At 41.7% G+C, this 144,179-nt stretch overlaps 1 protein-coding gene across 2 annotated transcripts; it reads left to right on the top strand.

The window, feature by feature from the left end:
* The first annotated feature begins 68,752 nt into the window (after nucleotides 1-68,752).
* Nucleotides 68,753-143,940, top strand: LOC126092306 (uncharacterized). 2 transcript variants are annotated; one of them, XM_049907831.1, is made up of 6 exons: nucleotides 68,753-69,079; nucleotides 108,914-109,126; nucleotides 110,495-110,614; nucleotides 127,669-127,844; nucleotides 136,446-136,622; nucleotides 143,373-143,476. In XM_049907831.1, exons 1-5 carry the CDS (start codon nucleotides 68,983-68,985, stop codon nucleotides 136,539-136,541), a joined length of 702 nt encoding a protein of 233 aa, XP_049763788.1. In that variant the 5' UTR covers nucleotides 68,753-68,982; the 3' UTR covers nucleotides 136,542-136,622; nucleotides 143,373-143,476. The 2 variants fall into 2 exon arrangements, with proteins under 2 accessions (XP_049763788.1, XP_049763789.1); XM_049907832.1 differs by lacking the exon at nucleotides 136,446-136,622 and having other exon boundaries at nucleotides 68,766-69,079; nucleotides 143,373-143,940.
* Nucleotides 143,941-144,179: the final 239 nt, after the last annotated feature.

Raw genomic sequence — 144,179 nt, 5'->3', positions numbered from 1 at the left:
AATTGGCATCAGTGCAGAGTGGGGCCATGCTGTCTTTGTCCCACTATTATGTATAAGCAAATTAAAGTTTTTGTTTACATTAGAAGAGGAATCTGGTGGGTGTTGGAAGGATCCAGTTATCATTTTGAGTTCACCCCTGATACTGAATCTTGCCAATAGATCTCACATGCATCTTCAATTTATGTCTCAGTTGATGTGAGTTTCTTGTCTACTGCAACAAATACACTACCTCCATTTCCCATTTGTCTATCCTTTCGATATGCATTGAAATTTTCCCCCAATGTCTCACTGTTATTAGTTTCAGGTTTCAACCAGTTTTATTTCACTTCTTTCCAGGAGAACTCCAATCTCTGGCACTTTTATGCAAATGCTTCGGCAGTTACTCATTAGGTTTTTAACCCTGTCACCTGTGGGAAGCATTTCTTTCGACCTTACACTGATACTTCTGAGTTTCCTACAGCTAACTATATGAATTGGACGAAGAGTCACCTAATCTAAAAATATCTGTGTGTGCACCCCACACACAGTTAGCTACCAGAGTAGCAGTCTGTGATTTGTTGTACACACCTTGTCCATTTAGAAATTTCTACCGTTCTCAAACCTACAGTAACAGTCGAGCAAGTCACCGTCTAGCTTGTCACAGAACCAAAGGGTCGCGATCATTTCTGAGGACTATGCTGCAAATAGTAAGGTTAGTTGAAACTCGATGCACAAGGTTAGTCTTTTCAATCTTCTCTGAAGTCGCTGGAACGACACAAGTGTGACCTCAGAGCCCAGATAACGCATCATTTGTTCCAGTGTGCGCTACAATCTGCATTATGTTGCACCCTGTTCTCTCAGTGGCTGCTGGAATAGCCTCTTCAGCATGTTGAGTGAGACCCCCAGGCATCCACACTGAGCGCACGTGGTGCCCTTTCCTGCCTCTTTCCGCCATTTTCCTGAGGGGTACCATCATTCATCATATGTTCGAACTTCCAACGATTAATAGACCCCTTTTCTTTTGCTTGACACCAAACAAAAAAGGTTTCCCCAAAACAGGTGAAGTGAGTCTTACTGGCTCAGTTTCAGTGAGAGACAGCACCTCAAACTTGTTGTTCATGGGTGCAGTGCAACACCATGAGTCCTCTCTGATCTCCGTCCACACTGTACAGGACACCTAGCTCTACTATTGAAACGCCACTCGCAAGAACCCGTACTTTCTGCAGAGGTGGTTAGTACTTGACGTACCTTTCGTACAGGCACCTCCAGTAGGGTAGGACTCTTGGGAGCTCTTCCAACACATCGATTCACAGCAGCTGCCAATCGTTTGACGTAGTCACGGCGATTCCTGGCTGCTTACGAATGTCAACCAACTTATTCTATGTTCGAGAATGCATGTCAGCTGGTGCGATGTCTTACAGGATAGTGAACAAATAAGTTTAACTTTAGCGCACAGATTATCTTTTAATCTGTTGAGCTAAAAAGCTGCTAATTCCTGGGAGAAATGAAGCAAATTGAAAAAAAAAAAAAGATTTCTTCCTATTTATACAGAAACTAAATTTCATAGAAGATGCTAGTTAGAATATGTGCTACAGTAACTAAATCACAAACGCCGATTTACTATAAATTGGATTACGCATAGGACAATGATAGCTTCCGAAAATTCTGAAAGATGCACATTTATCTTCGTTGATATATAATGAAATTAAGGGATGATCTTTTTTTTTTGGCAGTAAGTGTGAACCACAGAAAAAATGGTTCTGAGCACTATGGGACTCAACTGCTGTGGTCATCAGTCCCCTAGAACTTAGAACTACTTAAACCTAACTAACCTAAGGACATCACACACACCCATGCCGGAGGCAGGATTCGAACCTGCGACCGTAGTAGCAGCGCGGCTCCGGACTGGAGCGCCTAGAACCGCACGACCACCGCGGCCGGCGTGAACCACAGACACTGGCTTGCTACAAAATAAGTTACGTGTCCAGAACATTTGTACTGGTAGCTTATAAAAATATAACTTCGTCAGCGTCTGAAAATTCTCAGAAATGCACTGTTTCTCACGTAACTATACAGTGAAATCAGAGAACTAGTGTTCTCAAAAATTTTAAAACAGCACAAGTAAGTTTAAGCCTACAGTTGACAATAACAGTACGAGTCTATCGCAGCACCCATGAATGTTCGCAATTTCACGATACAAATGAGTATTGATGCAATAAACGAAAGATTATGCAGAAGAGATGAGAACAGTAAAATGTACAAATCTAGAATATAAAATTGGCTCACGAATCTTATACAAGCTGTCTCTCACAAATGAAAATTCCAAGTCGACTTGAAGAAGAATACTGTAAGGCGAGCTTATCTCACTCAAAATCATAAATGTGCAGCATCAACAAAGCACATCATCTGCCTGTTGCAGCTAACAATGCTGTCATGTGGAATAATTGCTCTACTCATACAAGTATTTTCCTTTATTATACGAGAAGTGAGGGTCAAAAGATAATTATTTGTTTCCAGATCCATACACAAGTAATTATGTCAGTCGCTTGCAACACAGCTTGCGAACACGGCCCATAACAGAATTATCTCCCATTACGAACTACTGAATAAAGGAACTAAACTTGGAGGCTGTGACAGACAAGTTGCTTGCCACAGAGATTTCTTTTGTAGACCAACAGATGGCGAGCAGCAGATCGGAACTTGTAGTGTGAACATGTTACAAAAAATTGGTTCAAATGGCTCTGAGCACTATGGGACTCAACTGCTCAGGTCATTAGTCCCCTAGAACTTAGAACTAGTTAAACCTAACTAACCTAAGGACATCACAAACATCCATGCCCGAGGCAGGATTCGAACCTGCGACCGTAGCGGTCTCGCGGTTCCAGGCTGCAGCGCCTTTAACCGCACGGCCGAACATGTTACATTTGCAGTGATTTATTGTATACAGACATTGTGCAGATATTATCGGGTACTGATATATCGTTGTGTGACGGCAGACCTTTAACCGCAACGTGAGATAGGAAAAAAGAAACTCGGTGGAGAGGAGTTAATGTCACATTACCCATTTACGAAAATTGTTCACAATGTATTATCCTTTCAGCCACATTTTCCATGTTTCTAATCACAGTCTTCACTGATGTTACTATTAAATTCTAGTATTTATTTCATCAAGGTCAGTATTTTCATCATCGTCCTCGCGAAGTACATTGTCCTCGCTACCATGCTGGGCATTGGAGAAGCAGCATCTCTTGAATCAGAGTGTGGCAGTGTGCAGTCATAACATAGTGCACCCTCAAGCAGATAATTAACAAATCAAGCAATTAAGAATAATGATCCAGAAATGTAATTAGTGGAAAAACCGGTTAAAAATGCAGGATGTTATTACAATAAGAATGGTAAAACCAGTCTAATGGATCGTGTAGATATGTAATTTTTAACCAAGAGAATCTGTCAGATTTCACCCAGAGGTGGCTACAAGGTGGGAGACCGAAAAGCGCGTTTGGAGGAAGGTGCGGCCAGCGGCTCCCAAATGCCGCCGGTCATTGTGATGGCGCAGCCAGCAGGGCTTGAAAAGGACAGAAGCTGGCACAGGTACACAGAGCAGGGACCAAACGTAAAAGTTAAGATGCAGTTCGTGGAGGGTGGAAACTTCATCACTTCGGTCCCAGTGGACTAGCTCATCAGCGGACCTAACCGAAGGAAAAATAGCCCACCGTTTTGCCGGACAGGAGAGTAGTCGCCGTATTTATAAAAGCATTGTTTAGAGTTTGTCTCCTTGTCCGTAAACCGGAGAAAGCGGTTTACTTGCAATCAGAAGTAATATTTGGCAAACCGTTGTGTCTGACGTCACTGCCACCAAGGATCATTAGACGCCATTGTTAGAAGAGACGCGGCTTGACAGTTGACCGAGGCAGACGTGCGGCGGGCGAGTGATGCTCCATCTCAGTGGCACAGTGAGCTTTGCCAGGGCAGTACCATGCTAGTAACGTAATCTAAAGCCGCACAGGCAGTGAACTTTAATAACGTTGGAATAGTTGTGCTCGAATTTGATGTCAGTAATACAGTATATAACTCGTGATCAACGATTCAGGAGGCAAAGGATGGAACTCGGTATGAAGATAGTCGGCTATGTGTGGTCTTAGTGTCTGCGTGCATTCCTTTACTTCAGATAGGAAACAGACACCATTAGTGAGAGTGCGTCTCGTATACAAAAGTGACTTGTGACAATGCCATACTGAAAACGGTTACCACGCAACAAAGAAGCAAAAATCGCTGCGTATAGGAAACGGGACTCTAATCGTCAAATCGCCAAGAAATTGAACTGTTCAAGTACAGTAATTTATGATTTCGTAAGATTTGGCGCACTAATAGTTTCATAAGGCTAGATACACAATATGGACAGAACAGAAGATGTGGGCAAAGTAAAAGTTTCTCTTCTCACTGTATTACCGATTGAAAGTTGCCAAACGTGTACGACAAATTTTCTCAAATGACAAACATCTAGCGTTCTAGAAACGACTGCAGAACCCAGCTGCAACATTTAAACATAAACAGGCTAGACTGTAGTTGCTTGAAAAACCTACACCATAGACTTCATAGTGCAACAAAGTGATATAATGATTATAAGATGTTTAATTTAGATGGTCCAAATGGATTTTAATGTTATTGGCGCGATCTGTGGACAGAGCAGCAGGTAAGAATGAGCTGAAATTTTGGTGGTGGAAGCGTTATGATTTAGGCAGCCTTCTGCGGCAGTTAAATCACGCATTACTTGGCTGAACACTAGAATGAACTATAAGATGTACGTTAAGATGCCAGAGGCAAAACTGATAAGAATATCTACATCTACATTTATACTCCGCAAGCCACCCAACGGTGTGTGGCGGAGGGCACTTTACGTGCCACTGTCATTACCACCCTTTCCTGTTCCAGTCGCGTATGGTTCGCGGGAAGAACGACTGTCTGAAAGCCTCCGTGCGCGCTCTAATATCTCTAATTTTACATTCGTGATCTCCTCGGGAGGTATAAGTATGGGGAAGCAATACATTCGATACCTCATCCAGAAACGCACCCCCTCGAAACCTGGCGAGCAAGCTACACCGCGATGCAGAGCGCCTCTCTTGCAGAGTCTGCCACTTGAGTTTGTTAAACATCTCCGTAACGCTATTACGGTTACCAAATAACCCTGTGACAAAACGCGCCGCTCTTTTTTGGATCTTCTGTATCTCCTCCGTCTACCCGATCTGGTACGGTTCCCACACTGATGAGCAATACTCAAGTATAGGTCGAACGAGTGTTTTGTAAGCCACCTCCTTTGTTGATGGACTACATTTTCTAAGGACTCTCCCAATGAATCTCAACCTGGTACCCGCCTTACCAACAATTAATTTTATATGATCATTCCACTTCAAATCGTACCGTACGCATACTCCCAGATATTTTACAGAAGTAACTGCTACCAGTGTTTGTTCCGCTATCATATAATCATACAATAAAGGATCCTTCTTTCTATGTATTCGCAATACATTAAATTTGTCTATGTTAAGGGTCAGTTGCCACTCCCTGCACCAAGTGCCTATCCGCTGCAGATCTTCCTGCATTTCGCTACAATTTTCTAATGCTGCAACTTCTCTGTATACTACAGCATCATCCGCGAAAAACCGCATGGAACTTCCGACACTATCTACTAGGTCATTTATATATATTGTGAAAAGCAATGGTCCCATAACACTCCCCTGTGGCACGCCAGAGGTTACTTTAACGTCTGTAGACGTCTCTCCATTGATAACAACATGCTGTGTTCTGTTTGCTAAAAACTCTTCAATCCAGCCACACAGCTGGTCTGATATTCCGTAGGCTCTTACTTTGTTTATCAGGCGACAGTGCGGAGCTGTATCGAACGCCTTCCGGAAGTCAAGTAAAATAGCATCTACCTGGGAGCTTGTATCTAATATTTTCTGGGTCTCATGAACAAATAAAGCGAGTTGGGTCTCACACGATCGCTGTTTCCGGAATCCATGTTGATTCCTACATAGCAGATTCTGGGTTTCCAAAAATGACATGATACTCGAGCAAAAAACATGTTCTAAAATTCTACAACAGATCGACGTCAGAGATATAGGTCTATAGTTTTGCGCATCTGCTCGACGACCCTTCTTGAAGACTGGGACTACCTGTGCTCTTTTCCAATCATTTGGAACCTTCCGTTCCTCTAGAGACTTGCGGTACATGGCTGTTAGAAGGGGGGCAAGTTCTTTCGCGTACTCTGTGTAGAATCGAATTGGTGCCCCGTCAGGTCCAGTGGACTTTCCTCTGTTGAGTGATTCCAGTTGCTTTTCTATTCCTTGGACACTTATTTCGATGTCAGCCATTTTTTCGTTCGTGCGAGGATTTAGAGAAGGAACTGCAGTGCGGTCTTCCTCTGTGAAACAGCTTTGGAAAAAGGTGTTTAGTATTTCAGCTTTATGCGTGTCATCCTCTGTTTCAATGCCTTCATCATCCCGGAGTGTCTGGATATGCTGTTTCGAGCCACTTACTGATTTAACGTAAGACCAGAACTTCCTAGAATTTTCTGTCAAGTCGGTACATAGAATTTTACTTTCGAATTCACTGAACGCTTCACGCATAGCCCTCCTTACGCTAACTTTGACATCGTTTAGCTTCTGGTTGTCTGAGAGGTTTTGGCTGCGTTTAAACTTGGAGTGAAGCTCTCTTTGCTTTCGCAGTAGTTTCCTAACTTTGTTGTTGTACCACGGTGGGTTTTTCCCGTCCCTCACAGTTTTACTCGGCACATACGTGTCTAAAACGCATTTTACGATTGCCTTGAACTTTTTCCATAAACACTCAACATTGTAAGTGTCGGAACAGAAATTTTCGTTTTGATCTATTAGGTAGTCTGAAATCTACCTTCTATTACTCTTGCTAAACAGATAAACCTTCCTCCCTTTTTTTATATTCCTATTAACTTCCATATTCAAGGATGCTGCAACGGCCTTATGATCACTAATTCCCTGTTCTGCACATACAGAGTCGAAAAGTTCGGGTTTGTTTGTTATCAGTAGGTCCAAGATGTTATCTCCACGAGTCGGTTCTCTGTTTAATTGCTCGAGGTAATTTTCGGATAGTGCACTCAGTATAATGTCACTCGATGCTACCCTACCACCCGTCCTAAACATCTGAGTGTCCCAGTCTATATCTGGTAAATTGAAATCTCCACCTAAGACTATAACATGCTGAGAAAATTTATGTGAAATGTATTCCAAATTTTCTCTCAGCTGTTCTGCCACTAATGCTGCTGAGTCGGGAGGTCGGTAAAAGGAGCCAATTATTAACCTAGCTCGGTTGTTGAGTGTAACCTCCACCCATAATAATTCACAGGAACTGTCCACTTCTACTTCACTACAAGATAAACTACTACTAACAGCGACGAACACTCCACCACTGGTTGCATGCAATCTATCCTTTCTAAACACCGTCTGTACCTTTGTAAAAATTTCGGCAGAATTTATCTCTGGCTTCAGCCAGCTTTCTGTACCTATAACGATTTCAGCTTCGGTGCTTTCTATCAGCGCTTGAAGTTCCGATACTTTACCAACGCAGCTTCGACAGTTTACAATTACTGTACCGATTGCTGCTTGTCCCCGCATGTCCTGACTTTGCCCCGCACCCGTTGAGGCTGTTGCCCTTTCTGTACTTGCCCAAGGCCATCTAACCTAAAAAACCGCCCAGCCCACGCCACACAACCCCTGCTACCCGTGTAGCCGCTTGTTGCGTGTAGTGGACTCCTGACCAATCCAGCGGAACCCGAAACCCCACCACCCTATGGTGAAAGTCGAGGAATCTGCAGCCCACACGGTCGCAGAACCGTCTCAGCCTCTGATTCAGACCCTCCACTCGGCTCTGTACCAAAGGTCCGCAGTCAGTCCTGTCGACGATGCTGCAGATGGTGAGCTCTGCTTTCATCCCGCTAGCGAGACTGGCAGTCTTCACCAAATCAGATAGCCGCCGGAAGCCAGAGAGGATTTCCTCCAATCCATAGCGACACACATCATTGGTGCCGACATGAGCGACCACCTGCAGATGGGTGCACCCTGTACCCCTCATGGCATTCGGAAGGACCCTTTCCACATCTGGAATGACTCCCCCCGGTATGCACACGGAGTGCACATTGGTTTTCTTCCCCTCTCTTGCTGCCATATCCCTAAGGGGCCCCATTACGCGCCTGACGTTGGAACTCCCAATTACCAGTAAGCCCACCCTCTGCGACTGCCCGGATCTTGCAGACTGAGGGGCAACCTCTGGAACAGGACAAGCAGCCATGTCAGGCCGAAGATCAGTATCAGCCTGAGACAGAGCCTGAAACTGGTTCGTCAGACAAACTGGAGAGGCCTTCCGTTCAGCCCTCCGGAATGTCTTTCGCCCCCTGCCACACCTTGAGACGACCTCCCACTCTACCACAGGTGAGGGATCAGCCTCAATGCGGGCAGTATCCTGGGCAACCACAGTCATAGTGCGATCGGGGGATGCGTGGGACGAGCTGGCCGTCCCCGACAAACCTCCATCCGGACCCCCACAGTGATGCCCATTGGCAACAGCCTCAAGCTGTGTGACCGAAGCCAACACTGCCTGAAGCTGGGAGCGAAGGGATGCCAACTCAGCCTGCATCCGAACACAGCAGTTGCAGTCCCTATCCATGCTAAAAATTGTTGTGCAAAGAACGTCTGAACTAATCTACAGAGAGCGCAAACAAATCGACACAAAATTTAAACGGTTATTAAAATACAAGATTGCCTAGTCAATGCAGTAATGCTGCTACTTGCGCACTGCTGACACACTGCTCGGCGGCGGAAGGAGACTACGCGATTTTACACTATTCAGGTACTAAAACGCAATGCTACAACTCTCAAATACTATAATACGCCCGAAATTTATGATTTAAACAATGCAAGTACCAAAAACACGCAAAGAAATTAAGAATTAAACTATGTAACAAATGAGTGAGCTAGGAGTATAGGTGACGAAGGTCCAATGTTTCGACAAGATAGCGTATCTGCACATGTTTTTGCTTCAACCAAAAAGTTATTTGAAGATAAAGATACTGATGCCTTGCCTGACCTGCTCTTACCCAGATTTGAACACCATGAAAAACCTTTGGGGAATACTTGAAAGGCGTGTACGTCGCAATGATAGGCAATTTGAGGCCACACCTGTGAGCTGAAAAGAGTGATACGAGAAGAGTGGGTGGCATTTCCACTGCAAGAAATACAAACCTTAACAAAATAGATGCCATAACACAATAGGACAGTGAGTGCATTTATACCAGTTCCCATCCAGGAAATGCAAACGCCTTATTTTGTTACTCGTGTTACGAAAGAACCTTTGCAATTCTGTGATGACTGTTTATGTCTCTTACGTGTGTACTACTTTCACAACAAACTCGATGCATGTATAGGTCAGACACGGTACTACTACTTTTATAGGCACCCTGTCTTTATACTGATTTCCGCGACTGTATTTCTAATAGTGACAAGCTGCTGAGGCTTAGACGTGAATAGTTCATGAACAATGCTTATAGCGTGTGCAACGCATAACTCCCGAGTGTTAAGGTAGGTGCACGTGGCGTACTGGTGAGCTGCTAAATACTCAAGCGTTGTCATTGTCGCAGATGATCTTTGGTCGCGACTTACTACACACATAAAAAAAAGGTTTTGCGTTACCGAGAGTTCCGGAACCTATCCACAAGTTCATCAAGGCACTGTTGGTCCAGATTGTCCCACTCCTCAATAGCGATTCGGCGTAGATCCCTCAGAATAGTTGGTGGGTCACGTCGTCCATAAACAGCCCTTTTTAGTCTATCCCAGGTATGTTCGAAAGGGTTCACGTCTAGAGAACATGCTGGTCACTCTAGTCGAGCAATGTAGTTATCCTGAAAGAAGTCATTCAGAAGATGTGCACGATGGGGCTGCAAATTGTCGTCCATGAAGACGAATGCCTCTCCAATATGCTGCCGATATGGTTGTACTATCGGCCTGAGGATGGCATTCATGTATCGTACAGCTGTTACGGCGCCTTCCTTTACACCAGCGGCGTACGTCGGCCCTATATAATGTCACCCCAAAACAGCAGGGAACCTCCACCGTGCTGCACGCGCTGGACAGTATGTTTAAGGCGTTCAGCCTGACCGGGTTGCCTCCAAACACATCTCCGACAATTGTCAGGTTGAAGGCATATGCGACATTCTTTGGTGAAGAGAATGTGATGTCAATGCTGAGCAGTACATCCGGCATGTTGTTGGGCCCATCTGTACCACGCTGCATGGTGTCGTGGTTGCAAAGATGGACCTCGCCATTGACTTCGGGAGTGAAGTTGTGCATCATACAGCCTATTGCACACCGTTTGAGTCGTAGCACGACGTCCTGTGGCTGCACGAAAAGCATTACTCAACATGATGGCGTTGCTGTCAGGGTCCCTGCAAGCCATAATCCGTAGGTAGCGGTCATCCACTGCAGTTGTAGCCCTTGTGCGGCCTGAGTGAGGCATGTCATCGACAGTTCCTGTCTCTCTGATCTCCTCCATGTCCGAACAACATCGCTTTGGTTCACTCAGAGATGCCTGGACATTTCCCTTGTTTAGAGCCCTTCCTGGCACAAAGTAACAATGCGGACGCGATAGAACCGCGGTATTGTCCGTGTAGGCGTGGTTGAACAACAGACAATGCAAGCCGTGTAGCTCCTTCCTGGCAGAATGACGGACTGATCGGCTGTCGGACCCACTCCATCCAATAGGCGCTGCTCATGCATGATTGTTTACATCATTGGGCGGGTTTAGTGACACCTCTGAACAGTCAAAGGGACTGTGTGTGTGATAAAATATCCACAGTCAACGTCTATGTTCATGAGTTCTGAGAACCGGGGTGTCGCAAAACTTTTTTTGATGTGTATTTGTGAACTTAGGTTTAGATTATATTAGGTAACCTGTAGAATATCAAAGTAAGTGTTTACAGCTTTCCTATAACTAACCTGGCAAGGCACGAGAAGTCATGATGGCAACGAGCATTAGTGCTGTCTTTCCAACATAAATTAGCCATGTTGTGGTTTTTATAAAACATAAACTCTTGCATGCATAAGGTTTTGTGGGTAGTCTTTGTACCACTGGTAACGGCACACTCACGTTTAAGCAAGCTCTGTGAATTCTTGTAGGCGCTGTCTCAGAACATGTTTCGATGTGATAACGAATTTACAGCTACTTCATTTGAGGACACTGAGCGTCGTCAGTATGGTTCAATTCTGTCAGGATTAGTTCCCATTATTGGTACTTGTATTCATATTCCAGAAGGATGGTTGTGCTGAAAGATTCATTGAGCAGAATTCACATGTTTGAGCGCAGCATACGAACAACTGCGCTAGAGGTAAGATCAGATGAGTTTCAGATGTTGGAGCAGTCTGTGTAGCCAGCAAGGATGCAGTACTGACAGGCATGCCAGTAGTAACATAGTGCCACGTACCCTTGTAAACTGCCTCCTGCTGTAACAGGGAGCTGGGTCCAAAAGTACATTGTCAGTTAGGGTTTGTCATTTCGTGTTCTCTTAGTGCTAATTGATGTAATTTTGTTGTGTTCTGCACCAACATAACGGTTCCATGCAGAAAGCAAATCAATCTGACAATGAGAGGATATCGGAAATGGTGCATGTGCGGCCAGGAAATAGTTTAGAATACAGCCAAATAAACTGTAAAAGAAGGTTTCAAATTAGTGTAGAAAGGTATGCTAAATTTGTGGAGTAATTAATAATCAGGTATGTAAGTTTTGTCATGTATTCTACAAGTGAAAGATAGGTATAAGTAACGCTTGCGAAAAGCAGCTGTGTTGGAGACGTGCACTGGTTTCGAAATATGGGTGGAGTGTTGCGGTACCAGAAGCACTTTAGCGGGCACAGATAAGATTGACTGCAGAGGGCGACGACACTGCACAGGCGTCTAAAGCTAGCGAAATGAGGGATGCTCAACTACCGGACCTACCGATAGATGGCTCTACCAGCTGATTACTGTCGTCTGTATTGCCCGCCATATTCAAATTTCCCAAGAAGTTTCTCTCGGTCTGTACGGTGTATAAGGAATTAAGGATTATCGAAATGGTGATTTCTTGTTCCGCTTTCAATTGTACGAAGCGATGGAGTAAGGAAAGTGACTTACCATTTCACAGGTAATAGGACTACCGATACAATACGATAACAATACAGACTTAGTGCGTTTGCTAATTCGATGTTTTTGAACAGGTTTCCTCTGAAGCACCCAGAGCCGCTAAAGAAGTGGATTACTTCCGTGAAGTGGAAAGATTTTAATCCTATGTCTTGCAGTTTTCATTGCGGAAACCTTTTCCGGCAAGATGATTACGTAGTGAGCCCTGCAACATGGAAGAAACGTTTCAGACCCGAAGCAGTGCCATCAGTTTTTGACTTTCCGGCACATTTGATGCCACCAAATAAACAGCCACGACGACATGTTGTTAGGATTTTGAGTGACAACGATGCTTCTCCATTTGAGGTAGCTAATGAATTTCCTTGCTATGTGTGTGCTTTTTGACTTTTGTGAATTTATTTCGTACGGACACAAATGGGCTACATAGGTCTAAGCAGTGTTTTAATAGAGGTCCATATTTTTGTTTTTAGCGTTCTGTCCTGGAATCCGTGCTCGATTTGCCCACTGCAGAAGCTACTGATTGCGTGCAGAATGTTCTCAATGAGAATTCTTCTGTGGAAAGCATGTCCCATTTATCCAATGCAGAAGCTGCGAATTGTGTCGAAAACGTTAGTATAAGGATGTTTCACATCACCAAAGTTTTCTTATAATATTTTTTCATCAAGCCTTGAGTTATTTCAATCATATAAACGAAATTATTTGTTTATTTCAGAGTGCAGTTGGTTCTTAAGTAATTGATTGTGGTATACAGTCGAAAGTAGAAATGGAAGACAAGGCGACCGAAACTTGCAATTTTTTCTCAGACATTGTGCACGAATTAAAACGTAAACTGAAGTGCGCCCGTGAAAAACTTCGAAGAAGAGAGAAGAAAGTGTTTTCCAAGGATGACATCATAAGTTCATTGAAGGAGAAGGGGCATCTTCCTGAGAAGTTACATAACTTCCTCAATCACCAGAAAGGAACACAAGTGGAATTAGTGTGCAATTTAGTGAACAACTCTCTCTCGTCAAAGGGTAATAGATACACAACAAATGTGAAAATGTTTGCGATGACTGTGTACTTTTATTCACCAGAATATGAATACCTGCAAAAATTAATGCCTCTGCCCCATAAATCATTAATTTCCAAATGGGTGGCAAGTGTAGACTGTGAACCTGGCATCTTAAAAGATGTTTTTAAGTACATTGATTTGAACCCAATTGTAAGGGAGCAGTTCAGAGATTCATGTCTAATTGTAGACAGTATGGCAATTAGGAAGCAAGTACTTTCGGACCAAGGAACTAAGCAATACACAGGTTTTTTAGACTTTGGTAGGGAAGTGCCTCAGTCAAAAGAAGTAATAGAGGCATCTTAGGCTCTGGTTTTCATGCTTGTCTCTATTAAAGGCAAATTTAAATGCCCGATTGCATATTTCTTTATCAACGGTGTACAGGCAAATAATCAGGCCACACTGATAAAATCTACTTTAGAGAGGCTGCATAGTTCTGGCATTAGGGTTTGGTGTATTACATGTGATGGCTGCAAGGTAAATATAAGCACTCATGTTCACTTGGCTGTACTTTAAATTTTTCCAAGGGTGATTTTAAAAGCTACTTTCCTCATCCTGTGGAAAAATACAATGTTTATTCTATCTTGGACATGTGTCATATGATTAAGTTTGCCAGAAATGCTCTAGCAGAAGTATCTGCTATTGACTCTCCAACTGGCATTATTAGATGGTATTTCATTCAGCAATTGAACAAGATACAACAAGAAGAAGGTATGACATTTGCCAACAAACTATCAGGACAACATATAAGTTATGTAAATAGAAAAATGACTGTTTCATTAGCTCCACAGACTTTGAGTTCTAGCATGGCAGATAGTATAAAGTTTTTGAGGAGGGTTGGTGATCCAAATTTTAAAGGAAGTGAAGCAACAGTAGAATTCTTGTATAATATTGATAGGATTTTTGATGTTCTGAACTCCAGAAATCCATTAGGTAAAGGGCTTAAGAGCCCCCTGAGGGATGACAACAAATCTTATTGGCTTGCTATTTTCACACACACTGAAAATTATATCAAAAGCTTAAAAATCATTGGTGTTCTGTTGCTGCTCCATGCAAGAAATGCTTTTGCTTTTGGGATAATTTTCAATATGCAATCAGTCAGGCACATAGCTCTGGCAAGTATGCTTTGTGTTGAATCTCCTCTGAAGTATTTTCTAACATATAAACTGTCACAAGACCACATAGAGCTTTTTTTTTCCTGCATTCGGTCCAGAGGTGTTTGGAACAATACAAATGCATACCAGTTCAAATGTGCCATGAGAAAGTTGCTCTTGGGTAACAGTGTCACTGCAATGAATGGGAATTGCTCAAATTTTAATGTGTGTTGTTTGCCACCTGTTTATGATTTTCATGCAAGAAAGCATGTAGTAGAAAGTGATGAAAGTGCTGCAGAAAATGAAGTAGAGAAGTGGTGTGCACTTCTTGATGATAAGTTGATGATTAAGTTCTCATTTTACAAGCAAAACATACTGTATTATATTGCAGGGTATGTGTCATTGCGCCTTTCAAGGGAGATCACATGCAAAGACTGTCTTCACATACTGAAGTCACCAGTAGTTAAATCTGCATTAGAATGTGATTCTCTCTATGCTTTTCCCAATATGGCCAATAAAAATGCATTTGTAAATTTTGTTAACCGGGGAAAACTGGTTAAAACAAGTGACTGTGTGTACTCTGTTGTAGAATACTCAGAAACTGTTTCAGATGTTTCTGATTGCTGGGGATATGCGACAGAAATATGTACAGGCCAAGATTTTGCATTGTGTTAAAAATAAATTTGTAGATTACCCATTTCCTGCTCTTCGTCATGATTACCATTATGAAATTAGGATTGAGGACTTACATCAGGCTCAACTTGTTTGTAAGATTCCCTCCCTATACTCCTGCATACGCTTAAAAACGTATGGAAAAAAAGCAGCTGAGAAAATTTTAAACAACAAATCAAGTATAAGGCAGAATTTAAATAAACTCATATTGTTTAATCATGTATAGTGCTAAAATTGGAAAATATTATGTAATGGGACATTCCATGCAGATGGGTGTGACATTTTGACAGATATTTTAGAACTATTTTGTCCATAGATTCGTTGTTGTGTAATGATGAACTTCAAAAGATGAATCACATTGAAGTAAAATTAACTCTTTACGTCCTGTGTAGATATTGTAACAAAATTATAATTGTTTATTATACAAGCTTATATTAAGATGTTTGGTGTTACAAAATATGCACTTGCATTAAAAACAGGTGATTTGTCTGAAATTAATGAAAAAAAATGTTCTGAGACTTATTTGACAGATGGCTTTAAGTGTGACAAAATGTTTCCCTCAATAGCTATGTCAACTTGAATTTTTCACTTTACGAAAACAGTTTAATCACAGGATGGGTGTAATCTAGTGGAGTATGCAGTGGCCCTATGTTTCAAACAGTAATGTTTGTGGATACTCTGCTACATAAGAGCAATAAAATTGTTACTCTGTTAATTCTTGTTTTAATACTTCCTAGAACGAACACAATGTTCCAATTGATCGTAAGCATTCTTATTACATTAGAACCAAATTTTCTGAATTTTGTCTTTATTCTGCTAGGATGTCTTTCTATTATATTTTGCTGTGTTGAGGAAGGGGGGGGAGAATGCAAATATCTTTCTAGCACTACAAAGTACAGAATACAGTGATTACAGGTACACTTGGAAATCTAGGAAATTTCAGTATTCATGTTACATGCCTAATTTTCATCAACAATTTACCTTAATTATACAGTTACACTTTTTGCTGATTTGAACTGTGTACTACATGTTAACAAGATTTTGTTTGGTCATAGTAATAAAAGCATTTCATATTGGTAGTTCATATGCCCCATACGGAACTGAAATTATCAAGTTATGATGACAAAGGAAGGAAATAACATTAAGGAATCATACTTCACAGAAATTGTGCAAAAATGGTTACACTTTTTGCTAGTTAACTTTAACATAAACCATTTAGTTTTCCATTAAGAGTGAAAGCAGTTGCATGAGTCACATAAAGAACAAAGCTTCCCTTAGGGAACTAAAGTATTTTACGTTTGTATTATTTCAGACCCAAAGTATTGTGATCTTCATATTTCTATTTAAAAAAGTTTGGAACACAAATTCACAGACATTTTGGAATCTGTACATACATGTGTGTAGCATGGTACTTTTCATGTGCCATGTGGAACCTTTAATTTTCTGGTTTAAATATAATTTATTTCATGAATTACCTTTAATACCAACACTGTCTGAATGCATTATTTACCATTTAGAAGAAGAAATATTAGTGTACAGAATAACAAACCTCATGAAAAATGTGAGAGATTGTTCTGTACATAACTTGGAATGGCTCTTTATCAATTGCAGGTAAAAAGAAGGCTTCTATTAAATGTTCAAAGAAACCAGTCAGTACCTCTTCATTCGCCATAGAGGTGATAAGTAGTAAAACAATTTACTTTTTTCAGAATTTCTGCTAAGTATTAAAAGTGTGAAGACTTATTCAATTAGTATTTGCTTTGCCAATAACCTGTAGTACAAGAACACCTATAAGCAGGTAATTATGGGAGTTAAGAGTTACGTTAAAATTAAAGATACTGACTGTTATTACTTGCTCACAAAGCATTATAGTTGCTGTACAGTTTATGCTGTATGTGGTGTACCCAATATGATCCCTGGAGGACATAATATGCTGTTATCCTATGGGAGTGCACTGGTACCACAACTATTGAAAGTCTATTTTGCTGTGGAATAGTTGTATCAGATGTCTGTACAGAAAACAAATCTCCACTGTGACACCCTCACGTTCTTGGTATGCTATTAGCTATTATTACAGGAATACTCTTCACATGGAGGAGGAAGCATAGTGAGATTTTCTTTTTCATCATTTCCAACGTTGTACACAACTTTCTTGCACTTTTATGTTATCACCTTTTTCCCTTGATAATGGAGGAGAGAGAGGGGGAGAAAAGAAAAATTAAGCAAGCTTTCACAAAAACTGAAAACTCTACTTGTGTCATTTGTTATTTTCAAAATGTTACTCTCTTTCCGAATACTGTTCTATTTCTTCAAACCAATTTTGAATTTCTCAGGTTATTACATATTATTTACTGTACATTGTTCACCAATAATTCTGTTAATTTTTCTCACTGACATGTTTTGAATTCAATTTTAAAATAAAACCATGGTACCAGTCATTGTTTGGGTGTCAGTTTTAAGACACCCCAGCCTTAAAATTAACAGCTGTGATCGAGGTTATTTTCAACAAGTTCCTTCACTTCCTACATCATCATGGATCAGTCCAATATAATATTATTACTAGACTTAACTTCCAAATGATACAAGTCATGCATTTAAGAGGAGCCTTAACGTTGGCCTTTGTGTTTGTCTCATTTAAATGTATTTCTTGTCTCGTATCAAAGAGTGAAGCACTGTTGAAAACTGGTGCTTCTACCTTATCACTCAGTTAAAATACACCGTGTCATGTACAGGCGTTAAGAAAATCATGGCACTTAAATTTCTGATCAAAGAGAGAGCCAAATTCGTAAGTGCATGTTGCAATTACAGTGTCAGCATATATGCAGATCGGTAATGCATCACTTCAGATAAAGAAAAAAATTATGATTTTTTCCTGTTTATACGTAAGTAATACTTTAATAGTTCAGTTGTAATTTCTGTTGTCAGTAAAGATACCCCTAAGCAAACGATGTCAACTTTTTTTCAAGAGACGTCTTCACTGTTTTCCACACTTGACTTTCCGAATTTTACCTGTAGTTAAAAGCTTTGGCAAGTAAGGTAATTTGTTGACCTCCATTGAATCTTAAATAGTGTTTTAAAACGGGCAAATAAGTAAAGCACTCGTAAAATTAATAGTAAACAATTTATAGGTCAGCTTCTCAAACTTTCAAAACACACTCGAATTTAGGAATTTCATAGCAGAACTGTCACTGTTTTTTCTCGCTAGATTAGAAACACTTCATTAAGTTGATGTGTATATATCTAGAACATCCAATATAAAATACTTATGAGGGCGCAGAACAAAAACATTTTCATCCGTGTTTTGACACTTCGCTTTTTGTCAAATTCAGATACGACGGACACTCAATGATATGATCTCTTGACCGGCACGCGCTAGAGCCATCTATCGGTAGGTCCGGTAGTTGAGCATCCCTCATTTCGCTAGCTTTAGACGCCTGTCGACACTGCTACCAGGGATGAGATGGACAGCCACTGGGTGGAGCACATGACGGGTGTTGTGCAGTCGAGCAGTCTCAACTCATAAAAACCCAAAATCTTAGATCAAACTAAAGACCCAGTGGATAGCCATTTGCAAGACGATTATGTAATTACTGTGGGCACTATTAAGAGAGAGATCAAATTAAAGACCCAGTGGATAGCCATTTGCAAGACGATTATCTGATTACTGTGGGCACTATTAAGAGAGAGCTAAGCAGTATAGGAGTTTTTAGTCCAGATATGTATTCAATAAGAGTAGTGTTTGACTAGAAAAAAAAGTAAACTCTCCAAGTATTTTAGAGTTAACACAAGTGAAAGTGCAGCCATTGGAAATTAATTTGAGCGATTCAGTATTGGCAAGCATACAGGGTGATCGACTGTTATATCCCTACTTTTATATAACTATTATTCACTCACTCTTCCCTAATCACTGCTTTTAAAGTGTCCAAGTAACGCAGTCTTCTGGAATACACTTTCTCTTTCAAATACTCAAATACCCCTAGAGAAAAAAAAAATGAAAATGCATTGGGGTCAAGTCTGGACTTCTCGGTGGGCGCTCAACTTTTCCGCGACGTCCAATAACGCGGTCTGGAAAATAATGTCTAGCGTTTTCGCGAAATAAACGCAAAATTGACAGATGCCTCATCGTGCATGAAGTGCACATTGTCCACACCATCCCTGGTTAAAACAACAGGATGAACAAAAGTATGTAGCATGTGAAAATATCTCTGCACATTCATTGTTTCATGAAGAATGTAAGGACTGATAGAAGTATCATCATGAATACCACACCACACAATCAGCGAAGGCCGTGACTGCAATTTTTCAAAGGTAACTCCAGGTATGTCGTTGCTAGGATCCCATTATGGCGATTTATGAACCCACTCACATGGAGCACGGCTTCATCTGACCACAAAATTTTATCGCAGTCTGCCAGTGACAATACTTGGAGGAAGTGTGGTTTCCGTGGTCTCCAGTCGATCTCCTTTATTATCTGTTGGACTGAACCATACGATAAACCTGTTTTCCTCTAATATTGTCTCAGGGACATCGTGGGGCTTCGCACAAACGCCGTAGCAGCGCTGGCTTTAGCCTCTTCAGTGACAATCCTGTTTCAGGGCCCAGCACCCCTTTGCTTAGTAACCGATCCTATATGTAAGAAATTCGCATGCAGTCTTTTTATTGTTTTCACGTCTAGAGTCGGGTGTCTTCCCTCCTCCCGCCTCCACCATCGTTGCACCATTACATGCGTCTGGCATACTTCCTTTCTAGCTGCAATCCGACCACGGTCAGAAATGTTTAGTCTCTGCATCATATTCACTTAATTCGTTGTTAGAGCTCCAACAAATACTTAACAATTATATAATGGCATAGAATAGAGCATAATATAATGGCAGACTAATTGATCTTACACCGTTTTTGATAGAATAGCAGCAAAATAAAGATAGGGATATAATAATGGATCACCCCGTAGTTGACAAATAATGACAGATGAAGTGGTGAAGCAGTTGGCCCCAGAAGTACGCTCTGGCACACAAAATATCTTGCTCTTGTCACTAATTGGAACGTTAGGTAATCTCCAGACAAAATTAACTGGCGAAATCAGGAAAGTAAATGACAATGTAAGTTACAATTAGGATACCAGATGGAGACACGATTGAAAAATAATTGTTACTAGGGTAGATTCTGATATGGTAGCAGTACACAATAATTGGGACGAACGCCACAATCAAATCAGCATCAAAAATCTCGAAAATGTTGGAAAAGAAACAGACGGGTAATCGCATCTTCACAGAAGCGAATGAGTTACGGCAGAGTATGAAACTAAGATTAATGACAAGATGACTATCGTAAGTGATAGTACAAATGTTGAACAGAGTAATAATTTTGAAGGGCACGTGACAGACAAATCAGGTTCTGGCACAGAGCGAACAGAGTGTGTACTGTTTCAAAGAAATCTGATTGTGCATAATCAGACAGTGGATGCGTAACTGCCTAAAAATGAACAAGCAAATGCTATGTTGTCGTTAAGGGGTGTGCAAGCTTCGACTGGTGCTTCAGCAGACGCTGTGTTCTTTCGCTGTAGAAAATGTAATTAGATTTCCTTTTATAGAACATTTACGAGGGGACGCCGTTAGATGTACTAGCGAGGTGTCTTGTACTTGTAACTATCTATTAGAATTGAAGGACAACTTGTTAAAGCAGTATTGGTCTGCGTAAGTTCAAAGGGAGTTGCTAGTGCATTTCTGGAGCGGTAGCAAATATCAAACAGATCTTGGGACTATGAAGCAATTTTGCGAATTCTGGTGAAGAAAGATAAAATATCTTGATTCTGGTATGGCTACTGAAATGTTCGCCGCAGGCATGTTCCCGTTCTATATTTGTCACGAATTGGTAGTGGCGCCAAAAGAGAATTACGAGAGGTATGCGAGTTCCTGAGATGAGTGGAATGGTTGTATGTTACAAACAGTTGGTATCGAAGCATGCTGCAAGGATTCGTAGTCGGTACGACTTGTGCATTGCCGTAGGTGTTCACGTAATTCACTTGGCGACGGAAGGAATATGGTACCATCGTTTAGAATCTGGTAAGCAGCCTACTCCTGACAACCTGTTAAACTAAGCTATGTCTCGGAATTGGATTGGCCAGAGGCAGTCATTTCTGAGTTCCAACTGCACAACAGATATTTGGAAAAAAAATCAGCGCGGAAGGCGAAAAGCGGTCGCACTCTCCCCCTCTCCCTCCTGGCAGCTAGGCACAGCCATTGGTGGAGGTAGTAGTCCCATCTGATAGCGTGCTGGCACGGTTAAGCAGTGCGAGCAGCTTGGAAGGAGTGGGGCAAGGTAGTCCTGAGGTGTGTTGTTACATAATGAAAGAAGAGATCACACAAAGAGGTGGAAGACTGTCCCAACGCAAGTGCCGAGAAAAGAAAGCGACATTATGTTTAAGTTTGTGTTCGAGGATATTTTCGTATATGGACGGCCCTTAAGGTTAAATAATTAGGAAATTGACCTTTTAGATTCAAAAGCAGATCTGGCGCAAGCCCAGTGCATGTATGAACTGTCGCTTCATGAGAGCCTGCTGAATGAGTTCCAGTGTTTGCAGATATGAAGAGTAAAAACGAAAATAGTCCAGATTTCGATCGAATTGTCATAAATAACGATCTGTTAGTGGAAGATGAGGTAGTTTCCCTTGCGAACAATGTAGATCTTATTGTTGTAATTGCTATATCTATATGTGGCTTGGAAAGAAAATTATTGTTATCAGATGTTATTAGACAGCTGTTCTGAGATTTCGGCTTTTACGAAAGAGTATTTTGCGGTTCTGGATATACGAGGCGTGTTTTTTAAGTAAGTACCGTTTTGAAATTAAAAAAAGACGTGCTAAGATATCTCAATAATTTTATTTTTACATGAAAGCCTGTACCTTAATCTACGCACTGACGCCATTACAGTCTGATTTTTCCTTGTTTACGTTGTGTACAGAGTGTTTAAGATGCCTCCGATAATTGTGAGTCCCGCCGACTGTGAAGTACGGGCTGTTATAAGATTTCTTAGTGCTAAAGGCCTAAAAGCGATCTATATTCATCGTGAGATCTGCGCAGTTTACGGAGAAAACATTATGGAATGGTAAGAAAGTGGGTGAGAGCATTTAAAGATGGCCGCACAAATGTGCATGATGAACAACAGAGTGGGCGTCCTTCGGAATGAAAGTTTGGTGCAGGAAGTGGACAATAAGGTGAGAGAAAACAGACGCTTTACGATTTACTCCTTGCAGGATGACTTTCCTAATGTTTGTCGTAGTGTTTTGAATGGAATTGTGACCGAGCATTTGAATTACCGAAAATTGTGCGCACGTTGGGTACCGAAAATGTTGACAGATGTGCGCAAAACAAACGTTTAGATAGTGCATTGATTTTCCTTGAGCGGTACCACAACGACGGTGATGATTTCTTAATCCAAATTGTTACTGGCAATGAAACATGGGTGGCCTATGTCACACTAGAATCAAAGCAACAGTCCATGGAAGTTGAGCAAGGGCATCGTTTTGCTGCAGGACAATGCCCGTCCGCATGTAGCGAATCAGACCAAATATCTCATCACATCTTTTCGATGGGAAACTCTAGATCATCCTCCGTACAGCCCCGATCTTACACCCAGTGACTATCATCTGTTCCTGCACTTCAAGAAACACCTGGGCGGTCAGCGTCTTCAAGACGATGATGAAGTCAAAACATTGGTGATGCAGTGGTTAAGTAGTCAGGCGGCAGACTTCTATGAAGAGGGTATTCAAAAACTGGTACAACGTTATGACGTTCTTAGTAAAACCAACTGATTTGTATATAAGTACAACATAACTTCTGCACAATTTCAGTGCAGTAATGTGTTCACTGAAAATTTGTGTGTCTGTGTGTGTGTGTGTGTGTGTGTGTGTGTGTGTGTGTGTAAGTATAATCTAACTTCTGCACCATTTCAGTGCAGTAATGTGTTCATTGTAAATAAGTATTACAGTAATTGTATTACATGTTTATTACCTTATAAATAAATAAAAAACTTTTTTATTTGAAATTCAGTGCATTAGTATTTGTAAAATGGCTCTTAGTGTTCATTAAAAAATGACGATCATTCCACTTGGGACCTGTGGAATGGTACATTAGCTTATTTGTTTCAGTTGTAAATATTTGTCATGTATTGTTGTTTTTCTGACATGTTCCACATCCTGGAGGACCTCCTCACTACGGATCAATTGGAATGAAAGTAAATCTAATCTAATCTAATCTAATCCACAATATTGACGGAAATTATGTAGAAAAGTAGATTAAGGTACAGGCTTTCATGTAAAAATAAAATTATTGAGCTATCTTAACACGTCTTTTTTTAAATTTCGAAACGGTATTTACTTAAAAAACACGCCCCATATGAAGTTTGATCGGTTTTCAAAGTAAAAATATTTGGGGCCCCAGGAAAGGTACCAAAGGCTATTTCTCGTGAAGTGGCAATACGAATGCATTAAGTAGACCACACATTCCTAAACTCAGTGTAAAGCTGGAGGTTGGCGTCAATATTTTAAATGTGTATAGCTATGAAATAAATTTGATTTGTGTGCTATGAGGTTGTAAATAGAAGGTAAGGTGGTAGTGGCACTATTCTTACAGCAAAGCGAGCTACAGATGGGAACCTGGAAATGTAAGAGAAGGGCCAAAAGTAATTACGAAAAGGAAGTGTGAAATTTAAAGTAGTATGGCTTGAGAGTTCAAAGAACGGCATCAGGCGCTACCGTATGGAAAGAAATTCAGAGAAAGAAGATAGAGACAACACTTCATCTTCACGGAAAAGCGTAGAGGGCCTCTACTTTTTGAGAGACTTCGCAGCCTTGCAACTGTGCAAATCTCAGCTGTCTAGAGCCATACTTCCATTCTGGTTCTGCTCTCTTCTGTGATCTGTTTTCAGTCTTTTGATCTTAGTACTGTGGAGGCTTTCTCTCATAGTAAACAATCTTGATTTAAGAGGAAATGAAGGACAAATACGTTGTGAGTCAAGCTGCTGGGCTAAGGGGTGATATCCAAATACGACAACTATATCAGACACGAAGGGACAGAAGCATAAATCTAGTTAACCAGTGTATGAGCAGAAGAAATCGAAGGATTGAGAGTATGAAAAATTTAGGAATATGTTTTATATGTAAAGGGTTGATGGTATATGAGACGAAAAATATGCAAATGCTGAAGTAGGAGATTAAGTGTTCCTAAGGTGTACACACTGTGAAGGTTTTGAATTTCGCTGTGAAAAGTGCTAAAGAAATCTATGTAAAGACCTTGTATATAGTGTGAAGAAAGTAGGTAACCCAAGACAGGCTCGACAATGAACCAGCCAACATTAGATTAAATGGCAGAATAAAAAGCTGTGATTTGAACTGAGATGCCTTGAGCTCCAAGGGGAATGAAAAATTTGCAAGTTAGAGGAGTATATTGTTAAGGTTATGACATTTTAACAAAGACTGAGTGACCAAGAGCGTCAGCATAAGAATAGGGAAAGCCAAAACGGAATGTGGAGATACTTGTATATGTAGATAAATGGGATAAATGTCATACATTCCAAAATGTGAGAGGTACAGTAAATAGGGATACAACTGTGACCACCCTTAAGTAACATTATTCATGAAAATAAAGTATGTAAAATTCTCGGTGCAACTAATACGAATGGAGTATGGATAAACTAATGTTTTCCAAATGTGGAGGAAAGCATGCATTAAGGCTCAGATTACCAGATAATTTTAGGATAGGTTACTGAACTTGCTGAAAGGTTAAGACAATTGGTGGTGGTCTGACACAATAGCAAAACTGACTTAGATATTGTGATGCCTGAATAAGAGAAAGACAGCCAACAAGTAGGGATCAGCATGGACAACATCAGCAGGGTTGAAAGTGTTGAAGGCTTCACACTGACACAGCAGTGTCCTTACCTGTACCCCTGACCTCGAGGTGGAGAAATAGTCTCCCTTCCTCAATAATGTCCACTGTGTAAAGTTATGAAGTATGTCAGAAAGTGAGTAGTGATCAATGTAGGAAGTAAAGAGTGCAAAGGGTGGCAGTTGAGCAAAGCCTACACATGGCAGACTGAAATGACACTAGCCAAAAGGCCTTGTATTTGTTTAAGATTTAGATGTTAATTAGATGATCTGGGTTAAAGATATTCAGAAGTAAATAAGTGATTTAAATGGGTGGCATTTAGTAATATATGTGCTTAATGAGAAAGTGGTGCAGCAGTGTAAGTGGTGAAAAACCCGGGCTTCATGGCGAAGTGTTGGTTAATTATAATGTTAGGATAAAAAGAGCAGTGAAAAATCAGAAGTTTAGTTTGTGGCATTGTTCTTTGAAAGACTTGAGAACTTTAAAAGCAGTGAATGCGGGATGAGATGTGACAGTGTGCTATGAGAACATGGTGCACCCTCAAGCAGTAACTAACAATTTAAACAATTAAGAACAATAATTCATAAATGTGATTAGTGGGAACACCAGTTAAATGATGCAGGATTTATTACAATAAGAATACTAAAACCAGCCTAATGGTAAGAGTATGGAGAGAATAGATATGTAAGCTTTAATTAAGAGAGCTGATCAGAACTGACCCAGAGGTGGCTGTAAGGTGGAGGACTGGGAAGTGCATTGGGATGGAGGTGCGTCCAGTGGCTCCCAAATATCGCCGGTCATTGTGGTGGGTACAGTCAGCAGGACTTGGAAAATGTAGAAGTCAGTGTAATTATATAGGGCAGGGACCAAAAGTAAAAGTTAATAAGATTCGAGGTTGGACACCCCCTCACTTCAGTCACAGGCCATCAGTGCATATTATTGGGGGAGACAGGATTAAAGTCACTATATTTATAAAAGCATTGTTTAGAGTTTGTTTCAATATATGTAAATCAGAGAAAACGACATAGTGCAATCAGACTTAACAACTGGCAAACTGATGTCTGACGTCGCTGCCACCAATAATCGTGAGCAGTGGTTCGATGCACCATTGCTAGAGGAGATGCAGTAGAGTGAATCTCACTTGCAGCGGATGATGCTCTGTCATAATGGCACAATAAGCTTTCTTTGGGTTTGTAACTTATATAATGTATTTGATGTATATTTATGATGGTGGCAGATGCTGAGGCTTAGATATGAATAGTACATGGACAAAGATAATGACGTGTGACATCAGTCTTGTGTGCGATGTATGTGATCACATCATACTGGCGAGCTGTTAAATATGCAATTGGTATTTTGTCATTGGAGATAAGCCTTTGGTCACGACTTGCTATTTGTGCACTTCAATGACTTGGAGAATATTGGATTGCGAGTTACCATTTTCCTGTAACTGTCCTGGCCAGGTGCGAGAAGTCACGTGTGGCAAAGAGAATTTATGGCATCTCTGCAACATAGATTAGCTGTGTTGTGGTATTTATAAAACATAGATACCCACATGCGTGAAGCTTCATGGCTGGCCTTCAAACCACTGGTAATGGCCCTCCCTCGTTTGGGCAAGCTCTGTGAATTCTTATAGGTGTCCTCTTTGGATTTGTTGCGATATAATGAAGAATTTACAACCACTTAATCTGAGGGCACTGCGCCTCCACAATATAAAAGATCCAGTCCCATTAATGTCCAACACCAGCACGCAATAACCACTCACAGACGATAGGTTGCAGCACTGGTAGTGGAGGGTATTTAAAGCATGTAGGGAATGTGAAAGACTATGCAGTCTTGTTGTAATGCGTCCAAAAGGGCATAATCATTTATTTTTGGGCCAAGGATAAGGTCGTATGCTGCCGTGGTTGAAGTATACTGTGCATGGCAAAATGGCACTATGCAAAACTGGCACCGAGGTAACGTTTACGCGCCTTAGGCCATAGATGAGGCAGGTGAACGACACATGTGGAAATTTGTCCTGGCAAATTGACATGCAAGTATTCAGTAACTGATCACCCAGATAATCCAAGGCGCTACCAACAGTGTCTCCTCAATGACCATTCTGCAAACATTGCTGTGTTTGGGCCTCCACAGCAGGTACCTGCTTCATACACCCATGCTGACTGCTGTTCATTGGCGACAAAGGCTAGAATTCGCACGGCAGTACCGCAGCTGTATGTCCGATGAGTGGCTCCAGGTGGCCTTTTCAGATTAATCACGTTTTCTGTTCCACTGGACAAATGGCTGTTTGGGTGTACGGCATGAAATGTTTGTAAGCAAACACTCTACATGGTCTATGATCTGGGGAATGGTTTCGTGGCATTTCATGGGTGATCTTTTCATTCTTGAAGGCACAATGGATCAACACAAGTACGCATCTATCCTTGGGGAACATGCCCATCCCTAACTGCAGTCTGAATTTACTTGGCACGATCTATCAGCAGGACAGTGCAATGTGTCACAAGTTCACAGTGTATGTGCATGTTTCAAATAGCAACAGGATGAGTTTACTACACTCCCCTGGCCACCAAACACCTGGATTTAAAGCCAATCAAGGAATCTGTGGGTCCACTTCGATCGGTCTGTTCGCGCCATTGATCCTCAACTAAGAAACCTAGTGTAGGTGTCCATGGCAGTGGAGTTATCATGGCTTCACATCCCTCTTGGTACCTTCCAGAGCCTCACTGACACACTTCCTGCACATATCACAGTGGTTTGCACTGCAGAAGGTGGTTATTCTGACTTTTAACAAGTCCTCACATTAATATATCTGAATAGTTTAGTTCAGTTCCACCAGAATTAGTACCCGTTATTGGTAACAGTAAGCAGATACCAGAAGTGTGGGTGTGATGAAAGGTCCATAAGGCAGAATTTAACAAAGGCATTTGACTGTGTTGATCTCACAATATTGCTCCAGAAGTTGGATCATTATGGAATAAGGGGAGTAGCTCACAATTGGTTCACCTCTTACTTTAGCAACAGGCAGCAAAAGGTCATTATTCACAATGTTGATAATGGCTGTGATGTGGGGTCTGAGTGGGATACTGTCAAGTGGGGGATGCCCCAGGGATCAGTGTTGGGGCCGCTCATGTTCCTTATTTACATAAATGGTATGCCCTCTAGTATTATGGGTAACTCTAAAATATTTCTGTTTGCTGATGATTGGTAGTAAAGGATGTTGTGTGCAACATTGACTCGGTTTCAAGCAGTGCAGTACATGACCTCAGTTCATGGCTTGTAGAAAATAAACTAACGTTAAATCACAGTAAGACTCAGTTTTTACAGTTTCTAACACACAATTCAACAAAACCTGACGTTTTAATCTCACAGAACGGGCATATGATTAGTGGAACCGAACAGTTCAAATTCCTATGTGTTCAGATAGATAGTAAGCTGTCGTGGAAAGCCCACGTTCAGGATCTTGTTCAAGGAATTAATACTGCCATTTTCACTATTCGAACGGTATCGAAAGTGAGTGATACTTCGACACATAAATTAGTCTACTTTGCTTATTTTCATTCACTTATGTCATATGGTATTATGTTTTGGGGTAACTCTTCCCATTCTAGAAGGATATTTTTGGCTCAGAAATGGGCGGTTCGGGCAATAAGTGGTGTCAGTTTACAAACCTCTTGTCGACCTCTGTTCACGAGTCTGGGTATTTTGACATTGGCCTCTCAATATATATATTCCTTATTGTCGTTTCTTGTAACCAATATTAGTTTATTTCCAACAATAAGCAGCTTTCACTCGGTTAATACTCGGCAGAAATCAAACCTCCATTTGGATCGGACTTCCTTAACTCTTAGTGCAAAAAGGTGTGCAGTATACTGCTGCATCCATTTTCAATAAGCTACCACTCGAATTCAAAAATCTTAGCAGTAATCCACGCGCTTTCAAATCGAAACTGAAGAGTTTCCTCATGGGTCACTCCTTCTATTCTGTCGAGGAGTTCCTTGAAAATTAAGCTGATTCTCGTTGTATTACTGATAGTGTTTGCTTAAACTTATGGACTGATTTTCTTTCAGGTTCATGAACATTTATTTTTATCTGTTATTACTTTTATGTTATAATTTCATGTACTGACACGTTCCATGACCTTGGAGATTTGCTCCTCAATTTGGTCCTACGGAACTTGATATGTAAATAAATAAATAGTAAATGATGGAGCACAGTGTACAGACAACTGCATGAGAGATAAGGTCAGGTGAGTTTCATAACTTGTAGCAGTGAGGCTGGCCAACAAGGAGGCAGTACTGATAGGCAGGTCAGTAGTACCATACTGTCAAGCACCTCTGTAAACGGCGACCTATTGCAACAGACAGCTAGTTCCATAAGTATGTTGTAAAGTAGGGTTTTTCATTTCTACTGTTTAAAAAATATGACCTGGCCTTGGATAACAAATGTATTGATGATTACTGGCAGCAGCACATCTCAAAAAGAGATGTATCATGTTCAAAAACATGTTTAGGCTTCTCTTACATTATCCCATGGAAATGTGAACATAGAGAGAAGATAAGCCATTTCAAAGCGCACGTCAGAGAAGACAAGACAGCAATGTCTGGAAGACTTTTAAACAGCATTTTGTCTGCTTGACAGTGAAGGATGGTTTGTGACAAGACCCCTATTTGCCAGTAATAGGGTGGTGGTGTCATGAGTGCATTTTATCAGTGCTGGTTGTATACACTAGAAGCAAGCAGGGACCAAACTCATTGAATTATGACCCCCTGGGAATAATCAGTGCTTTTGAGAAACCCAACCTCTCCCCTTTACCTATTGTTATGCTAATTGATTTGTGGCCCCCCTGGGAATAACTCACCATCTGTGAAACCCTCACCCCTCTCCCTAACCTATTGTTATGCTAATTTATTTATGATCCCTGGGTGTTGATGTATCAACCCCTGGGGATAATCTATCACTCTGAGAAACTTCTCCCCCTACACCTTCTCCCCACCTATCACACTGGGAAATCCTTTTCCCCCTCCCTCTCCCCCTCCTGTTACAAGCACACTATTAATATCAAATTAACTCATTAATTAATTAAACCGATCGATTAATTACCCCCTCCCTTCCTAGGAAATTTTACTGATCTCTCCTCCCCAGTCCCCCCCTTACCCCACCAGAAATGACGAGAAAAATACTCTGTCTAAGGTGAGTTACTGGAAAGATAGGACATAGGACGTGACAGGAAAGCTCAGCCCATCATATACCCACCCCTCCCACCACCCAGAGAAGATCAGAATAATCGATGTTATCTGGGAATTATCACTCATTTCTGGGAAAAGATCATTGCAATTATTCTGGAATGATGCAGACTTTACAACAACTCAAATCTCCAACACATTGGAAAGACATTTATTAGGTTCCTGCCAGTCATTAATATAGCACCAAGTGAAATGTTATCAGCATTACCATGTTTGAATAAAATTGTGCATGATAAAAATTTTGGGAGTTGCCAGATCAATGGATATGACAACAATGCTGTCATTCAAAACAATGATACTGATTTAGTTTTTTCAAAAGCAGTTATTTAATTCTTAAGAAATGTCTTCATACCTACTTACTTTGAAAAAAATCGTTTACACTTATGACCAAAAATTAAAATTATTTCTATGTTGTTTAATTGAAATCTGTTATTTAAATATGATACAGTTTGTATGTTGTTTAAATATGTATACTGACATTTAAAGGTTTGTATTACTAACATAAATATCAAAAAATATCTTCAACTAAGTAATCAGTATTTGAAAAACACACAAAGTATTTAATTTGATTTTTTGGTACTTTCGCATAATCTGATTTTGTCTGATATTAGATATGTTAACAGTCAACATTTGTTGAGTTGAGCACCACTTCAATAGCTTTTTAAGCTCACGACTCATTTTTCTTAATTTGATTTGACCACAAGTCAGTGTGAGTAGGTTTCCTATAAACAGAATGTCCTCACATACAATCAAACTTTCTCCCAACCAACAGATCAAGGAATGGAAGAGAGCTATCGTTTTCTGCTCCCATCGTGAAACCAATGTTCTGGTATATTGAACTCATGGTAGTCTCAGTCTGTCTAAAGGGCTGATTATATAACAGTATCTATAATACAGGAGGATGCATTAACAAATATAAATATTATACAGAACTTATGCTATGTCTTTTTTTCAAAATACTTAACAGCATTTACCATTAATTCCTGGCTATAAGCTTCTGTTAGGGTGTAGACTGGAAGCATACATTTCGTTTGCTAAAGTTCTATTAATTTCGTTATTACAGACCTGCTTAAGTCTATTCAATTGTACAAGAACAATAGCATTTTATGAAGCTTTTTTTTCTTTAAGACATATGGAATAGAAGATGCATATTTAGATACAATGTATGTCGCTACAGTGTATTGGTGTTTTATTTCTTCCATAGAGAAGACAACCAACATCTAAACGACATATTGGCTAGTACTATATCATAAATTGTAAATATAAGCTGTTCTTTTCAGAAATATGATTAATTGTGTAAACTTAACCTTTTTTCAGAAACTTGGGATCATAGTGTCCTCATTCAAAGTTAACAGCTCGCTAATTTCACTATATGTTTACATAAAAAGGTATACTTTTGAGAATTTTAAAATATTTGCATAAAGTTACAAGTGTTTTGCATGACCTACTTCGTATTGAATCGATGTTTGAGTTTTCAGTTACAAACAAATAACATACCGTTTCAAGTTAATGTTCTCATTATCAGGAGTTTATACTGTCTACATTTATCGTAAATTAACGCTATTGTCGAATTTCTTAATGGTCATAACCTGAAAAACATTTCGGAGAAATAGTAAAACGTGTACCTAGCTTTCTGTTTTCGTAATACATATTTCGTTGTCGGTACAAATCGCTTTAGTTGTAAACGGCTAATGGTAATACTTTTAGCATATCAGAGCCATAAATTAAAATACAATCAGCAAGCTTAAAGTCACTTTTTTACCGTTCTTTAAAATATTGCACCACACGTAAGTTATTTGTTTACTATTATGTAAAACACTGCACCAGGCATAATGCAGCCCAACCGTATTTGCGGTTCTTGGGCAGGGGATGAGTTAAATGCTCTTTGTAAGCAGCTGGAAATCGCCCTGACTACTGCCAAGTGATTAGAAGCTGCTGTAAATGGGTGTGTGGGAATGGCTACCAGGGGTCATGTACCAGAGGTACCAAAGGATAGTACTTGAGTACTATCCTCTTCTATGGATACTCTCTCATGCAGGAACTACAGGGCAGACAGGGACCAAAGAACTCAGGATGTAAGACCCATCCACATAATAAACAGGTCCAAGATGCTGTCTTCCACTGAAATCGAAACTGAGACAGTGACATTCACATCCCATTTTGTGCAGCCTTCTGTATCCTATGTCAAGAGGAGGCAAGCGCAAATGGTTAGAGGTCTGTTAATCATCGGTAGTTCAAATATTCTGTAAACAGTGGTACCCTTGGGAAAATGGCAACAAAAATTAGCAAGGAACGCCAGGTGCACTCAGTGTGTATGCCTGGAGGTCTGATTGAGCATGTTGAAGAGGCTATTCTGTGACAATTTAAGGAACAGGGTGTAACCAACTGCAAATTGCAGCACACATTACAACAAACGATGACCCTGATCTGAGCTCCAAGGTTACACCTGGGTCTTTCCAGAGACCAACAGAAAAGGGTGAGAATATCAGCCATGACCATGGAGTTCCAATGAAGCTCACAATCTGCAGCGTTGTCTCCAAATCGGGGCCCCTTCGTTCTGTGTAGAATGGAAGGCTTGAACCAGAGACTGTGAACAGTCTGTGACATCGTAGGATGTGGCTTCCTAAAATTGCACCCTGAATGTGTCAGGTATGCACTATATCAGAGACAACCATTCAGGTAGATGACTGTGTGTGGGATGCACACAAGGTTTTTTTTTTAGACTAAGCGACTGTGTTCATTCCAGACAATGATAACTCTTACAAACCCAGAAATATCAGTGCGAGATACAAAGAAAAGCACCACACAGATGAGAGTATTAAAATGCTAGCATTTTAATGCTAAAAAGCAGTGAAGGTCATGTAATATTATGTACAGAAAGCTAGTTAAAACTTGAAGTTGGCTGTAGCGAGGTCTTTAGGGAAAAGCTAAGCATATACAGAAGGTTAGGTTAATGGGGAATGTAGGTGGTGTATTTGTCACAATAGGCAAGAAAGACAAGAAACTCAAACCCACTGAGAATGAAACTAAAGCTGCATGCGAGATTGTTTGGGCAAGACTCGGTATCAATGGCGGACATAAAATTATACCTGGATCCGTCTACTGAGCACTGGCTCATCTCCTTGTGTAATCAAAAACTTTGTGAAACATTACTGAATGCCTTCTCTGAAAACTACATAGGACATATAGTTTGGAATACTTGTTAATGACAGAAATGTATTAGATTTAATCGCAACAAACAGACCTGAGCTCCTTGAAGCTGTCCACATCGAAACTGGTATCAATTATCGTGAGGCAGTTATAGCAACAATGAATATCACAAGTACAAAGGGCAGCTAAAAGAGGTAGAAACATTTATATCTTCAGTAAACTAGACCAAGAAGTAGTAGTGTCATACCTCAATGAGGAACTTGAAACTTTTAGTTCAGGATAGGAGAATGTAGACGAACTGTGACTCAAGATTAAGGGGGGGGGAGTAGGATCTAAAAATTTAAAATCCGATTTTTCAAAAATATACCTATTTTCTAGCCCCATCTCTCTGAATAGTTTGATGTATAACGCATAACCCTATCCACAGCTTGTGCCCAAAAGAAAGTGAGTCATGTTGTGGCCACTAAAAGTAAATTTCTGGTGGTGAAGAATATCATCACAGGAATTCTCTACCAACTGATTTAATACAAGCTATCAAACCTATATTCAGGGACCTTGCGAATGAAAACTTATTGACCCAAATGACAGTTCTAACCAATGTGTATGGGAAAGATTGCCAAAAACCATTTTTGTGAGAAGAGATGTACTTGCTATTGGTGTTTATGATGCAGTTTCATGTTTTAATGATGATGTGCAAAGTAGGAAATATGTTTTAGAGAAAATGAGAATTAAGCCCAGAGTGAACTGCTTCAAAGCTTTATATGTGATAAGAGAGTGTGTAGTGAAAGAAGATAATCATTTTTGGAGGTGATAAAATCAAGAAGAGTGCATCATAGGGATGTGAAAAGGAAGAGAACTGATTCAGAAAATGAAAAAGAACATGCTTATTGTGCTGGACTGCTCTAACAGAATACCAAATACAAGCAGAAACTTCAAGGTCCATTTTCCACAAAACACAAATTTCTGTACTTAGATACATATTACATCCAAAATAAATATCCTATTACTTTCAAGCTTGGTGTATTTCTTAAACACAAACTCCTTAACGCAAAACTCTAGAATTTTCCAAATCTATTAAAAACTGTGGTAAAATTGGGATAAATAGCTATAAAATTTGAGTTTTTTTCTAAACATGAAAATTAAAATGTGACAGCTCATTAATTTTTTATAAATTAAATAAATTCTAGAGTTTCATATACATGTAATTATGGTTTGTATGCTGTTTAAAATTCATCGAATAATCTGTCTTACTTATGAAGAAAAGTGTTTCTATAGCAACAAATGCAGCCAATAGAATGTGAAAAAATGATTAAATTTCATATTTAAAACAAATATTTTGTTATGTTTTTGAAATTCCACTGCTATGAGTGTTAATCCTTCCTGGTCATGCTCACAAAGTTTTAATAATTTATTTGTAAAAGTATAGACAGTGGAAATTAAAATGTCCTGTGGTGCCTCTCCTACTCCAGGTCGGCCTGTTTGACGTCCTGACACCTTAAAAGACTAGTTGATCATGTACTGGTTGGATATGATCACGTAGAACAGATCATGATGGGAGGGACACTCCATAACTCAGACACTGTAACGAAACTTCTAAAGAAGTAGAGACTGCTATGTAATAGGTGTAAAACAAAGCATGGGGCTATAGATAAAGAGAAGCTGAATGAAGCGTGTCCAGCTGACAAGAGAATGATGCATAAAGGCTCCAATGACCACTGTAGCAGAACATTGTGAAAAGATACTTCTCCAAGTCAAAATAAATTTTGGTTCTATGTAAAGGCAGTTAGCGGCACCAAAGTTTGTGTCTAGTCGTTCATGGATGAGACAAGATCCGAAATGATGAGTAGCAAAGCAAAAGCAGAAATGCTTAACTCTATTTTCAGCTGCTCCATTACAAAGGAAAACCCAGGAGTACTGTCCCAGTTTAATTCTTGTAGCACTGAAAAGTTAACTGAACTAGATAACAGTATCAGTGACGTTGAGAAACATCTGAAATCATTAAAACTGAACAAAGTCATTACAAATTACTGATCAAACCCCACTGAAAATTTTCTTCTGGGGATTAGGTGGAAACGGTAACATAGCAGGTCGTGAACTGCGTGGCATAATCTCACTAAACTCGGTGTTACAAAGACATCACAAGAGAGTGGTCTTTCCAATCCATAAAACCGTGACCAGCACAATTTCAAACAATAGGCTTGACTTTCCCAATTATTTTTTGCTTAATTAACACTGTCGAATCTTTTGGTTGGACACAGATAGTTAATTATTATTTTTAGTACCTTATTGGAAAAAGTAGTATGAAAAATTTAATTATCATCTTGTTCATGTGTCTATTGTTCTCGACTTCAAGGTGCTTTTCAGAGTTATTATTCAAAGTTATGAGTTCAGAGCTCAGAGCAATGTTGAGCAGTGGAATGAGTAATACAAATTTTACTTCACAATATTTCCATGTTATGTGTCATTGATCTGAGGACAGATGTGGGATGTAGAAAATCAAGAGTGATGGGAATGAGGATTGCAAGTCTTCAGCTCATAGTCTGTTGTGGCAATAAATATTACTACTTGGGAAGTGGCTTGTGTTTTGGAGAGGAATGGAGAGGGAAGAGAACGTTAGCAGCAGGGACAGGCTCGCATCACCCCACATTGCTTGTTGCAAGCATACATTCAGAAACAAACCTATTGTTCTGTTTCGACTGACGGTCCTTAACCTATTGTTCTCCGTAGTGGATTATGACACCCTGGGGATAATCTGACCTTCCAAGAAACCGCCAACCAACCCCTCCCCCTCCTCCTCCCCTCCCTCTCCTCCTCCCCTTCCCCTCCTCCTCACGCAACTCTCTGGGAACTTCCCTCACCGATACAAGCACACTTATAATATCATATTAATTGACTAATTGTTTAAATCGATCGATTAATTAACTCCTCCCCCTCTGGGAAATCCCACAGCCCTCCCCCTTCCCTCCCCTACTTGTAAATTGGAGCGAAAAAGACTGAGCTGATCGGCCATTTGGCAGGAGACTCATTGCAGTGTGTGGAATATTGTTTAAACAATTTATGGTAGACAAGGCAATGTGTGAAATATTGTTTATTTAAACAATTTACAGAGTACGATGTAGTGAATGGAATATAGTTCATTTATTTAAAGTATTTGGCGGGAAAACGATTGTAGAGTGTGGATTATTGTATAAAAAATTTCGGGTGGACTAGGCAATGTGTGGAATATTGCTTATTTAAACAGTTTACGGGATACAAGGCAGTGTACTGAATATAGTTTATTTATTTATTTAAAGAATTTGTCGGGAAATTTCTGCAGTGTATGGGATAGTGTTTATGTATACAATTTGTGCATGACAAGGACGTATGGAATATTTAAACAATTGTGGCGCTTTTTTATTCCAATCACGCAAGGAAATGCTGAGTGGATTTAGCTTATATTAGCTGCTTGAGTTAGGGACGTTAAGGCATTTATTGTTTATTTTCCTCACTTTTGGAGACGGAACAATTACACATGCATAAGTTCTTGACATATTTCGAAACCACAGCTGACCATGAAGAAAACACAAACAAAATTCGAAGCATTGTCCTAATGATGAGAAAAATGGCTGAAATTTCTGGTGAATTTTCGATGTCCTACAACTGCTGGTCTGGAGATGTTCTAAAACAACAGTGGTAGGTGGGGGACAGCATCCCACTTGTTCGAACCAGAGGGCAATGGTCTATTGAATTTGTCTCTGAGCTTTCGAACAAAAAAGACATCATGGGACTCTCAGACGTCACGGAACTTTCTGTAGGTACTTTACACCTGTCTTGTTCGAATCAGTCTGTAGAGGCTCCTACACCCCTCACAAATGGTGTCTAGTGACTCTGACGTTATGGAACTTCCTGTGAATGGAGCATTATGATTGGTTCTTACTGAATTTGTCCGCCAAGTTGCTGCTACTGGTATGGGTGCACTGCCTGCCACTCTCTACAGATGGACAAATTACGAGAAATTCAGCGGCAAACTATTTTTTACAGCTCGAGAAACATACAGCAGTCATATTTCACTGACAATTAAACCCTGCAAAAATGGTCTACAGATCATGAATGGAATGAAGTGTGGTGTAGTAGCCACTGTTTGGGGTCTCCCGCGTGTGTGTCTTCGTCAGGGTGCCGCCACGAAGGTCAAAACCTCCCAATATCCTAATTACATATCACGCTACTAAATACCATCGATCACAGACCGATTATTGGCCTCCTTTAATCTCGTGGACTCCAAACAGTATCATGAAGTGGCGGCATTGTGTTGATTGGGAGGTTCCAGACTCGCTTCCTGTCTCTGTCTCTCTTAATAGGCAACTCTCTGTTCGGCTGTGTGAACCAACGTCTTGAAACACGCAGACCGAGGTTTTCATCTCACCTCAGAATACTGTGTTCCTATTGACTAATACTGGAAGTAAAGGGAGAGCTGACGCAATTTCGATATCAAAAAATAGAGTGAAATACTCCATTTGCGCTACCCTATCAAATCAATTGTTTAACAATTTAGAAGAGTTTAATAGGTGGCTTTAAACACTCACGTCCACTTTATGGTGATCCTTCTTCGTGATAAAACATATTTTCGACGTTTGAGTATCACATGCAAACGTCATGCAAATCAAGTAATGAAAATTTCCGCCGCAAATAGATTGTCGTGCTAAGTATGTCCGAGGTCATATACGCACCGACGTTTGAGAGCACAAACACCCTCCTCCAACACAACGTTTCCACTAACATTTCAGGAGAAAAAAATCCAATCGATAACACAAACTCGCGATCGCGAAGAGTGCGCTGTCTGGCGACTGCGTCTCCCAGCATGCACGCGCCCACCATCCCGAACGACCAGAGGTCAGAGAGAGACTGTCACCAAGCGGTCAACTGACCAATGTATATGGGTGGAATAATCGTCCAGCACAAACACCCATCATTCTATATCTTCTCACGCAATGCACACGTCTGCTTCTATCGCCACTCACCCAACACACTGCTCACACCGCTAGCTCCCACTGCCACAGGCAAGAGCAGACAGGTCGGCGCAAGGCTGAGCTAATCCTTTAATTCCGGTCGTCGACTCCTCGTGACAATTCTTGCTGTGGCACAACCATTATGTGGTAATCAACAGCATACCAGTGGGCGGATGGGATGGAAATGACACTGTTGATATGGGGCGATGTACTGTAATAAGCACTTTAGTTGATGGTGAGATCAGTTTTAGCGATTTTACCAGTTTCTCCATAATTTAAACACCAACCAATGAAATGGCTGAATTCTGCCCAGTTTCTATATCATTGCTATACTACCTGTCCACTAGTTACAAATGTAGATAGATGATTATGCAGTATGACCATTGCTAATTCTCAGACATATACACGTAAGTGTACCAGACAGCATTCTATACAGATGCAGTTAGGTTACTACATATTTCTGGCACTTAGATTATTGTGTTATGGGAGCTATCCACGACACATGCACAGACACAGACATACAGAAAACAGAGCAAATGAACTGCAGCTGTAAAATGTGCAGTTGGATGTGACTGGATGCATTCGAGTACAGTGATGTACTATACGTCCGACCAGAAAAATGGTGCATTTGTGCTACGTGTTGATAACTTTACTACATTTACAAACAATTTTAAAATACGTGGCGAGAAGTGATGTCGTGTTTGCATGGGCAGAAGTGACATAAAATCTATAAAATTACGAAAAATGACGGAAAATACCGTTTAAATTGAGGTAAAATACACCAGAAAAGGGAGGGGCGGTGGAATTGAGGAGTGATAAGGGAGTACTTGCATATCTTCTGCTCGGTACAGGAAAATTCTTGTGCAGGGGAACGAATATGCGACAGCATGAGGAATACGAGGAAAGGTTGTCATGAAAGCACTGGATACCAGGGAAATAGTCATTTTTCGTCATCAGCGGTAAGACGGTTGGAATGGAATGTTTAACGTCAATGACCACCAGATGTAGAGTAATAAATTTATATAAATCGGGTACAAGCTCAGGGGCGACCCCAAAGTTATCGGCAGCTGCCTTATACATTTTTATTGAGTGTCCTTAGCTAAAGAGCATTGTATTACTAGCAGTGGAGACTGCAATATACAACTGCAGAATGGATCGAATGTTTGACCCAGTGCAAGAGTGTTTAGGTATTTTAAACCTTAACAGTCAGTATTTACAAAGAGCCTCTCTGTACTCTTCACCAATCACAGTCATAAAGTGCCGGCTAACAAATATCTCGCAGAACAGTTGGTGTATAGTTTTTAACAACGTTCTACTGTATGTCTGTTGAAGTGATACATGCAAGTTAACCGCTGTTTTTTATGCTTTTCTGGAAAACAGAACCACCTGTCTCTAAACTGGCATGCATCTACGTTAAAGGATGATAGAAAATAGATGGAGTGATCGGTTGAAAGGGGTTGTACCAAGGTACGATTTAATGGTAGACTGGTGATGCATTCTAGAGAGAGGGAGATGTTGCTGCAGGTCATTTATCACGAATTTCACCATTTTTTACCATTATTCTCTCGGGATACACCAGTTGTGTGGTATAACCTGCGATCGACTTGTATACAATTGCGTATTTTGTGCGTGACTTAGAGCAATGTCTACCTGCAATCGGTAACAGAAAACGTCTCCCCACCACTGTCAGCAGGGGACTTCCAACACAAGTGTGATGAATCATGTTCACCGATGGAAAACCTATTTCAGCACCCCCCTCTATAGTCTAGACCAGGGGCGGGCAGGAATCCTGCACGTGTGCGGTGCACTTGCACGCGTGCAGTTAACAGGTGTTCTGCGTGCACTCAGGGCTGCAGAAGACCACCCGCTTATCTCCCCTCCCCACCATACCTTCTGTCCGCTCCTTCCTGTGCAATGCATTTTGTTTCCTAGCTTGCTTTATTGAATGAAGGAATAAGGTTAGTAGGAGTGCTTCAAATATATCGTGGTTTGAAAGAGTACCTATTACCTACGATACGTTTTATTTAATTATCACAAGTGGAGTGGAACAAAATTTCTACGTACGGACAAACGCAAACATTTACTTAACTTTTCATCTCTGATGTTTGCTCTTAACCGACACTTACTAATTCAGCAAATGGTTTTCCAGCTCTCGCTATATTAAGCGCAATCTTATAACTGTACGTACCGCTGGGCTATTATTGTTGTCGTCCTGAAAAATTGAAATCAGTGCTCCATAAAATGTTAAATCAGTTAGATGAGAGACATGGGGAAAGAAAGTCGCAGATCTCTCGTGACAACAGCAACTACGACAGATTTATCTAGTATCGTCAGATCGCTCTATTTAAGCTCAGTCAATTTCCCCATCCGCTCAGAATCCGACAATAAATTGTACTCGTCCTTCTGAAAATTGTTATAATGGCCTTCAATACCATACTTCCGCTGACCAACGAGAATACTGCCACATATTAAACATTTCGAATTTTCACATTTTTGCACAAAGAAAAAATGATTCTTCCATTACTTTTTGAAAGACAGCAAATCTCCACTTCTCCGTTTCCTTGTTTCACTCTGCAATTTCCGGTTCTTGAAATACAACGTTCACTACGTAGTGGTCGCTACGCATCAACGTCCGTAGCTTATAGCCTGGCACTGAAATGAAATGAGCGTTTGGCGTCATTGGCCGGGAGGCCCCTCGCGGGGCAGGTCCGGCCGCCTTGGCGCAGGTCTTATTACATTCGGCGCCACATTGGGCGACCTGCACGCCGGATGGGGATGAAATGATGATGAACACAACACAACACCCAGTCCCTGAGCGGAGAAAATCTCCGACCCAGCCGGGAATCGAACCCGGGCCCGGAGGACGGCAATCCGTCACGCTGACCACTCAGCTACTGGGGCGGACAGCCTGGCACTACACTGCCGCAACCTGCCGGCTGTCGCCACTGCCCCAGTCGACGATTGCACGCGAGCAGCACACGTGCAGCGCTGTGCGCTCATGAGCCACGTGCAACGTTTGCCCGCCCCTGGTCTAGACGAACGAAGATGTATGCAGAGTACTCCATTTCTCTGTCATATCTTGGACATAAATCGAGTCTTCAGTTTCATATACACTCCTGGAAATGGAAAAAAGAACACATTGACACCGGTGTGTCAGACCCACCATACTTGCTCCGGACACTGCGAGAGGGCTGTACAAGCAATGATCACACGCACGGCACAGCGGACACACCAGGAACCGCGGTGTTGGCCGTCGAATGCCGCTAGCTGCGCAGCATTTGTGCACCGCCGCCGTCAGTGTCAGCCAGTTTGCCGTGGCATACGGAGCTCCATCGCAGTCTTTAACACTGGTAGCATGCCGCGACAGCGTGGACGTGAACCGTATGTGCAGTTGACGGACTTTGAGCGAGGGCGTATAGTGGGCATGCGGGAGGCCGGGTGGACGTACCGCCGAATTGCTCAACACGTGGGGCGTGAGGTCTCCACAGTACATCGATGTTGTCGCCAGTGGTCGGCGGAAGGTGCACGTGCCCGTCGACCTGGGACCGGACCACAGCGACGCACGGATGCACGCCAAGACCGTAGGATCCTACGCAGTGCCGTAGGGGACCGCACCGCCACTTCCCAGCAAATTAGGGACACTGTTGCTCCTGGGGTATCGGCGAGGACCATTCGCAACCGTCTCCATGAAGCTGGGCTACGGTCCCGCACACCGTTAGGCCGTCTTCCGCTCACGCCCCAACATCGTGCAGCCCGCCTCCAGTGGTGTCGCGACAGGCGTGAATGGAGGGACGAATGGAGACGTGTCGTCTTCAGCGATGAGAGTCGCTTCTGCCTTGGTGCCAATGATGGTCGTATGCGTGTTTGGCGCCGTGCAGGTGAGCGCCACAATCAGGACTGCATACGACCGAGGCACACAGGGCCAACACCCGGCATCATGGTGTGGGGAGCGATCTCCTACACTGGCCGTACACCACTGGTGATCGTCGAGGGGACACTGAATAGTGCACGGTACATCCAAACCGTCATCGAACCCATCGTTCTACCATTCCTAGACCGGCAAGGGAACTTGCTGTTCCAACAGGACAATGCACGTCCGCATGTATCCCGTGCCACCCAACGTGCTCTAGAAGGTGTAAGTCAACTACCCTGGCCAGCAATATCTCCAGATCTGTTCCCCATTGAGCATGTTTGGGACTGGATGAAGCGTCGTCTCACGCGGTCTGCACGTCCAGCACGAACGCTGGTCCAACTGAGGCGCCAGGTGGAAATGGCATGGCAAGCCGTTCCACAGGACTACATCCAGCATCTCTACGATCGTCTCCATGGGAGAATAGCAGCCTGCATTGCTGCGAAAGGTGGATATACACTGTACTAGTGCCGACATTGTGCATGCTCTGTTGCCTGTGTCTATGTGCCTGTGGTTCTGTCAGTGTGATCATGTGATGTATCTGACCCCAGGAATGTGTCAATAAAGTTTCCCCTTCCTGGGACAATGAATTCACGGTGTTCTTATTTCAATTTCCAGGAGTGTAGATACAAATAGACTGTTACTATACTTTTCACGATCGTCCTATCCAAAATGAATGCATGTGTATCATTGGGGAGAGGGCAAGTTTAGTATTTTTAGTAGTAGTAAGATGGGCAAATATTCTCATAAAAAATCAAAGAGCACACGGGTACGTCAGAAATATGAACTTATATGTATGGAAAACTGTGAAAAAAATATGAAAAATGACATAAAATTGGTAAAATTCGAGGAAAACCTGGTATAATTGCAAAAAATTATGTGAAATACGTAAAAATTGAGGTAAATACGATGAAGTATGTAAAATTGCGGAAACCTAGTAAAATGATGGGAACTGACTGAGAATACATAAAATTGGAGAAAAATACCTTGAAATGAATACTGAGCAAAATAAAAAAGAAATTACCTGTTCTGGAGGAGGAGAAAGACTGATTCCACACATACATATCTTAATAGTGGAAAGGTCAATATTATCCCTCACATGAGCAATTTATCACGAATTTCACGGACCATGACTTCTGTGTGCAGGAGGAAGGTTACCAGGGCCGTGGTAAACTGCGATAAAACTGTCACATCTCCTCTGGCTACTGATCGTGGTGTTTATTTCTTCATAAGATGTGACTGCTTCTTCATTTGCGTTTTCGACTGCTGACAATCATTGTGTTGTGAAAATATCATAATTTCTGAGCCGTTATTGGGCTTGAACTTCGTAAACAGCAAGTCTCGTACACCTCTGGAAACCTATGTAGTGTTTGTGTAACAAAGAATCGATGTTTTATTTTAATGAGCAAGGTAGATGTTTTATTATTTTACGGGTGTTATCACCATAAGAGGATGAGGATATTGGTGTTTAACGCCCCGTCGACAACGAGGTCATTAGAGACGGAGTACAAGCTCGGATTAGGGAAGGATGGGGAAGGAAGTCGGCCGTGCCCTTTCAAAGGAACCATCCCGGCATTTGCCTGGAGTGATCTAGGGAAATCACGGAAAATCTAAAACAGGATGGCCGGACGCGGGATTGAACCGTCGTCCTCCCGAATGCGAGTCCAGTGTGCTAACCACTGCGCCACCTCGCTCGGTTTTTTCCCCATAGTTTATCGTAGAGAAAGTTGCAGGGAGAATGTATGTGATGCACTAGGAATATAATTCTTCCATTGGAATATTAACAGCGTTTCATTCCATATGACTAATAATTCAGAAACACCACCACTCTAGCATTATAGCGTGTTTAAATGCAGAACTCTACAGCCTTTGGAATATGTTTATATTCAACGATCATTTCTCTCTTTCCAATATCTTCTTGGTATGTACGCCAAACACAGGACAATGCTTCAGAATTAATAGCTCGGTTGATTTACGTAAAATGTTTCAAACTCCATCCTTCTGGAGCTCCATCATGCATAAACCACGGGTTTCTTCTTAACTGTCTGTTATAAGATCACAGCACACTCATATCTGCTGTACACATAAGGGGTGCTAACCTCCTCGACATGCGCGCATCTGGAGGAATCTTGCATATTTGGATGGGCGCCGTGAGTAAGATTGATGCAGAACAGTCTTTGCTCAACACCAATTATGGACTCAGCTCACACTGTTCTTTCATGAAACACGGAATCTAGTAGGTATAGTACCCTTCTACTTCTGATCGGTTGCAAATTAAATCAAGGACTGTATTGCAAGGAGGGTTCGTCAAAGACAATGTGGAGATATCTTTCAGTGTCAGGCTTTATCCTATGAATGCGAGAATACTCTGTGACTTGTATCCACATAGGAAATAGATGATCAGTTGTAATCGTAAACTCAGCACAATAATCTAAATGCTAGAAATATGTAGTAACCTAACTGCAGCGGTATAGGATGCGTCTGGTACACTTCAGTGTTTGTGTCCGAGAATTAACAATAAATGGATGTACTGCATAGTCATCTATCTACATTAGTAATGGAATTTATGGTACTCACAAACTAGTGGAGAGGTGGTTTAGCGATGATATAGAAAATGGGAAGCATCAAGCCATTTCGTTGGTTGGTGTTTAAATTACAAAGAAACTGGTAAAATTGCTAAAACTGATCTCACCATCAACTAAGGTGCTTATTACACTACATCGTCCCATATTGACAGTGTCTTTTCCATCCCAACTACCCACTGGTTCGTTGTTGATTATCACATAATGACTGACTGGCATAACTTGTCTGAAATGGAGAGAGCCTTGGTGGGACCAACACCTTCAAAGGATAGCCAGCACCGAAACAGTGATTGCGTACATGACTGCAATAAGAGGAATGAATCGAAACAGAACACGAAGACATTTGCTACTTCGTCAAGGTCGAAAACGAGATTCTGTGTGGAGGTGATTATCTTTGGACAGCTGTCTGGAAACGCTCCACAGTGACGCAAACTCTTATCCATATGTTGCGATTTGTTCCATATTTTTTGTCAATAAGAGACAAAGCCACTGTCTTTTATTTCAGTTATCATGTGTCTTGTGAGAGCAGCAGCAGCATAATTTACACCATGCGATGTCTACCTTTCAGTCAGAGGCAATGGATCAAACCGTGTTAACGTCAGTCCAGGACCTGACACAGATCTCAAAGTCATGGCAGGAAAACAAAATGTATGGCTGTGTCCACAGCTGCTGTCATACACTGCAAAAGTGAGTTATAGCAAAAAAGCAAATGCATCAAGTTGCTTATGAAAGAACCATCTCATTGTGATCGATAGTCAGTGGGATATGGTCCTCCTGCAGTACAGGTGACAAAACTTTACACTGATCCATGGAAGTGACTTCCATCACTGGTCGCCTGCACCAGCGGACCAATACATGCATATTTAATGGGATCAGCCCATAAGGTCAGTGTCAACATGCAGACAGTATTTGTTTTCCAATGTATTGGAAGAGAGAGATGTAGTAAAATCTTATTCAGGTCTCTATGAGGTGAACTTAGAAAAGTTTTTATAGTTCTTAGTTTTTCTCTGTTGGATGGTACAAAATATCAAGAAGGGAGAGAAGGTTTGGGTGACAGACATGAATGCGCCCTGAGAGATGCAGATCTCCTTCAGACTGCAGTACCTGTATGTAGTTTGGAGACGCACTGCAAAGCAGTAGCAGAATCCTCGTCCTTTCTCCAGTTCCTGTATAATGTGGAGTCTTCCTAATTATCCCAATAATGAAACACCACTGTAACTATATGTTCTGTTGTACAAACTTCGTTTGGCGCTGGTCTTACACAGTGTACATGGTTGGTGGAGCTACAACAATATTTTTCCATTTTGACCAAGCAGATAGCTTCGAAAAAGGCAGTGGCGGATACAGAAAAACTTCCAAGGAGGGGGCCTAAAGACATCTTCAGCTACCTTTACTTTTACTGTAATAAAAAAAATTAATATTTTTCCTGAGAAACTACTATGAATTACTGTTATTAATAATTCACAAGCAACTAATCCCTCTCACTCTTGACTAATCTTCACACTTTTACTTGCTACAGATAGGACTTTTTACTTATTCATTCTTCAGTCTTAATATTTCTGCTTCTGAATGTTAACTAGCTTCCTATTCGGTGAATAGTCCGTATTTATAACGCCACATATCGAAGGTTCCCTGTAAAAGAAAACAGTAGAATATTCCTGACTGTTCTCGAACAAATGCCAGACAGAATAAGAATAACGTATCGAGATCACTACAATGGCCGCGACTTTTATCGTAGGTATGTGTTAGCTGTCTGCTGTATGTGCCAGACCGAAACGTAAAAAATACGATGACGCGGACGCGCGTGCAACTACTCGATAACTCGATTCAGTAGAGTCGACTGACGAAAGAAACGAACGAATAGCGGGCGGGCTGACTGGTGGGGGCGGCGTGCCCCCCATATGTGTCTGTCACTGGAAAAAGGTGACTCGTTTCGAGATATGAGAGTGCTACGAATATGATTCACCAGTGCCTGTGGTCATAAAAAGACTTCTCCATAGGAGCCAACGCAAGTATGTGGTTGAATGGATAGACTTGATCTGGCTTTCTGCCAGAAAGCGTAGCTCTATCAACGACTCTTGTGTGTGCCTGTAGAACCAAGACAGCTTTTTATGCAGTATGACAGTAATGTAGTCGTTGTGATCGTGTTTTCAGTAGCGCGCTCTTTACGCTAAATGTATGTTGCCAGCTGTAGGATCCTTCTGCGTTCAGTTACAAATGTTTGTTCTCAATAGTGTTCCACGAAAAAAACATCGTCTTGCCTCCAGGGATTCCCATTGGAGGTATTTGATGAGTGTAATCCGACTGCTGAAAAAACATACTCGCCGTGCGAAGTGACTTTCATGATCAATTTAATTAATTAGCCCATCAATTTGATATCAATGACATGCCGCCTGGCGGGTGGAAGCGATGGTTAGGGTACCAAGGATATGATTCAGGAAGTTAGAGAGTTTGATCAGGCGTTTTTTCGTTGTGGTGAGATCTTTTAATGGAACCTAAACAGGGCGAAATTATCATTGTATAAGAATCAGACGTATTACCAAATTTATAAAGTGACACAGAGTATAAACCTAATATTTACAACTTCTCTGTGCTGTTACCTTAAGAGACCTCGTGTGTGGTGAATCATTTGGGTACTGTAAGGTACTTCGAAAGTATGGAGGTGTACTGTGACAGAGGTAGGTTTTAGCTCTCTGTCATGAGCTAAAAATGAGTATAATATTCTAGCCGTGTGGTGCAGAGTGTGACAGATATTAAGCTGATTAGAGCAGTTCATTTTCATCTGACAAGAGAATTGTATTGTATTGTATTGAACTGGGGACCAAGAAACGATGAAGAGGCTTCTTCCCTGCCATAGCCCTCAGTGGTACACAACCCCACAACAGGCTACTGCAGTCCACTTACCCCACCGCCGCCCCAGATAGAACCCAGGGTTATTGTGCGGTTTGTCCCCCAGTGGACCCCTCCCCCCACCCAGGAACGTCTCACACCAGAGGAGTGTAACCCTAATGTTTGCGTGGTAGAGTAATTATGGTGTACGTGTATATGGAGACTGTTTGTGCAGCAGTCAAAATGGTTCAAATGGCTCTGAGCACTGTGGGACTCAACTGCTGAGGTCATTAGTCCCCTAGAACTTAGAACTAGTTAAACCTAACTAACTAAGGACATCACAAACATCCATGCCCGAGGCAGGATTCGAACCTGCGACCGTAGCGGTCTTGCGGTTCCAGACTGCAGCGCCTTTAACCGCACGGCCACTTCGGCCGGCCGTGTAGCAGTCGCCGACGTAATGTAACTGAGGCGGAATTAGGGGAACCAGCCTGCATTCGCCGAGGCAGATGGAAAACCGCCTTAAAAAATCATCCACAGACTGGCCAGCACACTGGACCTATACACTAACCCACTGGGCGGAATCGTGCAGGGGACCAGCACATCATCCCGCCCAGAAAGCAGTGCGTTAGACTGCACAGCTAACTGGGTGGGCTTGATAAGAATTTTTAATTGTACAATAAATGATGAAAGGTTAATTGAAGCAGTTAGGCAGCAGTCTGAATTGTGTGACATAAGTGTTCTAAGCTATTTGCCATCTATGACATTTATATAACGGATTTTTAAACATAACAATGCCGTATTTAATATTTTACAATGAAATGGCTTTGACATGAAGTGAAGAAAGTACTGTGGGTAGAATCAGATTGATTAGTAAGTGCAATTTATTTGTATGTTGTCAGGCATTTGTGATGTTTCATAAGGATATGGACTGAAACCTTCAGACACTCACTGGCAGTTTTTTTGTGAGGCATACATCAAGTAATGGAGTTGTTTGTTAAAATTTGTTACTGAGACAGGCTTATTTATTGATAAGCAGCTCTATGGCTTGTGTTTGAAACAATGTTGCAACCATTAGTGATCAATATTTATGTGATTTCATTAGCCAGTCCCAGTGCAAATAAGACACTTGAACTATTAAGAACCAAATACAAAATATTAAGAAAACCTAGGTATTGAGAGACATATGACTATCACACAAAAATTTGCACTGGACTGACAACTAAACTTAATCTTCAATCAACTTTTCATGGGATGTGATGGCAGCTCGTAACACTCACTATGTTTATATGTGACATATCTTCCGATAGACGAATTTTGAAAACCGTTTTTCGCTGTTGAGTTTACATGTGGAAATCTGAAGCGGATATGCTAGCCCATATAAGTGTAGCATCTGGAAAATAGCTGTTCCAGTTTCTGATTTAGTCAGCACACTCGCAATTTCTCTTCACTTAAACACTAGAGATAGACAGCTTCATACTTAGTGTAATATATCTACTTCTCCTTCAATGCACAGTAAGTCACTCCATCCATATTAGTCGAATATTTTGAAAGTGAGACCTAATATGACAATCAAAGCCCGTTTATATGGGAGCAAAAATCGATTGTGGAAGTGGAAAACCGGCAGCTAGAAACAGATGTCCAGAACCAATTTTGAAGTGTTTTTTACGATCAACCATAAAAGGAATTACGAAATACGGTTTTGGGAGCAAAAATGCGGATTCTTCTTCCTGAAGCTCCTTTTACAATGTATGAAATTCCCCTACTGTACCACACAATAACATTTTTCGGACCCACACTTCTTTCTTGCTTTTCTTTGCATTTCTGTCTTCCTTATCTAATATAGCGAGTACTGAACGTTGGGACACCTGTAGACTTTGACCAGTGGTGTTACAAGTTATCACAGATGACGCGTGTTGAGTCACAAACGATTTCAGTATCGAGAAAACAGATCGTGGGCATACATCATGTACATCCGTACCTCGAACGTAACGTCATGTATATAACTTTTTTCACTGTAGAGAAGTCTAGCATCTTATTTTTCAGTTTACCTATGTAGGTACTGGCATGGAGCACCTGAATCGACATATATACAAATTTTATGTGTGACGATTTTTTAGCCTTTACTAGTTCTATTATCAGCTGAAAAATAGGATACTAATACTAGAGCAGGCGAAAAAAGCGACAAACGTAAAATTTATATCCTGCCCTTCAGATGACCTTTATAGGTCATCTGACGAATAGGATACTAGCACTGGTGGAGGGAAAATAGCAAAAAACATAAAATCAAAGTAAAATTGTGTCCTGTACTTCAGTTGACCTATATAGGACCTATATTGGTCAACTGAAGGCTAGGATACTAGTACTAGCGGAAAAAGTGACAAATGAAAACTGTGTATCCTGTTTCTAAGTTGACTTCTATAGGTCAACTGAAGACTGGCATATTAGTACTAGCAAAATAAAAAAAAAAAAAAAAACCGACAGACATAAAATGTATATCTTGTATTTTAGTTGACCTGTATAGATCAACTGAAGAAGAGGATACTAGCATTAGCGATAAACATAAATTAAACCTAAAATAAGTGTCCTGTACTTCAGTTGACCCATGCAGCTCAGCTGAAGAATAGGATAATAGTACTAGCGAAGGCGAAAAAAGCGACAAACGCAAAATTTGTATCATGCACAAAGTAGTGGCAAGTATACACTCGCTCTGTAATTTGTGATCATATTTCGTCAGTGAAGTGTACTATGTCGTGAAATTGTGTTAAATGGATTAAGAATTTGCGCCTTCAGTCATAAATGGTCTCATCATAAATGGTCTCACACCCATTGTTCCTCACGGCTGGATGTTCTGAATAAGTGCGACTATGGTATGGGATGTAATCACAGTGCCATTGAAATGTACATTGCAGTTTTGCAAGTGAATGTAGAGAATGATCCTAGACAAGAACTTGATTTTATCATAAAATACGCTAAAATGCTCGAAAATTTGGTAAGAAGGGATAGTAATTCTTCAAAATCCAGCCATCATGAGTTCTCCAGTGTCAGACTAAACAGGAGTGCACTACCTATAACAAAAACCGCACAACTTACTATACAACAAAGTAATAAGATTAGTGTGCTTGAAAATAACACAGAGAAGAAGAACAGTCGAACTGTGCTACCATACCATCAATTGGACAGTTGTATGATCAATGCTAAATTGAGTCTGCAAAGCAAAACAAATAATCCTATTTGTAAACAAAGCAAAATATACACACTGGAAAATAGACAAGACACATTTATTCTCGCTGGAAGCCATGGAAGAGGTATAGCTGAACTTATGAGTATTAATTAAACAGGATTCGAGGTAACAGGCGTAATCAAACCAGGAGTTCCACTACATGAAGTTTTAAACAGCTGTAAAAAAAATATGATGAGTGGTAGCACATGTGTGATAATTGAAGGTGCCAACGATATATGGAAATGGAAATGAAGTCTCGTGCTTCTTGCTGAGCGTAGGGGAACGATGCAGGAGACTCACACCGCCGAACTAGACAGGGTCCTAATGGATGTGGTTTGCCATTGCCTTCCTCTGACCGCAATGGGGATGAATGATGATGAGAAAGACGACACAACAACACCCTCATTTCGGGGCAGGTGAAAATCCCTCACTCCGCCGCGAATTGAACCCAGGGCACAGGGACACTGTGTTCGGGAAGTGAAAACGCCACCGCGAGACCACAAGTGGCGAACCCAATGATATATACTACAATAAAACTAGATATGCTAGGAACATTTTAAATGGAGGAGTCTACAAAATGCCTGAAGTTAAATTTTTCGTTGTCAGAATTCCTGATAGGTATAATCTCATGGAAATTCGTGTGTGAGTACTGAGATTATTACCACCAACAGACTTTTTGCCAAGATATGTAGAGGTTATCCTACGGCTACATATATAAGGAAAATAGTGATTACAGAGATTTTTTACAAAGCAAGGTCTCCATAGAAACATGAAAGGGAAACAAACCATCAGTGATGAAATACTGTATGCTATCAAAGAATCTTAAGTAGTGCAACACACTATCACACTGTCTGATAAAGAACATATCGGCTTCAGTGGATTCAGAAAGAGCCAATGTCCCTCATCACTGTTAATGACAGGTGAATCTTCTACATTAAATGAAGTACAACAATCTGTATCTGCATCTGAAGTGTCCTCCAGTACTGCAGCCACAACTCATAAGTGGTATCAAAAATCATCATTAACAGTTGAAACATCTCTATCAGCTGCAGATTTATAGCTCTCTCCAGTAGTATCGGCAACAAGCCTAGTATCAGTGACTAGTCCAGCAATCAGAAGAACAGAGCCAAGTCCAGTGCTAAAAACTGCCACACAGACATCAGCCACATCAGTAGCCAAACGGACATCATCAGAACATCAATTATCAGCTTCAATTGCAGCACAAACATTTTTTTTGAAATTCCAGTGGCTTCTACAATCCAAGCTTTCAATGAAATTACAGCTTTAGCAAAAGTTCTAGCATCCACCAAAACATTAGCTGCAATAACAGATTCAGCATCAAAACTCGCCACATCCCCAGCATCTATTGAAACATTAGATTCAGAAACAATTCCATCATCCACAGAAACATTAACTACAGCTGCAGATGCAACATCAAGAATAGCATCACCTCCAGGGATAAGAAATACAAAGAGTGTAAGTACAAACTCCTCTCAAGCTACTTTTAATAATTTAAAAATAATGAGACTCAATATACAGTGTATTAAAAACAAAGAAACCTCGAGATTGCAGCCAATGAAGCTAGTATAGGTTGTATTTGTGTTCAAGAACATTGGTACAAGAGTTATGAACTAGTACATATTAGTATTTTCCCATATAATTTTGCCATACATTATTGTAGGAAGGAAACAATAAATGGTGTCGTCTGTAAGTGAATCTGTGACTGAAGAAAAACATTATGGGATTGTAGAAATAATGCTGAATAAGCAAAAGAGTGAACAATAATAATGCCAGTGTTCAGAGCACCATGTGGTGATCCTGAAATTTTTAGAAATAAGTTAGAGACATTGCTTAGCATATTACATGATAAAAACAGCAATAATTATGAGTGGAGACTTTAATGTCAACTTATTAACCATAAATACATCTAAGGATGTGAATGTTCTACAGAGCTTCAACTTGTATCTGCATACAACTAGCCCTACAAGAGTAACAATCTCTTAGAACATCTCATAGATGATTTCTTTACAAACATAAGAGCCATAGATACAGTTGTAATTAATGTCGACCTAGGAGTATCTGATCACAATGCATTCATCCCTGAAATTCAGCCACAGTGACTAAAAATACTTCACATCAAACACACAAGAACTCTCCTCCAACAGTTGTAGTCATTTTTTAGTAAATGCACTGGTTAAACAAACATGGGCAGAGGTATTGTTACAAACAAGCACAAATGTTGTATATAATGTTTTCTCTTCCCTTTTTACGGTGTTTTCCTAAGAAAACTTGTCAGAATAAACTCATACGTGCATTTAATACAAATTCCTGGATTACAATAGGTATTAGAAATTCTTCCAGGACACTGAGAATGCTTAACACTACATTGAAAAGCTATACTGACCCCACATTTAAAGAACATGTAATAAACTACAAAAAATATATAGAAAGGGAATTACAAAAGCAAAATGACTAAGTAATGATAGATTAATAAGAAAATCAGGCAATAAATCAGTAGCAAAAGGACAAACAGGTAAGAGCATTGTGGATCAGGAAACAGTATTAAAAGTAGTGAAAATATTGAATTAAAAAATGAAACTCTGTCAAATTACATTAATAGCTATTTTTAAGCATACCTGTTTCATTAATCAGAAACTTTACCAAACATGAGAAATTAACAGATTCAAAAGTAGACAGTAGTATCATGTTAACTCCCACAGCTGAAAATGAAATATTAAAGGTGATAAAGAGTTCAAAACCGAAAATGTCTGCAGGTATGGATGAATTGCCTATGTCACTAATTAAAAAGTTGCCCAACAAACTATAAAGCCCCTGGTACATATTGCCAGTTTTTCTTTCAGCAAAGAGATGTTGAAAATCTCAAAGATTATACCTCTGTTTATAAAAGGAGATCCATATAAGGTAGAAAATTACAGATCAGTTTCCCTTCTCTGATCATTTTCCAAAATTTTAGAGACATTAATCAAAATAAGTCTCATAAATTACTTAGATCATACAAACTTCTGAACTGCAGTCTACATGGCTTCCATTCAGGCCACAGCACAGAATCATCCATCCGTGCCTATACTGATGAGATTGTCAGGAATCTTGACAATAAAAACTGTGTAGCAGAAATTAACTTACATCTATCGAAAGCCTTTGATACAGTAAATCACCAAATTTTGTTAAACAAGATGGAGGCAATAGGAGTAAGAGGAGTTGTGTGGAAATGGTTTGAATCTTACCTTCAAGACAGAACTCAGGTTGTAGAAATCATCTCAGTTGATAATAACCAGAAAATCAAGTGGGCTTCAGATGCAAAAAAAGTGGAAATAGGTGTCCCATAGGGCAGTGTTCTTGGTAGCTTATTGTTCTTGCTTTATATAAATGACGTAAAGAATCTAAATATTGCTACTAACGTTATGTTGTTTGCAGATGACATGAACATCATTATAAGTGCTGATAAAAAATCTCTATCAACCACGACTGACATAGTCCTGGAACATTCAACAGTGGTTTAATGCAAACCAGTTAACACTTAACTTAAGTAAAACAAATTATATACAGCATGGCAAAGCAATCCTAGGAAATGACCTCCAATTAAAACTGAGTGACAAAGAGAGATAGAATATGCAATACAAAAAGTTTCTCAACATACACATTGATCAAAACTTAAGCTGGAAGACCATATCAAGTATTTATCCAACACACTCAATTCGGCTTATTTTGCAGAGTTGCTAGATTAGTGCATTTTCCTGACTTTCAGTCTATTGTGTCTTGTATATGGTATTCTGGGGTTAAACTAAATGACACTTAATAGATACCTTCAAACTGCAGAAAAAAAGCTATTTCATTTATAACACACAATTCCCCCAAGAACTCACTTTAAGGCCCTCTTCAAACAATTACAAATACGATGCCATCACTGTATATATTTAAAAGCATTCGATGCACAAGAGCACACCTGAACAATTTACATACCAGTGAGGACTGTCAGATTTATAATGCTTGCAATGCTAAAAATTTACATGTAGAAAGAATAAGGATAACACAAATCCAAAAGCATGTGAGTTATTTTAGAATAAATTCTTACCATGCTCTCACAGTGTACATGAACGAAATTACAGATAAAGTAAAATTTAATACTGAGCTTAAAAATTATCTCTTAGGCAAAAATTTCTATGACATAGATGAGTACTTGAAATTTGTGTAAAATTATTGCCTTAACATTTATGTACATGTTCATGAAATACATTGCACTCTCAAATATGCATTAAAAATAGCTATTTAAGTGATAGTCTGTTATTATGTTTGTATTACATGTACTTTACATGTTAATTACATTTGTGACAATTCCTACATCATGTAAATTGTTTACAAGAAGATCAATAAAATGAAATGAAATGTACTTCAGTTGACCTATATAAGTAAACTGAAGAACAGGATACGAGTACTAACAAAGGCGAAACAGGCTACGAACTTAAAATCAAATATAAAAGTTGTATCCTGTACTTCAGTTGATCTTTATAGGTTAACTGAAGGATAGGATACTAGTGCTAGCGAAAGCAAAAGAAACACTGGCAAGAAATACATCATTTGACATATATAAGTTATATCCTCTGTCACTTGACCTACTATCAACTAATGTACAGGATACAAATTTAATGTATGTCGGTTTTTTCACCTTCGCTAGAAAAAGTACCAACTGAAGAATAGGTCACTAGTACCAGTGAAGGCGAAAACAGCGAAAAATGTAAAACAAAACGTAAAATTTGTATCCTGTACTTCGGCTGACCTATATTGGTCAAGTGAAGGATAGGATACTAGTCCTGGTGAAAGCAGAAAGCAACATATGTAACATTGGCATGGAATACCTCAGTTGACATGTATAGGTTGGATACTAATGCTAACGAAGACGAAAAAAACGACAAACGTAAAATTTGTATCCTATTCTTCATCTGTAGGTCAACTGAATAATAGGATACAGCCTTTGTAGTTCAACTGAGTACAACATGCTAGTGTTATGTATGCTGCTTTTTTTGCTTTTGCTAGTACTAGTATTTTATTTTTCACCTGACCTCCATAGTACAGGATACAAATCAACTGTAGAGAAAACAGCAGTCTGAATGACTTACTATCAACAAAGGTATAAATGATTTAAAATTACCACAAGTAACAATCATTCAAAATATGTACACAAATTATTTACAATTACCACAAGCGAGGAAAATCATACACAGCATCTCTCTCTTAATAACACATTCATGTATTATTATTTAAAATTATCACACTTTATCACAAAGAGTAAACGATTTATTAATTGCAGCATATATCTATCACTAAATTATGATGTAGGTCAGAAATCAACTCCACATATACTTGGAGGCGTTTATTTAGTAAGCTTACAGTCAGAAGTAACAGCTCTAAAGGAAAACAAATAATAAACATAGAAGTCTCACAAACCACTCTTCCAAGGAATAAACAAAGCACTTCACTGGTCGGTCTCTTGTTCCCACAATGTCACTGATCAAAGTTGGCGAGTTGTATCCCATTCTTCAATTGACCCCAAAGGTATAATTCAAAACATGTACACAATAATTTAAAATTATTACAAGCAACAAAAAGCATACTCAATATCTGTCCCTTAATAACGGATTCATTTATTTCTATTTACGATTATGATGCTTCACCACAGAAGATAACCGATTTATTGTCTACAACTGGAAAATAACAAATTAATATCTATGAATAAAATATGATGTTATTGCTCAAACCCGACAAGTTGTACAAATATAGACTGCAGCATTCATCTATACAAGCTACCACGATATGCATTTGATGCATAAAAACAGTTGAAAATCATCTTACGATGATCGCAGTTCCCGCGAATAAAAAAGCAGTTGAGGAGAGCTATGCACACTGAAATCACATGACTCGAACTGAGGTGAAGGGGTAACGCTCGTTTCACAACAATTCCCGCAAACATTACATCATTTTGACGTGTCACGTGGCCCACAATAAATACAGTCGTAAGCGCACATCTGTGTGACGTCAGCAATGTAGTGTTAATAACCGGCCGACACAAACGAATGCTTTATCTAAGATTTTGTGAAACTTCTTTGACAAAAATACTTCTCTGGAGCTTTCGGGAATGGGTTCAAACAGTTAAAAGCAGCATATGTTGCTGGCGAGCTCAGTGCTGGAAAAGACAGAAATGGAAGCAATTATTGTGGGTGGAACTGTGGATAGTACATGGAGAACCTTGAAGTGCTCACTAGAATTTGCTTCGTGAACTACAGTGTTAGGGTGTAAAGAGCAACGAAATTTGTTTGAGAATGTGCGACCTTGCCCTCATGAAAGTGGTCCCTCATATTTGCATGCATAATACTCATTTAAGAAAAGTCATTTCTTAATATCATTAATCGTATTTAATGTTTCTGAAAAGCCTGCAACTGTGTTATTCATGATTTAAATAATGAAACAATGCTAGTTACGCATTTTTCATGTTTAATGTGACACGTTTGAGAATTTCAAAAGGAAATATTCAATTAGATATTTATGCAGTGTTTATGTGTGTGTTATTTTGCCTCACTTGCTCTGCAGTTATGTTATTATGCTCAACGGCAGTCGGGCAGATTGCTTTTTGACGATTTTCCGAAACATCACACAAAATCCTTATGAAAATATCTGTACTTGATCATGAGAATAAAGTCTCGTAAAATCTTGTGGAAATCGTAAAAAGAATTATGTAACTTGTGCAATGTTTCATTCTTTAACTAATGAATGCTGTTTCTGCTAAAGATTGTCTCATAGCTAATTTCAGGTTTTCAGCAATAGGAGAAAGCTATTCCAGCTTTCAATATAGTGTTCGGATCCCACAATGAATCGTCCCATGTAGTATTCCAGAAACACGTTAACCAATATATAAATCACCCAATGAGGAATTCATGAACCCTAGGTTATTTGGAGTACAAATAAACACATTTATTTAATGTATGTATACTTTGAACATAGTTGGCTTTTCATGCCTCCATCTCCTTCCACATCCTTTCTTTTTGTATCTAACTTTAAAGTCATCCACACTGCAGCAAACTCGAATGCAGCTGATTGCTACAGCTATTTCTTTGTAAGATAACAATCGCTTTTGCAAAGGTCCCGGGTTCAATTCTCGCCCCAGCACGCATTTTTAATCTGCCAGGAAGTTTCAATAGCTTTTGTAGTCAATGTGCTTTGTAGTACGTACAAGTTAGTATTTTTCATACTTTGCAATGATCACTGTTGTGGTATCCACCCACCAAATACACTTCGTCATTTTACAAAACACACTAAAGAAGCGAAGCGACTTATAAACAGTGGTCTCACTCTAACTTTTATCAAAGATCTTTGCTGAAAGCTTCCTTATTACACTTACACAGAATTTATATAAGGGCTTTGACACCATGGAGGTAAATAAGAAGGTGACATTACGTCCGCTATCTTAACTAGCCCAAAACCTCAAGTTCGCTGCGGTGATACTTTCCTGTGACGTGGTTCTGACGTGCCCATGCGCAGTTTCGATAGTGTTGGGCGCTTTGATTGCGTGGAGACGTTGTTGTTTCGTCAAAAATGCCAGCTTGCGTTGTTCACGGGTGTATTAATCGGTCCTATCGGAATCTGAAATTTAAAGTAATAACATTTCATTTCTAAGTAGAACAATTCAACCAATATTTTCATGTGTATACATGAATTGTAATTGCACTGTTTACTTTTATTGTAATGGTTTTATTTCTGTCGTTTGTCTTTAGATTTGCCTTACTGTACTCAGTATCCGTTCATTCTTTTTCTTTCCTGTGGTTTTCATTGTCTTCAAAGAGGCAAATGCTCCGAGATCCGAGGCACACTGTATCACCGGTTTCATCCCCGTATAACACATGACTATGTAGCCAACCTGATTGTTGGGGAAGCATCAGATACCCTAAATTCCTCTCGCTTATAATTATTATTCATTGTTCACATTTCCTCCCCCTTTAAAAAAGATTCTGGCTAGAATAGTCAGAGATAGGGGTCATGTGCACGTGAGTTTCGTGTGTATGATTTTATGAATGTGTAAGTGTGCTGTGTTTCTTTTCTGAAGAAGGCTTTGGCTGAAAATTTATGTGCACACTCTTTCCGTCGTGCATGCCTTGTGCTCGGCGTGTGAGTAGTAATCTATCTGCTTCACAGTGTGGTTCTTCCTTCCCGTAGTTTGTTGTAAATAATCCACTGTGCTTCAACAGGAAGAGTAATGATGTATATAATTACAATACACGAAGGAAAAAATGACCATCACTACACCATGTTAAGGTTGTCTGTAGCACAAAGAGTGGTTCACAATACTGCAACCAAAAGTTTTGAGCACTTACCCATTAATATAAAATGCTACCCATTGATATAAAATGCCTGACACACAGAAAAGTAAAATTTGAAACTAAGCTGGTAACTCCTCCCTCGATAACTTCTCCTGTTCTGTAATGTGTAAATGGTGATATGTAGGACTTACTGACTGACATCTGTCTGCCTTTAATTAAAAAACGTAAAAACTAATAAATGATTAGCATGGAGGCACACTTACAAAAATATTTGATGTCAATATACAATGAGTCTTTCCATATCATTACAATGTATTGTGCAAATGTTACATGGAACACAAAACGAAGTAACTAACTGTTGGTATATCACAAAGCATAATACATACTTAAATAATTTGAAAACCTCCTTACCCTGTAAGTTGCTATTATTGGTCACACACTGAATGGCGGTTCTTAGGTAAAATTTCAAAGTGAGAAGCTGGGTAAACTACAACGAGACTAATGCACTGATAATCTAATAAAACAAGAACTCTATTCTGCATGGAGGTATACTTCTATGCAGTTCTGGTTCTTTGACATTTCAGTAGTCATTCACAAGTTACGATAGAATACCTTGCTTATTTCCTCGTTGCACACGTTTATGGGTTGGCACAGAGCATGCAGGTAAGTTTTTTACATATGTGAGCCCTAAAAATGTTGTGCATACGAGATGAAAGCTGAATATGTAACGAAAATAAGCAGTACCGATACCAGTACACAAACAAGCATTGGCTTCGGAGTTACAGATTCATTTACTGTCGATACAAATACAGTAAAAGTGGAATTAAATGGATTATGAAAACATGCTTGTCACATCGCTTTCTGCTCTTTCTAGATAATAGAAATAAAGCAGCAAAACACAAAATACGTTAACAAGGCCAAATGTGTCGTATTACTAGAGCAAATACGCATTCAAGAACAGATAAAGGTAGAAATTGTCTTCCTGCCACTATGTTAGTTACGTAAGTTCTACAATTTTTAGTATTTAAAACAGTTTTAGCGCTCACACTACAATAATGAACAAACAGCAATCGTAAACAGTAGTCTGCTAATATTTTGGGCTACTTAAAATGGTGACAAGCCCCACTCACTCTGGCTTCAAAACAACATGCAGCATAAGTCTGTAATACTACGTCCCTTCTTTTTTTTTACCTCCCTGTTTAAGATAGACATACATTTGCTTGTCTGAGTCACAGCCCTTTGATCAATTCCTTGACAGTGTAGTAGGGACGTTTTTAGTGAAAATCTTTGATCAAAGTTAGAACGAGGCCATTGTTTATATGTCGCTTCATTTACTTCAGTGCAACTGAACTATAAAATTATGAAATGTATTTGGTGTGTGGCTACCACCACAGTGATTGTTGCAAAGTATTGAAAAATACGAAATCCTTCATACCACAAAACATGCTGACTACAAGAACTGTAATAAGCATTTACAATCTTGCAGAGAAATAGCAGTAGCAACCAGCTACATTCAGATTTGCTGCACTATGGATGATGTTAAGCTTACACATAAAAAGGATGTGGAAGGAGATGGAGGTCTGAAAAGCCAAGTATGTTCAAAGTACACATAAGTGAAATAAATGTGTTTATTTGTACTCCAAGCAACCTAGCATAACCTTCACAAATTCCTCATTAGTTCATTTACTGTATATATTGGTACACAACTTTCTGGAATGTATTGTGAGATTCAAATACTAAATTAAAAGTTGGAATAGCTTTCGCCTTTTTATAATAATCTTAAATTATCCATGAGACCATTTTCAGCAGAAATAGCGTTCATGATTTAAAAACTAAAACACTTCACAAGACACGTATTTTTTCACGATTTGGACAATGCTTTGTGAGAAATTATTCTCATGCTCAGGTATAAATATTATGTTTTTTCAGAAAATTGCCAAAAAGAAATCTTAATTCATAACATAACTGCTGGGCAAGAGAGAGAGAAAAACACAATTATGAACACTACATTAAAATACTATGTGAATATTTCCTTTTGATAATGAGAATAAATTCTCGAAAAGCTTCATATTAAGGATGAAGAAACATAACAACAGTGTTTCATTATTTAAATCATGAATAACACAGTCACAAGCTTTCCATAAACATCGATTATGATGCATGACTTGAAGCAATGGCATTTTTAAATAAATATCGTGTTGGAAGGTAGGAGATGAGATACTGGCAGAAGTAAACCTGTGAGGACGGGGCGTGAGTCGTGCTTGGGTAGCTCACTTGGTAGAGCACTTGCCCGCGAAAGGCAAAGGTCCCGAGTTCGAGTCTTGGTCCGGCACACAGTTTTAATCTGCCAGGAAGTTTCAAATATCGTGTTTAAAATACGAGGGGCCACTTTCTTGAGGGTAGACTTTATGATTGTTTGTCCATTATCAAATAATTTTCATTGTTCTGTATGTCCCTGCACTGTAGCTGATGAATCAGGTGAACTCTTCATGCTTCCCCACTTGCTAACAATGGTTTCACCCAAGTTTCGATTTCTCTCTATTTTAGCAATTCGTGCGCTACCAACATAAGTTATTGTTAAATGTTTGGTATCCATTCCCAAACAACTATGATGCAAAATTTTAAGTTCGTGTAGTAGCTCTAGTGAAGTACTTTGGTCAAAGAAGTTTCGAGAAACCGTTGACAAAGCATGCATTGCTGATGTCACATGGACATGCGCTTGGGCCTGTATAGCCCACAAACGTCACACACAATGTCGACGACCGCATAATTGGCTATCGACTGTTATTAGCATTCGATTTGGATCTCTCACAAGATTTCATATGTACACTCCTGGAAATGGAAAAAAGAACACATTGACACCGGTGTGTCAGACCCACCATAGTTGCTCCGGACACTGCGAAAGGGCTGTACAAGCAATGATCACACGCACGGCACAGCGGACACACCAGGAACCGCGGTGTTGGCCGTCAAATGGCGCTAGCTGCGCAGCATTTGTGCACCGCCGCCGTCAGTGTCAGCCAGTTTGCCGTGGCATACAGAGCTCCATCGCAGTCTTTAACACTGGTAGCATGCCGCGACAGCGTGGACGTGAACCGTATGTGCAGTTGACGGACTTTGAGCGGGGGCGTATAGTGGGCATGCGGGAGGCCGGGTGGACGTACCGCCGAATTGCTCAACACGTGGGGCGTGAGCTCTCCACAGTACATCGATGTTGTCGCCAGTGGTCGGCGGAAGGTGCACGTGCCCGTCGACCTGGGACCGGACCGCAGCGACGCACGGATGCACGCCAAGACCATAGGATCCTATGCAGTGCCGTAGGGGACCGCACCGCCACTTCCCAGCAAATTAGGGACACTGTTGCTCCTGGGGTATCGGTGAGGACCATTCGCAACCGTCTCCATGAAGCTGGGCTACGGTCCCGCACACCGTTAGGCCGTCTTCCGCTCACGCCCCAACATCGTGCAGCCCGCCTCCAGTGGTGTCGCGACAGGCGTGAATGGAGGGACGAATGGAGACGTGTCGTCTTCAGCGATGAGAGTCGCTTCTGCCTTGGTGCCAATGATGGTCGTATGCGTGTTTGGCGCTGTGCAGGTGAGCGCCACAATCAGGACTGCATACGACCGAGGCACACAGGGCCAACACCCGGCATCATGGTGTGGGGAGCGATCTCCTACACTGGCCGTACACCACTGGTGATCGTCGAGGGGACACTGAATAGTGCACGGTACATCCAAACCGTCATCGAACCCATCGTTCTACCATTCCTAGACCGGCAAGGGAACTTGCTGTTCCAACAGGACAATGCACGTCCGCATGTATCCCGTGCCACCCAACGTGCTCTAGAAGGTGTAAGTCAACTACCCTGGCCAGCAAGATCTCCGGATCTGTCCCCCATTGAGCATGTTTGGGACTGGATGAAGCGTCGTCTCACGCGGTCTGCACGTCCAGCACGAACGCTGGTCCAACTGAGGCGCCAGGTGGAAATGGCATGGCAAGCCGTTCCACAGGACTACATCCAGCATCTCTACAATCGTCTCCATGGGAGAATAGCAGCCTGCATTGCTGCGAAAGGTGGATATACACTGTACTAGTGCCGACATTGTGCATGCTCTGTTGCCTGTGTCTATGTGCCTGTGGTTCTGTCAGTGTGATCATGTGATGTATCTGACCCCAGGAATGTGTCAATAAAGTTTCCCCTTCCTGGGACAATGAATTCACGGTGTTCTTATTTCAATTTCCAGGAGTGTATATACCGGATATTTAGAAAAATATGTCATTCTTGGAATGATCTTTATAATTATCGATATAATAAATTGTCATGTAATGTTTTATCGATGGTTAATGCTTCCATATAAGAGCGCTCTCTTAGAAGTGAGTTATTATCGTCAATAATTTAGAATTAAACACTCTTGTTTTATAATATGAAGTGTGCCATTTTAATGATGGAGCACAGAAAATTTATGCCAAATACGTCACCATCATCATTAAATGTCACTTAATAATGCATCAACGATAGAAGCCCTCAAGATAGAATATGATAACCAAGACTGGAGTTAAATAGCATCTGGTTAAGTACTACTGTAATGAATAACATTGTGGTTTCTGTAGTCGAAAGTTATTGGTTCACATTCTATTACATGCAATTTTTCTAAGGTTAGTGTTATTAAAACTGTCTGTTACTTTTTAATGAATGTAATACAAGTATGTTCTGCAATATTGGATGTTATCAGTCTGGTGTGAGAATGAAGGAAGAAATAAATATTTACCGTTTTCCGAGTATGAGGTTAGGCGTGAACCTGACTACAGCTTAAATTTTGCAACTGAAACGAGCAACAATAAAATTCATATTCTTCCTTCCCACAAATATTTCGCTGTTTATTTACGAATGTGTAGCATTTTCTGGGGGTGTGGTTGCAGGAATCTAAGAGTACAGCTTTAATTGCTGCAAATTGAAACGAGCAGCAATAACGTTCATATTCTACTTTTCCGCTAATATTTGGCTCTTTATTTCCAAATAAGTGGCTATCTCTTTATTTCCGAATACTTTTGAGTGCGTGGTTTGACAAGAACGTAAGAGGAGAGCTTAAATATCCTGCTAGTGAATTGAGAAGCAATAATATTCGTATTCTTTCTTGTCACAATGTCGTTAGCCAATCATACGGTCTTCGATATTGCGTTTGACGTCAAAATGAGATCACGTTTGCGGGAACTGTTGTGAAAAGTGGGGAATACACCTTGACATTACGGTGCCGTGACGGCCAGTGTGAATTGGTCTTTAGTCGAAAGCATAACGAAGTCGGCATGGAACATTTGCAGTTTGTCTCTAAAACAAAGCACAATAATGAACTAAAAATTAACAATACACAAAAGCACTAACATGAGTAAGTGCAGCGAACATACGTTAAGTTCTGATGTTAGTGAACGACGTCACTGTCAAAACGATCTTCCCAAGAAACATTACATGATGTTAAGGCCTATGCAAATGCCGCCATTAGTAACGCTTAAGTTTACATGATAGTGTGCAAGTTTCGTGTGTCACACGTAAGTTAATTTACGTGTAAGGTGGTTGGCGAATGCACATGTAAGAAATTCCTGCCTGTGGAAACTTGGATTTAGTGCATTGTGGATTGATTTATCGTGATGCTATGTGACTGTCAGTGTTGATTGGCCTTTAAGGTTATAATTACAACGTATTGTAATTGTTGTAAAAAAGTCGCCTACTTCTTAAATTTATAAAAATCCGTCAATTTATATTGCTTTCACCCCAAAATTTTCGTCTTTGTGTACTTTTAAAATTCACAATAATCACTTTGAGTTGATAGCAATTTAAAATCGATGTACAATTCGTCTTTGACTTTTTTCTCATAAACATAGACCACAGCTAACTTTATGGTCTGTGCTCGGAAATGTATTCTTCCTGCCTCCCGCCTCTCGAGCCATAACTCTTAAAAATAGGGCTGTGTTTGAACACGACTCGATCTGTTCGAACAGTTTATGTCACAGTTCGTGAAATCTCGAGTTCTGTTCGATCTCTTGGTCATCCTGCTGTCTAGTGACTTTTTTTGGTACTATACAAGGGGTTAAGGAGATGAGATCTGGATAAACTGAAAGAACCAGAGGTTGCAGAGAGTTTCAGAGAGAGGATTAGGGAATGACTGAAAATAACAGGAGAAAGAAATTCAGTAGAAGAAGAATGGGTAGCTTTGAGAGATGAAATAGCAAAGGCAACACAGGATCAAATAGGTAGAAAGACGAAGGCTAGCAGAAATCCTTGGGTAACAGAAGAGATATTGAACTTAACTGATGAAAGGAGAAAATAAAAAAATGCAGAAAATGAAAATGACTAGAGGACAAATGTAAGGATGTAGAGGCTTATATCACTAGCCTACAGGACAGTTAAAAAGGCGTTTGGAGAGAAGAGGACTAATTGTATGAATATCAAGAGCTTAGATAGAAAACAATTTATAAGCAAAGAAGGGAAAGCAGAAAGGTGGAAGGAGTATATAGAGGGTCTATACAAGGGCGATGTATTGAGGGCGATATTATGGAAATGGAAGAGGTCTTAGATGGAGATGAAATGGGAGATATGATACTGCGTGAAGAATTTGACAGATCACTGAAAGACGACCTAAGTCGAAACAAGGCCCCAGATGTAGACAGTGTTGTATCCGCGGACCGAACCGAATAGCGCGCGCGCCCTGCCGTCGTATCGCTTGCCACAGTTCCCCGTCGCGACCGCTGGCGGAGCATGGCGTTGCCGGCGACCGAAGACGTCGCGCCATTGTTGAGCTGGGACCTACAGCGCCCTCTGGCTACACGATATAACAGGGGCGCTGGCCCTGAGTCAGGGGGTCTTGCAGACAGCTCGTTGCAGTCGTCAGTTCCGTCGTTCGTTGTCTGGTTAGCTAACTCGCTATGTGATTCAGTATTGTATAACGACTTAGGCCACGAATCAGGAATATTCTTTGGACACTAATTGGAACTGTATCTACGGTACATTCTTCGCTGTCGATAAAGCTAAGTAACTGTTTTATACTAGCTGGCGCTTATTTGCCACTGCCACCAGATTTTAGTCACAACCTGGTCACGTCCTACTCCATATCCAAATTATGGTTGCCATACCTGGACAGCCATAAAAGACAACATTTCATTAGAACTACTGACAGCCTTGGAAGAGCCAGCCATGACAAAGCTCTTGCATCTGGTGAGCAATATGTATGAGATAGACTTCAAGAGGAATATAATAATTACAATCCCAAAAAATGTAGGTGTTGACAGGTGTGAAAATTACCGCACTATCAGTTTAATAAGTCACGGCTGCAAAATACTAACGCGAAACCTTTACAGAACAATGGGGACACTGGTAAACCTCAGGATGGATCAGTTTGGATTCCATAAAAATGTTGGAACATGTGAGGCAATACTGACCCTATGACATATCTTAGAAGAGAGGTTAAGGAAAGGCGAGCTTACATTTCTAGCATTTGTAGACTTGGAGAAAGCTTTTGACTATGTTAACTGGAATACTCTCTTTCAAATTCTGAAGGTGGCAGAGGTCAAATACAGGTAGCGAAAGGCTATCTACAATTTGTCCAGAAACTAGGTGGCAGTTATAAGAGTTGACAGGCATGAAGGGGAAGCAGTGATTGGGAAGGGAGTGAGACAGGGTTGCAACCTATCCCTGATGTTATTCAATCTGTGTTATGAGCAAGCAATAAAGGAAACAAAAGAAAATTTGGTGTAGGTATTAAAATCCATGGAGAAGAAACGAAAATTTGAGGTTTGCCAATGACACTGTAGTTCTGTCAGGGACAGCAGAGGACCTGGAAGAGCAGTTGAACGGAATGGACAGTGTCTTGAAAGGAGGATATAAGAAGAACAACAATAAAAGCAAAATTAAGATGATGAAATGCAGTTGAATTAAATCAGGCAATGCTGAGGGAATTATATTAGGGAATGACACATAAAGTAGTATTTGGGGAGCAAAATAACTGATGATGGTCGAAGTAGAGAGGATATAAAATGTAGACCGGAAATGGCAAAGAAAGCTTTTCTGAAGAAGAGAAATTTGTTAACATCGAGTATAGATTTAAGTGTCAGGAAGTCTTCTGAAAATATTTGTATGGAGTGTAGCCATGTATGGAAGTGAAACATGGATGGTAAACAGTTTAGACAAGAAGAGAATAGAAGCTTTAGAAATGTGGTGCTACAGAAGAATGTTGAAGATTAGATGGATAGATCATGTAAATAATGAGGAGGTACTGAATAGAATTGGGGAGAAGAGGAATTTGGGGCACAACTTGACTAGAAGAAGGGATCAGTTGGTAGGACATGTTCTGAGGCATCAAACTATCACCAGTTTAGTCTTGGAGGGTAGTGTGGAGGGTAAAAATCATAGAGGGAGACCAAGAGATGAATCCACGAAGCAGATTCAGACACATGTAGGTTTCAGTAGTTACTTGGAAATGAAGAAGCTTGCGGAGGATAGTGTAGCATGGAGGGCTCCGTCAAATCAGTCTCTGGACTGAAGACCACAACAAGATTACAACGACCTGTCTTAGCGCCTTCAAAGCTTTGCGGATATTAATAATAAAAACAACTATGAAACACGGACTGAAATATCTAAGTTGCAGTTCACGCGAAGCAACAGAAACTAACAAAGCAATATATGATTACAACCATGATTCTTTGTAATTCTCGAACTTTCTATCGTCCCGCAATCGTGTGATGTTTGATGGCACTATCTCCAAGACGATGTAATTTATTCTCCCGATAAATATTAGTTAGTTTATTACGATACAGTTCGTTTATTCGGCATTTAATTCGCCATTAGTTGTCTTGATTGTTTCATTTGAAATTTGTTGTCATGCTTTCAAACTGTTTAAAATCTGATAAAGTTTTTATCTGTTGTTCAAATATATGAACAGGGACTGAGTTGCTCATTTGCAGACTAGGTAAACGGTTACCGCCTGTCATAATCAAATAAAATATTATACTAGGTTCAGTCAAGCAATGTTTTTTGGAGGACAACATTTTCATCTTTGTTTGTTACCGGTACTTAAAACTCGACACGAACGTTTCTCATATTCTTACATACTTTATGAGAACACGAATTGTTGATCTGTTCAAACTCAACAGGAGTTCGTGGAGTGGAAGGTTGTAATGCTATTTCCTCCACTGTTTCACAAAATTGTGAAATTTATCTAGAGTCATAGCTTATTTAGCCAGTTCCAGTTTCCTACTTAGCCCTTGTATTCGCGCCATGGGAGTGATATGTCACGTGATTGTTCGAACTAGCTCAATACTTTACCGAGCGCTGTGCCCGTTTGAACGCCCTAGTTTCTGACCTCGGCATGGTTTAAAATCACGTTAAAGGAAAAACATACTTATCTGCACGACTGGTAACAACTATTTTTAATGTCATATGTTCAGAGCATCATGTACCCCATTGATTCAGATAAATTTTTAGATTTCGGGGTAGCCGGCCTTAGTTGGCCGAGCGGTTCTAGGCGCTTCAGTCTGGAACCGTGCGACCGCTACGGTCCCAGGCTCGAATCCTGCCTCGGGCATGGATGTGTGTGATGTCCTTAGGTTAGTTAGATTTTATTAGTTCTAAGTTCTAGGGGACTGATGACCTCAGATGTTAAGTACCATAGTGCTGGGTGCCATTTCGGGGTATGATTTTTCTTGATTCATGTGTTGGTATTACTGGTTGTGAATTGCATCCGTTTCTCGTGCACAAACAAGTCAAATTTAAATTTCAAGTGTAACATGTAGGAAGTCTAGTGGAAGTATACACTGTTTAGCGTAATTGATATAATCCATTTGGTAATCAAATCAACATTCTAAGTAAAGTATGGAAGTACACTTAGACCCGAAGGAAGTCTTGGCTCACCTCAACGAAATGGGATATAGAAACATTACACCGGAGCAGTTACGGGATTTCGTTCGAGGTATGGTAAATTAGTGGATGACAAAAATATGGTATTTAAATGTGTGGTGCATATCGCATGCAGTTTTGGTTACGCAAATAGCAGTCTATTATTGTAAATATTGCTTACAGTAAGAAGTGAGACACTGCGGATCGTACTTATCTCTATATTATATTTACCGGATCATCTCCTTCGGGTTTACATTTTTAGATGCGGTTGTGTGATTGTTGACCCTGCAGCTGTAAGAGTTGTGTGATTGTTGATCTTGCAACTGTTCAAGACCGGACGTAATTAAAGGCAATAGCAGATGTGTTCTCGAAAATCACGATTTTGACGAATTAGCACAGACACCCGCAGAATGCACCATAAGTACATGATCTGTAGCGAAAAAGAATTCGTATGCACTTTATTAAAACAAGAAAATGCGATTCAAGGCAGCTGAAACTTTCTTACCCCTAACTTTGCTGCTGTACAGTGGCATCTTATATTGCAGGTGTCAAATTTTTCAGAAAAGTGACACAATTGCACGTGCTTTTGTGGTTGCCAACACACACACACACACACACACACACACACACACACACACACACAGTTCTATTTATTTATTTTGATTTTTGTGTCGGGATAAGGTGTAGTATTTTGAGTGCTCTATATGTGGCAATGTTTGGATGCAAATTGCACATTATCACAGTCTGTCTTTTGTCCACTATCGCATAGAAGTGTAAAAGTATCTGACTTAGTAAATAACTTCAGCTAAATTACAATTGAGATAGAACTATTTTTTCTTTATAATCTGCGCCACCAGGGAGCATTTGGAAGTGAATAACACTTAATATTTGGAAAATATGGGGCACTACAAAATACATGCATTATAAAATAGGATGTCCATGGCAGCCTCTCAGTTTCCTTAAGTGCTTCATCAAAAATAGCTAGCCTATTTGCCAAGAATTAGGAGAAAGTTTTCCTATCTGTTTTCTCAAGAGAATGAGAAGAGGTATGTCTTTTTAACTTGGTCTCAGCTGTGATTTATATGCAACAAAATTTACTTGTTGAAAATCTGGTCATTTAAAATTAAAACTGTCCTCTTGTAATATAGTCAGCAACAGGTGACTTTCAAGAGGCTGACACAATGTGCTAGACTAATAGAGTTCTATATCTTCCTTGAGAAAATAGCATTGATCTTCAGTGGTGATTGTATTCTTGTAGACTACTTGAGGTACAACTAGCAACTTTGTTCGTACATAGGCCTACATGAAACTGATGATTCAAAGTGTCGGTTGAATGCCAATAACCAGGTAGCATATGGGGCCAGTGTGCCGATGTTACCCAAATATTTCCTACAGGTCTTCCGTAGATTACAACTCGATAATTAAAAACTGAGTGACTGAAGGGTGACAGAAAGGGTCAGACAAAAAGTTGCAGTTTGTACATCTTCCCCCAATTACATTTTGAAGTAACTTTAAATATAGTAAATAAGATTTTTTTTTTACCCATTTTGCAATGTATTTACTTTTCGTGGTCACTGAAAGTTATACATAAATTTTAATTTCACATCTTCTTTGTGCATATCTGTCCTTAAATTTTGTTCAGCAGTTCTTATAATTGATGTTAGTACTCCTTGTGTCCACATGGAGGGGGGTAGGATGCAGTCTGCCTTTTTACTTTTATCTTCTCAGTGGTTCCCCTTCTGTGATCCATATCTCGTCTCTCATCCTTTTCATGTGTCCATACCATATGATTGGGGTTTCTTCCACTAAATCAATAATTGAATTTGTGACATTCATTTTCTTCCTGATGACTTTATTTCTGACTCTTTCCCACTTGGATAACTGTGCAGACCATCTTCAAACCTACATCAAAGCTGCTATCTATCTTTTCGTTAATGGGGATTTAACTGTCCGTACTTCTGATCCTTGTGTCATAATGCTTGCAATGGTTTTTTGTGTTTCTAATCTTTTCACCTCAGTACAGTTAATGTTCTAATACGGAACTTTCCAGCATTTATTCTTGCATTAATATCCTTATTGTGTTTACCATATTGTGTGGTATTTATTCACAGATATTTGTACTCTTCAGTATGTGTAGTCATTATAGCTCTTCTAGTGTCAATTATTGATCTATTCCTCATGTTATCATGCATTTTGTTTTATCTGTGTTGTCCTGAGGACCTATTTTTTTAATCCTGTATTAATTCCTTGGTGATATATTCAATGTCTTCATTTTGGGTCAAAATTAGATGGCCATAGGTAAATTGTAGTGGATATATAGTACTACCACATATTGGAATTCCCATGTTCTTACATTTTTTCTTCCAATTTTCCAGTGTTTTCTTTGTACATATTTTACCAAGAGTTGATGATAGGCTGCATCCCCGATGTAATCCCTTAGTAACTTTAAATCCTGGTAAGGGATTGTAGATGTACCGAATTGCCTTAATTATGATAGTACGAGATCAGCCTTAAATGCTCTTAAAAGATCACAGGTGAAGAGCCTTATAATTTGGCAGTTATGATCTTGCAACTAACTGCTCAGTCTTGTTCCTAAGATAATCTTATGTTAAAATAGGTTAATACATCTTCATTTGGTGTATGAAGAAGATGTAAGAATGACATAGGGTGGTATAGGCATCAAAATAGCATAGAGTGTTGGATCCTTATGCTGTATCTCCTTATTCATTCTTATACTTATTCTTCACTTGTATGTCATTAGATTGACGTGAGCCTTATTTGTGCATTCTCTACTTCATCGCTATACAACCTGATAAAAGCTGGACTTGTATACATTTGGCTGGACACGGCAGTAAAATGTTGGACATGCCTGACTAAAGCTGGACACCTGACAATCCACATCCACAAACTGCATAAAGGTGTATTATCATAGGCTTTTCTATACATCTAAAAATACTAAGTGAAGGGACTAATTTCAAACAGTTTTCTTTTAAAGTATCTTTGCAATCAGTTCTGCATAATATCTGCTTGTGTTATCCTCAGGGGGCTCACAACTCTTTGAGTATGTGCATGGTGAGCAGGCAGTCCCAAGCTGTTGCGTTCCTTCTTCCTTTCCTGTGGTGCAATTTTACTTTCTCACTATATACCTTTCCTCTGGCTTACTGTCTAGGACAGAGCAGTAATGCCCTCATCCCCAATTCATAAAAGAATCAAACACCCATCTCTAAAACTGCTTCAGATCATTTTTAAAGTTTGTAGGAAGTTGCTAAGTGCTCTCTTTCTGTAATATTGTGTGAATAGTGTCTGGGTAATTTGCACTCCATGAGTTACACAGCCTCAATACGCATATACACGGTTTATAATTTTAATATTTGTCTTATTGTTTTAAAACTTTAACAGTAGATTAGGACAGCATTTTAAATTTTTAAATTTGGTCAATAATTATATGAATTACTGAAATCAAATTTGTGTTGCACATGGAAACTGTTATATAGGCAATCTGCAACTGAAATCGTGCACAGTTTTAGCTGCTTACGACCAAGCTTGCTCTCCGGATGTTGGGTATGGCTTCTCTCACTTTGTTCCCTTTATTTCAACCTGCACATGTCAGCTAACTAATGTTTGTGCCCCCACATAAGGGTTTGACCCCCACCTTGTCAAACTCCTTTTACAGGATGTGCAGGCTGTGCAAGGAAGGTCGCCAAATATGCAGCATGGTAGCTAGTCCGTGTGGTAGGTCACTGGTTACCTGTACAATGGTAGCCCTTTGACTGCACAATGATTGCACTCTTGATGCCTGATCTGTCACATTCCTGTGCATGCCGAGGAATAGCTGCCTATCCATTGGGGGGCACTGGGACTCCAGTCACTGGCCATCACACTGGATGACCATTGCTCTCGCTGGGTGGTACCTGTGTGAAGAGCTCTCATTTGGAGTACTGTATTTTACGGACTATAAAACACACTTTTCCTTCGAAAAATTGCCTCCAAAATTCAGGCACTTCTTATCTCAATATTAAAATGAAAATGTCCGGTGTTTCATTTAATATTCTCAACAGTCTAAAAAAATGGCCATATAATCGATGCCATGAAAAACCTCTATCTATCTGGCAACACTAGATTCAACTGGCAGCAGCAGTTCGCCAATGTGACAAACATGAGTTGCGGGGATTCACAAACTTGCAAGAACAATCTCCCTTTCATCCTGCCATCACATACTGAGAATACTGTCTGGCTTATGATACATCATTGTGGTGTATGTTGCCAGTGAACTTGAATTGAAAGTGATCCATGTTATCGGTAACAGTACAATATCTTTTGTTAGTAGCTAGTTTTGTAATGGGGAAAAAATAAAAGGTATTCATATGATGTGGGCTATAATTTGAAAATAATAGTATATGCAGAACAACAGGAAACTGAGGAGCTGAGTGGCGTTTCGGCTCTCCAGCAACAGGGGGGGGGGGGGGGGGGGAGGAATCGTGATTGGCACGCTAGTAAAGAAGAATTGAAAAAAATGGGGAAGACTAAATGTGCAGATAGAGGACTGAATTCAAAATGGTCAAACCTAGATGATGACACACTGAAATGGATTCAAGGACACTATGAAAATAGCATTGGAATTAATACAAAACTAATTAAAATACACGTGTGTAGAACAGTGCTACAGTGGAACTTAACAGACTTTAAAGAGGGAGTGGTTGGTGCTACAGGTTTATGAAGTGTCATGGACTTAGCATGCAAACTAAAACCAAAATATCTCAGATAACGCAGCAAGCGAAATATTATTTTTCCGTCCTTTATTATTATAGTGAATATGGGTGAAACTCCTCTTTCTGTGCCAAGTAACAGAACTGTTGCCATGAAAGGTGGTAAAACAGTAACTATAAAAACAAGTGGACAAGAAAAACATGCACTACACTGTTGTTCTTTCATGTTGTGCTGACTTAATCCAGTGACTATTCTCAAGCACAAAAGACTGCCAAAACCTTCTAAAATAAGCCAGTTGGTGGTGTTCACGTTCATGAGAGGGGTTGGATGGATGAGGCTGGTATGAAATTATGGATTAACAGTGTGTGGGAGAGAAGGAAATGTATGTTATTGAAGAGGAGTTCTCTGTTTGTGCTAGATCAGTTTAGCAGTCATTTGAAAAATTCTACGAAAGAGAAATTGAGAAAAGGGAATACAGAGCTTCCTGTTACCCTGAGAACATTTACTACGTAATGGCAAAGGGAGCTTTAAAATGACCTACAATCAAACAAGTGTGTCAGTGGATAAAACAGTCATGGTTTAGAGAAAGAGGGAAGACATTATTGTTAAATCTTTCAAAAAGTGTGGCAAAATTAACACTCTTGATGACAGTGAAAACTGTCTTATATATGAAGAGGACAATGATAAGACAAAGAGGAAGAAGAAGAAGAAGAAGAAGAAAGTTCAGCTGATGATTTTTGAGGATTTTAAAAAACGTCAGTTCGGTTTTATAAACCAATAATTTGTTTTGATCTAGCTTTGCAATCTAATAAAGTGGTACAAATGTTATTTAAAAAAATTACTCAAAAATTGAGGAGCATCTTATAGTCTGTAAAACACAGTAAGTGGCATTATGGTAGATATTTATCATCATGGATCAACCAAAGCTAGCAGTCAGTGGCCATGAGGCCTGATTTCAGCTCAGTGCATATCATTATGATCCCAGAAATTTTCTCTCCTTGGCCATGCCCTGGATGGAAAAAGAAAACCAAACAATTTATGTAGAGACTTACTCCCCTCTGTTTTTAGTTTCCACTTGAACAGATGGAGGGTCCCTCTCTCTACCAAGCCAATGTTCTTTGTGTAGATTGTTGAAAATACATTTGGCAAACTCTTTTCACTTATTCAATTGTGAAGTGATTCCGTCTTACGGTAATTAAAACAGCAAATCCTACCCAGAAAGTGTTACCCTCTTTTAAACAACTTAGTGGTGTATTTGTTACAATAACACCCCAGAAAAACCTAAGCATGCTATAAGGATTAATTTTTGACAGGGACCTACCGCAGCAGACAGTTGAAGAACTAGGCGAATACTGGAAGAGGTGAGGGATCCACTTCATATGTCATACACACTATGTGATCAAAAGTATCTGGACACTAAAAATGACTTAAAAGTTCGTGGCGCCCTTCATTGGTAATGCTGGAATTCAATGTGGTGTTGGCCCACCCTTAGCATTGATGACAGCTTCCACTCTCGCAGTCAAACATTCAATCAGATGCTTTAAGGTTTCTTGGGGAATGGCATCCCATTCTTTACGGAGTACTGCACTGAAATATCGATGTTGGTTGATGAGGCCTGGCACGAAGTTGGCATTCCAAAACATTCCAAAGGTGTTCTGTAGGATGCAGTTCAGGACTCTGTGCAGGGCAGTCCATTACAGGGATGTTATTGTCGCGTAACCACTTCGCCACAGGCCGTGCATTATGAACAAGTGCTCGATCGTGTTGAATGATGCAGGTGCCATCCCCAAATTGCTCGCCAACATTGGGAAGCAAGAAGGTGCTTAAAACATCAATGTAGGCCTGTGCTGTGATAGTGCCACACGAAACGACAAGGGGTGCAAGACCCCTCCATGAAAAACATGACCACACCATAACACCACTGCCTCCGAATTTTATTGTTGGCACTACACATGCTGGTAGATGACATCCATCGGACATTTGCCATACCCGCACCCTGCCATCAGATTGCCACAGTGTGTACTGTGATTAGTCACACCACACAGCGTTTTTCCAATCTTAGGTCGTCCAAGTGAGGCGTCGTTTGGCATTTACCAGCGTGATGTGTGGCTTATGAGCAGTCGCTTGATCATGAAATCAAAGTTTTCTCACCTCCCGCCTAACTGTCATAGTACTTGCAGTGTATCCTAATGCAGTTTGGAATTCCTGTGTGATGGTCTGGATAGATGTCTTCCTATTACACATTACGACCCTCTTCAGCTGTCGGCGGTCTCTGTCAGTCAATAGACGAGGTCGGCCTATACTCTTTTGTGCTGTACGTGTCCCTTTATGTTTCCACTTCACTATCACATCAGAAACAGTGGACCTAGGGATGTTTAGGAGTGTGAAAATCTCGGATACGACGTATGACACAAGTGGCACCCAATATCACCTGATCACGTTCGAAGTCTGAGTGTTCTGCGGAGTGCCCTATTCTGTTCTCATGACGTCTAATGATTACAGAGGTCACTGATATGGAGTACCTGGCAGTAGGTGGCAGCACAATGCACCTAATATGAAAATCATATGTTTTTGTTTGTGTCCAGATACTTTTGATCACATAGTGTACATCAGGCCCCCACCATACAAGGATGACTCCAGTACATTCACTCTTGATTTTGAGGTGAATTTGCTTCCAGAAGAGGTCAAAATCAGAATTTACCACTGTGATGTGTAGCTGTATTTCCCACACCAAATGCGGTGCTTTGAATGCCAGTGCTTAGAGCATGTATTCCCCTGGTGTACACATGACCCAGTTTGTGGAGATTGTGGCTGGCTACTTCATTAAAATTTCACCATATGTGATACCACCCATCTACATCTGTTGCAGGAAAGACCATGCGACTCGATCTCCGAAATATGCTACCCTACTCAAGGAATGCAAATTTCATGAACTGAAGGTCACAGATCACTTCTCATATTTTGAAGCTCAGAAAAATTATGATCATATGCATTCAGTCTCTGATACTGACTTCCGCTGTTACTGTAGCCAGGTCATTGGCAATAACTGGTGTATTAACTCCCTCAGTATCAATCTCTGGGGTAGCTGCACAGATACACTTAACAATGGAGATAAGTCCTTCATATGATTCCTGCAGCACCATCTTTGTGAACCACTCCCTGTACCTGACGGGAGAAGCAGCATTCTCGTCCAGCATCTACCCCCAAAAACCCACAGATCGGCAACCTGACAGCAGTCAGTACTGCAGGAGCCACCGACAGTGGGTCCCAGGGCTGCCTGCGCTTCTGTTTCTACACTCACAGTGGACGAGCCCTGACAAGGTTATCGGCCATGAAAAGTTGTGAAAGGGTAAAACAATAATTCTTGAGAGAAAGATACTCTGGAGCACCTCCCCCCTATGGGTCTGGGGGTTAGAATAGGCCCGAGATATTCCTACCTGTCGTAAGAGGCGACTAAAAGGAGTCTCTCACGTTTCGACCTTTATGTGATGGTCCCCTGTATAGGGTTTGACCTCCACTTTTCAAAATTTTCCCGAAGAGCGAGCCAATTGGGGAAGAGTGCCTTACGTGGTGCATCATGTCCATCATGCATTGAGATCTTTAGCCCACTTTCTTGTTGTGCATTTCAGTCCCACTCATTCTCCATCTCTTGGGTGAGGACACCTACCTGGGTGCATTTTCCACCATGCACGATGCAGTGCTGCTATCTGCGTTGACGATGACCTTGGACTTCTTTGCACCTAATATCCAGGACGGTAGTCAGTCCATTGTGGTGGGGCCACCATGAACCCTGTTACTTGTAGCCCCCTGACCACACAGGGATCGCCCTGCTGATGCCTTCACAATTAACTCCACATCTATGCCAAGGGATAGATGCCCATCCCTCTGGGGCATCGGGACTCCCGGCAATGGCCATCCTGCCAGGTGGCCTTTGCTGTGGCTGGGTGGTGCCTGTGGGGAGGGCCCCTGGTCAGAGTAAGTGGCATCAGGGCAGATTACACGCGATGAAGCATAGTCCATCTCTTGCTGGTGGTGAACCACCAGCAGTCTGAGTGTTCACGAGCTCAATTCAACACACCTAAGTAAGACCCCAAATTGTTCCCCTCCCTGGCCACACCATGGGAGGAACGTCAGCTTAAGAATGGCAGCAGATCTTATTCACCCCAGTACCTTGTGCGTACCAGAGCTGATGTGGACTCTTTCATGACAATGAAGCCTCAGTTTTTTGTTGAACGTTTAGAGGACAAGTTTGGGGAGGTGGAGGGATTGTCTAAAATGAGATATGCCTCAGCTTGATAAAAACAGCCTACTCTGTCCAGTCACAGACGTTACTCGCTTGTGACAATCTGGGGCATGTTTCTGTAACCATTGCGCCTCATAAGAGCTTAAATATGGTCCAGAGTATCATATTTCACAGGGACCTTCTTCTGCAGTCTGACGATGAGCTGCGTGCCAATTTAGAGCGGTTTTTGCAACTTTTGCATCAGCCCTTAAAACACCAATAGCTAAGTGTGATGCTTTCACACAAACTCAGACCACAGATTCAAGTACAAGCACACGCACTTGTCACTGTACCTGTGGGGGGGGGGGGGGGACTCTCCACTTGCAACTGATGTCGCTCAGAAGCCGTCCGCAATAGATTTACCACCTAAGCCACATACCACTCCCCAACTTCAGAAGCCACCTAAGCCATCCCAGCAACCCAGGCAGCCTCCTCCTCCTCCTCCTCCTCCTCCTCCTCCTCCTGACAGTAAAGAAAAATGTTCTTCTAAAAGTAGTTCTAAGTCCAAGAAAGCGGTAGGTAAGCCTTCAGATCGACGAGCGCTCTCCCTTTCTGATGGTGACTATGCTCTTGAAGATATGGACTTCCAATCAGAAGAACTAGAGAACGCAGAACCGGCTAATGTTCCCCCTGACCTCCCCGGTAAATCACCGCGTACGAGAGAGAAAGGAAAGAATCATCATCGCTAACCAATGGCTTCCAAAGGGACTTCTGTGCTGCAGTAGAATTTGAATGGACATTGCTCACATTTGGAAGAATTGCAGCTGCTGGTCCAGGATAAACCATTCTGCATCTGCTTACAAGAAATGTATTTTAAAGTCGCAGATATACCTACATTACGGGGCTACCACATATACAGGAAAGACGATACTACTTAGGCAGGGTTAAAGGTGGAGTGGCTATTTTTCTTGATGACAGGTACCACTCCTCTGCTGTCCCTCTTGCCACGACCATCCAAGCAATTGCCGTGAAAGTTTTCTCACCGTTTACTATCACAGAGTGTTCTTTGTACCTGCCCCCCCCCCCCCCCCCCCCCCCCCCCCCCTCCCCAATGACACTTTGGATGCGGACGCATTGGCAGACCTCTTCCAGGCACTCCCGCGCCCATTCCTTCTTGTGGGGGACTTCAGTGCCCACAATACAAAGGGCAAATTGGTTAAATTGGTTACAGTACAGTCGACAGGTTATTTTTGAACAAAAGGATTGTGCATAAGAGACAGTGGCCCATATCACTCAATAGATCCAAAGGGCTGCCGCAGAGTCCATCCCCAGGTCTACTAACCACCTCGGATGACGGCCTGTACCGTGGTGGAATGATGACTGTCAATTGGCAATCAGGGCCAGATGGACAGCTCTTCGGAACTTCAAATGGTGTCCAACTACAGACAATCTTCATGTCTTCAGGTCTGCGAGAGCACATGCGAGGCAAGTGATCAAAGAATGGTAGAGGGCTTCCTGGAGGGAATTCATGACTTCCATTAATCGGTCCACCTACGCTGCGCATGTTTGGGAATCAATAAGACGAATTTCAGGCAATAGTAGTCCACATCCCCTTACAGCGTTGTCAAATAATGGGGTCTTGGTGGACCCACCAGAAGAGATGGCTCATGTTTTAGCTGAACACTTATTTACTGTTACTAAGTCATTCAGACAGGCTCCTGCTGTTCAGGTATTCTGTCAGACTGCAGAGATAAGGAAGCTCAATTTTTTCTTGTGTAGTGAAGTAGTATACAACCTTCCATTCTCCATGTGGGAACTGGAATCAGATTTATCTGCAGCCAAAGACACTGCTCCAGGACCTGATGAGATCTATTATACCATGCTTCGTCATCTGTGTCTTGAAGCAAAAGGTCAACTCCTCTCATGTTTTGACCAGATTTGGTTTGATGGACAGTACCCCATGACTTGGAAGGAGACAATCTTAATTCCATTCTGGAAAACAGGTAAGGACCGGAGCGCGCCTAAGAGTTATTGGAGTGTCGAACTTACTAGTTGTATGGGTAAGACTCTTGAACGCATGGTCAACTGCCGCCTCGTCTGGCTGCTCGAATCCCGAGGTTACCTGAGCCGCTCCCAGTGTGGTTTGAGGTGCTACCGTTCCACTCTTGACAACTTAATTCTACTGGAGACGGTGATACAAGAGTCCTTCCTACACAGAAACCATTTAGTTTGTGTGTTTTTTTGACCTCAAAAAAGCATATGCCACTACTTGGAGGTACAACACCCTTCGTCAACTTCATGAATGGGAACTACGTGGATGCCTGCCGATTCTGATCCAACCCTTTCTCGAGGACAGGCGTTTTCGCTATCACATTGGTGATGCCGTATCTGATTGCTATGTTGCGGAGAATGGTGTGCCCCAGGGCAGTGTCCTCAGTGTTACATTGCTTGCCATCGCTATCAGTGACATTTCCTCTGCAGTCAGGAGCCCTGCCAAATGCTCTTTGTTTGTGGATATGTTTGCAATCTTCTACTCTTCCTCTGATCTTACTACGACTAGGCAGCTACAACTGACCAGTAGGGGGCTGGAAACCTGGGCCCAGACAACTGGTTTTCGGTTCTCACCTGAGAAGACTGTGTGCATCAATTTTAATCATGCTCGTCGGAGTTTTAACCAACCAGAGCTTAGAATGGGGGACTGTATTTTACTTTTTCAAGACACAGTGCACTTTTTGGGTTTATTATTTGACTCAAAATTAACATGGTTCCCACACCTGAAAGACCTATGAACAAAGGGCTTCCGGTTGTTGAACATTTTGAAATGCCTTTGCGGAAAAACATAGGGAGCTGACGGGTCCCGCCTCCTACAGTTTTATAGGGCATTTGTTCAATCACACTTAGACTATGGCATCGTGGTTTATGGATCGGCCCGTCCTTCCTACCTCCGGATGTTAGATGCTGTCCACCATGCGGGCATTCGGATATCGACTGGAGCCTTTCGGACCAGCTCAGTTCAGAGTCTGTGTGCAGAGGCTGATGAACCACCACTCTGGATTCAGTGACACATCCTTTTGGCTCGACAGGCGCTGAAAATCTCTGTCACCCTAGTCGTTGGCATTTAGTTCAGTCATCCAACCCGCCTTCGAACGACTATTCAGGAATCACCCCCACGTGACCCAGCCATTTGGTATACATGCTATGGCCTGCCTCAAGGATCTCTTGGGCATGAAAATACACACCTAGGGATGGAACGCACTGCCACCTTGGTGTTTTCGGAGGCCCAAAGTGATTTTAAGCTTGACGCAGTATCCGAAAAATTGTACTGCAGATATGGTTTTTACAACTTTGTTTTCATCTATTATAAGTATGTACCATAGTTTAATCATTATTTATACAGATGGATCCCAGCAGGGGAATGTTCTTGGTTGGTTTATGGTTTTCCTTGGTAGGGTTTATAAAGTGCATCTTCCAGAACAATTTATAAATTATGATGCAGAGTTATATGGCATAGTAATGGCACTGGAGAGGGTTCGCAGGCATCACCGTACGAGTTTTCTTGTCTGCTCTGACTTTCTTAGTGCACTGCAAGCACTTCACCAAATGTATCCGGTAGACCCGCTGATTCAGCTCATCCATGACTGCTTACAGTGGCTCCAACGTCGTGACAAGGAGGTGATCTTTTGCTGTGTACCTGGCCACGTTGGGATACAGGGTAACGACATGGCTGATAAAGCTGCCAAGGAAGCATGTTGTGATAGTACTGTCCATCAATGTCCCATCCTGTTGCATTCCCTTATCTCATTTTCTGACAGATGCATCATGAGTCAGTGGGAGACTGAATGGTTGCAGGTGTCGAACAACAAACTGCGGTCACTCAAACTGACAACAAAAGCTTGGCGGACTTCATGTCAGCCTCGCCGCTGGAAGGAGGTTTTGCTTACCAGACTGCGTATCGGGCTTAGCACTTTCACACATGGCTTCCTCCTCCGGGGGGAGGATCCACCTTTCTGTGAAGTTTGTGGCATGCTGCTTTCAGTTCAGCATTGTGGCTAAGCGTGTCCTTTATACTAATAATAGGGCAGCCCTTGGTGTTGCTGTAAATCTGCCCACCGTCCTTGCAGATACCGATACCAGTGTTACCAGTGTTAACAGTGGTGAAATTTTATGAACTATCAGGCCTCATCCCTAAACTGGTGGGGAAGGGCAGCAGACTTTAGTACGTTATAAACTGCTCTGCATGTGGGGACAGCCTTCGTCCCCACCCATGAGATTTCATGTTGATTTTTCGTCAGGGTGCTGATGACCATGATGTCGAGTGCCCCCTCAACCCAACTCATCATCAACCAGAAGGAAAGGAAAATCGTGGAGTAAAAGACCCTGGACCCACTGACCTACACTGAGGCTAAGAGAAGATTTGAATGCCTGCATCGTGTATGTGTGACATCGTCTTACTCTGCCGCTACAGCAGTTCTAACACCATCAGCTCTGCCAACCCCAGTCACCTCTCAGAGCCGGAAGACTACACCTGCCCCCTTGATGGTGGGGGGAGGGGGGGGCATTTCCCTCCCTCTTGCTCCCGCACCACCTACTTCAGAAAAAACACCTCCCACCCCCAACCATGGGGGATGCCCGTCCCCACTTCTAAGCCAGAGAAGTGTCTGAGCCAGTGAAGTCCTCCCAACAAGAGAAACCCAAGCAGCAGTGAGATAAGTCCAAAAAGAAGACCCCTAAGACCAAGGAAATTGCTGTGGCACCCACACCACCACTACCTACAAGCTCCGTGTCTGAGGATGGGGTGGAGATTCTTGCGTCCGCTGAGGACCTAGATCTCGCCAGACGCTCAGACACAGTGGATATAGACTGCTCGGGCAATAAGTTGGTGGCAGCAGGTGACTTGGAGGTGTAAACTGTCTCATTGAATGTTCCATGTTTTCCCAGTCTCACGGTGACATCATCCTGTAGTGGAATTGTGGCGGTTTTTTCGACCGCCTGGCTGAGCTATGGCAACTGTTAAGCTTTACACCTGTTATCTGCATTGACCTCCAGGAAACCTGGTTCCTGGCAATGCGGACCCCTGCATTCCGCGGCTATAAGGGATATTACAGGAACCGTAGTGACTATAATCGAGTGTCAGGTGGAGCTTCCGTTTATGTCCTAAACTCAGTCTGTAGTAAACCTGTGCCCCATGAAACCCCTCTTGAAGCTGTGGCTGTCAGAATAAGGACAATGCAGGAAATAACTGTCTGCAATGTATATCTTCCTCCAGATGGTGCAGTACCCCTGAATATATTAGCTGCACTGAATGATCAACTCCGTAAACCTTTCCTACTTTTGGGAGATTTTAATGCCCATAACCCCTTGTGGGGTGGCACTGTGCTTACTGGCCGAGGCAGTGATGTCGATACTGTACTGTCTCTGTTCGACCTCTGCCTCTTAAATACTGGGGCCACCACACATTTCAGAGTGATGCTGGCGCGAATCTATTGTTGTCCCGATTCCTAAGCCGGGGAAGGACAAGCACTTGCCTTCCAGTTATCGCCCTATCTCGCTTACCAGCTGTGTCTGTAAAGTGATGGAGCGAATGGTTAACTCTCGATTGGTTTGGCTGCTCGAGTCTCGACGCCTACTTACCAATGTACAATGTGGATTTCGTAGGCGCCGCTCTGCTGTTGACCATCTGGTTACCTTGTCGACCTTCATTATGAATAACTTCTTGCGGAAGCGCCCGACCGCGGCTGTGTTCTTTGATTTGGAGAAGGCTTACGACACCTGTTGGAGGGCGGGCATTCTCCGCACCATGCATACATGGGGCCTTCGCGGTCGCCCCCCTCTTTTTATTCGTTCCTTTTTAGTGGATCGACAGTTCAGGGTACGTGTGGGTTCTGTCCTGTCCGACACCTTTCGCCAGGAGAATGGGGTGCTACAGGGCTCAGTTTTGAGCGTCGCTCTCTTCGCCATCGCGATCAATCCAATAATGGATTGCCTCCCAGCTGATGTATCAGGCTCCCTTTTTGTGGACGATTTTACCATCTATTGCAGCGCGCAGTGTACACGTGTCCTGGAGCGCTGTCTTCAGCGTTCTCTTGACCGTCTTTACTCCTGGAGTGTCGCCAATGGCTTTCGTTTTTCTGCCGAGAAGACTGTCTGTATTAACTTCTGGCGCTACAAAGAGTTTCTCCCACCGTCCTTACGACTCGGTCCCGTTGCTCTCCCAATCGTGGAGACAACCAAATTTTTAGGCCTTACATTTGACAGGAAACTTAGCTGGTCTCCACATGTGTCATATTTGGCCGCCCATTGTACCCGTTCTTTAAATGTCCTCCGTGTTCTCAGTGGTATGTCGTGGGGAGCGGATCGAACTGTTCTACTTCGTCTGTATCGGTCGATCGTCCGCTCCAAGCTGGATTATGGGAGCTTCGTATACTCCTCTGCACGGCCATCCATCTTACGCCGCCTCAACTCCATACAACATCGGGGCTTACGACTTGCGATCGGAGCATTTTATACTAGTCCCGTAGAGAGTCTTCATGCTGACGCTGGCGAATTGCCACTCACCTACCGGCGCGATATACTGCTTTGTCGGTATGCCTGTCGGCTACTGTCAATGCCCGACCATCCGTCTTATCGTTCCTTTTTTGACGACTCTCTCGACCGTCAATACGGGTTGTATGTCTCTGCCCTGCTACCCCCTGGAGTTCGCTTTCGTTGCCTCCTTCAACACCTTAATTTTTCACTCCCTGCAACCTTTCGAGTGGGCGAGAGCCACACGCCACCTTGGCTCCAGGCTCAGGTCCGCGTTCACCTTGACCTCAGCTCGCTCCCAAAAGAGGTCACCCCCGGTTCGGTCTACCACTCCCGTTTTTTGGAACTTCGTTGAAGTTCATCAACATGACTTTCATTTATACAGATGGCTCTAAGACCAATGACGGGGTCGGGTGTTCCTTTATTGTCGGGGCACACAGTTTCAAATACCGGCTCCATGGCCATTGTTCGGTCTTCACAGCTGAGCTCTTTGCCCTCTACCAGGCTGTTCTTTACATCTGCCGCCACCGACATTCTGCTTATGTCATCTGCTCCGACTCCCTGAGCGCCATCCAGAGCCTCAGTGATCCGTACCCGGTTCACCCTTTCGTACACCGGATCCAACGCTCTCTTCAGCAGCTGGTGGACGTCGGTTCTCCGGTTAGCTTTATGTGGGTTCCTGGCCATGTCGGTATCCCTGGGAACGAAGCTGCAGATGCCGCGGCCAAGGCTGCGGTCCTCCAGCCTCGGACAGCTTCTTGTTGTGTCCCTTCGTCCGATTTTAGCAGGGTCATTTGTCGGCGCATTGTGTCGCTGTGGCATGCCGATTGGGCTGCACTTACAGACAACAAGCTTCGGGCCTTAAAACCTCTTCCCGTGGTTTGGACGTCCTCCTCACGCCCTTCTCGGCGGGAGGAGGTAGTTTTGGCCCGGTTAAGAATTGGACACTGCCGGTTCAGCCATCGCCATCTGCTGACGGCTGCGCCAGCGCCGTTCTGCCCATGTGGGCACTTGCTGACGGTTCGACACATTTTAATGTCCTGTCCATATTTTAACACACTGCGTCTAGATCTTAACCTGCCAAGTACTTTCGATGCCATTTTAGCGGATGACCCACGAGCAGTTACCCCCCGCGGTATTCCTGCCTGTCGTAAGAGGCGACTAAAAGGAGTCTCACATGTTTTGGCCTTATGTGATGGTCCCCTCTCGGGTTTGACCTCCATCTTTCTAAATTATTCCGAAGAGCGAGCCAATTGGGGAAGGGCGCCTTACATGGTGCACTGTATCCGTCGTGCAATTAGACCTTTAGCCGGCTTTCACGTCGTTGCAATGGTGTCCCGCTCGTTTTCGATCTTTAGGGCGGGGATACGTCCCTGGGTGCGATTACCACGCTGCCCTCTGCAGTGTTTCTTTTAACTGCGACGACGACCTTGGACAGTTTTGCACCTAAGATCCAGCACGGTAGCCAGTCCGTTGTGGTGGGGCCGCCATGTACCCTCTTGGTTGTAGCCCCCTGACAACACAGGGATCGCTCTACTGATGCCTGCGCCGTTAACTCCCCACGTATGCCAAGGAGTAGATGCCTATCCTCCTGGGGTATCAGGACTCCCGGCAACGGCCATCCTGCCAGGTGGCCTTTGCTGTGGCTGGGTGGCGCCCGTGGGGAGGGCCCTTGGTCGGAGTAGGTGGCATCAGGGCGGATGACCCGCAATGAAGCGTGGTACATCATCTCTCGCTGGCGGCCAGCCGCCAGCAGTCTCTAAGCGTTCTCGGGCTCAATTTAATGCTCAGAAGTACGATCCGAAAACGTTCCCCTCCCTGGCCACGCCGTGGGAAGAGCGTAAGTCCCAGGATGGAGGTAACAGTTATTCGCCCCGATTCTTAGTTTGCACGAGAGCTGATGGGGAGTCTTTTCTCTCCACAAAGCCTCAGTTCTTCGTCGAGCATTTAGAGGACAAGTTTGGGGAGGTGGAGGGGTTGTCTAAAATGCGCTCTGGCTCAGTACTGATACAAACGGCATCCTCCGCCCAGTCACGCAGGTTACTTGCTTGTGACAAGTTGGGGGATGTTAACGTTACTATTACTCCACATAAGAGTTTAAATATGGTCCAGGGTGTTATTTTCCATAGGGACCTCCTTTTGCTGTCTGATGACGAGCTGCGCGCCAACTTAGAACGTAGAGGTGTTCATTTCGTAGAATGAAGGCTTTCACGACCGGTTGACATGGCTGTTTTTATACTTTCCGGGATGCGAGGTCGTGGTCCAAGAACTTTTCTGCTCCTTACGTTTCGTCCAGGACTGCGCTGGACTTCCTCAGAGGCGCTGCTCCGCTGAGTCTTGCCGACTGACTGGTCGGGTGTCTGAGAGCGACTTATATATTGTAAGAAAGAGGGGCGTGGTTCAGGTGACACGTGATGAGCAGTGATAATCCATAGCAAAGTACCGACTTCGACTATCGATTACCACCTTGTCAAAGATAAAAATTGTTAGCAGTTTTGTAGAACCACTGTCCATATATCGCTAAGTTTCATAGCCTCCTCTTTCCTATTAAAATTATCGTTATGTTTATAAATTTCGATAGCTTCTCTGTAAAGCCGTGGGTAGTAATGTAACGTTGTAGATAAAACTTCGGTATCCGAAAACTTCACTTGGTGGTTGCCTGGTTGAAGAGCATGTTCCGCTACAGCTGACTTTTCTATTTTTCCAAGTCGACAAAGACTTTTATGCTCTTTCAGTCGCGTGTTTACGCTTCTTTTGGTAGTACCAATGTAAACTTTGCCACAGGTACATGGAATTTTATACACACCACATGTCGACAGAGGAGGGCGCTTATCCTTCACAGATCGTAGTACTTGACTTATTTTCTTAGTTGGTTTAAAGATCGGTTTTATGTCATGTTTTCGTAAAATCTTACCGATCCGATCTGTTACTTTTTTAATAAAAGGGAGAACTACTGTATTTTTCTGTTGTTGTGGTTCATTCTTATCTTTTGGGTTTCTGTTCCTTGGACGCAAAATTCTATCTATCTCTTTTCTTGAGTAGCCGTTGTTTTCAAAAGCCTGCTTCAGATGTTTCACTTCAGCATCCAAATGTTCAGGTGTACATATCCGTTCCGCTCGATCGACGAGACTTTTTATGACACCTCTTTTTTGTTGAGGATGATGATTAGAATTTTTATGTAAATATCTATCCGTATGTGTTGCCTTCCGAAAAACTTTATATTCCAAGCTTCTATCGTGCCGTCTCATAACTAAGACATCCAAGAAAGATATTCTGTTTTCCTTTTCTATTTCCATGGTAAACTGTATTTTTGGGTGAATTTTATTTAGATATGGATTATCACTGCTCATCACGTGTCACCTGAACCACGCCCCTCTTTCTTACAATATATAAGTCGCTCTCAGACACCCGACCAGTCAGTCGGCAAGACTCAGCGGAGCAGCGCCTCTGAGGAAGTCCAGCGCAGTCCTGGACGAAACGTAAGGAGCAGAAAAGTTCTTGGACCACGACCTCGCATCCCGGAAAGTATAAAAACAGCCATGTCAACCGGTCGTGAAAGCCTTCATTCTACAATCAGAAGACTCTACGGGGAGGATTTCTCAAAATCAGTTAGACGCCTGGAATTTTTACGTAAGAAGAGAGCACATTTAATTTGTACTTTAACTTTTTTGTTACGTTGTAGAGACTCGTCTTCTATACCGAACTTCTTAAAGCTGAAGAGGATGTTCCAGACAGCTCGTGTACACCGGATTTATGATTATACAGAAAGAGCATTACTTCGAGAAAGGATACATTACACAAGACGAGAAATGGATTCTGTTGACTGTGAGTTACTGAAGCTTCATTTATTCTTAGCTTGTAAGATACAGATAGACCTGTGGAATAAAATTGATTATCTTACGTTTACAACTATGGAAGCTACGATAGAAATGACTACTAGTAGACATAAGAAAAAGTTTGGAAAGTTACAAGCTAATGTAACAACTACAAGTAATACGATGATGACTGGTACTGTTATAAACAAGTCAAAGAAAGTGTTATCTCAAGACGAGATTTCTGTCCTTGCAAAAGGAGGAAATTACGCTATAACACCTGTAAAAGTACCACTTGAAGATATTATCGCGAATATAGAAGCAGGTATACGGAATCTCCCTAAGGCAACCGCGAATGCAATTCGAATTGAAACCACTAGAGTTTTAAGCCACAGCAGACCTTTAGAAAGTAATTTAACAAAAGGTGAGAGGAAGGCTCTTAAGGATTTGAATACAGATGAAGAAATAGTCGTTCTTCCCGCAGATAAAGGGAACGCTACTGTTGTTATGAATACAGAAGATTACCGAAGGAAAATTTTGAACCTTTTAACGTCAGGACAGTATAAAAAACTTGCGAGGGATCCTACAGCCAGTGTACTTAGGAAAACAAATAATTTGATTAAGTCATCTACCTCTATCCGAAAGGAAGATAAAAGAACGTTATTGAAAAGTGAAGCTATGTGTCCTCGATTGTATGGTGTACCTAAAATTCATAAAATAGATTTTCCTTTAAGACCCATAGTCAGTGCCATTAATTCTCCCACTCATGAAATAGCAAAATATTTAACAACTTGTTTACAACCATTGATTGGAAAAACTGACTCTTATATAAAAGACTCGCGTCATTTTATTACAAAACTAGAGGGACTAACTCTGGCCCCTGAAGATATTCTTGTAAGTTTTGACATTGTGTCCTTATTCACAATGATTCCTGTTAACGAAGTTATGATTTTCATAGCGGATATTTTTCCAGAAGATTTGACCGTTCTTTTCAAACATTGCCTTACATCAAGTCAGTTCCAGTGGGATAATGAATTTTATGAACAAATTGATGGAGTAGCAATGGGTAATCCATTAGGCCCTGCGATTGCCAATCTTTATATGGAGAAATTTGAACAATCAGCCCTAGACAAAGCTAATAACAAACCATCTCATTGGTATCGATATGTAGATGACACATTTGTGGTTTGGTCCCATGGCAGAAAGGCCTTGGACGATTTCTTTGATTATCTAAATAAAATTCACCCAAAAATACAGTTTACCATGGAAATAGAAAAGGAAAACAGAATATCTTTCTTGGATGTCTTAGTTATGAGACGGCACGATAGAAGCTTGGAATATAAAGTTTTTCGGAAGGCAACACATACGGATAGATATTTACATAAAAATTCTAATCATCATCCTCAACAAAAAAGAGGTGTCATAAAAAGTCTCGTCGATCGAGCGGAACGGATATGTACACCTGAACATTTGGATGCTGAAGTGAAACATCTGAAGCAGGCTTTTGAAAACAACGGCTACTCAAGAAAAGAGATAGATAGAATTTTGCGTCCAAGGAACAGAAACCCAAAAGATAAGAATGAACCACAACAACAGAAAAATACAGTAGTTCTCCCTTTTATTAAAAAAGTAACAGATCGGATCGGTAAGATTTTACGAAAACATGACATAAAACCGATCTTTAAACCAACTAAGAAAATAAGTCAAGTACTACGATCTGTGAAGGATAAGCGCCCTCCTCTGTCGACATGTGGTGTGTATAAAATTCCATGTACCTGTGGCAAAGTTTACATTGGTACTACCAAAAGAAGCGTAAACACGCGACTGAAAGAGCATAAAAGTCTTTGTCGACTTGGAAAAATAGAAAAGTCAGCTGTAGCGGAACATGCTCTTCAACCAGGCAACCACCAAGTGAAGTTTTCGGATACCGAAGTTTTATCTACAACGTTACATTACTACCCACGGCTTTACAGAGAAGCTATCGAAATTTATAAACATAACGATAATTTTAATAGGAAAGAGGAGGCTATGAAACTTAGCGATATATGGACAGTGGTTCTACAAAACTGCTAACAATTTTTATCTTTGACAAGGTGGTAATCGATAGTCGAAGTCGGTACTTTGCTATGGATTATCACTGCTCATCACGTGTCACCTGAACCACGCCCCTCTTTCTTACAATATATAAGTCGCTCTCAGACACCCGACCAGTCAGTCGGCAAGACTCAGCGGAGCAGCGCCTCTGAGGAAGTCCAGCGCAGTCCTGGACGAAACGTAAGGAGCAGAAAAGTTCTTGGACCACGACCTCGCATCCCGGAAAGTATAAAAACAGGTGTTCATTTCGTCCGGCGCGTTCATCGGGGTCCGAGGGACAATCAGGTTGCTACCGGTGCCTTCATCTTGGCCTTAGAGGGTGATACGTTACCGGAAAAGGTCAAGGTGATGGTCTACCGATGTGACGTCAAGCCCTATATCCCTCCCCCAATGCGGTGCTTCAAGTGCTGGAAGTTCGGCCATATGTCTTCCCGCTGCACTTCCAGCCTCACATGTAGAGATTGCGGACGCCCATCTCATCCCGATACTCCATGTGCCCCGCCTCCCATCTGCGTCAACTGCGGGGAGCACCATTCACCTTGCTCGCCAGACTGCAGAATATTCCAGAAAGAGCGCAAAATCATGGAATATAAGACCCTGGACCGACTGACTTATACTGAGGCCAAACGGAAATACGACCGATTACATCCAGTGCGAATGACAACTTCCTACGCCGCTGCTACAACACCTGTGCTAGCCCCATCAGTTTCGCGCCTTCCGGCCGGATCGACGAGTGGTACAACTCCTCCTGCCCCCTTGCCAGTGGGGGGCTCTACCCACCGGGTTGCTCCTGTGCCACCTACCTCAGGAGCAACACCATCCCCCCCATCGGGGACGTCGGTCCCCGCTTCTAAGCCGGAGAAGTGTCCAACTTCTTCGGCTTCTCACGCTCGCAAGGGGTCCCTTGGGTCCCTCCCTTCCCAGGTTTCCACCGGCGGGAAGGCTGACGATAGCCAGTGGCGTAAGTGCCCACAATCTGCAGGTCGAAGGGCTTCCCGATCCTCCTCAGTCCCGGAGACTGAATCGGTGAAGCCCTCCCAGCCAGTTAAACCCAAGGAGCAGCGTGAGAAATCAAAGAAGAGCAGCTCTAAGCCCAAGGAACGCGCGGTGGTAGCCACCCCATCGCTACCTTCTAGCTTTGCGTCTGAGGACGAGGTGGAGATTCTGGCGTCCGCTGAGGACCTCGATCTAGCCGGTCCCTCAGACGCCGTGAATAGCAATAGCACTAGCACGGGTGCTCAATCGGAGGCAGCAGGTGACCCAGCGGCGTAATCTGCCGTCCCAGTCCCGGCACGCCTTTCTCAGCCATGGACAAAACCATCCTCCAGTGGAACTGCAGCGGTTTCTTCCACCATCTAGCTGAGCTCCGCCAACTTATCAGCCTTCACCCTTTCCTGTGCATTGCTCTGCAGGAAACTTGGTTTCCAGCAATGCGCACCCCCGCCCTCCGTGGCTATCGGGGTTATTATAAGAACCGAGCAGCTTATGAAAGGGTGTCTGGTGGCGTCTGCATCTATGTCCTTAACTCTCTTCACAGCGAGTCTGTCCCTCTACAAACAGCTTTAGAGGCTGTCGCTGTTAGGGTGTGGACGCCGCAGGCTCTTACCGTCTGCAGTCTTTACCTTCCACCGGAGGGTGATGTCGCGCAGCATGTCCTGGCTGCGCTGATAGCCCAATTGCCGCCACCTTTCTTATTACTGGGCGACTTTAACGCCCATAACCCTCTGTGGGGTGGGTCAGTGGCAACAGGTCGAGGCGCCACCGTTGAGCATTTATTGTCGCAGCTCGATCTCTCGATTTTGAATGATGGTGCCTCCACACACATCAGTGTGGCGCATGGCACCTACTCCGCCATTGACCTTTCAATCTGTAGCCCTAGCCTCTTACCATCTGTCCACTGGAGTGTGCATGACGACCTGTGTGGTAGTGACCACTTTCCGATTTTTCTGTCACTACCACAGTGTCACTCTTCTGGGCGCCCTAGCAGATGGGCTATGAATAAGGCTGACTGGGACTTGTTCTCCTCCACTGCCGCTATTGAGCCTCTTTCAACTGATGCCATTGATGCGGTGGTTACATCGGTCACCGCCGGCATCGTCACTGCCGCCGAGTCTGCCATTCCCCGTTCTTCTGGGTCCCCTCGGCGGAGGGCTGTGCCTTGGTGGTCGCCTGCGATCGCTGAAGCGATTAAAGATCGCTCCAGCGTCACAAGCGACATCCCTCCATGGACCACCTTATCGCCTTCAAACGGCTGCGTGCGCGGGCCCGCCTCCTTATCCGCCAAGGCAAGGAGGAGTGCTGGGAGCGGTATGTGTCCACCATTGGACTCCATGTCACTCCATCGCAGGTCTGGGCCAAGATTCGACGGGTCTTCGGCTATCGGACCCCTGCCAGCGTCCCTGCGCTCTCACTGAATGGAGCAGTTTGTACTGACTCCGACGTCATTGCAAACCGCTTAGCAGAGCATTTTGCTATGAGTTCCGCTTCTGCGAATTACTCTCCAGGCCTTCCGCTCCATTAAAGAGCGGATGGAACGTCGGAGCCTTTCTTTTCGCACCAACGCTTCTGAACCCTACAACGCTCCATTCAGTGAGTGGGAATTTCAGAGTGCCCTTGCCGCTTGCCCTGATACTGCTCCCGGGCCAGATCGCATCCACTGTCAGATGCTGAAACACCTTTCAGTGGACTGCAAGCGACGCCTCCTCGACCTTTACAACCGTCTCTGGGTCGAGGGTGAGTTTCCGTCGCAATGGCGGGAAAGTATTGTCATCCCCATTTTGAAACCTGGAACGAACCCTCTGGAGGTGGACAGCTACCGTCCCATTAGTCTCACCAACGTTCTTTGCAAGTTGCTTGAACGGATGGTGAGCCGGCGCTTAAATTGGGTGCTGGAGTCTCAGGGTGGGTTCCGTAAAGGCCGCTCCGCCACCGACAATCTGGTGAGCCTTGAGTCGGCCATCCGTACAGCCTTTGCCCGCCGTCAGCACCTGGTCGCTGTCTTTTTCGACATGCGGAAGGCGTACGATACGACATGGCGTCATCACATCCTTTCTACGCTTCATGGATGGGGTCTTCGGGGCCCTCTGCCGATCTTTATCAGAAATTTTCTGTCGTATCGTACCTTCCGCGTGCAAGTCGCGGCCTCGTATAGTTCCTCCCTCGTCCAGGAGAACGGGGTACCCCAGGGCTCTGTCCTCAGTGTCTGCCTGTTTTTAATTGCAATAAACGGTCTCGCTGCGGCAGTAGGAAATTCTGTCTCCGCTTCCCTGTATGCTGACGACTTCTGTCTTTACTATAGTTCTATTAGCATTGCAGCAGCTGAACGTCAGCTACAGGGCGCAATCCGCAAGGCGCAGTCTTGGGCTGTAGCGCGTGGTTTTCAGTTTTCGGCTGCCAAGACCTGCGTTATGCATTTCTGCCGGCGCCGAACGGTCCATCCTGAGCCGCGGCTTTATCTTGCCGACGAACTTCTTGCTGTGGTGGAGACCCACAGGTTTTTGGGTGTCCTTTTTGATGCCCGGTTGACTTGGCTGCCTCATATCCGGCAGCTTAAACAAGCGTGTTGGCGGCATCTCAACGCCCTGCGTTGTTTGAGCCACACCCGCTGGGGCGCCGACCGATCTACCCTGTTGCGGCTCTACCAGGCGTTAATCCAGTCTCGCCTGGATTATGGGTGCCTAGCTTATGGCTCAGCATCCCCATCTGCGTTGCGGGTGCTGGACCCAATTCTACACAGCGGGATACGCCTTGCCACTGGTGCCTTCCGCACCAGCCCTGTGGACAGCATCCTAGTGGAGGCAGGTGTACCTCCACTGCGGTTCCGACGCCAACGTTTGCTGGCCGCTTATGCTGCCCATGTTTTTAGCTTGCCCGGGCATCCAAATTATCGTGTCCTGTTCCCACAGTCAGTCGTCCATCTGCCAGACCGTCGGCCCCGGTCGGGTTATCCGATCGCCGTACGCATCAAGGAGCTTCTCTGCGGGCTTGGGTTTTTCCCAGTTCCACCTCCTTTCCGGGCGCCTCTGCGTACACCCCCGTGGTGTGTTCCCCGCCCTTGCCTTCGGCTCGACTTGGCACAGGGCTCGAAGGACTCGGTCCCTCCAGAGGCCTTCCGCCGCCGCTTTTATTCCATCCTGGCCACGTATCAGGGCTCTGGAATTGTTTACACTGACGGTTCGATGGTTGCTGGTCGTGTCGGGTATGCGCTAACTCTAGGGGACCATTCTGAACAACGGTCCTTGGCGGCTGGCTGCAGCGTTTACACTGCTGAGCTAGTCGCCATCTTTCGTGCCCTAGAGTATATCCGCTCCTGCTCAGGTGAGTCCTTCGTTATCTGTAGCGATTCCCTGAGCGGTTTACGAGCTCTCGACCAGTGTTTTCCTCGTTCTCGTCTGGTGATGGCTATCCATGAGTCCCTGCATACTCTTGCGCGTTGCGGCCGCTCTGTGGTCTTTGTGTGGACCCCCGGTCATGTCGGTATCCCGGGCAATGAACATGTTGACCGCCTGGCGAAAGAGGCCACGAGTAAACAGTCTCTGGACGTTGGTCTCCCAGAGACTGATTTGCGGGCAGTCCTCCGCCGAAAAGTTTTTGCGCTTTAGGACGCTGAATGGCGCAATCGGATCATGCCCAATAAACTCCGTGCCATCAAGGAGACGACGACTGTGTGGCGGTCATCCCTGCGAGCCAACCGCAGGGACTCTGTCGTCCTTTGTCGGCTCCGCATTAGCCACTCCCACCTGACACACAGTTATTTCCTGCGCCGGGAGGACCCTCCTGTATGTCGCTGCAGGGCGGCTTTGACAGTGGCCCACATTTTGTTGGCCTGCCCCCTTTTAGCTGTGGTCAGGCAGACATTTGCGCTGCCTGATACGCTCCCTGCCCTCTTATGTGATGACCCTGGTATGGCTGACTTAGTTTTCCGTTTTATTCGGGCAGGGGGTTTTTATTATTTACTCTGAGTGTTTGTTCTGTTCTTTTGTGTTGATTCTGGCCATTGGCCTACGATTTTACGCTGAGTTTTTAATGTGTTCTCGGTGGTTGGCTTTTCCTTTTTATCTCTATGGTCGGCCAACCACTGTCACACTCTGTGTGATTTTAATTTGTTTCGTCTGATCTCTGTAGGAGTATTTCTTGTCCTGTGTCGTCTGACGTCTTTCCTGTTGTTCGTTTTTTATTCTCTTTGGGTGGTTTTACTTTTTTTTGGAAAAAGGGACCGATGACCGTCGCAGTCTGGTCCCTTTAATCCCCCCCAAACCAACCAACCAACCACGAGCAGTTGCTCGTGTTCTTCGTTTTATCAATTTGACAAACCTCTCTCAGGACATTTGATGATGCTGTTTTTTAATCCTATGCCTGTCAGTCTGTCTTTTATCGTGTTTTCCCTTTTAGTTGTTGTTGTCCACTTGTGCCTCGCAGTGCATTCTTAGAGTAGTCAGGGCGCTAATGACCATTGATGTTGTGCACCCTAAAACCACAAAAAAAAAAAAAAAAAAAAAAAAAAAAAAACACATTTCAGTGTGGCTCATGGTAGTTATACGGCCATTGATTTATAAATTTGCAGCCCAGGACTTCTCCCATCTATCCACTGAATAGCACATGACGACCTGTGTGGTAGTGACGACTTCCCCATCTTCCTGTCACTGCCCCAGCATCAGGCCCACGGTCGTCTGCCCAGATGGGCTTTAAACAAGGTGGGCTGGGAAACTTTCACCTCTGCTGTCACCATTGAATCTCCTCCACATGATAACAATGTGATGGTTGAGCAGGTGACTACAGTAATTGTTTCTCCGGCAGAAAACACGATCCCTCACTCTTCAGTGCCCAAAGTTTAAGGCAGTCCGTTAGTGGTCGCTGGAAGTTGCTGAAGCAGTTAAGGAGCCTTAAGTGGACAAAGATCAAACGTCTTTTCGGGTACCAGACCCCCAACAGGTGTTCCCGGTGTTACCATAAATGGCGTGTTATCTACAGAAGCAAACGCGATTGCCGAGTATTTCGCTGAGCACTTTGCTCGAGCCTCTGCGTCGCACTCTCAAACGGCGGCTGGAAGGGAATGTCCTCTCATTCACTACACGCCACAGTGAATCCTATAATGCCCCATTTACAGAGTGGGACCTCCTCAGTGCCCTTGCACATTGCCCCGACACAGCTTCTGGGCCTGATTGGATCCACAGCCAGATGATTAAACATCTCTCATCTGACTACAAGCGACATCTTCTTGTCATCTTCAACTGGATCTGATGCGATGGCATCTTTCCATCGCAATGGCGGGAGAGCACCATCATTCCGGTGCTCAAACCTGGTAAAAACCTGTTTGATGTGGATAGCTATCGGCCCATCAGCCTCACCAACGTTCTTTGTAAGCTGCTGTAATGTATGGTATGTTGGTGGTTAGGTTGGGTCCTGGAGTCATGTGGCCTACTGTCTCCATGTCAGGGCAGCTTCCTCCAAGGTCACTCTGCCACTGATAATCTTGTGTCCCTCGAGTCTGCCACCTGAACAGCATTTTCTAGATGGTAAAACCTGGTTGCCGTCTTTGTTGACTTACGTAAAGCGTACGACACGACCTGGTGACATCATATTCTTGCCACATTGTCCACACCCTATTTTTTTCCAAAACTTCCTGTCGTTCCGTACTTTCTGTGTCCAAGTTGGTGCCTTCCTTAGTTCCATCCATATCCAGGAGAATGCAGTCCTGAAGGGCTCTGTATTGAGTGTCTCTCTCTATTTTTAGTGGCCAATAACGGTCTAGCAGCAGCTGTCGGGTCCTCCGTCTCACCTTCTCTGTATGCAAACGACTTCTGCATTTCGTACTGCTGCTCCATTACTGGTGTTACTGTGTGTCACCTACAGGGAGCCATTCACAAGGCGCAGTCATGGGCTCTAGCCCACCGCTTCCAGTTTTCAGCTGCAAAGTCGTGTGTCATGCACTTCTGTCGGCATCGTACCGTTCATCCGGACCCAGAACTTTACCTTGATGATGATCCACTCACTATAGTGGAGACATTCAGTTCTTAGGACTGGTTTTCGACACTAGATTGACTTGGCTTCCTCATTTTTGTCATCTTAAGTACAAGTGCTGGCAGCACTAAATGCCCTCTGTTGCCTGAGCAACACCAGTTTTGTTGCAGATCACTGTATGCTGTTGCAGCTCTACAGAGCCCTTGCCCAATCCCGAATTGGCTATGGGAGTGTGTTTATGGTTTGGCAGTGCCCTCAGCGTTGCATTTACTCGACCCTGTGCACCATTGCGGGGTTCGACTAGCAACAGGAGCTTTTAGGATGAGTCCGGTGACCAGCATACTGGTGGAGGCTGGGGTCCTTCCATTGCATAGACGCACACAACTGTTTGCCAGTTACGCAGCACACATTCACAGTGCTCCTGAACATCCGAATTACCGTCTGCTTTTCCCGCCTGTGGCAGACCATCTCCTGCATAAGCAGTCCAGGTTGGGGCTAACGAATGCGGTTAGAGTGCGGTCCCTTCTCTCCAAACTGGAGTCCTTCCCTTTACCACCTCTACTTGCGGTCCATTCATGTACGCCTCCATGGTGTACAACTTGGCCGCAGCTTCGTCTGGACCTTTCACATGGCCCTAAGGACTCCGTTAACCTGCAGCTCTCCGCTGTCACTTCCTCTCGATTCTTGACATTTTCCGGGGATCTGGAGTGGTTTACACCGACAGTTCGATGGCTGATGGTCGCGTTGGCTTTGCCTACATGTACGGCGGCCATATTGAACAGCATTCCTTATCCGATGGATGCACTGTATTCAGTACAGAGCTGGTGGCCATTTCTCGTGCAATTCAGTATCTCCATTCATGCCCTGGGGAGTAAATGATTCCTTGAGCAGCCTGAAAACTATAGACCAGTGCTACCCTCGTCATCCTTTGGTAGCGTCCATCCAGGAGTCCATCTATGTCCTGGAATTGTTCAGTTGTTCAGTGGTGTTCATCTGGACCCCTCGTCACATCGGAATCCCAGGAAATGAACTTGCCGACAGGCTGGCCAAACAGGCTACACAGAAACCACTTCTGGAGATTGGCATCCCTGCAACTGACCTGTGTTCATTATTACGCTGCTAGGTTTTTCAGCTTCGGGAGACGGAATGGCAAGATCTCAATACGCACAAGAAACTGCGAGCCATTAAGGGGACCATGAATGTGTGGAAGTCCTCGATGAGGGCCTCTCTCAGGGACTCTTTGGTTCTCTGCCGATGCCGCATTGGCCATGCGTGGGTGACCCACGGCTATCTCCTGCTCTGTGAAGACCCACCTGTGTCGGTGCAGCGCCCGGTTGACAGTGGTCCATACTTTTCTGATCTACCCTTTTTTGCCTGCCCGGCGAGGCAGGCTGTTCATGTTTAGGCCAATAGAACTCTGAATTCTTCCTGCGGTGTTATTTACTCTAGGTTGCTTGATGAGCTGAGCGAGGCAGAAATCCAAACATACCTCTCTGATCAGGGTGTCATTGCCGCCGATCAGGTGATAAAAAAGGTAGATGCATCCTTAGTGCCCACACCACACACACACACACACACACACACACACACACACACACACACACACACTTTTTCTCACCTTTGATAGTTGTGCTTGCATCAAAGATCAAAGCAGTCTATGTAGTTATCACAGTCTGACAGTACAGTCCAAACCCGATGGGCTGCTACCAGTGTCATCATTTCAACAACACTCGAATATCTTGTTGACACCCTGCCAACTGTAAAACATGTGGTAGGGATGTATACTAGGGTGATTGTCTACCTCCTCCTCCCCGCTTTATCAACAGCAATGGCGACCATGCCACTGCCTCTCGAGATTGTCCTATGTATCTCGACGAGCGGGCTGTCCAGGAAATCTGGGTGAAGGAAAAAGTACCTTACCCAGTCACTTGCAAATTATTGGCTAGTAGCAAACCAAACCAGTACTGTTCTTGCTACATATAACTCCATGAATTACATGGCCATGCAGACATTTGACCTTAAATTCAGCACTCTGGTTGTAAAATCACCCAGTGTCATGGTAGCATCACCGTCTCCTTACCCAGCTGTGCAACGAGCCACCAAACATTCGCCTTGTGGAGTGAAGTCACCTGCTACACAACCTGCAGGCCAGAAAGGTCAGAAGGAATATTCCCGTGAAGACTTCCTATGTCCCTCGGTCAACAAACATCTGAGTCTTCCTCTGCCAGCCGGAAAGTCTCCAAGAAGTCAAACAAAGGCAAATGGTCTTCTCCTTTGCTGACTCAGAGATCCTGTTTGACGGTATTGCCTGGCTGACCACCGTGTCACTGGTGCACATTGCCAACCATTTTTCTGCCCTGGACTCATCAGACTGACAGAGGCAGAATGCCGACGCCTCTGTAGATCTCATGGAGCAGGATCATCCAGCCTCGGCACTTTATAGCAGTGAGTCTTTCAAGGCCGGCAAACAGTAGTCATGACATCCCTTCATTTTTCCCTCCTCCCCTATCCTTGTTATGACTCTCCTTCAATGGAATGTTTGTGGCCTTCGATCAAACAAAGAGGATTTATAGCTGCTCTTAGAATCACAGTGTCCGCTTGTTCTCTGCCTCGTGGAAAGAAATTGTGTCTTCACAACCTCTCTGAGCTCTCGCATTTTTTCCGGTCCATTCTGACCTCCCCACCAAGGCCAGCACTCCATCTCATGGGGGAGTCATGCTGCTTGTACGGGATGACGCTCATAGTCAACCAATCTTCCTGACTACCTGCCTTAATGCTGTTACAGTTTGCCTTTTCCCTTCCTCACTTGATCTTTTCCCTTTGTACCATTTACATCCCTCTTGTCATTCAGTGTCACCAGGGCAGACTTCCTCCAACTTATTGGACAACTACCTCACCCCTTTGTGCTGCATGGTGACTTTAATGCATGCCATCTCCTTTGTGGTTCTCTCAGAACCTGTCAGAGAGGCGCCCTCTTGACTGACCTCAATCAGCTTAACCTCCTCTGCCTTAACACAGTGTGATGAAGCAAGCTGGGATCTGTTTACTTCCTCTCTTGTTTTGCCATCTGCCTCCTTAAATTCATTTTATTTTCATTTTTGCCTAATTACTGTTGACATGCATAATCTGCATTTCCATGAAAGAGAAAGATTGGCCCTCAGTCTTAGAGTATAGCACTTTTGTGCTTAGTTTTGTGTATGTAGTTAATTTCCTAATTTATTTTGACCATTTCTAGTTAATATCTTTTGCTACAGATCGTTAAAGGAGGAAATCGGTAATTGTTTCAGGATATAGAATCTATTATTGACTTATACGTATTTATTTATCTATATTCAAAAACATATTAGCAAAGACAGTTCTCAATTAATTCCAAAATAATTACAAGGTTTGTCAAAAGTATTGTTTGCATAACTATATCTGTTAAATTCAATATTTTAACAAATAATTCGCCCTAAACTTTGTGGCATAAGGAACTGTTAAAAAGAAGGAATTTTTCGATGTATTCTGTTAATTGAATGAGTTACGTCTTAATTGTAATTTCTGTAACTTAAACATTGAACAATGTATAGTTTCAGTGCCTATTATTGCACGAAGATATATAAAGGACCGATTTTTGGTCCCAAGACAGTCAGTCAATCCACAGCCGATTCTCAGACGTGAAGCATGTATTGGTTAGATCAACAACAATGCATCAACTTAACAGTGGAATAAGCGTATCACAAATAGACTGTGTGTTAGAACAATTAATGACAGTGTCTGTTTAATTTATTTGAAAAATAGTGTCACTTGTACCGTATTATTCTGCAAGAACTGTGAGTGTGGTTAGGTTTTTACTGCTCATAGATGTTCCACAGCAAACTATTGTAGCAGTATGCTGATGTTGCCTGCAATCTATTAATGAGGCTTATCAAAATTTATCAATAGTGAACTGACCATATAATTGTGTAATATTGGGGATTGTGAACAGTGAAAGTAAAGAACTGTGAAACAGTTTTGCAACTGTTGGCTGCATCATGTACAGTAGTCAATGTTGAACTTCCACCTCCCATTTTTCAGCCAATACAACAACACAGTATGTCGACACAAAGGACTATCAATCAAGAATTAGAGCTGGTGAATGTCACAACAGGAGCACCCACATTCCATTCAGACTCCATGCACACCTATTCCCATTTGCACCTATCCTTCTGCACTGCCCAGCTTGCCTGTCATTTCGAGTAGTCCGTTCTCTCTGAAACATACTCCAGTGACCATTTCTCGTGTGCTATCTGTTTTCTGACTCCTACCCCATCTACGTGCAAACCCAGGTGACAGCTGACTAAGGCTGATTGGAGGCTTTACTCCTACCTGGCAACCTTTGGTGGAGATTTCCCCAGTTGTGATGACCAGGTAGAATATCTTACAAATGTTATCCTTACTGCCACAGAACATTCCATTCCTCACACTTACTTTTTACCATGCCATGTCCCAGTCCCTTGGTGGACTGAGGCATGCCGCGACGCTATTCACGAGCAGAGACTTACACTTCGCGTTTTTAACTGTCCTCCTACCATGGGAAGCTGCATTCATTATAAATAATTGCATGCACAGTGTTGTCACATTCTTCAGGATAGCAAAAAAGCTAGCTGGATTTCATTCACTAGTTCTTTTAACAGTTCAACTCCCTCTTCCGTCGTGTGGGCCAACCTCTAATGGCTGTCTGGGACCAACATCCATTCCCCACTCTCTGGCCTGACAGTAGCAGATAATGTCATAGTGGACCCTATTGCTATTTCCAACACCTTGGCCCACCATTTTGTGGAGATTTCCCACTATCAACCTGCCTTACTACATCAGAAATGAGCGGAGGAGGCTCGGGCAATACCCTCCTCTTCTCAGAATCGCGAATGCTACAATGCCACTCTTACTATGAGGGAGCTAGATTATGCTCTCACTTCATCTCAATCATCTGCTCCAGGGCCAGACAAGCATCTTTCTCCCGTGGGCAAGCACTTTCTGCTTCATAAGTACAACTGCATCTGGGCAGAGGACACATTTCCCAAACACTGGTGTGAAGCCACTATCATACCCATACATAAGCCTGGTAAGGACAAACACCTTCCTTGTAGCTACAGGATAAAATTAAAACCTTATGGTCAGTTGTGAAGGAAGTGTCTGGTCAGCAGCACAAGGTCGATGTTATAAAGTCAGTTCGTAGTAAAAATATATCTGATTTATCAGTAACAGAAATATGTACTGTATTTAACAATCATTTTCCGAGCATTGCTGGCAAATTAAATAAAAATTTAGTTTCTACAGGGAATAGTATAACACTCTTGGAAAAGGCCTTTCTAAGATTGATGTCTAAAATACTCCTCTGTGATACAGACCAGAGGGAGGTTGAGTCAATAATTAAATCACTGAAGACTAAGGACCCTCATGGTTATGATGGAGTGCCTAGCAGAATATTAAAGTGCTGTGCCGCACATGGTAGCCATGTATTTAGCCATATTTCTAATTTTTCTTTTAGGAATGGTCAGTTCCCTGAACAATTAAAGTAGTCACTAGTAAAGCTGCTTTATAAAAAGGGAGAAAGGGATGATGTAGGCAAGTTTAGACCTCTCTCTATGCCATCAGTGTTTGCTAAAGTTATTGAAAAGGCTGTGCATGTAAGGACAATTGATCATTTTGTATCACACGATTTGCTAGAAAATGTACAGTTCGGCTTTAGAAGTTGTTGACTGCTGAAAATACTATATTCTCCTTTCTCTGTGAGGTACTGGATGGGTTCAACAAAAGGTTTCGAACACTAGGCATATTTTTTGATTTAACTAAAGCGTTTCATTGTGTTGATCACAAAATATTGCTCCAGAAGTTGGACCATTATGGAATACGAGGAGTAGCTCGCAATTGGTTCACCTCATACTTTAGCAACAGACAGCAAAAGGTCATTGTTCAGTGTTTAGAATGGCTGTGATATGGGGTCTGATTGGAGTACGGTCAAGTGACATGTTTCGCCGGCACGGGTATAAATGACTGCTTCACTATCCAACAAATGTGGATCCTCCACTCCACCACCAGCTATTCTGTACTGTACAGATGGGAATTATTGTTACAACATAGTCTCCGTTCCTGAAATTACCCCGGCCTCAACCTATAATAGTATACTTTCCCCACACCCTCTACCCAACAGTTTCCACTCCCTTTGTCCTGTCATCTCCTCCCTATTATCATCTTCCATCCTGATTGTGTGCTGCCCTCTGCCAATGCAGCTGCCCATCTTTCCCTGCTTCTCTCCTTTTTTAACCTCCATGATGGCCTTCCGACACTGCACCCACACAGTGCTGTCTTCTCTCACCCCACACTTACACTGATATCCCTTTCCCTTTCTCTTCCCCACTCCCTCCAGATTGCTGTTGTCATTCCATGTGACAGTTGTGTTCTGGTCTGAGCTCCCGGAGATAGCAGTTGTGTGTGAGATGTGCATGCATGTGTCAATGTCTGTGTGTGCATGTGCGTGTTTCTTTTTCTGATGGATGCTGTGGTGGAAAGCTAGTGTGTAAGTGTCTTTTAATTGTGCCTGTCTGCAAGTTAATGTGTCATCCTATACAGTAAGTAGCAATCTATCTTTTTCTTACATTGTTAATTGGGGATTTCTCATGCAAACTACTACTACTACTACTACTACTACTACTACTACCACCACCACCACCACCACCACCACCACCACTACCATTACCACACAAAAAGTTGAAAAAATCTGAGAGATGTCAAGAACAAGTTCATTGGTTGTGATTTGACATAAGCTGATACTACTGTCATGTGACAGAGTAATTACAAGGGGTGAATGAAAAGTAATGCCTCCACCTTCATTAATAGGGTTTGGATGGGAATATTTTAATAAATCAAATGCAGAAGTAATCATTAGAATGTGATCTTTAGTTACCAATATTCGCTTTTCCACATAATCACCAGCAAATTGGATACATTTCTGCCAATGATGAAAAAGTTTTCTGAAACTATCATGGAAGAAGTCGACACTCTGTTTCCGCAACCACAGACTCGCAGTTCTCTCAACGTCTTCATCAGAAGCATAATGATATCCCCGCAGATCGTCTTTCATTATCGGGAACAGATGGAAGTCAAGATAGTGCTAAATCTGGACTGTATGGAGGATGCTGTACGGTGGTGAGATTCAGTCTCTGAAGTTCTGCTGTGATGGCACTTGAAGTGTGTGGTTTGGCATTGTCATGCTGCAGGAAAACATTTCTCTTTTCCTTTCTGACCCTTGTTTGCTGTTGTTTGAGTTCGCAACATTCTGATGTAACGTGCTGAATTTATTGTTGTTCCACAATCAGGGAAATCAACAAGGGTAACACCATCTGTGTCCCAGAATACTGTGGCCATGATTCTTCCAGCTGAGGGCTGCTTCTTGAATTTCTTTTTCTGGGGCGAGTCTTTGTGTCAATAATTCCATAGACTGACATTTTGTGTCCGGGTCGTAATGGTGTACCCATGTTTCATCTCCTGTCACAATTGAATGTAGAAAGGAGTCATCTTCATTCTTATGCAAGAGGAGTTCCTGGCAAATTTCAAGTCTGTGCGCTTTCATTTCAGGAGTCAGCATCCAAGTTACCCATCGTGCACAGATCTTCCGATAGTCAAGCAAAGCAATAATTTGATCCACACGTTCTTGTGAAATGCCAATTGTGCTTGCAATTTCTCTCTAAGTGATAATACGACCATCCTGAATCAATCTGTTGACATTTTGCTTGTGAAACTCAGTGGTTGCTGTCGCAGGACGTCCAACTCTTTCTCTGTCACGCAGGTCAGTTGTTCCCGCCTCAACATTTTTAAACTTACTTGCCCAACAACACACAGTACTCACATAACTCACTATCACCATAAACTGCTTTCATTGTGTGACGAACCTCCTTTGGGGTGACACCTTCTGCTGTCAAGAATTCAATGACTGCACGTTGCTTAAATTGCATTGACCGACTGTGTGCACAGGGTACCATACTTTACAGTGTAACAACACAACCGTTCAGTGCTAAGACTTCCTGACAACTGGAGCTGTAGATGATGAGGAAATGATAAGGACAACACAAACACCCAGTCATCTTGAGGCAGATGAAAATCCCTGACCCTGCCTGGAATCAAACCTGGAACCCTGTGGCTATGCAACAAGCTTGTACCTACCGCATACCTATGCTTCCAACTGTTGAAGAGTAGCGAAGGTAGAGGCATTATTTTTCAGGCAATCCTCATATTGCTAACTGTAATGCGAGTAAAAGATTCAAGTAATATTTTGAGTTTCTTCTATTTTCAGACCTTAGTTTTGTGGCTTCTTGTTTTCTAGAATATTTTAATAAATTCTAAACCCATATTTGATATCTTACGGTTGTTTGATGATGCATATCGCTTGCTCAAAACTCTGGCTTCATAAGCAGCCTAGCTGCTGTTCCTGTGTTGACCTAAGTCTTGAGTGAGGGGACTAGCTGTTTGAGTTGTCCTGTGTGTCTCTCTTGGCTGTAGAGATGCTCTTTTTGTAGGCATCAGTGCTGCGTGAGATACTACTCCTGCAGAAGGTCCAGACAACGAGTTGTCGGCCTGTGGTAGACCTGGTGGCCCAGCCCACGAATGATGCATGTGTAAGATGTTTCGCTACTATGTACCCTCCCTTCCTTCGGGGGCCTTTGTGGATAGTGCAGGGTGAATGAACAATTCACACGGACCATTCACATTAATGTGACCACTGCCTAAGTTTGACATCAGTCTGCAATAACAACTGACAGACAGCAGCAGCACCAGGAGTGGAGGATGTATGAAGTGTGTCGGGTGGGGGGGGGGGGTGGGGGGTGGGGAAGAAAACAATGCAGTCATTGTTGTAAAGCTGAAATGGAGCAATTTATCTGACATCCAAGTGGTATGATAAGTAGCTTTTGGGCCAAAGGTGGAAGCATTTCTGAAACGGCTTAAGTTTGTAAATTGCTTGCTACTGTGGTTAAAGTATACTGTGCATGGCAAAAGGGTGCTATCCAAAACTGGCTGAGGCTACTTTGGTACACCTCAGGCTGTAGATGACGGGATGAACAACAGCTGCAGAGTTTTGTGTGTGTGTGTGTGTGTGTGTGTGTGTGTGTGTGTGTGTGTGTGTGTGTGTGTGTGTGTGAATAGATATGCAACTGTGGAGCAACTGACTGCACAGATGAACCAAGGGACTACCAACAGTGTCTCGTCAATAACTAGTCAGCAAACATTGCTGTGTATGGGCCTCTGCAGTGGGGCACCTGGTTCATCCACCCATGCTGACTGCTGTTCATTGGCGGCAAAGGCTGAAATTCGCACACCAATAACACAACTGGACATTCACCAAATGGCCTTTTCAGATGAATCACATGTGGCTGTTAGCGTGTATGGCTGTGCAGTAACTGCCATAAGGCTCCAGGCCGGAGGAGGGAGTGCTATGATCAGGGGAACGTTTTTGTGGCCTTTTCTAGGCGATTTCATCATTCTGGGCGATGCAGTGGATCAATAAAATTGTGCACCTGTCCTTCAGACAATATCCACCCTATGTTTTTTTTTTTTTTTTTTTTTTTTTTCCCCTTGGCACAATGGCATGAAACAGCAAGACAATGCAATGTGTCACACAGCTAGGGCATTATAACAGCATGATTTGAACAGCACCAGGATGATTTTACCGTACTCCCCCAGCCACCAAACTCCCCAGATTGAACCCCAGTCGAGAATTTTTGGGACCACTTCGATTGGGCTGCTCATGTCGGGGACTCTCAGCCGAGAAACCTAGCTTAGCTGGCCATGACACTGGAGTCAGCATGGCTCCACATCCCTGTCAGTATCTTCCAGAACCTCATTCACACTCTTCCTGTATGTGTGCACTGCAAAATGTGGTCATTCAGGCTTCTGACAGGTGGTAACATAAATGCGACCGGACTATCCGTTAATGCCAATCTTCGCTTCTCTGAAATAAAGTGGTTCTTTTGTATACAAACCTTTTTTAAGATAGGCAGCATCTGGAGATTAAACCTTTTTTCTCAGTGTTCGTAAGCTGTTATCAGGCTGAAGTCTAAATAGAGCAGTGCCAGCCAGGGCCCTTTACCTCAGTGGCACATAGGTTGACAATGCTTTAGTGGAGTCAGCCATAATAATAATGAGGATCTTTGCTTTGTTTACCAAACAATTAAAGTAATCATTCAGAAGACAGTCATTGATCATAGATTACATGTCAATCATTAGTTTGAAATGTCACTTTCTCTGTGATTAATGCACTACAAATTCATTGCTGTGATGAATATCTTGTTAACTTCTTTGATTATAATTGGTGTTTTTTCAAATACATTGTGCATTTTGGGTTTCTGACAACCTGATACTAACATACACCCTGTGTTCCCATCACCATCATCAAGGCGATGGCTGCCAACATTACCCTACTAATCGCTTTAGTAACAACACTGCCCTTCCTCTAGATGCTTATCCTTCAAAGAAGTTGCATGGAAGCTCGTAAATTTAAATGTAAAATTCGAGTTGTACATATTTTTGCCAAAACCAACCCTAGTGACCAATAAACTAAATGTTTTTTAGTACTCCTATGTATGAGCCATTTACTTTATCTTACATTATTTGCAAACTGTAGCTGCCTTCATACATGGTTGCTGTTCTGAAAATAAAAAAGTGATTATTCTCAACCCTAGTCTGCTAAGGTTGTCTTGAGTGTAGAGAAGGAAGCATACTGATTCCTATCCAACAGCTGCCCTCTACTATGAATATGCAAAAATGATTCAGCCACAATGAAGAAATATTTAATAATATATAAAAAAAGTATTCATGTATTGTGTATTTACATAAAGAGTAAGATTTGAAAGGAACTTCTCTCGTATCATATTGTTGTGAAACAAATCTTTTCTTGATTTTACTTCCAGTTGATTTTACTTCCTGTCGATTCCTCCTCTTTCCTCCCAAACTCAGCAGAGGTGCTTCTGTGCTGCTGAGATATCATACCTCCAAGAGAAAAGCCCTAGAGTTGTTGCTGAGGGAGAAATTTCCTCAACTTTGAAGGCGTTGGATTGAGCAAACTCGCCACTAAATCCTTTCTCTGAGGTACAGATCTCAGAGCACCATGGGGAGGCAGGTAGAGTTTAGAAGAAAAGTGAAAAATTTGAGCTTTCAGTCAGTCTAAAATACATGCCCAGATGACTTAATTTGCACAGCATACTGTCTGTGTAATATATGGATTTAGATTTTAATCCTGGCCTAAAACATAGTTTTACTTTGTCACACATAATCAGCACAGCAAATACTCTGCGTAGAGTGAAACATTTTCCTCAGTATTTAGTTTCTTTCTTGTTTAGTGCAATCATTAAATTATGCCAACCAAGATATTTCATTACTGGACTTACGTATATTTGATATAGACTGACATTAAACTTGCTTAGCTTTCTTTATCGGTGATTTGTCATTATATCATTGTAAATGAAGAGTGTTGTCTATGAAATATTGTAGATGAATCATAGGTATTAATTTTCAGTACTTAATACTAGTTTGAGCTTCCATCAGAGACTGATTTTATGCAATTTCTTTTTCTCACCAGATTTGAAAAAACTCATCAAATATGATGTGCAGAATTGTAAATGTGAAAATTGGCATAGTGGACTCTGTACAACCTGTAGCAGTAGATCTGCCACACCAAATGAAAGGCCTCCACTCTCATCAGTGAACGGAACACAGCACCAGCCAAGAGGTGGCAAACTGTCGGATGACAAAAAGCCTACCAAGACAGATGCATCGTGCAGAGAATACACAGGTAGTTCTTATTGGGTTTTGATATTGATAGAATTTTGGGAGCAGTGAGTTAATATGAATTTTGGTTCACAGTTTCGGAACATAATTTTTAAGGTGATGGTCTTGAATAAAACTTTCTTGGTTTTCGTGTGATGTCAGTTGTGAGTGATAAACTAGGCTTTTGCAATTTCATGCATAATTACCTGGAGCTGCTTGTCATAACCAATGCGTGGTGGTATGCTGTTTAACCACAACTAAGTTGGATCTAACTTCTTTATTTAGAAAATACTTCAGGAATCCCAAACTGCTAAGCAGCTTTGAATTTCTCTCACCACTATACAAATGATTGTCCTGATGGAAGTCACCAAAGTCCTGTTAATACTCAAATCTGTTGTAACTAGAAAACCAAGGAAAAGAATTCTATTCTTGTAGGTAATTTTCTACTTTAATTACATAATGTGGACAATTGAGTTATGCAGTTGCCAAGTTGTACATTTTCATAATGATTTAATTACACAATCAGACAAACTGGGATCTCGTATTTCTGCTTACCATAAAAAGCTCAGTGAATTCCATGTTTGTGATAGATATTTAGGACTTCACTATTTGCTTTTCTAAGATCCTGATATGCCCAGTAAAGTAAAAGCTTATAATTTTATCCTCTATGTGACCATCATGTTGGTTACTGTGATGTGGCAGTTCATTCAACAAGGTCATGGCCAACTTTTATACTAAAACTTAGTATCTGATAATTTCCTTGTTGAAAGCTGTTAAACACTCTCAAATGACTGCATGATGTGACTTTGTGCAGCCAAGCTCAAACAGGAAAAATTGTGAAATTATGAAAGTTTTAGCACCTCCAAAAAAGTGTGACAAACAGTCAGAAGCAATGGAAATCTCGTATTGTATTCAACTTCTTTTTTAATTTTAATTTTTTTTATAGAGAGGTGAGCAGAGGGAGAGGGGGGGGGGGGAGTGGGGAGAGAGAGAGAGAGAGAGAGAGAGAGAGAGAGAGAGAGAGAGAGAGAGAGATATATGATAGTTTGAGAATTCAGATACAGTAAGCTGTATCATGTAATGGCTGTCTAGATCTTAAATAAACTGGTTGGTGACTTTGTACCAGGTAGCTTAGCTTTCTGATTTAGAGAAAATGTATATTGTTGTATTCTCACCCATTTTTGTACACAGTGAGACCTACACTTTCATTCTTCAATAACTATACAGGTGTATTGCTTTTACACTTAGCAAGTAACGTAAAAGTCAAAGTAATTGTGTTTAGCTTTGTATTATTCACTAGTGCACCTATTTAGAACATTAACTCTTACTTTGAAAATTTGTCACCTGATAATCAACAGATAACTAAATAAGTAATTTGTGTTGTGCTCATTAGTTACAGCTGAAATAAAAACTGGTTACCCAAAAAGCAATAAATTGAAGAAACCAGACAGTGTGAAGTTTGAAAAGGAAAATAAAATTGAAATTGTAGAATACACTAAACCAGCACCATCTTGTAAGTATTGCAGAAAACTAATATGACTAAATAATATTACTAAGATATGACTCATTTAGTGATACAGGTGCATCAGTGAATTTCTTTTATTATCTCTTGGTTTAAAAAACAGTCAGAAACTGAAGTAAATTAATTTTTAAATATGTATTTAACATGTGTGTTATTCTTTTAACTTTGTTAAAATTAGATCATGCAGAGTGTATACAGTGTTTAAGTAGCAGGAGTAAGTACAGGGTGTTCCAAAATGAATATATAGATTTTAAGGCTTCGCGCATTTATTATATTCAACTTACAATTATAAATAATACATCAAATGAAAGAGCAACTCAAAAAGTTTCGTTTGTGTGCCTGCATGCAAAGGAAAGAGTGTGGAATGACTAAGAGTTACTGAAGAACTCGTTGAACGAGTGAGGGTCTTTCACGCATAGCCCCAAGAAATGAATTCAGAAGGCTAGTTGTGAATTAGCAATTCCAGTGACATTTGTGTGGACGCTTTCAAGGAGATGCTTACAACTACATTCTTATCATTTGCAGTTTTTACAAGCTCTAAAGCCTACAGACTACGGTTTGCATGCCAACATTGCAAACGAAATGGTGCCGCATGACGATAAAGATTTTCTGGATTGTGCTGTCTTAAGTGATAATAGACATTACACCTAAGTGGAAATGCAAACACACATCATGTATGCATATGGGGGTCAACAGATCCCAACAAAATGGTACAACTGCAACAAGACTCCTCTAAATTGAATCGTTTTTGTGCCATATCTCGGTGGAAAGTTTATGGGCCTTTCCTTTTCAATGAAGCAACTGTAACTGGTGTTTCTTATCTTGATGTACCAGAACTGTGGGTCTTTCCTCAGTTGGAAAACACTGTACCAGAGAACTTCGTTTGGCAGGAACATGGTGTGCTGACTCAGTGGCATAACTCAGTACATGATTGTGCTGAAGCCATGTGATTTTTAGTATAAGTAGTTCATAAATTATCATGTGTATATGTCTTCACTACCAGCTGATCTACCTGACATTAGTATCAGCATTGTTGCGTCAGTGACTCCAGACACACTGGGAAGAACTCTCCTATTGACTCAAGGTGTGACAAACACTGCTTGCTTTGAACATTTACAAGAAAACCTGTTAGAGTTGCTCTTTCATTTTATGTATTATTTATAATTGTAAGTTGAAAGTAACAAATGCTACAAAACTTTAAAACCTGTATATTCATTTTGAAAACCCCTGTCCTTGTAGTAGTGGTCATGTGAATCGTTTGCAGTACTTCATATAAAAATAGCCAGCATTCTCTTGTTACAACTTTTTTAATTCTCATTATATGTAGTGTGTATGATGTGATGACAAAATAATGGAATCTGCATATGCTCTCAAATCAAAATATCAGTTATTTAAGTAAAAATCTATTTTTCAAATCTCATGGTTCAAACAATGTGATTTATTTCTCTGATAATGTTTAGCTACAGTAATGAGACAGTGATTTGAAAATATAAAGCATAACTGAGAACTTTTTGGACTTGACAGAAAAATAGTCAAACATTAGAAAGTTCAAAATTAAATAACAACAATATCGAAAAAAATAGATTTATACTCACCATATAAATTAGATATAGTCACAAAGAGGGCCATTAAAATCTCCTCCTGCAGTACAACACACACACACACACACACACACACACACGCGGCCTGTGTGGATTACAGCTTCAACTTCGACGAAAAGAAAATCAACAAAATTTTGTACCTTTCCTGGGTTTTTCCAAATTACTTCAAAGCTAACTGTTTAATCGAAAAAACCATGGTTACCACGAATGTGAAGCATTAAATTCTGCAGTGATTGAATATCAGAACTTTGCTATGTGATTAAATTTTCCCATAGAAATGCTACATAAGAAAACAGCAATTTTTAAGTTTTAGAGATTAGTGGAATAATATTACATCAAGGACAAAATATTGGTTTACAAGGATAAATATGTTAGGTTTATTATTTTTTTATTAGTAATAAAGAAAATTGATTCAATTAACAATAAATTGAGTTATGTGCAATAATATAAAATTGTGTTAAAGTACTACAGTTAAAAAATTCTTTTAACTTAGCTAAACAATCTTTTACTCTATGTACAATTTGTTTTTCTTAATTTTATGGTATTACTTCTTTGCATACTTGGAAGATGAGAATCTAAGTAACATTAATTCTTAAATTTCTTCCGTATTCATGTCCTAGATGGGACCTCTTGTCCATTCTTCCAAAATGTCATTTTCAGTGTCATAACCATCAGTGTCAATAATAGGGATGTCAGTTGGAACATTGGTGCATGGTTGGTTTTTGGATAGTTTGCAAACGCTGGTAAACTTAATGCTGTTTGTCCTGCAGGAACAACTTTCACCGCACCCTGTGTCGTGTGTGCAGAAAATGATTTTAAACAGTTCCAGAGGTGCAACATCTGTAGTACTGGGAACTGGCAATAAGCCAAATTTTGAAGCCTTCCAGCCCCATTGCAATGGATCTAGTGGGTTATTTTTCTAAGCTTGCACCTACAAATATGTCGTCAGGGGATGCTGTTAAGCAGCTGCTTCTATAGAAGACAAAGAGATGAGGGTGACTGATGTCTTTGAGACAAGTTTTTAAAGATTTGATAGTGAAGCACTTTTAATGGCTTTGTTTCATCTTCATAGTACATTGACCACTCTGAACTTCCGACAAGTTTCATAAAAGAGTAGCACTGGAATTGCTGAATGTCCCTGTTACTTTCTATAGGGCTTCTTTTTTTTTGTCTCAAATACCTTGATGAGTTTGTTTTCCTTTGCCAAAAAATGAGGAAGTCATGACACAGCATACAGGAACAGAACATTATTTTTGATATTTGAGACAAATTTAGGGGCTGTAGACTGTTGCCTTGTCTGTCCTTTTCAGGCTTCAATAAAAAAATGTTGGGCGACAATGGGGCTGAAGCAGTAGAGTATCAATGTCCTTAGCTCCTTGCTTAGTATTGATCACTTTCCAGTTGTGTTAGCAACAAGAAAGTGAGTCCTGTGTATTTTGTTCATTTGACAGAAACAAATCTTTTGCCATGGTTACTGATGTTGTTTCATTAAACATGACAGTTGATGCTGTTATTTTGGTGGCTCTGTGCAACTGCTCAGCTGATTTCATACTCCTATCACTCAATACGTTAGGGTAGCCATCAAACACAATTATAGCCTTTCTGCCATACTAATTGTGGATGTAATTATGGAAGAAAATACACTAGACTCTCGCTAATCTTGCCATTCCTTGCACATGTCGTTGCTGGATTAGCAGACATGCAAGATTATTGTGTGTGTTTCAAATTTTTTTAAAAAAATGTAAGGAATATATTCCATTAAATTGAGTGTGGAGCCATATAAATTCCACTCCCAGAGGGGCTCACCACTCTTTGGTGAGCTTGTGCTTGTCTACCACGGGGCCCCAGCCTATGCAGCACCTTTTCCCTTCCTGTGCTGCATGTCTATCCTCTGGTTATTCTTTTTCAGTACCCTTGGGGAACATGTCTGGTATATTTTTGGGAGTGTATTCTGAAGTTTCAGTAGCCTGACATCTGAATAGCCCTTTCACTGTTTTTTCTTTTTTCCTTTCGTCATTCTCCATCTGCTGTCCTCCCTCCCCTTCAGCGTTTGAGGTTCCTCTTTGTTTCTCCTTCCCCCTTGTGCACTCATAAAGGCCAGCCCATGTGTCTGATATGTAAAAGGTGCCTGGGTAATATGTAATTCCTAGCCCCGAGTTAACAGGTAGGGTTCCCATGTACATACTTGGTACAGGCTAGGTCTAGGAGGGGTGATTGCCTGAGCTTTTACCTTCCCAAATTGCCAATTGCTCCCTCTGTCAGGAGTTCAGGAGGTGTGAACAATCACCTAAGACGGGTGCCCTCTCTGAGGAGCGCAATCAGTTGGAAGGAGCATGCTGTTGGTAATGCTGGAAATCATGGGGATCTTTTCACAAAGAGCCAATCACCATCTCAGTCTATATGTACTAAACATAAACGGAATGAAGCTAAATGCAAGACTCTCCCAGCTGCAACTTGGTTCCTTGCGGTATCACGTACTGGAGGAGGTCTGTCCTATGGTTTATTATTAAGCAAGGTGTTTACGCAATTGCAGGCTCTGTGAAATCCTGCTCTTATTTATGTAATGGCACTTTGGTTTTGGAGACTAATATGATTTTCAAGCCCAACAACTGCTTGCAGTTTCACTCCTCCACAGCTATCCTGTTTGTGTTGAGGCCCATAGAACTCTGAATTCTTCTCATGTTGTTCTTTACACTAGGCTGCTCAATGGGCTGACCGAGGCAGAAATGCTATATTCGTCGCACAGTGTTATTTACACAAGGCTGTCCGGTGTTCTTACTGAGGGAGAAATCCATACTTACCTCTCTGATCAGAGCGTCACTGCAGTCCAGTGGGTAGTGAGAAAGGTTGATGCAATAAAAAAGTGCCTATTTGCACTCTTTTTCTCATGTTTGATAGAGTAGTGCTTTCATCAAAGACCAAAGTGTACGATGAATTCGTCATGGTCGTTCCATACATTCCAAACCCGATGCGTTGCTACCAGTATCAACATTACAACCACACTTGAATGTCCTGTTGACATACGGCCAAATGTGTTACCTGTGGTAGAGATGATCACGAGGGCACTTGCATGCCACTTCTGCTCCACTTTATCAATTGCAATGGTGACCATGCAGCCTCATCCCAAAAATGTCTCATGTTCTTGGTGAGTGGGCCAGCCAGGAGATCAGAGTGAAGGAAAAAGTATCTTATCGCTCACAAGTTGTTGGGTAGTGGAAAGCCCAGCGTTTTGTAAAACGCTTACAGTACTGTTCATTTTACAGCTCTCGCCACGAAGGATAGGGTCATGCAGACGTGCGACCTCAAATTTAGCACCACAGTCAAAAAACACCCAGTGTCACAGCAGCATCCCTGTCTGGGCCACAAGCCACCAAGTCTGCCTCCAGTGGTGAAATTACTGCTACACAACTGGCAGGCAGAAAGGTCATGAGGAATGCTCCCGTGAAGACTTTTCTCTGGCTGACAAGCATCTTAGTCTTCATCTGCCAGTTGCAAAGGCTCTAAGAAATCAAACAAAGGTAAACGGTCTTCTCCTTCCCCAACTTGTAGGTCCTCATTAGCGGTGTCACCATGTGATACCCTCACCCAACCGATCATTTCGCTGGTGAGCACACTCCTCCATTTTTCTGTCCTGCAAACTGCAGGCCAACCCTGTGAGAATGCTGATGATACCTCTGTAGAACTCGTGGAACAAGATCTTCCTGCCTCTGTGCCTTGTAACCATGAGTCTTTGAAGGCTGGCACTCGGCAGCTGCCGAGGTAACTACTCTTCATTTGGCCCCTCCTCCCTAATCCCTGTTGTGACTCTTCTCTAGTGGAACATTCGTGGCATTAGACCAAACAATGAGGAATTACGGCTGCTCTTGGAACAACAGCGTCCACTTTTTCTCTGCCTCCAAGAAACAAAATTGCATCCTTGCGAACATTCTGTCTCTTGCATTTCCTTCTAGTCCGCTTTGACCTTCCTCCTGAGGACGACATTCTTATCTCGTGGGAAAGTCACGCTGATCATCCGGGATAACGTTCATAGGCAACCAATCTCACTGAACACTCAGCCGCAAGCTGTTGCTGTCCGCATTATCCTTCCTCGCTTCGCCTTTTCTCTTTTCCATGTCTACATCCCTCTGTCATTCGGTGTCACCAGGACAGACTTCCTCCAGTTTATTGATCAACTCCCTCACCCCTTTTTGCTGCTTGGTGACTTTAATGCACACCATCCCCTTTGGGGATCTTTCAGAACCTGTCAGAGGTGCCCTCTTGGCTGACCTTCTCTGTCATCTCTACCTCATATGTCTCAACACTGGAGCACCCATGTTCCTTTCAGACTCCACGCACACCTATTACCATTTGCACCTCTGGTACGCACACCTATTACCATTTGCACCTCTGGTTGTGCACTGCCCAGCTTGCCCGTTGTCTCAAGCAGTCTGTTTTCTCTGACACATACTCGAGCGACCATTTCCTGTGTGCTATCTTTTTTCTGACTTCCACCCCATCTTCGTGTAGACCCAATTGGCAGCTTTCTAAGGTTGACTGGATGCTTTCTTCCTCTCTGGTGTCCTTCAGTGAACATTATTTCCCCAGTCATTACGACCAGTTAGAGTACCTCCCGAACCTTATCCTTACTGCCACAGAAAATTCCATACCTCGTATTTCATTTTTACTGTGCCGTGTTCCGATACCCTGGTGGACTGAGGCATGCCGCGATGGGAGTCACTCGACGTGCTCTCTGCATTTTTAACAGTCAACCTGCAATGACTAATTGTATTCATTATAAACAGTTGTGTGTGCAGTGTTGTCGCATTCTTCGTGATGGCAAAAAAGCTAACTAGATTTCATTTATTAGATCTTTTAACGGTTCCACTCCCTCTTCTGTCATGTAGGGCAACCTCCTTTGGCTCCCTAGGACCAAAGTCCAGTTCCCCAATATCCAGCCTGATCATAGCAGGTGATGTCATTGTGGACCCTATAGCTATCTACAACATCATGGGTTGCTATTTTGTGGAGATTTTGAGCGCCTCACTCACTCCACTTTCTTCCCTCAGAAAGTAGGGGAGGCTTGGGTGCTACCCTTTCCCTCTCAGAATCGTGAGTGCTACAATGCTGCTTTTACTGTGAGGGAGCTAGATTATTTTCCCACTTCATCCCAGTCCCCCACTCCAGAGTCGGACCATGTTCACATACAGATGTTGCAGCACCTTGGTCTTGTGGCCAAGTACTTTCTCCTTGACATGTGCAGTCGCATTTGGGAGCAGATAGCATGTTTCCAGACACTGACGTGAAGCCACTGTCATATCCATACCTAAGCCAGGCAAGGACAAACACTTTCCTTCTAGCTACCGCTCCATTTTTCTCCCTAGCTGTGTTTGCAAGGTGATGGAACATATGATTCATGCTTGGTTGGTATGGTGGCTCAAATCTCACAATCCACTAACCACTGAACAATGTGGATTTTGAGCACACCATTCTGTAGTTGACCATCTCACCACTTGGTCAACTCATGTCATGAAAAGTTTTCTGCAGAAATATCAAACTGTAGCAGAGATTTTCGATTTGGAGAAAGCGTAATACACCTGGGGGAGACTGGTATACTGTGTGCTCATGGGGCTTCCAAGGCCGCCTGGCCCATTTCTTTCAGAAATTTTTAAAAGACCAAGTTTTCAAGGTAAGTGTGGGTTTGGTCTTGTTGAATACCTTTACCCAGGAGAATGAGGTGCCTCAAGGCTTCGTCCTGAGATCATCTTCTTTGCTATATCCATTTATCCTATAATGGCCTGTCTCCCATCAGACCTATCTGGCTCTCCTTTCGTCGACAACTTTGCAGTCTGTTGGAGTTCTCCGTGGACTTGCATCCTTGAGTGGTGTCTTCATTGTCTTTACTCTTGGAGCATCGACAATGGCTCTCACTTTTCCACTGACAAAACCATTTGTATGAATTTCTGGCGATGCTGTTGGTTTCTTCCTCCTCCTCCTCCTCTAAGTACTGGATCTGTTGCTCTTCTGTTTGCTGAAACTATGAAATTCCTGGGGCTCATGCTTGATGGAAAACTTTCTTGGTCCTCTCATGTCTCTCACATGGCTGGACACTCTACCCCATGTGTTTTAAACGGTACTTTGTGGGGAGCTGATCAGACCACCCTCCTCCATTTGTACTGATCTCTTCTCCATTTGAAACTGGACTATGGGTGTTTTGTTTATGCATCTGCTAATCCGTCCATCTTACACAATCATAATACAACCCACCATCATGGAATCTGTATGACCACTGGCGCCTTGTACACTAAGCCCAGTAGCAAGTTTCTATGCAGAAGCTGTCCAACTACTGTTGTCATACCAGCATGATAATCTCCTCAGCGGATATGCATGCTGTTCGTCACCGTGCCTGGCCACCCATCCTATGCCTCATTCTTCAATGACTCCCTTGACTGCCAGTGTGGGGCGTGTCCATCTGGAGTTCACTTTTGGCTATTGCTCCAGCAGCTTAACTTCCTGCTGCCTGCCACATTCCCGATGGATGTGAACCCTTCTCCACCTTGGCTTCGTGTGGTGGTCCTTATTCACTTTGGACTCGATTCAGTTCCTAAGGAAATTCATCCAGATTTCATCTATCACTGTGTTTCTCAACCTTCGCACGGAATGTGGTCTAAAACTGACTGTGGTGTCAGGTTTTCCTTCATCATTGGCACCGACTATTTTTGGTACCAGCTTACAGAAAACAGCACAATATTTACAGTAGAGCTCTTCGCCCTCTGTCAGGCCACCCAGTACATCTGGCAACACAGGCTTTTTAATTGTCATATGCTGTGATTCTTTGTGTTCTTTAGAGTCTCTGTGTGCTGTATACAGTCCATCCCGTAGTGCAAGGGGTCCAAGAAAGCTTCCATTCCCTCACTGTTGATGGAGCCACTGTGATGTTCATGGGGGTCCTGGTCACGGCAGTCTGACAGGAAACGAGGCTGCTGACGCTGCTGCCAAGACTATGGTCCTACTATTTCGGTCCGCTAGCTCTTCCATCCCTTTGGATGATCTCCGCGTTGCTGTCTCTCAGCAGGTGTTGTCACTTTGGCATCACCACAGGCTCTGGGGAATTGAACCTCTCCCAACAGCTCGGGCGATTTCATCTTGACTCTCTCACCGTGAGGAGATCATTTTAGCTAGGTTGTGTATACAGTTCGCTGCCGTTTCCTGGCCGAATGCCTTTTATTTATTTATTTATTTTATACCTACTTACGTACTTATATATGTTCACTATCTGAGTTATTGGCTGTTCTAGCAAATGACGCATGGGCTGTTGACTGTGTTTTACTTTTTACCTGTCTTAGCAATATGGCGAAGGACATTTAATATTTGGTTTGGAACCTCTGTTGTCTCTACAGCGAATTTTGTTGACCTTTCTCAGTGTGGCAGTGCTTGTTCTTAACTCACTTTCCTTCCGTCAATAGGGCTTAACGGATAGTTGCTTTTAATTCCTTTTACTTCTTGGTGATCTGAGGTTATGGATAGGTGTTTATGACCTTAGCTGTTCTTGCATCCTAAAACAAACAGTAAACAAATAAGCATAAATTTCACTTCTTCTGTTACTTCAGCTTTGTATCATTCTGCCATCTTCAGAATGAACTGGCTGACTGACACTCCAGCACTTGCTCCGAACTTTTAAACATGTGGACCATGCCACTGTGAATGTTGCCACATATACACAAGGCACGGAGGATGTTGATGGTGTCAAAGAGGTGTAATATATGCATGAATAAGATCTGTGGCTGGAACGTATGCATGATTGGATCTGTGATTGCGGCTGATCCACACTGGCATACCGAGGTATCACAGTGAACTGTGTATCACAGTGATCTGTACTATCGCAACGTCTTCATAAATTTACTACAGAAAGTATTGGATTCCATGATTTATCCAAGCTGAAGCTGTTATATCTATTAATTAAATTTGCCACCAACCTAATTTCAATTGCTTCTTTCACTATTGAGTCACAAAAAGGTGGAAGTCAAGGCTAAAATTTTGATTTTTTCATACATGATAGTGCGCCTAGTGCTGTGCTGTGCACCACTGATTTAATGGGCTGTAAGAGGTGTGTGTACCTGCTGTGCTCTGTGCATCTTTCCTGGACTGTACGTGTCATCTGCCCGATGTTTGAAAGGCTGCTCTCATAAGGGATCTAGTAAACTCCAGGCTTGTGAAGCACCAAATCATCTTTAATGGTATCAAAGAGTGCTGCTGTCTTTGATGGAGGGTGAAGAAATACTCTCACTTTGTGTTTGCTGAAGGTCTGTCCTCTTTTTGACGATAAGTTTCCCACATATGGCAGGAAAACCATGGATTTAAAGCTTTTCGTGTTTTCTGCATTCCTTATGTGCACAGTGGGCATACGGAATGCAGATGATGATTTGGAAGCCTGTGGTTTACAACATCCCCTGTGAGTGTGACCTTCCATATATCAGATAGACAACACATACAGTCCATGAAAGATGCACAAAATACTGCATGTATACCTGGCTCTTACAACACAATAAATTGATAGTGTCAGGGCACTGTCTTGGCACTGAGCACTCTATCGTGTACGAAAACATCGAAATTTTAGCGTTGACTTACATCTTTCTGGGCTTAGTTGTGAAAGAAGCAATTGAAAATTGCTTAGCTTGAATAAATCGTGGAATCCAGCACTTTCCAAAATAAACTTAAAAAGACATGGCCACAGTACAGCTCACAGTGATACATAGATATCCCTGTGCTGATCAACCATGTAGCCATATGTCTAATCATGCATACGCTGCAACTCTTTGCTGCTGATAAACATCTCTGGTGAGTGCTGTACGTGAGACCACCTGTGCAGAAGAGGAATCTGTGCAGCTGCACACCTGAAATTTAATGGTTCAGGCATTGCACCACAAAAACGTGAAGATGCAGAAAGGGGATATACTTTATTAAATAGAAAGGTACTTCAGTTTTCAAAGATTGATTATTTTGGTGTTGACTCCTTTAATAACAGCTGTAATTACATTAGAAAAAATGCAAAATTTGTCCAACATTGTACTCAGCAGCAATGGCGTTTTGTGGAGAACTTATCTACATTTTTGAGCTTCTACTTGAGGTCTAGGGTAACGTGTTTCCATTTAGAAGACGTGATACTGAAATGCAGAGAATGCCACAATTTCCAATATTTACAGCAGAGTTTAACACTGTGATTCACTAACAGCACTGTTGCACAAGATAATTAGTTGTGCACCATTTCAGATGTGGGCAGGGATTACTGAGAGGCCAAACTACTGAGGGCTGGGTTAATAAGAGTTTAGTGAAGTTATTTGGCCTCCCACGCCACTCTTACAAAACACAACTCTTTGTGCTTTCAGCATGCCCACTTGATCAAACATTACAGGGTATAGGACCAGCTCTTACTTGCTGAAGTACTTCATTGCACTGTTTGTGCAATGAAATTTTGTACAGAATTTTCACCATTGATAAGGGATGACCTCTATCACGCGATGTGATTTTAAAATTTATGCACTTCGGTGGTAGGAGTCGATTTCTTTTTGGAATTTCACATTTTTGTGCTCTACAGCTATTGACTTATAAAGTTTTACCTCAAATTGGCCAATACTCAGATGGTGCACATTTTATAGTGACAAAAAGTCTTTCTTGAAAAGTGTAAAAAAAATTACCGTTTTCTAGTGCAGCTTTTTTATAGGAAAATTTAATCAATTATCAAAGTTTTGGTCCTCAGTCAATGCAGAAATTAATGCTCTACATTATTAGTAACTTTTTTTTTTTTTTTTTTTTTTTACTAAACACTTACGTTTGGAGGAATTTGAAAAAGCCCAGGAAAGATTCAAAATTTTGGTAGTTTTGTTTTTAGGAAAGCTGAAACTCCACTCAGAAATTTGGGCAAACTCAGATTATTCACATTGGAGGCCTATTGAGTGAACGAAACTGTTTCCAGTATTCTAATTTTCTGGGCCTATTGTATGAATGTGTGTGTATTTTCTATACCAAAGAAGGACTTTGTCCAAAAGCTTTAATGTTTTAGCAGTCTTTTTTTCCCATTGTTCCTGTCTGTGACTCAGTGCCTACTCTGTATGGTGAGTAATAATCTCTCTTTCCATATTGTTAGAAAAAGTCAGTACATTTAAATGTCTTGAAGTAATGCAGTATGGCAGAAGAGCCAGTAAATTAAATACATGGAAGATGAGGATGTCTTTATGGCCCTCATACTAAATTGCAACAAAATTAGAACAACATATGTATGCATATGCACAGCAGAAAATTTGGACTTGAATTAAGGGAGAAGGTGCAAAAGATAGGTGAACATTTTGAAGAAAATTGGGAATTGTAAACATACAACAGTATATCAAAAAGACTTGAAAAGAAGTGCATTACAATCAAGTCTAACAACTTAATGTAGCTGTGAGGAAACACTAGATGATCAGTGAATATCTGGCTTTGGTGAATGGGAGAAAACTATCAAATTGCTGGTTTGAACATGTTCATATAACACACTTGAGAAGCTGAGGTTTAAGAAATTAGAAATGAACTGAGGAAAATAAACATTTCTTAATGTAGAAAATTAGCCAAACATATTTTCAGGATACAATTCAAAAATTCTAAATGATTTAAAGAATATTAGAAGGATTATAAATTAAAGCAATAGCTGTCCATGGCTTCAGAAGTACCAGGGTCAATCCAAATGAAGTGGTCCAATAAAAATTAAGTTGGTTACTTGACCATTTTTAAATATTTTAATTTTTTATATGTGATTACCCTATAATTGAGACATTCAAAACAGTTTAAAAAAAAATTACCTTTCACCTTTACTGAATAGCGGCCATTTTCGTTTGTAAGCGCGCGACGATGTTTGTTTAGAGACGCTAGCAAAAATATGAATATCTATGTACTGGATTAAATTACAACATTGCAATTGACATGATTGTTTTTAGAAAAGTGTCCTCTACAACATTGTCTATTACACCAAATACCCTAAATTCAAAAATAACCAGTTAAAATGACCTCCAAACTTTGGTATCCAAATTTTCAAAAATCCACTTTTTAGGTCCAAAAATAACAAACGAGTGATTTATGAGAGTCTATTTTTTCCTATAGTTAGATATCATACACTAATCATACACTACTAGCCTCATATAGAGCAAGAACACTTACAAATGTTTCCTCAATTTTTTATGAATTTTTGAAATTTGAAAATTTTCATTTTTTTTGTAAATTTTGGGGTTAGTTATCTCAGGTGGGACTGAATATAACCATATGATTTTTGCACAGTTTGTAGCAACATACTGTAAAAATTTCAACATTGGTATCTGACTGTGAACAAAGATATGAATTTTCGAAAATGAGGAGATAATTCACATTACTCTACAACTGATCATATGGCAGTTGCCTATTCATGTATGATATTGGTGCGATATAATCAGTTATTATTGAAGTAAGGTACTGAATTATATGTAAAAAGTGGAAACATCACTGAAATTAACATTTATATTATTTTGACATGTTTAAAATAAATATTTTCAATTAACATCCTTAGAGATGCAACTGTTCCTAAACCTGATGGTGAATGTTAAGAACACTTATTTCTTCAGACAGCTTCTGTGATGTAGAATAAGACCTCTCAGTTGCTGTGGTAAGTTCAAGCACTGAAAGTTTCCTTAAAATATTTTTCATTGGTATCCAACCTTTGTCACTAGTAGATTTCTTGAATGATGTTCTTGGGCCAACAGGGTGGTAAAAACGCACAAAAGCAACATTGTTTTCCAAACTTAAACTCTTTCAGACTCTGCAAGCCACCACTGTCCATCATACACACATGCCGCTACGTCATTCAACGTTAAAGACAGATGTAATTTTACTGACACAATGATCCTCATAAATTTCGGTTTCTGATGTCACATAGCATCAAACAGTTTTCTGCAATGCCGAGGAATTTATGGAATGCCTTGTTCCTTTTATTGCTATACAGTTTTCAAATCTGGTTTGAAGCGTTGTTTTCATATGCAGAACCACTTCTTCTTTCTTGATCAGAAAATAGGTAATGCCTTTAATATTATCCTTGCTAAAGACATACATGTCCTGTACTGTGAGAATTTGGTCTGTGGTTGGTCTTTGTGGGTTAGGTTTACTTACTTGACGTTTTGTTGTACCTCCTACTCCATCACAGGCATTTTTACCATGGCAAGGTGCTAAAAAGTGCAATCAGCCTCCAATCCAAAGTCTTTGTGGTTGCACAGATTTGAAAAATTCTTTTTGTTCTTATACTGACTACCACTTCCATCTGAAAAGTATATCAGCTTCTTAACCTTGGGAAAATTTTCTTTTATGTAATTTATTATATACTTCTGAAACAAATGTGCAGCCAAAGTGTTGTGCTCAAAGTAGTCGCTTACAATGCAAATTGAAGAACTGCAAACTTCATCTTTCTCATTTTTAAAGTAGAGAGTAAATGGAGATGCACTGTTGCTTGGTAATTGGCCCAGTGACTGATGACCTCAGAAGTTAAGTACCATAGTGCTCAGAGCCATTTGAACCATAATCATCTTTTCGTGTTGCAGTTCTTATTATGTTCGTGCTGGCTACGAAAATAGGACGATATTTGTTTAGAGACGTTAGCAAAAACATGAATATCTCTGCAGTGGGTTAAATTACAACATTGCAATTGACATGCACGAGGCAGGATTCGAACCTGCAACTGTAGCGGTCGCGTGGTTCCAGACTGTAACGCCTAGAACCGCTCAGCCACTCCGGCTGGCTAATTTTATTGTTTTCAAAGCAGGAGATACATCTAACTTAGAACAAAAAAAATCCAATATGTCAACAGCTTCCTCATTAGGAATATAAATGTCATTAACAAGGTTACATGATTCTGGTTCTGGATTCACAACAAATATTTTTGAGTAACAATTTGGGCACAGGGAATTTCCAGGAATCACATCACATTACGTTTCACTTGGGAAGCTGTTTCACTCTCACATAACAAGAACAAATGCTCAAGTTTTATTTCCCTCAAACCTTTAGTAATAGGCTTTTTGTGAATTTTAAGTGGATCACAGCACTTTCTTCCAAAAATGTGGTTGTACTTCAGAATATATTTCTTCTCATGATACTCGCACACTGATGTTACAGAAGAACTTACTCGAAATTTAAACAAAGTTTGTCTAACTTCATCAAAGTCATGGACATTATTCAAGTTTTTTGAAACTGAACTGTAAACTGTTTTGTGACACACTTCACTTGCTATCTGTCCAACAGAGCACTGTTCATCCATGCTATTGCGTTCCAGTTAATCTCTCAAAATTAATTACAAATTACACACAGAACAAAGCACATAACACATTCTACATTCTCGATGAAGTATGTACATCCACTCTAACAAAGGTTCCAGAACAGACTGTCTACAGCAATGCCACACCCAGCAATAATGTACTTATACAATGCCACACCCAGCAATAATTTACTTGATTGGCGCCTCCATGGTGTGTTGTATACACCACGACCAAATAGTAGATAGAATTGGAAAGAAAATCAGCATTGGCCGTATTTTGTTGTTTTATTGTCAGCAAAATCGATTTTCGGCCACTTAGTGACCATCCTCAGTGCTGTAATATACAATTAAAATTGGTAGGCACTGGTATCAAGCTATAACCACAAGCTTAGAGCGATCACATAAACATGTTTATGTGATCGCTCTAAGCTTGTGGTTATAGCTTGATACCAGTGCCTACCAGTTTTAATTGTTTATTACAGCACTGAGGATGGTCACTAAGTGACCGAAAATCGATTTTACTGACAATAAAACAAGAAAATACGGCCAATCCTGATTTTCCTTCCAATAATTTGCTTCTTTATTGACAATAAACGTAAATGGGCAATTTTATTACCATAGAACAAAAGTAAAAGCTCCTATTGTTTAATATTGCATTATTAAAAATAAATAAAATAAATGAATATTGGATGATAGTGTTATCTAAATATACGTCACAATTAAATTTTATTACAATGAAACAATATACCATTTAAATAGGCAACAGCCATAAGATCAGTTGTAGAGTAATGTGAATTATCTCCTCATTTTCGAAAATTCATATCTTTGTTCACAGTCAGATATCACTGTTGAAATTTTTACAGTATGTTGCTAACATATATGTGTACAAACTGCGCAAAAATCATATGGTTATATTCAGTCCCATCTGAGATAACTAACCCCAAAATTTACAAAAAAATGAAAATTTTGAAATTTCAAAAATTCATAAAAAATTAAGGAAACATTTGAAAGTGTTCATGCTCTATATGAGGCTAGTAGTGTAAGATATCTAACTATAGGAAAAAAATAGACTCTCATAAATCACTCCTTGTTTGTTATTTTTGGGCCTAAAAAGTGGATTTTTGAAAATTTGGATACCAAAGTTTGGAGGTCATTTTGACTGGTTATTTTTGAATTTAGGGTATTTTGTATAATAGACAATGTTGTAGAGGACACTTTTCTAAAAACAATCATGTCAATTGCAATGTTGTAACTTAACCTAGTGCAGAGATATTAAAATTTTTGCTAATGTCTCCAGACTGAAAAATCATTGCGTGTCTACAAATAAAAATGGCCACCATTCAGTAAAGGTGCAAGATATTTTATTTTAAAAATGGTCAAGCAACCATCACTGGACCACTTCATATGGATTGACCCACCAATATGCTGTCAGTTGTGATTCATGACAGTCATATAAGAAACATTGCCCAGTTGATACACATGTAAAAACACTAGCTCAACTTCAAAACTACTCTTTATTGAAGCATGTGAATAAAGGAAAGACCTTTGCCTCACCCACACATGTGCTCAGTCAGAGAGGTACAGCATGTTTGGACATTTGCTTCAGTTATTGCTGAGTGATTAAGACAGAATACATCTAAGGCAAAATTCAGTGGAGCCATTGTGGCGGTGACGAAGGATTTACTGAGATTTGACCTGCCACTGTCTAGTCCTTGCTGACTGACCATAGGTGCCTTCATTTGTGTGTTCTGATTAAGAATTATCTGGATAAACACGGAGAAGAATAAAACCTCAAAAGCTGACCTACCTTGTACAGCACTTTGTATTTGTGTTCATAGTTTAATTATAATAATGTTGGCTGAAATTGAACAGAGTAAGCATGTTCTGATGCTCTTTCTCTCTCCTCTCTTTTCTATCTTCTTTCTTCCCGACCCCTTTTCTTGTAGTGTTACATGATACCTTGAGAATGCGCTGTGTTGGCAAACTGGGTGCTGTGTGACAGTATTACTCTGTAGTTCATTTTGCCGTCAGTCAGTCTAATAGTGTAATAGAGAACAGTTATAATAAAACATCTTATTTTTGGTCTATTTGAAATCTAAAATGACTATCTAAAATTTGCAGTAGCCTGTTTTGTGAGTAATATTTTGTTGAAAATTCAACATGAACAGTCATCAAACCGTGGCAACTTCAACGGGGTTCGATGCCATCACGCAGTGATCCTGTCTCCCTCTACCACAAGTACCAGACCTATTGGCGCCAACAGAAAGTTCCTGGAGAGGATAGTCGTGCTGAGTTACGTTGGAGAGTTCGTGAAAAAATGATAGGACAGGATCCACATCCTCGGGTATGCAACAGTTTTGGAGTATGCTACATTCATATTAAATTGAAACGAATCAAATTTTCAGAGTTTAAAAACAAAAATGAAAAGAGAGATAGCAAAGTTAAGTGCTGCTGCTACAATAATTCTTGGTTTTCTTGTGTTAAATTTGTGTTTTGTTGATCAATTTCTTGTTATTTTCACTACCCTTTTTATTTATTCTCTTTCCATTTTTTCTTTTGTAATGTGATTTCCTTCTTTCATTCCCTTGAAGGAAAACATAGTGGGTGTTTGTGACAATTGATATGAAGCAGTTTGATTGAAAATAAAATGGCTTTGAAAATAGCCTGTCATTGGCAATATTCGGGAGAGGTTTTGTATGATGTATCTGTAATATTTGATAAACAGCATATCTTTCATTAGTGCGATCAACAGAGCTGTGAAAACTTGTGATCAGAGAAGGTGGAATGCATAGATAATACATTCCTTTAAAATTTCTAAAATATTTGGTGGAAGTGACAACGAAACTATTATTCAGATTGGTTCGTGTAGAATCTGTGTCTGAGATACCGTCAGTCAGAAAACTATCATGCTCACACTCTCTGATATAACAAGGGCAGATAAGTGAGAAAACTACTGCACAATCATCTTAAATGTCTCACACATCCAAATTACTGATGACTATAGTACAAAAAGTAATGTAAAACAAAACTTAGGATCTGGTACATGATGATCAGTGTGGCTTTAGAAAAGGTGCAGGCATCATACAGGTGGTTCTGATGTGCTTGATAATGGAAGCAAGACTAAAAAAAAGTCAAGACAAGTTCATAGAATTTGCAGATCTAGAAAAAGCACTGAACAGCATGAAATGAAATGGTGCAAGATATTCAAAAAATTATCATGAAAGTAGGTGTAAGTTACAGGGAAATGTGGATAATATACAGTATTCACAAGAATGCAGAGGGAACAGTAAGAGTGTAAGATAGGAATGCAGTCTTTTCCCCTTCAATCTATACATCGAAGAAGCAATGATGGAAATAATAGGGGGGTTAAAGAGTGGGATTAAAATTCAGGATGGAAGGACATCAGTGATAAGATTTGCTGATGGCATTGCAATCTTCAGTGAAAGCAGTGAAGAAGTACAGGACCTGTTGAATGGAATGAATAGTCCTAGGAGTGCAGAAAATGGATTGAGAGGGAACTGATGAAAGATGAAAATAATTAGCATTAGCAGAAATGAGATTAGCAATGAACCTATCAAAATTGATGACCACAAAATAGATAAAGTTAAGGAATAATGCTACCTCGGAACCAAAATAGCGCATGATGGACAAAGCAAGAATGACATAGAAACAGACTAGCACAGGCAAAGAGGGCATTCCTGGCAAAAGAGGTCTACTAGCGTCAAACGAGAGCCTTAATTTGAGGAAGAAGTTAATGAGAATGTACATTCGGAGCACAGCACTGTATGGCGGTGAATCGTGAACTGTGGAGGAACCAGAAAAGAACAGAATCAGAGCATTTGAGATGTGTTGCAATAGAAAGATGTTTAAAGTTAGATAGACCGATAAGAAATGAGGAGGCTCTCCACAGAATTGGCAAGGAAAGAAATATTTGGAAAAGACTGACAAGGAGGGACAGGATGATAGGACACATCTTAAGACATCAGAGATTAACGTCTGTAGTAAAAGAGGGAGCTGTAGAGGGTAAAAAACTGTAAGGGAAGACAGCGATTGGAATTTATTTGTTAGATATTTTTGTTAGATAATTGAGGATTTTGGGTGCTGGTACTACTGAGAGGGAGAGTTTGGAACGAGAGAGGAATTTGTGCTGCTGGGCTGCATCAATCCAGACAGAAGACTGATGACTTAAAAAAAATCAACTGGAAGATATCTCAAGAAATTCAATTGGGAAATGTTTTATTATTGAGGCAAAGCAAAAGATAATAACTTAGGCAGTATTTGAAAGTCTGCCTCACAGTATACATTTTCCTAGATTTTTATGGGATCAAAATGGTTCAAACTATTTATTTTCGTTTTGATGCTTGTAATGTGGCAAATAGCAAATTGGGCTTCATGAAAAATATAAGCTACAGATTTTAACAGGACACTTAAAACACATTAAAATGTATTTCATTAAAAAAGAGATCACCAGACGAAAATCTGACACGCTGTCATAGTGAAATGAGTGATGGGGAGTACTTAGTCACCACTAAGTTTGACACATTGTCACCATGCTAAATTCAGAAGTGACTTCAGGGACTAGTCCAGTCACTAAAATCTATAACATTAAATTCTGTACAATACAGCATTGCCAGTTGAGACACACATCACAGTAGGTCACCAACTTACAGAAGGTGAAAGAATTTGGGGAACACTATTTCAGACGATTCACACAACGTTCTGAATAACATTGAAGATCTGATAACCAGAAGTGACAATGCACTCTGAGGCAGTTAAACTATGGGAGTAGTGAACTGATAAAGGTGGTGGTAATAAAGTGTGTAACGACTTGAAATGAGCCAATGCCTTAGGGATCAAGTTTTTGAGCAAATTGTTGCCAGAGGGACAATGCTTTCAGTATGGATGCAAATATGCACTTCAGAGATGAAAAGCAACCATTCTTTGTCATTGTATCCTATTCTGTTCCTTCCCTTGCAGGTGTTCAAAAGGAAGTGGTGGTAATCTTGAATTTCAGTGAGCACTCCTTATGTGAAACCATCTTTGAGAGGGATGTGAAACGGGAGAGGGGGAAAGAGGTGCCTGAAAGAAGGAAGCTATGGACAAGAATGCAAATCAGGCTATTGCTCAGCTAGCACCTAAATGCATTCAAATCTGTCTTTGTCATACAGTGCCCAATCTGAAGCATCTGTACCAAAGTTGTATCGCTTAAAAAACTGTTTATCCCTCAGTGGAATGATTTCATTTTGCAATTAGGATAAGGCATTGCTACTGTGACAGTTCAATTTGTTGTTTAGAGGCACATGGAGACCTGAATTGTGAGCTAAAGCATGGAGAAAAATGAGAAAGTGCAAGAGTTCATTGAAAGTGTTTCTGAACTTCACTGCAAATTCCACAGGGATATTAGATGCGCTCAGGACTTCTGCCTGAACAAGCTGTATCACTAGCAACTGTAGTTCTGAGAAAGGGTGTGTACAACCAACTGACACATTGCCCATTTAGTGGTGGAATATTAGGATCAAGCTTTTCACTGACTTCAGATGTTGCTAAAGAGGGATGGTGATAATTTATGTAGGGATACTGAGGAATAAATTACCCCACCCCCCACCCCCTGCTTACCAGATGTGGGTTCTATGTTGTCTCAAGCTTTGGAGATGGAACTAATTAAGGAAGTATCAAGTTTGTGTGTGGCTGTCCATATTTTATCTGATTCTTCAGAGGATAACAATTGGCTGGATTTTTTCCTTGTTCTTATGCTAGTATATTCATTATTCATTGGGGCTTAAATCATCAGTAGTGTCTAACAGAAATATTGTTGTGTTTGTGTTGCATTTATTTTTATTGCTTTGTCTTTTTATAAAGTGATGTATTTTATGACATGGCTGTATCTTAGTTTTCCGCAGTTTAATTAATACTGATCCATTTTGTACTTTACTCTGAGCTGTGAACAAGCTGCAGTTTGACATTTTGAGTCTTTAATATCTCTCGGTATTGAAATTTTTCTACTATTTCTGTGGAAGACACTTTTGTGAACTAATTCTTAATGGCAATTAGTAATTGATGCTTAACGTGAACATTTCTCTTAACAATTTCTGTTGTCTTTTTTTCTTTGTTTCTTTGCCTGTTCAAATATTTATATTGTAACTGCATACACTATTATTTGCGGCTCTCAGTTTGTAAGGCAATTTCAACTCTTTAATTACATAAACCATTAAGTATTGTCTGATCTCAAAAGATGTTAAACGCAGTGTGTTCATAGCTACATGAAGATATTCACATGAAGATGAAGCAGTGTATTTAGATTATAAAACTGTACAAAATGCCGGAAGACCTGCTGACATTGTAGTTGTGATGCAGGTATTGGTCGTTGACCTTCAATATAAACAAATTTAATGTGTTTCGAAAATACACATCCACTAAATATTTGAAACAATGCATATGGAGTGACTGAAAGTGGAATAGCCACATGAAACTAATTGTAAGACAAGCAATCTGAGATCTGTCAGTACAATCCTCAGAAAGTGTTGGCTAATCACGAAACAAGTAGCTCACAAAATCAATTCTCAGCAGATACTTCATTATTTCTCTTTGAATCTTTACCAGGCAGTATTTATAGAGGAAATAGAGAAGTTTCAAAGATGACCAGCATGTGTAGTCATTCATTGGTTTAGTAAGCACAAAAGCAGCACAGAAATGCTCATCTAACTCCAGTAGCAGATACTGTAAGAGTGCAGTATTATCATGGTGTAGTTTACAGTTAAAATTCAGAGGGTGTAAATTTTCAGGATAGATAATAAACATATTACTTAAAACAATGGAAACTCCAGGTTGGAATTTCAACAGTAGGTGTAGATTGCTACTCACAGTTAAGATGATCCGTTGGGGAGTTCCAGACAGCCACAATAAAAAGACTGTTGCACATTATAGCTTTTGGCCTAAGCCTTTTTAGCAAAGGAACACAAATGCGGATGTGCGTGCACGCGCACACGCACACCTCATGCACACACAACCACTATCACTGGTGGCTCCAACAAGAATGTGACTGTCACGTTAATAGCAATCTGGATTGGGGTGGGGAAGGGAGAGGGCTAGTAGGGTATGGGTGGGGGGAGAGAAGAGCGTTGTCTGGTAGGGTATGCTGGGACTAGATGGCAGCCTGATGAGACTGCCAGGCGCAGCATAGGGAGGTGGGGTGTGGAGGAATAATGAGGAGCGGAAAAGGAGAGGAGCAGGGAAGGGAAAGGATGGGTGGATGCATTGGCAGAGGGCGGCAAGCAATGAGGGTTAGAGGACATGAAAAGGCAGGTGGCAGGAACTGTTGAATAAATGATGTGGGGACAGTAGGTTAGTGTAGGTTGAGCCTGGGATAATTTCTAGATCAGAGAATATGTTGTAAGGACAACCCCCATATGCACAGTTCAGAAAAGCTGGTGGTGGAGAGGAGGATCCAGATGGCCCAAGTTGTGAGGCAACCATTGAAATATAGCATGTTGTGTTCGGCTGCATGTTGTGTCAAGGGTGGTGTATTTGCTCTTTGCCACAATTTGGCAGAGGCCGTTCCTCCTGGTGGACAGCCAGTTGGAGTCATACCAATATAAAAAGCTACCAATATAAAAATCTGTGCAGTGGTTGCAGCAGTCCTGGTATACAAAATGGCTGCCTTCACATGTGCCTGGCCTTTGATGGGGTAAGATAAGCGTATGGCAGGACTGGAATAGGAAAGGTCTTTCACCTTAGTCTTCCACTGTGATACGATCCTTATGGCAAAGGATTGGGATTGGTAGTGGTGCAGGCTTTGATTAGGATGCTGTGGAGGTTGGGTGGGTGACAGAAAACTACTGTAGGAGAGGTGGGAAGGATCATGGCTAGGACATCCCTCAATTCAGGGATTGATGATAGGTAGTTGAAGTCCCGATGAAGGACGTTGTTCACTTGTTTCTGTCTGAGATGCTGTTCAGTATGATGAAGGGGGCACTCTTTCGTAGCTGGCTCTTGGCAGTGGTAGGAGGGTTGGAAATGTGTGGGGAAAGTGGCATGGGAAATCTATTTGCAGACTAGGTAATGGGATAGTGCATGTTTCTGAAGGCCTTGGTGAGACTAAGAACATACTGGGAAAGGGACTTTCTGTCATTTCAGATACGCCATCCCCTGGTGGCCAGATCGTAAGCAAGGAATATTTTGGTTTGAAGGGATGGCAGCTGTCAGAATAATAGGTAGTGTTGGTGGTTGGTGGGTTTCATGTGAACAGAGGTTTGGATGGAGCCGTCGGAAAGGAGGTGGTCAGTGTCCAGGAAGGTGGCACACTGGGTTCAGGACACCATGTAAAGTGGGTGGGAGAGAAGGTGCTGAGGTTGTGAAGAAATGAAGATAATGTGTCTTGGCCCTGAGTCTCAATAATGAAGATATCATCAGCAAACACAAACCAGACCAGGGGTTTGGGGTTTTGGTAGGCTAGGTGGTTCCATAAACAAGTTGGCATTGGAGAGTGCCATAACGGTACCCATGGCTGTGCCACATATTTGTTTGTATACCTTGTCTTCAAAGGAGTAGTAGGTGTGAGTTAGGATAGAGTTAGTTACGTGTATGAGGAATGAGGTAGTGGGTTTGGAGTCTGAAGGACATTAAGAAAGGTGGTGTTCAACTGCGACAAGACTGTCGGTATGAGGCGTGTTGGTGTATAGGGAAGTGGTGAGTAGGGAACCAGGAGGCAAAGGTGTGGGGATGGTGAAGAGTCATTGAAGGAAGTGGTTGGTATCTTTGATGTAGGAAGCTAGATTATGAGCAGTTGTTTGCAGGTGTTGGTCAGTGAGGGCAAAATTCTTTCATTAGGGGCACAGTACCCAGCAACAATTGGGCATCCAGGATTGTTGAGTTTGTGAATTTTGGATAGCATGCAGATGGTGGGCATGTGGGGTATCATAGGGGTGAGGAGGGAAATGGATTCAGGGGAGAGCTTCTGGGAAGGGCCTAAGGGGCTTCAGGCAAGGACTGGAGGTTGTTTTGGACTTCTGGGATGGGATCATTCTGGCAGAGTTTGTAGGTGAAAGAGTCACAGAATTGGCAGAGGCCTTCCACCAGGTAGTCACTGCAACTTGTCACAACAGTGGTGGAACTTTTGTCTGCAGGGAGGATGATTAGGTTAGGATCTGTTTTGAGCCTGTGTATGGCTGTCCTTTCCTGCTGAAAGATTGGTGTTCATAGGGAGGGACCTGGGGAAGGATGGTTAGGTAAAGTTGGAAGGTGACCAAGGGCTGGGTAGGTAAGGGGGGTGGGAGAATCACAGTCGGGTGGTTGTATGTACTGGGAGAGGCAGGGAATGTTGGAATTAATTTGGCTTTGGTTGGAGGGATAGGTGGCAAAGAACTGTTTCCATTGCATGGATTGGGAAAAGGAGAGTAGTTCTTTAAGCCCAATGTGGATAAACTTGGGTGTAAAGCTAAAGGTGAGGTCATTGGATAGGACTGAAACTTCCGTGGGGCTGAGGATTTTGTTGGAAAGGTTAACAACAGTGCTCAGAGATTGTTAAGGCTGGGAATATGTAGTGTTGGTTGGGAGTTTCGAGGCATGTGACAAGTTGAAAAGGCCCACTAGCCATGGTATTGTTGCTGTTAGGGGTTGATGAGGAGGAACACTGTGGTTACGATAGGGGTTGAACAGTGGTGCCCCAAGGTGGCAGTAGGATGCCAACAGGTTTACGGAGGTGGTGTCTGGAATGCTCTTTCAGTGCTGGTGACAAAGGGGTTTTATTTCAGAGATGTGATGTACATTTGATTGTACAGAACAGTATCTTGCAGAAGGAGCAGATGTGGCTCTGAATGCATGTGCCACAGAAATTTGTTTTTGTAGTACTAGACTTGTGACAGCCAGAGACTTGCAGAATCTGGAAAGAAGGGGAGGGATCCAGTGAAAGTAATTTTTATGGTTAGGCCATTGGAGAGGATTCCATGGTTTAGGCAGCTTTTAAGGAACAGGATGTGGGACTGTGTTTCAGCCTTGGAAACGGATACTTTTCGGAACTGTTGCAGAAAACTGGGGCAGAGGTCCATTGTTGCAGGGATGGCATTGGAGAAATGGGAAATGTAGGAAGTGGCCAAATGCTATTCATGTGATAGTCGCATTCTGGTCGCTGCTGCTGGTTGTAGTGCTCATGTGGACATGAGATGTCCTGGCTTGCGTGAATGTGTGTGTTTCTTTGCTGAAGAAGGCTTTGGCTAAACCTATGATGTGTAATAGTCCTCTCATTGTGCCATCTGCAACTCAGTGGGTCATCTTTGCAGTGTGTAGCAATCTATCCTTTTCCTTATATTGTCAACATACAACTTCCTGCTACATACATCTGACAAAAGACCATGAATCTAAAATTGCGCTGATTTAATCTCTAATGAGGATTACCAAGAGTTGTCATTCCCATATACCATTTACAAATGGAAAAGAAAGTGACCATGGTACATGCTGTGTACTTCAAGGTGAGTTGAGCTTACAGATGGAGCTATGTGGAACACATTTATCTAGTTGGAGTCAAGGTGTGAATGCAACTTCATGTGCCAATGCTAGCTGCCATCTCTAAAAGTAACTAAGGTATGGTTAGTAGCTTCATCTTTGAGCCAAACCAGGTGCTACTCAGCATTTGATTGATTGATTTATTTATTTATTTTTATTTTTTTTTTATTTTTTTTTTCCTCCATACAGCTCAGAATTCAGTGTAAAATCTCCCAAAATATGGCACTGTATGTGCCAGAGTACAAATCGGAAAAGAAATTGTGTACTTCTGTGTAATTATCATGTCGAATTCCTTTCCTGCTCCACAGGTTGTACATTCAAAATAAACTGTATTAATAGTAATTTTTTAGTTTCCAAAAGTCTTGCAATGTTTACATGTTGCAAATTTTCTTAAGACTTTGCTGGTAGATGAAAACAATTCTTTCACATGTATTACTTTTTTCTGTAGAAAAATACATGGCTGTTTAAAGTGAAGAGCTGTATTGATGATAATGAACATATTAACAAAATATTCTGTGAAGAAGAGTATTACCCCAGTGCATAGTAACAAAAAATGTATTCTTCAAGCTTTTTGATCATTTAAGAAGATTGTTTTGAGATTGTATAGTGTCTCTCATCATCAATGGTAAATGTCTATTTTTTGAAGTTCCTTTGCTTCCAAGGTGACATAAAATTATGAATTGTAGTATAATTTTAAAATTTTGCTGGTATAGTATTGATATATTATGCTATAGCTATTCATAAAGTAACTTTCGTTTACTTAAAAATAAAGTGAATGAAGTTACAGAATTTGTTTTAGAATACTTTGAAAGTACACACTCTAATTTATTTTTCCATAGATATTCCAGCCACATTGAGATATTTGTTGTAGTGCTTGAAGATCTTTAAATGTGCAACTCATACCCAATGATTGGAAGGCACAAGTCACTCTTCTTTACGAGGAGGATAGCAGAATTGACACAGAAAACTACAGTGAGATATCCTAGACACTCACTTGTTGTAGAATCTTGGAACATATTCTGAGCTCAAATGTACTGAAACAAAATGGCCTCCATATCAGCCAGTATGGAGTCCTGAAACACTGATCTTGTGAAAACCAACCTACAGTTTTCTCGTATTATGTCATGATAGTCATAGATCAAGACAATGAGGTAGATGCAGTATTTCTTGACTCCAAAGAAACATTTGGCTTGGTACACTCATCCAAAGTACGGTAGTATTGTGTATCCTACAAAATTTGACTGGATTGAGGATTTCTTGTTAGGGAGGATGTAACATGTTATCTTGGATGTACAGTCATCAATAGCTGTGGGAGTAACTATAGGTGTGCTCCAGAGAATTGTGTTGTGACCCTTGTTGTTCATGATGCATATTAATGACCTTGCAAACAATATTATTATAATGGAACTTCGATTTTACATTTTCCAATGTTACATTTTTCACGATTCTACACCATAAATTCATAGCCCCTGTGAAAAACTCGCAAGACCAATACTAAAAATTCCCCAATATTACATTTCTTTCTAGTAAGGTTTACCTCTATTCTAAGTTCTTACTCGATGTTTTGCTTCACTTTGTCACATTTTCTTCCTGTTGAGTTTTGATGTGACTGAACAATTCACAAGTGGCACAAAATGCAGATGGTTCACACCACAGGTATTGGCGAAGTTCAGGGAATATTTTAGGCCATTGTAGAAAGGGGAGATTGTGAGAGGAAATGCTGATGTAATCCACGATCTTTGTTGCCAACAGAACTTACAACATTCTGCTTCACAGTGGAATTATGGTACAACTACCGCTGTGTTGCAACAGTAATGGAAAAACAAGATAGTCAACAAAAAGTGATCTAGACCGAGCCACTATGTGACAAAAGGGGCCCAGCCACCACCCCAGTGTCATCTTTTTGCATGTATTTCCAAAGCACTGTATTTAGCAACAATATCACTTGTCAACCTTTTGAATTCAAACACTGAGTCTTGAAGAATATGCTTAGGCATAATTGCAGAAACGCCCCCATTTCTGGCTAGTGAACTTTATTGGCTGGCGACTTGTTAAGTCACTCAATAGCCAGTGCAGCCTTCACACCACACTAACTCACGTAAAATGAGCTCATCTACTGCATGTGTGGGGAGGCAGAGTGACCCTTCAGTGATGGGAGTGCTGGTAGGGGTGAAAGCATTTTGTGAAGTGCTGAAAATATACTTTTTGTGCAGCAGATGTGCTATGACAGATTTCACATGGACATTATGAAAAGGAAAGTTGCTACTCACCATATAGTAAACCTGTTGAGTCACAGATAGGCACAACAAAAGACTATCATACAATAAGAATAAGCTGTCGGCCAACAAGGCCTGCCCCCCCCCCCCCCCCCCCCCCCCCCCCCACACACACACACACACAGTCTCTGGCAACTGAAGCCAGACTACGAACTGCAGTGCATGATGGAAGAGGCAACTGAGTGGGGATAAGAAAGAGATTGAGGCAGTGAGGGGGACGGGGAGGAAGAGCAGGGTAAGGGAGGAGGACGGTAAACTGCTGCAGGAGCGAGGTGGAGAGAGAGTAGGGCATCTAGGTGCAGTGAAAAGACTGGGTGTGTTGGTGGAATAGAAGACTGTGTAGTGTTGGAGTAGGGAAGGCTAGATGGGTAAGGACAGGGACTAACGAAGGTTGAGGCCAGGAGGGTTATGGGAACATAATTGCAGGGAGAGTTCCCACCTGTACATTTAATAAAAGCTGGTGTTGGTGGGAAGAGTCCAGATGGCACAGGCTGTGAAGCAGACATGGTGGTCCATTTCTTTTTTTTTTAGCTGCAGTTTGTTGATGGCCATTCATGCGGACAAACAGCTTGTTGGCTGTCATGCCCATGTAGAATGCAGCACAGTGATTGCAGCTTTACTTGTAGATCACATGACTGGTTTCACAGGTACCCCTGCCTCTGGTGCGAGACATGATGTTTGTGACTGGACTGGCGTAGGTGGTAGGGGGAGCGTGTGTGGTACAGGTATTGCGTGTAAGTCTGTTACAGAGATACAGGTCATGAGGCAACGGGTCAGGAGCAGGGGTTGTGTAGGGATGGAGGAGGATATGGTGTAGGTTCGGTGGGCAGTGGAATACCACTGCAAGGGGGGAGGGGGCGGGGCATGCCACGACATGAGGTAGTCGAAACCCTGGCGGAGAATGTAATCCAGTTGCTCCTGTCCTGGGTGATACAGACTCACGAGGGGAATGCTCCTCTCTTGCCAAACGGTGGGACTTTCGAAGTTGTTGGGAGACTAGATGGATAAGGCACGGGAGATGTGTTTTTTGTGCAAGTGTGTGGGGAGGAGGTAGTCATGGTCTGTAAAGGCCTCAGCGAGACCCTCAGTTCATTTTCAGAGGGATTGCTAGTCACTGCAGATGCAATGGCCACAGGTGGCTAGGTTATATGAAAGGGACTTCTTGGTACGGAATGGGTGGCAGCTATTGAAATGGGGGTATTGCTGGTGGTTCGTAGGTTTGAAATAGGCGGAAGGACTGATGTAGCCATCTATGAGGTGGAGGTCAACATCAAGGAAGGTGGCTTGTTGGGTTGAGTAGGACCATGTGAAGCGAATGGGGGAGAAGGTATCGACATTCTGGAGGATTGTGGATGGGGTATCCTCACTCATGATCCAAATCACAAAGATGTCATCAGTCAATTTGAACCAAATGAGGGGTTTAGGATTCTGGGTGTTTTGGAAGGATTCCTCTAGAGGGCCCATAGTGAGGATTTGTTTGCAGGTAATGCTTTCTAAAGATAAGTAATTGTGGGTAATGATATAGTTGGTCATGGTGACTAGGAAGAAATTTGTTGGTTTGAAATCCGTCAGCTGTTGGGAAAGGTGGCGCCACCTCAAACAGCTCTCCACCCTTCTCACTTCCTACTCCCGTCTTGGACTACCATTGTCCATCACCTCTACAACAACCTCCAAACGTCCCCCACAACCTCTCATAGCTGACAAACCCTGTCTCACAGACCTACTATATTTATCCCACCCTCCAACTCCCTCCCACCACCACACAGAATCCAGAACCTAAATAGGCCCAAAACAGTTGTGAACCTTTCCTCCAGAAGCCTTAGCCCCATAGAAATAAAAGTCCTTACCGTTTGCCCCACACCCAAATTCAGTCATGCAAGACTTGTTTAAGACCTTCTATTCTTGTCCTGGTCTCTACACTGGAAACACTTTTTTGCCATCATCCGTACCAATCAGACTCAACCAAAAGACCAGTATTGAATCCTATCTGACACAGTTCACTCCTCCACCCCCACTGCTCCCATATAACCCCATGTTAACTTTCCAAAATTTCTTAACCTCAAACTTTGCCTCATCATCATCCCTCAAATCCCACAACTTGGTAACTAACCTTGCATCTGCAGACAGAACTGCAATCCAGCACTTTACAATCCTATCTGCTGACAGAGGCTCACCACTGTCATATTGAACTGTAAGGATTACCTGTCAGAAGCACTCTGCCAATTGTCAGATTCATCCACCTACGAACCCTTTCACAGTGACCCTTTTCCAGAAATTCACCAGGATCTCCAGTCTCTCCTCAAATCTTTAGGCCCATCCCAGAACCTCTCCTCAGAGTCAATCTCGCTCCTCACCCCTACCACTCCTACCTTCTACACGCTTCCTAAAGTCCATAAACCCAACCACCTAGGTAGCCCCATAGTGGCCGGTTATTGTGCCCCCACCAAGAGAATCTCTTCTCTTGTAGATCATCATCTTCAGCCTGTTGCCCGTAGTCTACCCTCTTGTATAAAAGATACCAACCATTTCCTTTACAGATTCTCCACAGTTACTGTTTCTTTGCCTCATAGTGCTCTGCTCGTCACTATTGATGCCATCTCCCTTTACACTAACATCTCTAATGCCCATGGACTTACTGCTGTTGAACACTAACGTTCCCAACGCCTGATGGAATCCAAACCGACAACCACCTTCCTAGTCACTATGACCAACTATGTCTTCCCCCATAATTATTTCTCCTTTGGAGGCATTACCTACAAACAAATCGGTGGTATGACTATGGGCACCTGCATGGCACCATCCGATACCAACCTATTCATGGGCCATCTAGAGGAATCCTTCCTATTCAGCCAGAATCCAAATCCCTCACGTGGTTCAGATTCATTGACGACGTCTTTGTGATCTGGATTGAGGGTGAGAACACCCTATCGACATTCCTCCTGAATGCCAACACCTTCTTCTCCATTCACTTTGCCTGGTCCTACTCAACCAAACAAGCCACCTTCCTTGAAGTTGATCTCCACCTCAAAGATGGCTACACTTTGACAGCTGCCACTCATTCTGTACTGAGAAGTCCCTTCCATACAGCCTAGCCACCCATGGTTGTTGCATCTCCAGTGATGTACAGTCCCTTTCAAAATGAACTGAGGCCTTTACAGGCCATAAACCCCTCCCCCCAAATCTTGCAGAAACACAGATCTCCTGTGCCATATCTTTTCAGTCACCCATTACCTCCCAAAGCCCACTGTTCGGCCGTAGAGGAGCATTCCCCTCGAGACTCAGTACCATCCAAGACTGGAGCAAATGAAATACTACATTGTCCACCAGGGTTTAGACTACCTTGCGTCATGTCCTGCCTCCCCCCCCCCCCCCCCCCTCCTCCGACCCCAACAGTGGTATTCCGCTGCCCACTGAACCTACACAATATCCTCCTCCTACACAACCCCTGCTCCAAACCCCTTGCCTCATGGTTCATATCTCTGTAACAGACCTACATGCAAGACCTGTCCCATACATCCTACCACCACCACCTGCTCCAGTCCAATCACAAACATCATGTATTCCACCATCTACAAGCTATGCTGCAACCACTGTGCTGCATTCTACGTGGGCATGACAACCAAAAAGCTTGTTTGTCCAGTTGAATGGCCATCAACAAACAGCTGCTTAAAAAAACAAAAAAAAAAAAAACAAAAAAAACAAAAAAAAAAAACACTGTTCTTCATTTCAGTGACTGCTTCACAGCCTGTGCCATCTGTGCCCTTCCCACCAACACCAGCATTTCCTTAAATGCACCGGTGGGAACTCTCCCTGCAATATATCTTACATTCCCCTGTGCCAAATTGGACTAACGGGCTCTGCAGTTCATTAAAACTCTCACCACAAACGGCTTCCCCCTGCTTCGTAGCAACTCAATGTGCTGCTTACAAGGGATATTTCAGAGCTACTCCAAAAACTATCTGGACATTAACATTCAAGACGTATTAGTTGACTCTCACAGCTCCAGAATGACAGTAACATTGATCTGGACACAGAGCCATGTGGATATATAGGGCAATGAACTTGCTGACAAATTAACAAAAACAACCACCACAGGAGACAGACTTGAACTTTGAGTACTGGGCTCATACTCAAGGATGAAACTGCAACCTGGGATATGGGATTGAAGGTTACCAAGACTCTCAACAAGTTGAGAGCAATTAAGGAGACCATAAAGATGTGGTATACTTCTCTCCAGGTCTCTCAGAAAAATGCTGTTGTACTGCATATCAGCCACATCAGCATTATCCAAGAGTTCCTTTTGCACCAACAGAACTCCCCCCAGTGTAGCTGTGGTAGTCATCTCATGCTCACCCATATTCTTGCCGTGTGTAACCTGTTGGCAGATCTGAGGTGAGCTGCATGTCTCCATACCTTATATACCTGTAAACAATGGGTTAGCAGCTACTGTAGTCTTAAGTTTCTTGTAGGAAAGTGAATTTTGTAATTAAATTTAATGAACCTCCACATTGGATATCGGGGTGGTTGTGGGAGGAGTACCTCTCAACACAGCATGTGCCGCAAGTGGCTACAGCCTATGTTCTCCCTACACCCTGTTGTGCATTTTTTAAACTTTTATATATGCATTTTATGTGTCTAACTGTTTAACTTAATTAGCTGTCTGGTCCCTACAGTTTGCATTTTCTGACCGCATTTTAATTGTGCTGACTGTGACGATCCTTCGTGGTGTATCCTTTGGAGACCAGCTACAGTTTTAGCTGCTGTCATGTACATTTTTAACCATGATGTCATGGTCATAGACCCTGGAACTGACAGGTCTCCTTTTCTTGTTTCATATCTTTTCAAGTCATTTTCCTATGAATCAAGGGACTGATAACCAAGTAATTTAATCTCTTAAAACTTGTAATCATCCATCATCATCATCAGCTCCTATTGTTATGACCATGTCCTGGTTGCCATCTCATACTTATTTTTGCTTTCCCATTTTTAACTTAAAATATAGTACGTCATTCCATAGTCCAATTAGTGTGCTGGAATGTCTGATATTTTATCCCCTCATGTATATGAAGTAAAATGCAATATTTCTTTTTCTATTTCAGCCAGTTTCGAAAGCTTCTTCCGTGGAGTCCTTATACCGAAGAAACAAGAGGTAAATTTCAAACAAGCAGTTGTAAAGGTTTTCGAATGAATTCACATTTATAGTTCCTTTTAATGACTATTTTTACTGTTGTACATTTGGAAGGTGTGTAATATATTGAAACAATTTGATACTGTTAACAAAAAGTAACTGCATACAAACATACCTGTACGTTAAAAGAAGAGTTTCTTATTGTAATTTCGTGAAAAAAGTACCTGACACTTTTTCATTGTCACATTTACAGTGAAAATATAAATGTTAGATCTATCTGCAAGCTATATTATGAAGTAGTTTATATGAATCGACTGCAATTGGTTCATTCTTACTACGCTAAACAGTGTTTTTATATGCTTGTGTGGGTAAGGCAAAATATTCTTCTCTGTGTGACAATCATAAGTGTATCATCTTTATCATTCTTTATTAATTTTGTAAACATTTAAGTTTTAACTAGTGATTTTAGTTTAAAATTTTATTGTAAATATTGATTTGTAAATATTTAGACTACCGAGACTGTCTTTGTTTGAAATCTTTCGGTGAAAAGATAACTTTATAACTCATTGTTTGTTTTCATTTACTATCTGATGTACCTTACTACCACAAACTCATATTTCTTATCAACACCTTGATCTGACAGATTGCCGGTATGTAAATTTTATGGTTTTATAGTGTTAATATCCATAGTATCACACTGTGCTGAACAAATAGAAAATTTGTTGGCTGATGGAAAAAAAATATTGCTCACATGTGCACCATGCACTTATCATATTTC

This window comes from Schistocerca cancellata, chromosome 7, assembly GCF_023864275.1.
Source record: "Schistocerca cancellata isolate TAMUIC-IGC-003103 chromosome 7, iqSchCanc2.1, whole genome shotgun sequence".
In the NCBI taxonomy this organism is placed as follows: Eukaryota; Metazoa; Arthropoda; class Insecta; order Orthoptera; family Acrididae; genus Schistocerca; species Schistocerca cancellata.
This window is presented reverse-complemented; position numbering and strand designations above follow the sequence as displayed.

Excerpts from the sequence above, each read along its gene's own strand:
- LOC126092306 (XM_049907831.1), top strand. The coding sequence starts at position 68,983 with ATGGAAGTACACTTAGACCCGAAGGAAGTCTTGGCTCACCTCAACGAA. Across the intron at positions 69,080-108,913 it reads GTTACGGGATTTCGTTCGAG|ATTTGAAAAAACTCATCAAA; the intron begins GTATGGTAAATT and ends TTTTCTCACCAG. Across the intron at positions 127,845-136,445 it reads GACAGGATCCACATCCTCGG|AAAAATACATGGCTGTTTAA; the intron begins GTATGCAACAGT and ends TTTTTTCTGTAG.